We start from the raw sequence: 142925 nt of genomic DNA on the forward strand, positions 1-142925 counted from the left end.
CGCTTGATCATTAGTATGCAAACACATGGCGAGTGGAACAAACAGCCGAGTGAAAGTTTATCAGTGTTGTAAAAACGCTGTGACGGGGGTGCGCTTGTTTTTCCCGTCGGTCCAATCGCAGATGCGGCTGCATGAATGTGGAAATGCGTGACAGGAATTACTGCCTCTGATGCTGCTTTTAAGTGCTGCTGGAAATACGATGACACGAACAAGAACGACCAGAGATTATGCCCCACAGCTGCACAGACAGAGAGACAGAGAGTGACAGTGCACTTGAGTGTATAGGTTCATGACATATTATATGTAAATACACACGTTCCCTCACTGTAACCTTTTGTCCATACTTGAATTTTTTCTATAATAAAATGCCAAAAAACTAAAACTAGTACATTTAAAACTAGTGACGTGGAATTAATTCAAGTATGATTTTTATTTCAAGTCACAGTTATTATTACTTGTGAAGATCGGACTGATATGAGGTAATAATAACTTGTATAGCCTGGCTGTTTCATAAACAGACACTAATAAAGAACAACTGCATGAAATAAAAATGTAGACTCTTGTTATGTGACTCTTTGGCTTGTCCCAATTTCTTTTTCTTCCCTCTTCGTCACTTGTCACTTATCAGGTAGAAAGTAACTTGGAGGAGGTAAAGAATATGGGCAAATTAATCCACTCTAGGCCCCTGGGCAGAAATGAGCTTGTGTGGATAAATGCTCCCTGGTTGCCATTCTCTGTGCATTAGAGCGCACACAGTAGAACACAAATGTCATGTTAATTACATTTTTGCCTAGAGATACAGAAACAACCAATTCACTGCCCTCGGGTTTACTGTGTGTTAATAACTTTGTTGTAATTCTTAATCCCCCCTCTACAGGACAGCTGCACCTAGATAATGCAGGATCTGCCTTGAAGTACTTATCATTTCCGTTGATATTATGCTTTATTGGTGCATAGTCACAGTCAAATTTGTAATTAACTGCTTTATCACAGACCAACCTACTTAGAGTGAGCCTGTGGCTTTTGGTGCCTTTTGAATGGAAAACATTTTGAACTGTCAAAACAAGAAAAGCACAGGTGTAAAAAATAAAAGGAAGGACGGCCGCCGCTTCGGTTTCAAAGGCCTGTCGTCCTTTTTCACAGCAGACATTTTGGTATGTCATAGCAGGAAAAGCACAGGTGTAATTAACAACATTTATAACGACTGCTTTCCATTGATCTAACGTAGATCCAGGGTCCTGGTTCTGTGTATACTGGCTCACTGGTGTGGGACACTTGAGTAGAAGAGAGGCATCCTTGATTCCTGGTAACTCTTATACCTTTCCTGCCCTGAAAATGTCTGTAAGATCACATTATCCCTAAAGTCCAAGTCTTCTCTGAAATAGGAACACCTGTACCCCTGCTCATCCATGCACTTATCCAATCAGCCAATCACACGGCAGCAGTGTAACGCATTGAATCACACAGATACAGGTCAGGAGCTTCAGTTCAGTTCAGTCCACATCAAATATCAGAATGGGGAAGAGTGTGATCTCAGTGACTTTGACCCTGGCATGTCGGTGTCAGGTGGGCTGGTTTGAGTATTTCTGAAGCTGCTAATCTCAGATTTCTTTTTTCGTGCACAACATTTTGAACAGAAATCTGAGGCTCCAGCGGGCACAGGCTCACCAAAACTGGACGGTTGAAAACTGGAAAAATGTAGCACCTGATGGGCCCCTTAATGCCAATCAGTCGTGGTTTGAACGTCACAGCCTATCTGAGTACTGGTGCTGACTTTATGGCCACAATTTACCATCTTCTAATGTCTACTTCCAGCATGATAGCGCACCATGTCACAAAGCGAAAATCGTCTCAAACTGGTTTTATAAACATGACAGTGAGTTTAGTTCAGAGTACTTCAGTGACCTCCCCAGTCATCAGATTCAAATCTGGTAACTAGGGAGACTGTCAGCATGAATGTGCCGTTGACAAACCTGCAGAAATGACGGGGCGCTGTCATGCTGACATGGACCAGAATCTAAAAAAAATGTTTCCAACATCGTGTGGAATCCATGCCACAAAGGACTGAGGCAAATGGCGGCCCTGCCCACAATTAATACATGTTTTTATAATATTAGTATATGTTCCTAATAAAGTGGTTGGTGAGTTTATATGGTTCCCTGACTTCTGAGAATAAAACCCATTCAGAAAGGAAAATGTGTTCATTACATCATGGAGGACCATGATGAGGCAGACAGGTGTAACAGCCCTATAACAGAAAATGTTCTCAAATTTCTACATGAAAATATACACAACATTAAATCACAGTTATTGGATGTGTGTGCCAGATTGTTTCATTTCATCATTAAGTTATTTATGAGAAAGCAAGGCAAAGGGGCAGAGAGCTATGTTCAAAGACCTTCACTCCAGCCTCCATGTCCAGTACTAAGTAGTCATTACTGCCTTACTACTACATTATTACATGATTATTCAGACGTTATTACTAAAGTATTACACGAATACTGAGTAGTCATTACTACATTATTACTACATTACATCCCTATTTAAAAAAAAAGCCATGCTGCTATCAGACTGGTAGTGAGTAGTGAAGACATTTCAGATGGCGGTAGACCAAACCACAAAACTCAGATTTAGCCAGTGATGTTTTGAAAAACTCACAGGGTCGTTTAAAAACACATTCACCGCCCTGAAGAAGTTTCCTGCATCCTCAAAGACTCTGACAATCTGTTGTGAAAAAGGCTTTAATTATTACTTCGTTATTACTCAGTAGTTATTACCACATTATTATGTGCATGTGTGGTACTCTTTGAACTCTGCCCTCATCCTGATGTGTATTTTGCAGGTTTTAATCCTGCTGCTGCTGACTTTCCTCCCACAGTTTGTCTGGGCAGCATTATCCGAGAGACTCTGAGTGCTGATGGAGCAACAGATGGAGCTGATTTACTTCTGCTGACTAGGCCTGTCCTTGAAAATTAAATACAATTTTCACTTTACCCGGGGAAACCGATAAGGTGCACTATACTGAGGCCATATCTCTCCGTTTCCAACAGTCCAGTGCTGAGAGGCCAGGTTTTTTTTTTTTTTTTTTTTTTTAAGAAGGACGCAGGAAAGGATCGAGGGGGGGATTCGAGGAAATGAAACACATCCTCACTTTTCTAGGCAACTTCAGCGCTCGGCCAAAGTGTTTTTGTGGTATAGAAAGTACGAGCTCACGGAGGGGCCTTGAAGGCAGCTGTTATCAAACATGAGCAGAGGGGGCGGTAACCGACGTGTTAAACAGTTTTGCAAGAGCGGCTGTGGAGACGAGACCCGATCATCCAGGAGCAAGCATGTTTCTGCAAAAACTGTTGCTCTATTTCACGACAGCGTGCATGTTTTGCTACATGATATCACTCAACATCATAGTCAGGATCATGCATTTTGTTTCACCGAGCCTTACGAAGAAGCAGATCCTCAGAATGGGTGAAAAGATCACCATGACCCAGAATCCCAACTTCAAGTATGAAGATTGGGGACCGACATTTAAATCATTCAGTTTCATCAAAACCGCATCACGGCACATGTGGCTGTCCCTCAGCCAAGAGGCTTTTTTGGGAGGAGATGCTCCGGACTCACCTGTGGTCGCCATGGACGGAGAGAAAACAAGCATTTGCAAGCACTTGAAAGGTTCGTGGTGCAGGTTCACGCTTTCATTCACTGGCGCAGTCGTAACTCTCGACGCTAAACTCAAGCCGTATTGTCTCGACAGACAACAGACCGCTGGTGCTGAGTTTTGGAAGTTGCACATGACCCCCGTTTATGTACAAACTTGACGAGTTCAAGCAACTCGTCAAGGACTTCAGCGATGTGGCTGACTTTCTGGTGGTCTACATCGCCGAGGCGCATTCAACAGGTGAGTGACAGCCGCCAGGTGAGGTCGTTGTCATCGGGAAATGTGTTGGTGGTCGGGAAAAAAAAAAAAAAACAAAAAACATAAAACGTTTTTCCAAAATCTCTGAAGTGAAAGTCAAAAAAGACAGAAAACAAGCTTTATTGATAAGTATATATTGAAAAGTGTTCATTGGACAAAAAACAAACTCTTCAAAGTTTTGAAAATGGATGTGTGCCTTAAAGTAAGCCAATTTTTAATCATTGTAAGAATATATCACTTGTTAAAATGAGTTAAAAGTCTGTTCTTGACTTATATCGTGTAAATATATATATCATATATTTTACCAAAAAAAAAAAAAAAAGTTGAAAAAGCTAAAACAGAGCCTGAGATCTGTGATGGGACAGGAACAGACTGTTCTGTTTTGCTGCCTTTTGTGTCATTCCAATGAAATCACTCGCTGTATCTCTGTCTCAGATGGTTGGGCCTTTACCAACAACTTTGACATCAACCGTCACCGGAGCCTGGAGGACAGGCTGTCTGCAGCACAGATACTGGTTCAGAAGGAGCCCCTGTGTCCGGTGGTTGTGGATGAAATGAATGATGTCACTGCCATAAAGTATGGCGCTCTGCCTGAGAGGCTTTATGTGCTGCAGGCTGGGAAGGTAGTCTACAAGGTGAGATCTGTACACCACCGACACCAAGACAAATTCATGCATTTTCGTTTTATGTGAGCCTGACTAATGAGCTTCCAGTAAAAGTGACAGGAAATTTCTTTCACGCCACACTCTTACACACACATTTGCTCTTCTCATGCAAGAACTAGGACCAGCATGGACATAAAGTCACCACACTAAGTCTACTCACGCTACTGCGTGAGAAGGAGCAGTAAAAGAAACAGACATATCGCTGGAATTCTTGGTATGGAGCCAGGCTCATGTTCAACGTGCCAGAAATGTAGACTTACAAGTATTGCATGACAAAGACACGTCTCTGATGTCTTATCTTACTATGTTTTTTCCTATTCTAACAATACCAGAATCTTAATGAAAATGCACATTAACATTTGTCCCTCATTTGTCCTGTGATCCCTAGGGGGGCATGGGCCCTTGGGGCTACAATCCACTGGAAGTGCGTTCGTTCCTGGAGAAGATGAAATAAGAAGATTGTTAATTCAAGTCAAGGCATGTAGTTGCCATCTGTGTTCAGAAGGTGGTGGGGTATTTAACATTTTAACCAACATATATCGAATATATATTACTGATACTGAATACCATATACTTTCTCAGTTTTTCTTTAATCAGACACTGATCAAATCCTCCAAACTTGCACTGATACTGCCACCGGGCTCTCCTGCACTCTGAAAACTGGTCTCAGCTGTCAAACTCTGAGCTTGAACTCACATCTCAGTGTTTCTTAGTGACGACTACAGATTAAACCACTGGCTTCTGTAGTCAGATGAAATGAAACACAGAGAGATGGTCCATTCAGAGTTTGACATGTTTTAATGTGCAGGAGATGTCGTGTGCCTCCATGTATTTGTGTGTGCTTAATTCTAAAGTTTGCTTGAAGTTCAAGGACAAATCCTGATTTACATCGGTGAAAGCGTTTGTTTTCCACTTCTTTGTCTATAAATGCTCCATTGTGATTCAACAGGAGGCTGCTTTTTACATGATGATTACAGTGCAAACCTCTGGTAGCTGTAATTTGATCAAAGGTGACTTAAAGGGAGGCTTGCTCTGAATCATGTAGGAGCATTTATGACTGGACACATCTAATGCACAATAAGATCTCTCTAAAAACAAGTCTGTTTCATAAACAATATGCTTTTCATTGCAGTTTCATTCAGGAATGTTTTAATTATAGTATAGTAAAAATGAGTCTCTGGGCATCAAGTCCTCAGTTCATACACAACATATAAACTGAAGTGTGTTGTAGTTCATGTGTCTGTGTGTTTTTATCATGACACAAATTATCATCAAGTGATCGCAGTTCTTGCTGTCCTAGTAAATTATTAAAATGAGATACATCAGAAATGTGTTGTAAGCCACTGTTTGCCACACGTCAGTAGTTGTATTGTCACCGCTCCTCTCTCCCACTCTGACCGCTGTTTGCTGTCTGGTCTGGATGTGATAGACGGTAAACATGCTGTACTGTATGTCAGTTATGCAAGTGCCACGAAACCTCCGCCCACACATACATGCATGTGAGTTGTAGAGTGTGGCGTTCAGGTCCTGATATAAGTTAATACCTAACCGTGTCACCTTTGCACACAAATTGATTTTGGCTTAGACTGTGTCTGGAGAAGATGTCACTCTCACTATAAAATGCCTCTCCCTTGTTTTAATTCTTCAATAGCATTACATAACTGTTTCATGAAATGTTTTTCTTTCCAGGGTCTATTGATCAAAATCTGCATAAGTGGTGAATGAACACAAAATGGCTTGTAACTGTTTTGATAAGGGAAAATACTGCTGATGCAACCGCAATTTCTCTAATTTGCCTTAAGGCATGATGAATTAGACTCTTAACTGTTTGACAGTATTTTTTATAATCTGTTTCATTGGCTTTCCTCACGTCTTTGTTAAAGTTTTTGCTGCTTCCTCTCCACATTAACACTATATTAATAACCTGCTCACGTTATTTTGGACCATTCAATATTAGTTCTATAATATTTTCCATCATCCAAGCAATAAAAGAGCAGCACTGACACAAATGTGTGCCTTGACTTTTCTGATTTGTTGTAAAACTGACTATAAAAGTAAACCCTGCTGAAATGAGTAAGTCGTATGTTAAACCCACAGCTCATGGTTACAAGTTTACAATGTGGATATGGTAGTGAACAAAGCAGTTTTGTGTCGCTACAGCTTTCATAACATTAACTGTGTGGATCTGAAGTTGGAGAGGAGGTTTGGCTCCTGCCCAGCCAGGCCACATCCTGTGGAGACCAGCCAGCAGCAGCTCAGCCTCGTTTCCTATTGTTAGACAGGAACCAGAACACGGTCAGTTCCTCCCAACCATCTACTTTTGTTAAGATTTACGTCTTAAACATAGAGTAAAAGCCGAAGCCTGGATGTACAGTGTGTTCGGGAAGCGTAAAATGTTGTGTTGACCTCTGGTGTAGTTCAATGAAGCCCACCAGAGGGCAATGTGAAGCCTTTTTTTTTTTTTTTCAACATGGGGCTGTTTTTCATTCTAACTCCTAGACCCTGGAGTGACTCCTCTGAACTTTGAGTCAGAGTCAGTCTGACTGTGTATCATCTTCAAATGCAGTTGGTCTAGTGGAGTCTCTTCATTTAATTGTTACCTATTTGTAATGCATTGGCTGCACTGTGTTGTGTGACTTGTTTATTATTTTGATCCGACCAACCTTTACACCAAGACAAGAGACCATTATCTAAGGTAAGTGGACCTTTCATAGTGGAATGCAGGTTTTTTGTTTGTTTTTTTGGCAGATTACAGTCAGAGTACCAACTTTTGATGCTTTATGATGGCTGTCCTGTTAGGATTAACAATCTAGACATGAGCAAAGAGAAAAAGGTAAAAGGAAGACAAAGTGTGAGGTATATTATTGGGCCTGTACATTTAGTGTGGATTTTCATTGTATCCTTTTACAGATGAACCTTTTTTTAGTTATAAATCTGTAAGATCATCAGCAGTTTGTGTTCCAAGACTTTACATTTACATCAGACTAACAAGAACAGTCTACTAAAATCCCAACACGGTGGGTTCCCTGTATAGTCAGTGTGTGCAAACTTTCTAATTTAGTGGACAAATCCACAAAGCAAACCTGTATCTTCAACACAGATCTCAGATTGTGTTATTTGAATACATAAGAATCAAAGAGATAAACTATTCAGTATTTCACAGATAATCCATACAAAGATTAGAGAAAAGTCCCAAATTATTTCTGTTAGTACTTTGTTTTTTTTCTTTCATCCTATCACATTGAACAACTTGCAACCCCTCAGATTTAGCTAGTGACCCACTGGAGGGGTCCCAACCTCCAGGAGGCTCGGCCCAAACTGCAGACACACTCCGCTCATGCTGCAGGATTTCCTCTTCTTGGTCTGGCGGCTGTGGATTACAGCACCCCCTGGCTCCCCCACAGGGATTACTGAGCGAAGACATAAGTGATCTGATGAGGCCGAAGCCTCCCCCCTGCTACAGACTGGTGTGTGAGTGGTGTCGCTGGAGCAGTAACAAGCGAAGGAGAGACTGTGAATGTAATGTTAACTGCTGGCTGCGTGCAGACAGTGTTTGCTGTGTGTGTCATGTTTTAAGATGAATCCTTCCTCATCTCTTATATAACAAAACATTCTGTGGCATTTTTTACTTTCTTCAAATGAATGGTTTGTATGTGTGTGAATTAGCTGTTCAGTTAACACTCCCCATGTTGACAGCTTCAATAACAACCCTCTGTTACTCTGATATGTAATGTGCCTTGAATCACATTCAGTCAAAAAAAAATAAAAAATACAACCCACACAGTGAGATAAGTTATTGTAAAATTATATTAACAAGCAATCTTTCCTCAATTTGAAATAAAAAAATATCAGCAAATAAAGGCAACATAGGACAGATGTGTATAATGCGTAATGTTCACAGGAAAAAAAAAAAATTAAACAAAAATTCTCATCACATTTACAAGACTGCTGCTAAGTTTATAATGATGCCTACTAGAATCAGTTTAGAAAGCTTTGACTAACTGAATAACTGGGGCAATATACATAGTCAAAGATTGTATCAAAATATAAAAAAATGTGTGGGTCAGCAAGGGTTGGGTGGGGGTGGTGGGGCAGGGCCTAGGAGACAACCAATGATACAGGAAAGAAGTATGAACAACCAATATGTATGAGTTTAAAATGGGCAGCTCATTCATAGCCTTTTCATCATAATCAACCAAATTGGAAATAACACAGAAGGCTACGACGATGAAGAGCACAGAGTGTTAAGCACAGGCAGGTAAAGAGATATACACCACATCTTAAAGCAGGTGTCCACATAGAGAAGAGCAGCACTAGGTAGTATGTTGTACACAGATTCTCAGCATTCATGCACTCACTTCTCATGCCGAAGTCCGGTTTCCCTTGACAGAACGCAACAGCAGTCCAGCTGTTTAAATTAAACAGCAGAGAGTGCCGAGTAGCATGGCTGTCAACACTGAAACTGATCAAACTGGGATCAATTTGACAATGTAGGAACCATCTGAGCACTTTCATACTGTGAAAGGTGGTCACAATAAAAGCTGTATTCTTTCACATCTTTTCCCCTTAAAAACCTCTTTAAATAGAAGAGTGGGCATTGGGAAGAATAGTACATTATTCAGAAAGGTGGCCACAGAGTAAAAGGCAAATTCTGAGTCCTATGTCAACTGACTTTTGTGACACAGTATGCATGGCGATAAGTAAAATGACAAGACAAAGACTTTCCAAGCACACAATGCATATGCACACTCTCCAGTGTTTTAAGTGACAAAAGCGGAGACATTTCCTGCACATCTTGCACCACAAAGCAATAATTAAAAAGTACAAGAGGTAAACTTCAACCATTTTTTTTTCTCTTCGCTCTGGGGCTGAGGAGGTTGAGGGGACTAAAAGGGGATACGGGGGCTCTGCAAAGAACATAAAACGTGTCATGTATGCATTTTCAGTAGCTGGTTTTTTTTTTGTCACACTTGGGATTGTGGGAAATGGAGAAATTGTCCTTCATTTTGAGCAAGGAGCAGTAGTCGCCAGCCATTTTGATTTTTCTCCGATCAGCATTCTGGCGTTAGTGTGGAACCAAAATGGCGCCTGTCCCTGATTCGGTGCTGATGTGTTTGGCCGTGTCCTATAGTGAGTCCAGATCCTTGGAATGATGGCAAATAATGTTGGGTGGGGTGGAGGGGGGGGGGTCACACACTCATCGTCATGGTGGGAGAGTACTACGGAGGCACAGAGAGGAGATGATTAAAAACACACATCCACACACACACACCTTTTCCCCAGCAAGCGCTCTTTGGTCAAACGCTCAGCTTGCCCTCCACAGTGCTACTGTAGTCAGTGATGATAATACGCTGTGACTGTGGCTTTATTGTGCGGTCAACAGTGCTCTACCTCTGGCTTCATCACAGTAGCACTACAGTTGCCAGCAGTCCAGTGATGTTAGCTGAGGAGAGGAACTGGCAAGAAGGGAGACTTACGTTCTCGCTCTGAAAGGAGTGGAGGAAGTTTCCACTCAGCTCCCCATCATCCCTGGGGGTCCCGGGAGGATTGCTAATGCCACTTAAATTGTTTGGGGAATTCTGGAAACAAAGCATGCACAACATTTTTGTAAATGCTAACATTTCACTTCTTTTTTCTTGCCTGAGCTTTAAATGCAAAGATTCTTTGTGTGGTTATAATATTTACCTTGTTCATTCCATCCATATCGCCAGAGCCTAAGAATGAAACGATATAAAAAAAAAAACAATTGAACAATGTATGTATTTTATAACTGTAAGAACAATGGCTCCACCTGGAAGACAGTCTGGCCTCGACTGATGTGCCACTTGACACAGTGGACAAAAGCACAGTCATTTAATGTGAAAGAATGCAACTCCAACATTTCTGTGTTGTGTTAATAGGTGTATTGCAGTAGGTGGTGTTACCTAGTGACCCGTTCATGTGGTGTGGTTCCATCCCAGCCATGGCTCCCAGGGGTCCGTCAGAGCCGGGGCCCATAGGGAACTGTAGGAGAAACAAGACGGCATGGCCTCACTTATCACATCTCCACAGCACAGTTCACATACGGATGAAAAGTCCTGAACAACAAGTGCCCGAAGGAATCCTGGAAGCCAGTTTCTACGCAGTAATGCATTTCATTATTTCTACTGCTGTGAACTTAAGTCCTTCTTTCAACTGAACAATGAAACAGGTTCTGATTATTTCAGCTCCAATAGACCGATACAGTAGCCTACAGTATCAAATCACACACAGGCACAACCTGTACAACAAGTGCATTTGTTTTGTTTCCAGAAAAGTCTCCATCTCTGTACATTACTATAGTGCAACGCAGGATGAGAGAAAAGTCTGTTTTAAGAAGGCAACAATACTAGTGTTGTGTAACATTGTTTATTGTTTTTCATGCAGGCCAGCTCTATTTACAAGAAAGTTCAATTCCCTGTTTTCTGTGTTTCCAGTCAGACTCAGGTTGATGTGTGTATAATGTGCGTAAAGCTCTTACAGCCTGTACTTTACTGTGAGAGAGGCACAAGACTAGATCATATAATGTAGGCAATTTATGGCTGTTGGAAATTACTAACTAAAATTTCAATCTAGATCATGTGGCTGGCACCAGAACCCACAGTTGCACTTTACAGTGATCACATATATTTAATAGCAGAATAATTTTTTAATTCCCATGAGGATAAATTTAATTTGCCCAGAAACATGGATGTATAGACCAGAGGATGGAAATCATCACTTTCCACCAGCTGCATGCAGCCATTAGACCAAGGAGTGGATTGAGATGGTATTGATCGGAAGCGGTCAGGTGTTTGGTTAATGCTAGACGCTTTTCTTAACAACCCGTTGAGATCACAGCATATTGTATGCCTCAGTCACTTAACTGTTGTCCACTGTCAACCACATCTTTACTAAGTGACCCTCATCACATTCACAGGTTTCTTGAGGCAGGAAAACATTGAAGTGAGGTTATTGGCTTGGTGAAAAAGGGACACAAGTCACTAGGTTGTTAGTAAACAACAAAAATAATTTTCTAAAAAAGTGCTTTGTCTTCAGATTTATGCTGACTGCTTAACTCCTATATACTACTATATAAACTACTGTATACTTAACTCAGTGATTGTAATATTCACATTTAATGCAGAATGAAGACGATGAAATGCACTTACATTATTTCGGTTGCCGGGTCCAGTGTTGATCATGGTGTATAAATTGTCACCAGAGTTGTTTGAGTCTGGAAAAGGCACAATCATACATATAACCGTTACTGGATAGTGCATGAAAAAGGTAATGATTAACATCTTAGGTCAGGGCAGCACTAACCTGCAGGGCTGGGCATGATGGGAGTTCCTGGGGGTCCTCCTCCTCCGGATGCCCCCTTTAGAGAAGCAGTCAAAAAGATATTTATATATTATTAATATACATATAAAAACAATTTCTATTTTGCTATCAGGCTTCAATTTCTGTAGTCTGTAGGAGTTAAGACGTCAGGATGTGTACTCACCCCATATGCACCAGGAGAGGGTGATGAGTAAGGCATCTGAAACCAAAAGCACAAACATTACAGAACAGAAATGGGAGTGCAAACCATTTTCTATACCTCAAAATGTCATCATTCATCATTTGATCATCCTAACACCATTATGGCTGTCTGTCCAACTGTCTGTGGAAACCATGACACATAATACTACAATTACATTCCAGACTAGAACCTTGGAACACATTAGACCTCTGCCGCTTGGAGAGGAGATCTGACTGCAATTTGAACCACCATTTCTGAGGGTTTATGTGTGTTTGTGTGTGTGTCATTAGTACTCACAGAGTTGGCATTGTTGGGATTGGGCCATGGCCGACCAGTCCCAGGGCCCCTAGATGGTAAGACCAACAGAGACCTTAGTAAGATATTGAATTTAGGTTGAAATACTTGTGAGAGAATGTATTTCGGTTAATAAAAAAAGGCTCACATGTTCACTCCTGGCATACCAGGACCCATGGTGTTGTGTGGAGGCCTCATCCCACCACCGAAGTTCTGACAAGACAACCAGGTATCACAAAATTGTCTGCGAGCAGTACAGAATTTACCAAAACATTTTACAAATAAGTTGATCTGATCACCAGAACCAACCAAGTAGAGACCGTGAGTAGTGTTAAGCTATTCGACATGGGTGGAGTAGCCTACCTGAGGACCAGGCCCCATAGGTCCCATGCCTCGAGGGCCGCTCATTCTCTGCATCGGCCCCAAGTTGGGATGGCCTGGAGGGATAAAAGCAATTTATATGAAGAGAGCAGGAAATAATTTCTTTGCTGCAGATGTAGTGTGTAGTTAAAGAGACTAACAGCGCTTACTCATACCTTGTGGTCGTGTGGGGTCCATATTAGGCAACATGGGATGAGGACCTGGTCCTCCGCCTGGTGGCTAACGGGGATAAAACACAAAGACCCCATGAAACAGAAGTTTTAAATACATGCTATGTATTCTGAATCAACAGGGTCTGTGTGTGTGTGTGTGTGTGTGTGTGTGTGTGTGTGTGTGTGTGTGTGTGTGTGTGTGTGTATAAGAGGTCTAACCTGGTTGGCCATCCTGATGGGGGGACCTCTTGGGCCTCCGGCAAAGCGAGGTGACATAAAGGACTACAACAGAAACACAATGAGATTTCAGTAAAGAAGTGACATACATGTCCCAAAATGTAGCACTGTTCTAATTTCTCAACAGCATGTTGGTGTGAATATTGACAGCAGCATAAAGCATTAAGCTGAGACAAATGCCAAAGCATGAAGCATCAGAACCAGCGTTCCCAAATGACTGCAGATAGCAAAAACAGAAAAAGAGAGAGGAAGAGGGAGAGGGAGCATTACCTGACTGTGAGGCCCCATCATACTGTTAGGGGGAGGAGGCTGAGGGTGAGGAGAGCCCTGGGGACCAGGAGGACCCTGTGGCGTTGCACAAAATGAAGAGGCAGAGGAGGGAGAGAGGGGAGGATGAGACGAATAGAGAAGGAGGGAGCGAGAAATAGAAGTGACAAAAGAGGGGCAGAGAGAGGAGCAGGGTTACTGCAGGGCAGAGGACAGTCGGAGTGCAAGAACCAAAGTGTGCCGCAAAAAAAAAAAAGGAAAAAAAAAGAAAGTAGAAATGTACAAAAACAAGATGCTCATTTTCATGTACCAAACACAGTGAGAGAGAGGAGAGAGACAGAGAGACAGCAGAGAAGAGCAAGCAAATGACTTGGCCTTGAATGAGAGAAAAGAGACAGAGAGATGGAGAGGATGTGTGCTCTTTTGCCTGTCAGTCAAGACATTAAGAAGCCTGCTGCATGCAGCATGTTATCAGTGCTAATTTCCCTGAATTAACAGCATCAATTAAGCTCTATGCAATTAGCTTTATAACAACACTAAACACCGGCACTGTGTCGCTAATGTTGCTGATCTGACAAGAGAGTGAGAGGTCTAATTGAGCCTCCTCCTGGATTCTGGGATAGATAGTACGAGTGTGTGCGTACTTACTTATCAATGTCAAAATGTCTTTCCTGATATTAACATGATCACATAATGAGTCACGGCTTTGTAGCTGCTAGTTCTTAATAAGTGAATAGTTTGGTCTAGTGGAGGCAGGGCAACACTGCAATTTTATGTCACCTCTTTGAGGTAGTTCCACACAGTTGCCTGCCAAGAGTTTGTCCTCATGAGATATTGATTTACAGTAGGTGCTGCACCTTTCGATTTCTCCATTAGGGAAAATGGCCACGCCTGCCTGTTTACAGCACTGGAGGGGCCCAGGCAGACAGAACGTCTATGATGTTCACTACAAGTTCACTGAGCAGAGTGGAGCAAAACAAAAGACACAAACCGGTGCAGACACCAGCGTGGAGACCTACAGCTCCATGATACATACAAAGCCCTGACAACACTTCACAAAGCTGGAGCCTGCGTAAGTGCAGCTAGGAAAATTATCAACCCATCAATTAATTTGTCCATCCACCAGATGACAATGAATTGACAATTCTGGTAATTGATGAATTGTTAGCAGAGATAAAAAGTCGTTTAGTGTCGTGATGGACTGACCTGGAAAAAGCCAGGTGGCATGGGTCCTCCTGGCATGCCCTCACCAGGGGGCATCCCTCCCATCACAGGACTGGGGGCTGCTGCTGCACTCTAAGGTGGAAGAACAGACAGAGGAGCAACATTACAAACTCTCACTCACTGTGTTGCACAATACAAGCTAACAGCTAACACTGTGATATTTTTCACAACACAAATGCTTATCTGTGTAGACACAAAAAACAAAAGTCAAAATGCAGTTAGACATTAATTTTGTCCCTTCTTGACCGGGACTCTTGGCACAGCCACACAAGAGGAGAGCACATGAGGAATCTAATATCCTTTTAAGAAACAAAGTGCCAACACAAATTCAGCAGACCGGCATCATTTGAAAGAGGTATTAATGGGATCCTTATTGAGACTTCAGAGCCCCGCTGATCCAGAATCCAGCAGGTCAGATATGGATCAGTGGGATTCACTGAGTCAGTGGCTCCAAAGTGCTGCTGCACAGCACGGGCTCGCTGGGCCGATTTCCTGCTCAAACCGCAGCCCTAATTCACTAATGTGCCATTTGCTTCGGTCACACGCTCCTAATTGACAGAGTTTTTCTTCCCTGTAGCTGAAGCAATCTGAGATGAGCTAATGTCTTCAGAGCTGTGGGGTTTAGCTTGCAGAGAATGGCTACAGGACGAGAGAAGCTCCTTCAGTCCATTTGTTAATGCGTAGCTCACTCACATTGTAGTGCAGATGTACGCAAACAGGCAATGATTACTAGAACGATAGATGTACCAGCACGCGCACACAAACACACACACAAACACTCCTTGTCTCTGTCCAGAGCCCCACAGCTCTACAGACATCACTGGTTAATAGCCAACACACTCCCTGGTATTGACTGCACCTTCCCTAATTATATCTGCCCAGGCTGCCACTGCAGGGCCACTGTGAAATACCTCAGCAGGGAGAGAAGTGAGGCCACAGGGAGAAGTCACGTCTCATCAGGCCCCACCACCACTGGGACCCACACACACAGAGACACGCAGCATATAAATCATCTTTCTTTACTAGAAAGAAGGTGCAGGAGGTGGATCCAAAGGGAGAGAAATCTTAAAATACGCTCAGCATCAGGGTTTTTCTTTGACCTGTTACCCTCAACTGCCCTGTCCACTCAAGTAGAAATGGTTGCTCTCAAAATTAGTGGCGCAACCTAAGACTCAGACCTAAAAAGCATCTCTTAGGTAAATAAGTATTAACTAAAAGTTATGTTATTATCTTAGTTAGTTATTATGAAAACAATATTTTATGCATCTTTAAAACAGTTTCATTAAATATTTCTTGGCATCTGATGCCATAGTCAGAACCATATTGGGAGTGTTCACGAAACTCCAGTTGCAGATCAGCACCGCTTGGAGGGAATATGGCCAAATCATCTGCATATGAAACAACCTGTTTTGCAAGACATAAACTACCCTTGTGACATCCATATGCAAGTTAAACAAGGGTGAAGTTAGGAAGCCACCCTGCCTGAAACAATTACAGACTTTGAAGTAGTCGTCCAACAATTACTCCATCAAACCAGCATGGCCGGACAGGTATACAAACACACAAGGATGGTGGGTAAATATTTAGAGACCTCCTCAAACATTAATTTTTTATAAATATCTTTTATCATGACTGATTTAATCAAAAGCCCAAAAAGCATCTTAGGAGCACATAAACAATAGTGCAACTGTGACAACGTTAACTGCAAATTATGTCTTTAAACAGCAGTGGTGGACATAGCACAGCTGTGCCACACTGGCAAGTCAAACTGAGGATTATATGTGAAGTTAACCAATTGTACACTGCACATTAAAAGGATACTAATAACAGTCATAGGTTTGTTGTTATTCATTTTATATGACAGGGACTAGCAGCACTGAGACCACAGAGTCAGGGACAACACTGTGAACTGGAACGACAGTAAAAGTTATAAGAGGGGGAACAAGTGTTTGATGGGCATATTTAGATGTTCGTATTGTGATCAGTTCCCTATATCCTATAATTATCTAGCTTCCTTGAGACACCAGACTTCACGTCCTCAGTAAAGTTAGCCTCAATAACAGGAAACTTTTTTTGATTTGTATCCTACCAAACAAATTATAACACTTCCTCTATAACCTAAAAATTTCATGAGTCACTTGCACCATTTGCATTATATGGTAAAGGGGTTATACAGTTATTTATAGTTTTGACCTCTTTTCAAAATTAGTATCTAGTACTTGGCAGCTTCCTGGCAAAAAATTATTTTATATGAAGCATAGGGTGCATTTAAATCTAATTTACCAGCTTCAAACAGCATAAAGGCTTCTCACAAAGGCACGTGTGAAAACCAACCAGGTTTCACTATTAATCATAAGCTTCGTTTTTACATTTGTAAAAGGTCATCATATGATATTTGAAGGTGTCACAGGCACAGCCTCCAACCTCTGTTGTACTCTACATTTTTTGTTGATATTTACATATAAGGTAGCACTTTCCACATCAAAAGTACGCTTGCCTGGCTGCCACACTGGATTATTTCAATTTTTACGAAGGTTAAAAAGTAATTTATCTTCAATCTGTTCTCATTAGATGCTGAAATTAACATCTTAAAGTTTACAAACATAGCAGCAACTACATATTAAGCTTCCTGTAACAGAGCTCCATGTTAACCACAAAAACGTGTCAGATGTACAGACACAGTAATGAAGCTTTGGTCTAGGCTTCACTTATTACCTCCACCAAGGAGGTTATGTTTCCATGTCGTTTTGTTGGTTTGTTTATTTGTCAGCAGGATTATGCAAACAGTACTGAACTCGGTGGGGGGGCGGGGCGTGGACCTGGGAAGAACCCATTAAATTCTGGGGCAGATTCAGCTCATTTTTGTTCTCTGAAGTCTGGTGTATGTTGACATTGGCCTTGGCAGAGGTCAGCTCACTCTGAGTGCCCTTCAGCGATTATTGCTTCAAACTGTTCAATCTGTCCTGAAAATATGAAAACTGTATTAAATACATCAAGTCTCTAGTAATTAAGATGGATTATGTTGTTACTTTCAATGAACGAGTCAATAAAAGCTCATCTATAATGACATTCCCCCTCATTCTGGTTTGTAATGGCATTTAAATTACCCCCCACACCCAGGTATTTAAATTTGACCCAAGTTTTCACAAGATCAGCCTTTTATTCTCCACTTCTGGGAAATCTGCTTTATAAAGAGAAGCGTATCTTAACCCAAAGACGACTTTTCTGGTGTACAGTAATTGTAAGCAGATGTTAGTCTGTCAACTACCATCTTACTGGAGATGAAGATCTACAGTTTATAGCTAGTTTCATAGTAGATTGGTATATGCTCACACAGTCACACTGTCTGGCCCCTTTGCAGTGAAACAGCAACTGCAGTTTGTTTTGTTCCTCTACCCTTAAGTAGTCCATTCCTGGAATGAGGCCTGAAAAGAAATAATGAAGTAAAACAAAGCTGTATTTAAGGTATTGACCACAAAGTCATAAAACAATGTCAACCATTTACCTTCTCTGTGGAAGTCAGAAACTGTTTGCTAGACTGTGAAGCAACGTGCATGGTGGATTCCCGGTCATGTTAGATTTTTATCGTGTCCCTCTGAAGTGCACAGCTGTGCTTGCTGGACTGTCTCAAACAGTCTGATGTTGCTTTCGGTCTGAACGAACCACATCTCTCCACAGACTCTCTGGTACAGGAAAAGGACAGATGTCTCAGCCCTGCCTCAGGCTATGAGGCTCTTGTCCGGGGCCCTCCTCACAACTTCCCAGGGGACCTCTTTTTAATACAGACAACCCCCCCTGCAAACTCATAATGATTCAGCATGTACATGCATGTACTTCAGAGCATACAAGCAATTCCAGCCAAACAAATTTTCCCTGAATCCTTGATTCACTAAGGGAGGTTACTAAAGGCCAGAGTGGCAGCGGATGTGCTTGTGCTGCCTTTATAAAAACAAAGAGAGAGGGAGAGAGAGGAACACATGGGGGGGAGAAAAAAGGAAAGAGAGAGGAGGGTGAAGATGATGAGGTTGACCGAGGTAACTGTGTTTTAAAGGTGCTTCATAAATAGAACTTAGTATTATTATTATTATTATTATTATTATTATTATTATAATAATTGTGAAAAAGCCGGGGCAGAAACAGAGAGAGACACGAACAAACAACAAAAAGAAAAAAAATGTAGAATTTAAAAGGGGATGAAGGAGAAGTGATGAAGGGGGTTGGGCTGCAGCACAGACCACCCAACTGCCGGCTCCTAACCTAGCATGCTCTTAACAGCCTCACTTCTTCCACTGGAACCAATGCTCAAAAGAAACCAGGCCCTATGTTTAGCTTGTAAATGTTTAACCATCAATCAACATCATAAAACCCAGTCTGGATCCTGACTGGATGCTCGCTCTCTCTCGCTCTCTCTCTCTAGTTACTTCTAGCAGGTCCCTTCTACCTCTCATCTCCCTCCTCTCTTTCTCCCCAACCCCCTCCTCTTTTTATTCCCTCTGCTCCTCCGCGGTGGTGGATGCCGGGCATATGCCACAGTGCCACTCCCCTTTTTCTTTTTTCCAAACTGCCCCTCAGCTCCGTGACAGCCATCAATCAGTCGCTGACGCCATGGCGACGGGCCCCTCGGGGAGCGCTTGTCAGTCCCAGCTTGAATACGCAGGGGCTTTACGAGCGCTGCCGGCTAACAGAGTAGCACTCACCTCCCCCACACCTAGACAAAGGCTAGGGTCCAAGGACTAGTACTGTCCACACACACACACACAGACACACACTTTCCTGACCCCCCAACATCCACAAATGAACACAAGGAGAACCAACATCAGAGCAAAGGGCAACCACAAGATGTCGGGGAGAGCCAACCACACAGAAACTCTCAAAGCTCCACACCACAGTAGCACCCTGCCCAGACTGACGTTTCACTGTTCCCTCATTTGCTTAATGTTTTCCATGTTATGAAAATGGTCTCTGTCAAACCACGGACGTGACAATGTGACAGCTTATTATGTGTTGTTTATTCTTTCAAAACTGATCTGATGATGTTTTTTCATTTTAATACGATAAGCCTCAAACATAAGAAAATTTATCAACAATAATCTGTAATTTCTCCAACACAGATGCAGAATTCTTACATCTCTCAGACTTTCTTGTAGAGCTACAGTCACATATTACACATCTTACACAAGCAATCAACAACAAAAAAAAAAAAATCAAAAACATTGGAATCAATTACCATGAAGCAGGCTACATGAATAAAGGCTGGTTTCAAACAAAATGTACACTCCTCTTTTGTCTGTTTGAGTTTGAATAAATAATAATTGAATAAGGAATGTAGTTATTGAAAGGGCAGAGCCACGCTGTAGCCTCTCTTCTGGCTCCCAGGTCACCTGCCAGATCAGGAGGCCTGTTACCCTGACAACCCTATCTGCCACGAGCAGGACCAACATCTCCGTTTTAACCCCTTGCTGTCAGAAGCATCATCAACCTACCTACAAACTGGGCTGCGCATCAGTCACCCTAGAGAACTACTTTACCCGTAATGTCTTTCCTTGGCTGTGCTGATGCAGCAAATAGCACTTTTATTTTATTTACATCAGCTACACAATTCTTATCTGATCTTTTCAGATATGGCCATAGAAACAAATGGGTGGGAACAGCAGAAGCCACTGACAAGCTGTTCACACTTTCTTTGATCGTCATGAGGCACCTTTTGATGTCGTTTTGAATGCTGACTCAAAGCGGGAAATAATGCAGCACATGAAAACAGCGCTATCTTCAAAATGGCATAATTATCAAGATGCAAAATTTCCATAACTTGCTGATATAGAAGTGCTTTCATATGAAGATTGATACACTACAGAATCAAGCACTTGTCCTGAGCGACATCTCATAAATTCAGTTTAAAATCCATTAGGTTTCTGTCATTGTGGATCCTCTGTTTATGCGTGCAGTTGAGCTGTGGCACATTAGGGCAGCTGGGGGTCATTGTCAAAAATCAAGCTGTGTGTACAAAGTCTCGAAAGTTGGCAGAACACACAGCAGGTTCTTTTTTTGTCTTCACGACTGAGGCAAGATGCTTGAGCGTGGCGTGGATAAGGGGGAGAGCCCTCGACAGGTCTGACTCAGGACCTGCTGACATCAGCATCATCTTCCCAGAAGCCTGAAAAGCTCATTGTTGGGCACATCATTCGACCCACTGACAGGGCAAGATGACCAATCGTAAATTTAGGAGAAGAAAATTTTTTTTTTTTTAATTCCAATGCGAATTTGCATATGGTAGTTAAATACAGCTACAAAGCTGCAGTGGGGAATAGAAAATGACTTATGTCTGTAAAGCAATGTGTAAGACACAGTTAAGAATGCACATAAAAACCACAAATCAGGAAGACATCATCTTAGGGTGAGCCATTATTATTCTTCAAGTTAACAAGGAATCACAATAACCTGAACTATGGCAGCTGTATTACTCTTGAGGGGGAATGTGGGAGATGTTGTAAGGTCTGAAGTGTTGACAGAGATTATGAACACTTTTCTCTGATAGCTCCAACAAAAAAAAAACAAAAAAAACACTAAAAAACTCTGACTCAGTGCGCAGCATGACCTGGACGAGCAATATTTACACCACTTCTTAGCCTTGACAGCAAAGTTGTTGTCTTCTTCAGCAGAAGACGGAGTAATATGTGCAACAGTGACCATGTAAGGACTACTCACGTAATCATGGAAGGCTTTCGCTTCGCTGGAGTGGTCACATGTCTCTCTCCTCTCCGGTGCAGCACAATACAAGTCCCAGAATACGCTGTGAACAAGACAGGTCGTGAAGAAAACAAAACCACACAAACAACCCGTGGACATGTTTACAGGGAGATGAGAACACCGTCACTTACCACCACCAGGAATGTAGGAATCCAGGGGGTTCTCCAAGTGTTATGTTTTTCTCCCATCGAATCTAGGAAAGGGGGATTTAAATAATCATCAATGTGAGTCAATTAAACACATTTTTATTATTGTTGTAAAAGAGCACAAGCAACACATTTAGACAAAAATTTAAAGTTTAAAAAGGACATTACAACATGGTTGAACTTTTGGACCAAATCTCACATACCTCTGATAAAAAGGTCTGTGCAGACTTCTGTGCTCCTATGTGTAACAAATACTCATAGACGTATAGAGCCAACCTGTGTAAAAAAAAATAAAAAATAAAAATAGAATTTTAATTTTAATTAAAAAATACAAACAGGAAATAAATAAATAAAAATCAGGTGAAACATCAGGTTAAATCTTCTATGGGCACACTGAGTGACTAGAGTCGGGCACAGGCCCTCTGAACAATGGCTGCCAAATTGCCTATGCCAAAAAAAATTAAATGGGGACTATGTAAGCAAGCCAAGCCTGGTAGGGATCCATAACAATAAGAATGATAAAAGAAAGTAGTAAAGCAGCAGTATAATGTAACGTCGTGATGTGAAAAATAAAAACACAGCACCAGCCTGCTGTGTATTGGCTTGGTACAGTATCCTGGTGGCACTGATGGGGCTGAGGGAAATAAAATCGGAGCCTATCCAGAGAGCGCAACAGAGAAAACAATGTACTGTGTGGCAAGGCGATGTTATTGTTTTCTCCTCTCCGAGCTCTCGGCTGAATAACCGCAACAAAAAAAAACACCAAAAAAAAAAAAAAAAAAGAGACACCCGCCGGTTAAAACCCAACCAAACTGCACTCTGAATCGGCCGGGGACGTGTAAGGAGACAGCGATAAGCCAAACGCAGCAGACACACGGCTCGGAGCAGGAATGGCGAGCAGACAAGGCGGTTCATTCAATTCCAGCCTCGGGAGGAGGAAATCGCCTCTTGCTAGCCTGTCCAGCGAACAACAGAGAGCAGGAGGGAGCAACTTGCGAGGCAAAAAACACACAATAATAAACGTTTCTGAGCTTACTTTTCCCGTGCCTGGCCGTCAGACGGTACCGGGGTGCCTTTGCCTTTGGGGAACATTGTTTTGTGTGGGAGGACGCCCGCCTTCACTGCCTTTTTTTCGCTATTTCATCTGTCAGATCATCGCGGCCGCGACCCTCTCGCACTCCAACCGCACTCCTCCTCAACCCGACGACTCAACCGAGCCTGGTCCGGGGGGGAAGAGGCGGGTCCAGGCCTGACTGACGCGCCAGCCAGCCAATGAGAGCGCTCCGTTCGCCTTAAGGTCTGCCTACCGGCGCTTTCAGTTTGCTGTTTTGACGTTGATAGCTGCGATATCAGCTTAATTTAATGAAGAAATGTGTTTCCCTGTTGCTGCTTCCTTGGCTTCTCTCTGTGCAATGTAAACGAACTATTCTGGTAAATTAACTGGGATTCCTTTTTTTTTCTTTCTTAAATCGCTTTTGAAAATATAAGGAATTGTTTAGAATCCGAGAAATAGTTTTAATGAAAAATAACTTCAGGTTCAAATAACATATTTTCGAGATGATCTCGAAAATATGGAGCCCTGAAGAGGTTTTCCTCTCCTCTCCTCCGGTTACAGGGAAAGTTTAAACCTTTTCTATTTCTTTTGAACCTCTATTTCAATTATTTAACCATATTTATTCAATGTATCAATAATAGACCTGTTCAGTTGGCCATGTGAGACACAAAAAACCTTGTTTTCCTTTAGAATTAGCGAGCAAATCAATAAATGCCTCATGTCCTACTAGATAAAAGACACCATAAGTGGGCTCCTCCAAGAGGCCGTTGTTGGTTTAAATAAAAATTCAAGGATTTAATTAACTTTCCAATGTTCACTTGAGAATGAGGGAGATTAAAAATGCGCCTACAAATTAATAAATAAAAAAAAAAAGGCTGAATAAAACACGACCTGCACTTTACTGTTTGTAGTTTATTCAATTTCCATAACATTTCTAGAGTCTTTGTTTTACTTAAACACGTCTATAGACAAGATGGTCAACACTCGCATATGGTTTATAATGCTGAATATAAAAAGCCCCTAAATAAATAGAAAACTGAAGTATGGGGTGACTTCAGTTCCACCTTAAAAATGAGGACATAACTGTACCCGCTACAGGGGATGGTCTCTCTCCCCCTCCCCTCTCTCTCCCTCCCTCCAGTGGTGGAGCTGTGGCGTGTGTGTGTGTGTGTGTGTGTGTGTGTGTGTTTATGAAGTTGTCGTGTTGTTGAGGAGCGGGTGAAATGAAAGGGGGTCCAGTCCGGTGGGTCGCAGCTCAGCCGGTGTTAACAGCCTGTTTTGCAGCCGGCGCTCACTGGCACCTCCAGACTTTACCTCGACTTCACCTTTCAGCATAAACTCGGGTAAGACATTTCATGTTTGATTTAACTTTGAGATGTGTCGGCGTGTTTCACTCGTGACGATTTGTTTTTGCTGAATAAAGAGCAGGCATTGTCCGCCTGATGTTTCCCTGTCCTGTTTGCAAGCTGCGGCGGAAGATCTCATTTCTCATGAAGTTTATTTAAAGGTCACTGCGGCGCCTGTCATCGGGAACAGGCAGGACAGGTGACCGCTGCGCACGCCTCTCCCTGCAGCAGAAGTTACGCTCAAATACCTTCAATCCCAACAAATAGTTTCCATGAACACCTCGTTTAGCGGCATGCCTTGATATAGTTTGTGCGAGCCTTAAAATAGTTTCTGTCCGCAGCTCCAGAGAGACAAGCCACGGCCTGCAGTTTGAGTTAAATCTGAATTACTCATAGTTCAGGAGCAGTACCTTCAAATGAGCTAAGTCCATAAATAGGCATTTCAAGTTTTTCCTGATCCTTGACTTAGGGGAGAAAAGTTGAGCAATTCCTCAGTCGTGCAGATTATTTAAAGCGTCTTTTGTTGCAGCACAGGGTCAGACTGTGCAGTTTTCAGATTTTCTGGTGATGGAAATCCACGGGTGTTGGCATTACAGAGATCTGTCTTTTGAGAGTGGTGCTTCTAACTCAACTCTTTCTTTGATTTATTGTAGCCCCCTTAAGCACAAAATGGATTTTTTGTGTCATATGAAAATATCACACAGTGAATGTCTCATTGAAATATTTGAACAAAAATGTCTTATTGAATGCTTAACAAGGGATGTTTTATTATTTATTTGGCGAGCAGCACAGGGTGGTAGGAGACATGGACAAAGCAACAAATATTGCAATAATTATTATAGTATTATCTTGATATTTTAAGTGATTATACTTATTGGAGGATCAAATTGATAAGTTACGATGTTTTTGGAGACAACATTTTACAAAAAAAAAAGTCAAGAGGCCATGTTCCACAAAGCAGTTCTGCGTTATCTGGAGAACTTTGCCGAATTAAACCTGGAGCAGGGGTTTTTGCCTCTGGACATATTTTAGATTTGAGGGAGTCAGATGAGTCAGAAAACTGAGACCCCTGTTTTTCTTCAGGATTCTGAAAGCAACAAGCAACAACAAAAACTTATTTTAGATGTTGTCTAGCTTTAGTCGAGACCGTGTATTAAAAGACTTGCCAGTCAGTCTAAGACTAATGCTGGTTGTGATCATGTTTTAAATTTGGGTGATGTGGCGACCGTTTTGTTTATATTTGGATCACAGACTGTACTTCCATCCTGTGAGAGAAATAATTAAAATGGTAAATGTCTTGGTTCCCTATCTGTGCAGTTGTGAGTTATGACGTCGGAGGCGGAAGATGAAGACACCATGCCTGACCCTCTGTTCATTCAGGAGAGCGAGGAAGCGTACAGAAACCCCACTGAAGTGAAGATGAGTCAGATTGTGCTGCCCTGCCATGCCAACCACTGCGGGGAGCTGAGTGTTGGGCAGCTGCTGAAGTGGATGGACTCCACGGCTTGTTTATCTGGTAGGAAAAGATTAGAAAATCTCTCATTTTTACAATTTAAACATTTAAGAAATGATGTAGGACAAGACCACTTGTGCAAAAAAACGCTGATAAACTCTCATTATTTTTCTTATGTCTCAGCTTCAGTGCATGGAACTCATAATGTAGTATCCCAGCTCTTAAACATGTGCGTGCACCTGTGACTCTGAACATGCATCACTGTTGTGCCATTAACCAAGAATCTTCCATCATCATCCATTGAAGTAATTTGGCAGGAAGTAGAGAGCTTAGAGTATAAATTAAATTCTTATCAATCAAAAGAGACATTTTTTAATTTAAAAGAAAATGCTGCAGAGCCTTGTACCTTTCCTGCTGAATTAAGTTTACTCCACAGGACTGCTTGTATGTGTAGAGGAGATTTTGGTGCATCGCAGAGTCTTGAACCTGTTATTATCCAGACCGGGTGCTTTCCCCCCCCCCACTACGCTCCACTGCATGTTCACACATACATACACATGCACTCCTAGAAGTGATCCAGTGCAACTACAAGTTAACTGCTTTGCTCAAGTGCACCTGAGTCAACAGTTACAATAAGAGAGGGTCGCCCCAACAAGCACTCTTTACTCTCTAGTGTAGAAACCCGGACACCCTCACCCATTGACTTCCCATCAACCAACACTGTTATTTGTTTTGATGAAGCCAGGGGTCCAGCAGCCAGGACTTGAAATCCAGGTCACTTGAATGATGTGACATTTCTTTGCAAAATTTTTAGGTCAATAAACATGTGTGTGTGTGTGTGTGTGTGTGTGTGTGTGTGTGTGTGTGTGTGTGTGTGTGTGTGTGTGTGTGTGTGTGTGTGTGTGTGTGGGTCTTAACATACACAGTTGGAATGCTCATTGAAAATCCATCCATATGACAAGCACTTGATGTTTTTTATTATATTTGTCAAGTTATTATAGTCGTTTACATTTTAATCTTTGTTTCATGGCCACGATTTGCTCTGGTCTCAGGCAGTGACTTCATCGCGATCTTCCTGACAGGTCTTTTTAGAACATTCCTCAAAAGTTATGAAGTACAATTGTGACAAATAGTTGGAGATTTTTGTCAAACAGCTGATCAAAGTGAAGAATTAATTTTGAAGCTCCACGTTTATACAGAATCAGTTTTATAATGATGACAATAGACACCGCAAGAGGTATTAATATATCCTGCTGCAGCTGTACAGAATAAAATGCATTTAAATTCCAAACAGGTCATAAGTCTTTCTGTGCGATTCATTTATTGTGTGTGCCTTTATAGCTGCACATATTTACAGATCATAAGCTTTCAATATGCCTGAGCTGCAGAGACTTTGTTGCTTTGTGCTGCACTAAGTATTTGTTTAATCTCTCCTCTCCCAGCTGAGAGGCATGCAGGTTGTTCCTGTATCACCGCCTCTGTGGACGACATCCATTTTGAACACACCATAGGGTAAGGTATTAACCTTAATGCTGCTCTGAAAAGGTGAATCTCCAACTGAGAATTTGTTGCAGGGACAGAGCAAATAGCATGCACTGACTACATGAGAGAACAAAGAGGGACATATGCTGCTCTCAGATGAAAAAAAAATGTCGACTTGTATTCAGCTTTTACCGAAGCATTAAAGGCACAAAACATTGACGCTGATGTTAATAAAACCAAAATGGATTCATCAAAATTATAGATCAAAAAAAGACACCTGGTTGTTAAAGGAGCTATTTGTAGGTTTTGCCATTGCTACATAGCCAACATTAGCATGAACAAATACTTTATTCCTTTACTCTTTTACCCAAGAGCTGTTTTGCTTCTATTTCCATCACTTCTACTGAAGTTAGCATGCTAACCAGCTAGCTCTGGTCTGACTGGTCGGTCTTGTCACTTTCTGATACGAGTCACTGTAGCGTTGTCTTTCCTGAAGAAGTAGTGCTGCTCGGAGGACACATTATATCCTCTTGCTTTGTAAATGCAACAATGGCTGAAGCTCTCGGCAAGACTAACTCTTGCCAGTAAACAGCTTTTAATGCTAATGTTGGGTATGTAGCAATAGCAAAACTCACAACTGGCTCCTTTGAGTAAATGCATTACTTTAAAAAATAAATCAGTAAACAGATACTGCACTTTGATGGTACTAAATTAAAATGTTTGTCACTCTCATATCTCTTAAGTTATTGGCAGCAAAATGTGAACATCGATGACCAAATTTGTCTTGATGTTGACTGAACGTTATGTCTCTCACTAGAGCTTGTGTTACTGTAAGGTATAACAACATGTTGATAGTAAAGAGATGAATCTGTGTCTGTCTGCTCCAGGGTGGGAAATGTTGTCAACATCATTGCAAAGGTCAACAGAGCCTTCACGTCCAGTATGGAGGTTGGTGGATAGTTTTTGATTACAGGACAGCGAACATATGTGGGATTTTTGAGAAATGAATGTGAAATGAATGTGGTGATTTTTTTTTTCTCCCTTTTCAGGTGGGCATAATAGTGACTTGTGAAGACCTTTACGCTGACAGGCAGTGGAAGGTTTGCCATGCCTTCGCCACCTTTGTCGCTAGACGAACTGAAACTGGAAAGGTAAGGGGCACAAACCAAAATATTGACACCAGGGCATTTTTCTAGTGCTTGAACAACATCCCCTGGGTGTGCGTGTGTGTGTGTGATATGTGTACACAGGTACAGCTGAAGCAGGCAGTTCCTCGCACACAAATGGAGCAGATGGAGTACAGCCTGGCAGCAGAGCGGAGGAGGATGAGGCTCATCCATGCTGAGATCATTACAGATCTACTGAGCAGCAGCACAGCTCAACTGGGTACAGTCTGTAGACACAAGGGTTTATAACACAGCACTTGGCCAGACGTCTGCACCGTTTAAAATCTGATTGAATAAAGCTCCTTGTTGTTGCACTCTCACCAGGAGAATGCCAGGAGTATCAGGACGCCGTGCCAGCTGAGCGGACACGAGTGGAGAGTGTAGAGCTGGTGTTACCCCCACATGCCAATCACCAAGTTAGCACCTTTGGGGGCCAGATCATGGCCTGGATGGAGAATGTGGCTACAATTGCAGCAAGGTATGCAGCTAGTGTTAACAGTTTTCACGGTTTATTTCAAGTAGGAATCAAACTAGCTTTAAAGTTTCTTGGCGAGTTGTGAGTTTTAGAGGAGCTTAAAGGTAAGTTTTGTTTCCTCTGGACAGTGCCAGAGTCTGTTTCCACCTACCTCCAGTAGTCTTTACGCCAAACTAAGCTAAGCTAACTGGATGCTTATTTACCCCAGTGATGAGAGAGTAGTATAAGAAAATAAATGAGTGAATTTTCAAAAGATAACAAATTATTCCTTTATGTCTTAGTTTGCCAAGAGGCTATTTGTAATGAAGCGGAACAAGACAAACAACCTTCTCTTTTGTCTCTTTCTGTCTTTTGTCTCATTTTGACATAGTCGTTTGTGTAATGCACACCCAACCTTGAGGACCATAGACATGTTCCATTTTCGTGGCCCGTCTCACATTGGTGACCGACTGGTACTGAAAGCCATTGTTAACAATGCTTTCAAGCACAGGTGAGTCTCCACACAATGATCAATTCTTATCACACAAAGGGCGCATATCTCTCAATTCATCTAATACATGTTTGCAATGTAACTTTATAACTTGAACATTCACATGGGTGTATGTATGTGGTTTTGTGAACCCATTTGCCTGCATACATGGTGTGCTCTAGCATGGAGGTTGGAGTATGTGCTGAGGCCTACCAGGGTGGAGAACCTCTACGCCATATAAATAGTGCTTTTATGACCTTTGAGGTACTGGACAGTGACAGGAAACCACGCACACTGCCACGGATACGACCTGAGCCTGTGGTGAGTTTTCTCTGTGTGCTGTTGCTGCCTTAGAGAGACTGTAATGTATAATAATACAGTGTAGAGCTAAAATAGTAGAAGTACTGAGTTTTGTATTATGTCCTGGCGTGTTTCACAGGATGGAAAAAGACGTTATCAAGAAGCCATCGCAAGAAAGAAGATTCGGCTCGATAGGTTAGTATCGGCATTTTAAACCAACACGTTTGGTTCTTTCTATAGAGTGATGGATGTATCAGATGGTTTACATTGGTTTATTGCAGATATGTATTATGTTGTCACTGTTAATGTTGGCTCAAATGCAAAAACAATATGTTTTTTATCTTCTAAAAGGCGGCTCCTTTTAAACATTCTTCTTTTATTTCATTAGGAAAAGTATGGGTTGAGCCAATAGATAATACATCAAACTGCTATTGTCCCTCCAACAGGAGTGGCCACAACCATCTGGATAAGTGCACACCCGCAAGTTGTACTCAAAATACTGTAATCCAAATAGTACATCTCAAAGCAGCATTATCTACATCAGGAATCACCAAAAAACGTCCTAAAAGCAACAAATACATGGAAAAAATATATACTTATGCAAGAAGAAAACTATTGTGGTATATGATACAGTGTAAAGCAATAGAAATAATACAGAATAGTGTCATCAATACACTTAGTTTGTACAGTGTCGTGCAACAGAATCCACTGTTTACACTACTCTGCAGTAGCACATGACTTGGCAGAGCAGCATATCACAGCTGAGCAGACTTTGGTGCAGAGTCTGTCAAGAATAATAAGTTCATTGTTCAATTGTAAAAAGCGCTCTGCCTCCAGTATAATCTTTATTTCGCTATTTGATAACCAAATGCGTGGGATCAGGCTGTAGCTGTTGGTCAGGTCCTTGGTCTTTCTTTTTTTTCTTGTATGTAAGTCATTGCTGCCCTTCATGTTTACAGAAAATACATTATCTCCTGCAAGCAAACTGAAGTGCCCTTGTCTGTACCCTGGGATTCAAGTAATCAGGTACTGTAATTGTACAAAAGCTGTCCAGATATTGCCACTGTATTCAGGCATATGAGTTCAGACAGTCCTTTGTTTTTTCAGATGTACCTGAGCTACAACAATGTATCAGCACTGAAACTAATGGATACCAGAAACAACTGGGTATTAACTTCTGAGAAAAAAAAGGTCAGTATGTTTGTATTACTGTGCAGGATATGGCTTGTTAAATAGTCACAGCTGTTGTGATTCTACCATGAATTCTGATATATACTATTTTGGACTACAAAATGCACGCTCACAATTGCTGTGCTCATTTGATTAAGTTGTGGAACAATACAGAATAAGTTACAAAATGTTGCCTCAAGCTGACAAGACTTGGAAAAAGGTTAGTTCTCAAAATATGTAGAATTACCACATTTATAATCTGTCATGCAAACACAAATTAATGTGGCAGTTTTGACAACATCAATCCTGACGTGTGCACACATTAATACCTGGACAGAATCCCAGATGTAGACACTGACCCCACCGTCTCTTCATGGATGCGCTTTATTCCTTAGGTCAGACTGTACACACTGGAGGAAAACCACATGCTGTGTTTCAAGGTGGAGATGCACGTCAGTGTTGCAGCAGAGCAGACTTTCCACCTACTGTCAGACCTGAGGAGGAGAAAAGAGTGGGACCGACATTATGAGTCAGTAACATGTACATATTTGGCATTTTGCATCATCTGACACAGAGCAACTTACAGTCTGAGCAACAGCAGAGTGATCTTAAAGGATAAGTCTGGTGTTAATCTATATTTTTCTTACTGTCAATAAGTCACATAAAAAGACCAAAACCAACAATGTGTTTATCTGTCACTGCACTGTCTTCCCTCTTCTGTGGCTTTCAGCCCTGCGTCCATTTGTTTCTACTGAAGATACTAATTATTTAAAACGCCTCACAAATATATAATTTAATTCTTCTTAAAAAGGTTCAGTAATATCCTGGGCATTGTAGTTTTTAGCAGACTTAACTCATACAGGAGGAAACGGAACATTTATTGTGCATTTATTAACGACTAGTTTCAGTGGCGGATGAATATACATGTTTGTTTTTTAGTGAATATTTAGGCAGCAGGATAATCTATATGGGATGGACTCAAAATAAACAGTGCCCGTATTCATGGTGATAAAGGAGCATGTCGTCCTGGGCAATAGTTTGGTGCATTGCTCATAGGCCACGTTTCTGAGGGCTGATGCTGTGGTTCATTTGCTGACACTGCTATTTAAGAATCACATAAGAGCAACCAGGTTACTTATGTTCCATACAAATATTACCTTGTGATCTACTGTATGTGCACAGGTGTGTCCTCGGCTCGGGTCATGTAGTCAGTGAGTCAGTAGGTTTAACAAAGTTAATAATGAGGTTATGATGAGTCAATGAGTTTCTGACTGAATCCTTTCTAGACAGTCCTGTTACTCACATCCTCTCTCTTGGTGTAGGCCGAAGGTGTGAAAATAAATATATATATATATATATACAGCCATAAGTGAAAGTCTCATATTAATGACACCTGGTCCTCACTGCTAGAATTTACACTACTCAGACTGTCATCTAAGGCACTGATGAACAGTAACCTGATAATGTTAGACTCCTATAGAGATTTGGTTATGTCGGTTATGTCCTATATCAGATGCTGAATATGGTTAAACCCAGGATAATCCATAAATTGAATAAAAATACATTTGAAATAATAAAGTATTTTATTGTCATGAACCCTATATCTCACCTCGGGCACCAAAATGTCTGGAGACGGCTCCACCTCAGCTGTATTATAACAAGTAAGTCATAATGACAAGAGTGTGAGATATAAAGCTCCTTGCTGATGCAGATTATTGTGTGTCAACTGCAGGGAGTGTGAGGTGATCAACCAGGCAGATGAGGAGGACACCCTTTATCGTATCGCTACACCCTCTGTGAGCAAAGGGGGCAAAGGCCAGGACTTTATCTTACTGGCATCTAGGAGGAAGCCATGTGATGCCAGGTGTTGTAATATACAACAGAATCACTTGTGTCATTTCACCGCTTTTTTCATTCTTGATTTCCTTCTCCACCTTACATATCATCTTTTTATGCAGCCAGTGTTATTGCATTACTGCCTCCCGCTTGCTCTTTCATAAAGTCTCATGATGCTATCCTCTTTTGTTCCTCTCAGGGACCCATATCTGATCGCTCTGCGCTCTGTCACTTTGCCCACTCACCCTCCCACTGAGGACTACACCAGGGGAGAGGTGCTCTGTGCTGGCTTCACAATCTGGGAGGAGTCCAGCTCTGTCACCAAGGTTGGCCAAATGAGAGGGTCACTCAGCTCAGCATGCACGCTTGCTATTGGCACATTGCAACTCCACACGTCAGAGCTTAAAACAACACAACTGCAGCACAACAGAAAAAGGTAATTGCAAGTTGTTGAGGTTTACTCTACCACAACTGAACCTGTTGTTTCAGATCACCTACTACAACCAGGCCACACCAGGTGTCCTCCCCTACATCTCCACAGACATCGCTGGCCTCTCGTCCAGCTTTTACAGCGCCTTCTCCGCCTGTAGCCACTTCCTGGAGGCCAACAAGGACAGCCTGGCTGCCCTGCCACCCTCTGCACTGCGACACAACAGTAATACCACAGTCTCCCTACAAGAGGAATAGTACCATAAGTGCCATTACAAACGTCTTGGCTGTGGATTTGTAGTTTTTTTTTTTAAAGAACTTGCTACTTTTTGCTTCAGCAAGATTAATAGGTATGAAGCGAGAGCGCACAATGTTTCTGAGTCTCTCTTGAATTTTAAACCTCTCAAGTTTTATAGTTAAGTCAATATATTATGGAAAACCTTCTGTGCAATACTAATTTATAGGTCAATGAATCATATTTTGGTGCATAGTTTTATGTATTTAACACAATCTCAACATATATCTTGTTTTTATTGGAATGTTCAGGCACAAACTAATGAGGACAAATCCAGTCTAAGCTGATGAAGAAATGTTTGAATCAGCTTCTTTTGTTATAGATAATTTTCTACCTCCTTGAATAAAGCTTTCAAACTATTTGATTAAACCTTAAAATAAAAGTAAGTTAAGATGTACATTGAGTGTATAGATGATGCTGTTTTATTTTGAGACACAGATGCATAGTTGTAGCGCAGTGTTTCCACTGATTGTATAATATGTGGATGTTCAGTGGCCCAGTATCTGATGTGACAAGCTGTCTTGATTTAACTGAAACAATAAACACCCCAGACCAGTGGACTCTGCTCATATGAGCTGTTGTGTTGGTGTTCACCTTCCTCCCCCTCTGCATTCCTTCCATTCCTAAACCATTTTTTATGAACAAAAAGAGAAAGACAAACACAGCCTGTAGTTGTATCCCACTGTAACCTCCTAGTGTTGCAATAGGTGCACGGGTCCAGCAGCGGAGTACGATGGAGTCTCCAGCGAAACAGTCACGTCTAAGCCTCTTCTGGCTGCCACTGACTGGGGCTTAAAGGAGTATGTAGCTCTGCATGCTTTCCAGGTATTGTGTTTGTTCCATGATTATCCTGTTATGCTCACACTGCTTCCTGGACAGCATGACAAGGACAACAACGTATAAGACAACACAATCTTCATTAACAGAAAAACAAGTATGAAGTCTTCAGTGTAGAGCGATATTTCAGATAAAATGATAAAATTCTGTCAGACACATGAGTGTCACATGAGTACCTTATGTGGTTTGGCCTGCAGCTCAACATGCCCCCTGCCAGCTCACACTGCTCTGCAGGTCAGTGTCTGATGTGTGCTACTCTCGCCTCAGTCGGAAAGGCAAGCTGCCACCTGAGGGCTGTCTTCAGTGCCCACACTCAAGCCATTCTCCTCCTCCTCCTCCTCCTCCTCCTCCTCATCATCATCATCATCCCTCTGCCTGCAACCTGTTGGCTGCCATGCTGGGAGGCAGCCTTGTTGTTGGAGCTTTGACTACATGGGTCTCAACATGAGGTTGGAGGTGGCAGAAAGCTTTGACCTGACTGCTCCAGATCTGCACCGTTACCAAACCAGAGCAGCACAGTCCTGAGATGCCTCAGTACATAAACATACGTGTGCATCAAGGGCAGTAAATGCTGGGAATTATCTCTGTTTGCCCAAGTTTCATGTTGCATGTTGAAAATATTCATTTGTGATGTTCTCATCAAAACACTGTAGCAGATCAGACTCTAAAAGTTCAATATCTCATAAGTTGATGGCATTCATTTGATTCATCTTCTTTTCTTGTTTTCCTGATAACTGGCTCGGAAGGCAGTTTGAAGCTGAAACAACTGGTTTATTATTGGTTAATTCATGTATCATTTTACAATTAATGGTAACATATGTAGTAACAGAGAGACAGAAATATATGCAAACATCCCTTTAAAAAAGTGCGTCTTAGTCTCCCTGATAGTACCACTGAGGGGTTTTTGGAAACCCTTCACTATATCCTTATATTGTTGTCATGGAGATCTGGGAACTGTACCATCTGCTTTTCCTAAAAAACAGCCCCAGGAATATGGTTTGGACCTGAAGAGGAGTTTACATTCAACAATTAGACACAAATGACACTTGATGGGTATTTAAAAACACATTGTCATATTTCTGCAGATTCAATATACAGTATTATTATTATTATTATTAGACATAATAAAAATAAAAACATTACAGAGTTCTACATTTTTCTTTTTTTTTGGCTACACATTTCTATATATCCTGACAATGTGGAGACTGCTATGACCATCACTGAGGAAGATTACATTTACAGAAAATAAAAATGCATCTTTAAATAAAGAAAGAAAATAAAAATACATAAATAGATAAAATATGAACATTTTACATAATATTTAGTGGTTTTGGTTCTAATCTATTTTTAAGTGTTTTTCTTCCTAATTGAACAGAAAAAAACAACAATACAGACTGTGACATACATATACTTTACATCTTTATTATGTAAATTATCATCTCTTTCAAAGATTATAACATACATGCAGATAATGACTAGATATACAACAGCAGAAGAATAAAGAATAAAAATAGATAAAAATAACATAATCACTCTCAAAACAGGCTGAGCCCTTTAGAAAAAGAATTTTCTTCTGTGGGTTGGAAAGAAACATCTTGGCTGATTCTGATTCATGCATTCAGGACTAAGATTCTTCATAATATATAGTATAACTGTTATTTATTTATTTATTTTTGTTACCTAACCCTTGTGTAGGTTCACAACGTGCGGCGCTCACTCCCCGCCCACTTTGCAAACACAACTAACCACATGACGGAACCCGGAAGTGTGAGAGAGAGGTCCGATCGAGTTGTGCTCGAGTTGTAATCGTGGGCCTTATTTTGTATTATAGTGGACACATTCAGTGGACAGTGGCAGCGACAATATGAGCCAGGAATGTGTCCGGAAGCTGCAACTTGCCACCAGAGAAAAACTCCGAAAATTTAACTCTCTGCGGGGTGAGTTTTAAGTTTGGTTGTGATCAGTGTCGGTGTGTTCAGACAATCCATCCAATATTATATATGTATGTTAAATATAATGCAGTATATACAGTCCAATATTATATATATAAAGAAGCTGGACTCATCGTGAGTTAATTTAAAACTCTTGAGTCTTAACTGGCTGCTTTTTCTTTTCTTGCCTTGTGTGAAGGTCGGGAGGTGCAAGGTGGGGAGTTCTGGGACGTGGTGGTTTTGACCGCTGTGGATGGGAGCCAGAGAGAAGCATACGAGCTGCAGATCGGACAGAAAGTCGACAGAAAAGAGCTCCCCCTCGGGATTCACTACAAGGTCTTCTCAGATCCTCCTGGAGCTAAAATAGGTGAGTGAGTGGGTCAGAAACCTGTCTCCAGTTTCATTTCACAGTCCTCTGAGAGGCATCAACAGAGCAAACAACCCTACATTATCCTCACTATTATTATTATTATTATTTATTATTATCATTTTTATTATTATAACAATATGACCTATTGTTTTTAAGGGAATGGGGGCTCCACTCTGTACGCGCTGCAGCAGCTGGATGACATCTATGGGAAGGCTCTGGGCAGACTGAGAGTCATCCTGATCCACGCAGGTCTGAGACTGCTCTTAGATATTGTTATACATTCCACTTTTTCGTACGGGGATAAGCTCCATCTCTCAGGTGACATCCAACTGCAGAAAAAGGACAGAAGGATAAATTGCTACTGCATGCTTATATGCTGTTGAAGCACTGTTCTGACAGGTATTTAATAATATTAATGCAAAAATGCTATAAAAACACATAGTACCAGAAAGTGGTGCTGCTCATTGATTTGCAACAATGTCCCCAGTTGCCTTCTACGCCTGTGGATAGCTGCCGCAGTATGTAAATGCTATAGCAGAATCTCTGACAGAAGAAAGATTTCCATCGTCTCATAGTGTGTCTTGTCATATTGCCCACCCCAGGTTCTGTAAAATGAAAAGAAAGCAATAAAAAAGAAGAAGAAAAAGGATCCTGTGACCATAACAGCTATAATGAAGGATGTTCTGCCCAGCTGACAACATAAATACCCACGAGCTGCTCTTGTGAGCCGCTTTTTAATTTTGCCACTGCAATTGGGCTCCACTTTTTGACTCACACATGAAAATGTCAAAATCACAGCATCACAGTCAGGAATAGTATGGTGCCCATTGTCGAGTAATTTATTCTCCTTTTTAATGGCCGCACTGCAGAGTGTAAAATAGATTTAAAAATCCTCTACCAGAACATGAAAATAAATACTTTAACATTTAACACAAAATTCTTTAACCCATGATGAGAACAAAATATGTGAGTAGTTAAAACGTCTGCAGTACATGTAGAGTTTTTATATGATTATCGCAGCTTGCAAATTATTCTGATGGCTGAAGTTAGGTTCTTCATAACCAAACATTAAAAAGTGTAGTTCTTAATTTTACTAAATATTTTCCCCGGGTCAAGTTATTTCAAAGTTAAGCACCTACTATATGTGATGTTTCCCACTTTAACTCTGCTCCTCTTATTCTTCCAGGGGGTTACAGTCAACGTTTGCCCAGTGCCAGTGCTCTGGGAAAGATCTTCACTGCCATGCCGCTGGGTGACCCTCTGTACCAGATGCTGGAGCTCAAACTGGCCATGTATGTGGATTTTCCGTCTCATATGAAGCCTGGCGTACTGGTGACCTGTGCAGATGACATAGAGCTCTACAGTATTGCAGAGGATGAACATGTTAGTTTTGATAAACCTGGCTTTACAGCTTTAGCCCACCCCTCCCCACTGTCCATTGGAACCACCCACGGGGTGTTTGTGTTGGATTCGTGTGAAAAATCTGCTCACTTGGAAATGGAGAACACTTCCTGTCTGCGCTTTCTGCACAAACCGAGCATCAAAAAAATGCACGACTGTGGTGCTGTTTGTAAGAGGCAGGGTGGTTGTCTTTCTGAGTTTGTCTACACAGACAGCACCTATTATGTTGACTTTGAGACTACTGAGACTCTTCTTAAGCTGCTGAAAGAGTTGGGACCCTTTCAATGTGAGATAGACGCATACGGGGACTTTCTTCAAGCACTGGGTCCCGAAGCTACAATAGAGTACACCAGCAACACTGTTAATGTCACCAAAGAGGAGAGAGGGCTGGTTGAAATCCGCCAAAAGATCTTCCGTCTTCTACGAGGAACTCCCTTGAACGTCATTCTCCTCAATAACTCCAAGTTTTATCACATCGGAACCACGTCAGAGTACCTCTTTCACCTCACCGAGGACGTGGCACTGAGGAGCGAGCTGGGCCTCCTGTCGTCTACCTTCAGCGTTCACATGAGCGAAAGCCCTGGCTGCTGCGTTATGTACAGCGTCCTTGATCCCAGTTGCTGCGTGGGAGCTGGATCAGTGGTGGAGTACTCCAGGCTGGCAGCAGGAGTGTCTCTAGGTAAGGGCTCCATCGTCAGCAGCTGCTGGGTCAGTCCGGGCCTCTCAGTGCCTGACGCAGTCTTCATGCATTCACTGTGTGTGAACCACCAGGACCGAGCCGGGTTTGTAACTGTCGCCTTTGGGATTAATGACAACCTGAAGCACAGTGTGGAAGCCCCTGCTCACGTGGAAAGGCTGAAGCTTTTTGAGTGCAGCCTGGCAGAGTGCCTGTCCCACTGGGGGATGGAAAAGGAAGTCCTGAGGTTCTCCGGTGACTCGTCCAGCTGTAGTCTGTGGAACGCTTGTCTGTTTCCTGTTTGCTCTGATCAGCAGAGCTCGTTCTCATTGTCTCTGGAGATGCTGCAGGCCGTCCTGAGTGGCTCCACGTTCATCTTGCCCAAAGACACAAAGCTGATGTCTATGCAGGAGAGTTTACAGAGTAAGAACCTGGAGGAGATGTTGAAGTTCAGGACGGGACTACACAAAGACATCACACAGAGAAGACCGAACAGTTAGAGCTGCTTTGTTTCATTGAGATTATGTGTTAGATTTTATGTTGTCTAATATCCATCCATCCATTATCTATACCACTTATCTGTACAGGGTTGCTGGGGGGTGGAGGGGGGCTGGAGCCAGTCTATCACATATAGAGACAAACAACTATTCACACTCACATTCACACCTCTGGGAATCTCCGGTTAACCTAACAGCATGTCTTTGGTCTTTGGACTGTGGCTGGGACTTTGGACTGCTGTGAGGAGACAGTGCTAACCACTGCACCGCCCTGTCGCCCGCTTTCATTGTTAAAGTAGTTTATGATCATCGAGGATCCAATGATTGGGGTCCATGACCTTATTGCCGGTACGAAGATGTGATTCATTTTTGGCTTTGACATCTGATTTATTGTGGTATATTGTTTCATAAAACTGAAATTTTTGAAATGTTGGATGTTTGCTTTCCTTTAACTTGAAAATTTGATAAATTCCAATATCCTATCTGGTATATTTAGTTTTGTGCCTCATTTGCATCGCAGTGTTTTTTTGTTCAAGTTTTTTTTTTTTTTTTTTTTTTTTTTTCAAGATAAGAGGATGAGTAATTGAGGTATGTTAGCAGATGTCGAGAAACCAGTTTGAGTCATGGTAGGTATTTGGAGCACTTGGTGCACTGCTCTACACAGACATGTCTATTGTCTTAGACCAGAGGAAGGCAAATGGCACCTTCATCTGTCTTCAAAGGGACTTTTTTTTACATTTTTACATGAGCAACGGATAACAATATTAACTGCAGTCATCGTTAATCTTTTTAGTTTCACTCCTGCTTATGCTGCTATGACAAGTCAACATGTCTGCTGTGGAAAATGCATGGCAGACATGATATAAGAAGTGTGTGAACCACAGAACTTATCCATTATTAGGCGAGTGAAACAAGAGAGATGTAAAGTGCTTCAGGTCCAGTCCATTAACCAGACTCTACCTACATCATACAGAAATTTCTTTGGCAGGCTACTAATCACTTGCTTTGTTTTGTACTGTATGTTTATACACACGCAGACACACACTCACACACTCACACTGATACATGCTCGCTTGCATTTGGAGGGAGATCAGTTGGCGTTCCACTCAAAGGGGTTTATTTTTAGCCCACAGCCACGATCCCCCTTTATCTGGACCTGTGCAATTGTGGCACAGTGAGAGATTGTATTACTGCTTTACTCTACTTCACTAAACTACACAGCACATATTACAAGAGAAGAACCTTTTCAATGGGAAATTACAAATCCAGACCATCTCAGACGTGTACAGGTAATGGCTCGGTGTCTTTGAGATTGTGTGAGTGTGTTTTATTTACTCATGGCTGTCAACAAAGTTTGAGCCCAGAAGTGTGGGGTTCACTTTTTTGCAAGCATGACACATTTAGATCAGTGACATTTACACCTGGGTATGCTTATATATATATATATATATATATATATATATATATATATATATATATAAGTTTATATGGTAAACCGTAGATATTTCTGTTCATAGATAGTAATAAGTAATGGAAATATCATTAAATCGTTGCTATGTTTGACATTGTGAAGACGAGTGGAAGAAGAAGGTTGGCGAGTCGTACTCTGTGATCGTCGAGAGGTTGGAAGACGACCTCAAGCTCAAAGACAGCGAGCTCGTGGACCTCAAACTTGCTTTCGGGTGACAAAAACATTTTCTGTTTTTAAAACTGTAGCTCAGTCTCTGTGAATCATCTTATGAACTGCATTTAATTTAACAGGTAGTGCTTTTTATGCCTGCACTCTCCTTGGTTTGGTTACTGTTCTGCATCAGCGCGGCTTCAGTTGACACAACCAGGTGATGTTGCTTTTCTGTGGCTCAGCTCTGATGAGGCTTTTCAGAAGGTGAACTTGAGCTACCGAACAGAGAAGGGGCTGTCGCTGCTGCATCTCTGCTGCGTATGTGGAGGTATGCATGACTACAAGGGTCTATTAATAACGCCTAAAAAAAAATGTGACAGTGGAGGGAAGGATTACTAAGGACTGACTGGTATTATTGTCTAAAGATGACCTTTCTGGTGTTCACCACATGAAAGTTAATAGTAGATTTGAAATATACTCTACATGAAGGTTGAATATAAGAAGTCACAACAGCAGTTTCCCTCTGCGTCAAACAAGTCACAAGCCAGACAATCCTGACCTTGTTTGCTCATTCACAATAAACCAGATCTTCAGTTGATGAAGTATTTTGCTGGTAATTGTCACCAGGGAACAAGGCCCACATCCGCAGTCTGATGCTTAAAGGCCTGCGTCCTTCCAGGCTGTCCAGGAACGGTTTCACCGCGCTCCACCTGGCTGCTTACAAGGTGAAGATTTCAGATTTCAGTGTATTTGCCTCTAGGTGTAATCTGTTTCTTTCTCTCGCTTGTGTCATTTGTCACCTGATAAAGAGTTTTCTGTGTTTTACCACATGGTGGAGTGCAAGTGCTGTCAAAGCCAGTGTGGTAATAGCTACATGTCTGAATTGCTTAAATGTGGTCACCTGTCCGTACGGTCCTGACCGTGATGATGAAGCTGTATTCATGTTCTGTTTCTATGCCGCAGGACAACGCTGAGCTGCTGACTGCCCTTCTTCATGGAGGGTCAGATGTACAGCAGGTGGGATACGGTGCCCTCACTGCCCTGCATGTCGCCACACTGGCTGGGCACCATGAGGTGAGAGCTCCACCTGGGCTTTTCTTCTTTCTGCTGCACCTGAAGAGAGACTTTTTTATTGCTCTTGTATAATGATAATTTCCCCACCAGGCAGCAGATATTCTCCTACAACATGGGGCTTATGTGAATGTCCAAGATGCCTTGTTTTTCACTCCACTGCATATTGCCTGCTACAATGGCCATGAGCAGGTAAACTGCTCCTGTTAAGCACATCTGCATTATGAACTGATAGAAATAAATACACCTGATGGTCCAAAACTGTTCTCACCGGAATATATACATTTCTTCTTGTCTCTCTCTGCCTCCTAGGTGGCTAAGCTGCTGCTGAAGTTTGGGGCAGATGTGAATGCGAGTGGTGAGGTGGGTGACCGCCCGCTACACCTGGCTGCAGCAAAGGGTTTCCTCAGCATCATCAAACTGCTGATGGGGGACGGGAGCAAAGCTAATGGTGAATGCTTTCCCACATTTAGTTAATATTCACCTGAGTCAGTGGCTTGTAAATTAAACATAATAGCTTAATACATACTCTACTTTCCTATGGTTGTAACACAGCCCTACTTCAGTACAGCCACTTGCAAAACCTGCTCATTTTCCTCTTCAAAAGCCACAGGGAAGCAAACATATTTCTGTATTTTAAGATGACTGCGGGAACTTTCTCTGAACTTTTCCTTTCCACTGTCCAGTTAATGCTCAGGACAACGAAGATCACGTCCCTCTGCACTTCTGCGCACGTTTTGGTCACCGTGAGATTGTGCGCTTCCTTCTGCAGGGCAACTTTGACGTACAGTCTCACTCTGTCAACATCTACGGGGACACACCTTTACACTTGTAAATGGTTTTTCGGTGCTAGTAGCCTGCTGTAGGTTTTTAGTAGGGGATATGGAGAGGACATGACGTGTTGTGTTGAATGTGGTGTCTCATCAGGGCCTGCTATAACGGCAAATTTGCAGCGGTGAAGGAGATTATCCAACTTTCTGGTACAGAAAGTCTTTCGAAGGAGAACATATTCAGTGAGACAGTACTTCACAGGTGAATTGCGTGCCTTACTCTCTTAAGTTATAGTCTGCAAAACAGAGACATGCACAAGTTTCACTTATGAGTGTCACCTTAAAACACATGATTCCTGTTGCGGAGCTGTTGATGAGCACATATCCTGTCTAACAGTGCATGCACCTATGGTAAAGACCTGGAGATGGTCAAGTTCTTGCTGAGTCAGAATACTATGAGCATCAACCATCAGGGCAGAGATGGACACACAGGTGACTCTTCACATCCTCTGATTAAGTGTGCAGCTAACTTAACAGTAGACCCAGTCTTGAGTTTCATAATTAATGTGTTCAGCTCTGCACAGTGCCTGTTTCCACGGCCACATCCGTCTGGTGCAGCTCTTGCTGGACAGCGGGGCAGACATGAACCTGGTGGCCTGCGACCCGAGCAGGTCCAGTGGGGAGAAGGACGAGCAGACCTGCCTGATGTGGGCTTATGAAAAAGGTTTGTTGGGGTGATGATGAGCTTAGCTGGAAGGAAACATCTAACAAAAACTATTCTTACCATTTTATCTTTGTGTTTTCCAGGCCACGATGCCATTGTCACCTTACTGAAACACTACAAACGCCCTGATGACTCCCCCTGCAATGAGTACTCCCAGCCAGGAGGGGGTGAGTCACCCCTCTAAAAGTTATTATCTGGAATAAAATCACACAGTCTTCCCAGTAATCTGCCTGAATACGTCTGCTCTCCTCCAGATGGGTCCTACGTTTCTGTCCCGTCTCCTCTGGGAAAGATCAAGAACATGACTAAAGGTAGTGAGGTGGAGCGAAGCACAGCAGATTTTTTCCACGCTTCACATCACTGTCAGCTGACATGACAACAAACACTACCTGTTGCCAAGGCGAGGGTCTTAGCTGCTGATGATAACGATATGCCTACCAGTGAAAACTGTGTGGTGTGAACTATAGATGTGTCTCCATCTGTGTGATGTTCACATGAAATAGCTGAGAAACAGTTGATCTGAATTTGATGAAACCCAGGTTAAAAGCCTCCACACAACAAGGGTTAAACATAAGTGTTGAAGGTATTATAATTAGGCTAAAGAGGGCACTATGCCAGCAACTGAAACTGAAGAAGCATCTAGCTACTTCAAAGCATCAACGGCTGAGCTGTTAGCTTCAAGAGGCTTATAAGTGCACATATGTTTTGTCCATGCTTCATACTACTGTGTAATACGTTTTACCGTGACATTATATACATTTTATCTGATCTCAGCATTTAACATAAAAAATAAAGTGATTATCAAATGTGCCAAGTGCAGATTTGCTGATATCTCATGAAAAGACAAAATAACTAAACAAAGCGAGAGTGTTGAAATTCTCCTTTATTATTCTTTTTAATGTGCACAGAGGATACAGTTACACACAACACTCAGTAGATGTGCAAGTGACATCCAACTCTAACACAGATATTGTTTCTCATTTATACACTCAACACCACCCTTTGGCAGAAAGACAGGAACAAAACAACACCCAGTACTGCCCTTATAGACCCTTTATTTCCAGAACTCTTGTCCCAGTTGTTTCCCAAGAACCGATGGTCACATCATGTAAACAACCCCATATTTGATGAGTCCAGGTCGGCGTGACCCAGTCAGATAAACCTTCCTGCCAAAACTGTCTTGGCTCTTACATATCAATAAACATTTCCTACCAAATGTTTTCCTATTAAAGTCTACTAACAGGCTTGATTGTGAAACCAGTACATGATGAAAATACACATTACATTTTCCACACACACAAGGCGCAACCAGACGACTTTTCTGTGTGCTCCCATGTAGGGTTGATGCTGCAGTAAACTTAATCTTGTCTTTTCAGAGAAAGCAGAGGTTCTCCTACTCAGAGCCAGCCTCCCATCTCACTTCCACCTTCAGCTGTCTGAGCTGGAGTTTAATGAAATTATTGGATCAGGTAACTTTGTTCATAGCTTTTCTGTTTTCAGTTCAGCGAATGTGCTTCCAAAACTGACGATATCATCAATAATCACGTCTGTTTAACACTCAGGCTCCTTTGGACGAGTCTACAGAGGCAAATGCAGGAACAAAATTGTCGCCATAAAACGGTACTCATCCATTTAAAACACAACTAAAGACGCCATTTTGCATCCCTTTCTTGTTGGAACAGACTCAGAACAGGTCTTCGCTCTTCTCCTCTGTAGCTATCGAGCCAACACATACTGCTCCAAGTCAGACGTGGACATGTTCTGCAGAGAGGTCTCCATCCTCTGTCGCCTCAATCACCCCTGTATCATCCATTTTGTGGGGGCATGTCTGGACGACCCCAGCCAGTTTGCCATCGTCACCCAGTACGTCTCGGGGGGCTCGCTGTTCTCCCTGCTGCACGAGCAGAAGAGGTGAGGAGAAGTGTGCATGACACACTGGTGCTCACAGTATATTGTAATGTGCATAAACATGACACACACAAGCTGATAAACTTGAGAACCTCCCTGTCACATCACCTCCTTCCCTTCACATGTATTGACATTATGCATTAGAATTATTAATTCTGACAATTTTACACACATGTAATCACAGAAAGGGCAACAGTATTTAACCCTATAATGCCAAATGCATCAAATTTGATACAAGCATTTCTGAGACCTATTGCATCACCTTATGGTAAAAACTTCACTCCAAACCCTCTTGTATACAATCTGATACTTGTCTTCCAACCCCTGGTGGATAAGTTTATCACTACAACAATTCAAACACAGAACATAGGACAATCCAAGTTGGCCACCTTCAGATAGTTCCCAACTCACTGGATCAAGGTAAAGAAAATTGCGATTTTTACGATTTTCCAGTGACATTGAAATTTTTAGTAATATTCTAACATGAACACTTAATCTGTTGAAGCAAGTTATAATTACATAATTTTTTGCATTTTAGTATGTAGCAAAATCGTGTATAAAATTTGGAAAAACCTATATGCAAATAATTTTTTTTAATTTTTTTTTTTTCAAATTTTGTGAAAGGGCCAAATAAACGTTCCAGATTCAAGAAATCAGAATTTTCTGTCCATTATTTCTGGGGTCAGGCATTACAGGGTTAAGACTTCACGCGATTAAAAACAAGGCAAGCTGACATCAGAGTCTTGTAATGAATTAGTGCTGAAAGTGGATCAATCTAGTGGTCGATTCACAGAAAATTACATCAAATTAAACAACAACATTTTGATAATAATAATTTTGATCATTTGAGCTATTTACAGAACTTAAGAGTCAAATATTCTGTTTCCAGCTTCTTAGATGCGACTAATAGATACTTTTTTTTAGGTTTTTGATAATTAAAAAAATGAATTAATTTGAACATCACTGGGTTTTGAACTGTGTTGGTAAGATAAAAACAAGCAATTTAAAAACATCTTGGGCTGTGGGAAATTGTGATGGGTATTTTTCATTTTTTTCTCTGACATTTTATTGAGTTGATGATTAACTAAAAAAAAAAGACATCATCAGTGATGACAATAATGGTTAGTTTTAGCTCCATGATAAATACTATCCGTGGTAAACATTTACTCTTTTTCAGAAAGAAGCTAATTCAACCAGTGTAGTCTGGTCTTGTTTTGAATTTTAGAGCTCGTCCTTTCTAATATTTTGGTGCCTTCACATGTGGAAAAGAGGCAGACAAAATAATAGAAACACCTTCCAGATGAAGTCAGCCTAAAGACCATAGAAATGCGTCAACAACAAAAACTGAACATTTTATGTACGTTTTTTTGTAATTGCAGGGTCCTTGTATTACTTTTCATTTTATCTTAATTGTGGTTTTGTTACACTACTATTAAATTAAACAAGCAAAACAAAGTTGAAGTTCTGGTGAGCCCTGTACAGTGAGCACCAGAGTTTATTGATGTTACATTTAGCTCCTCACACACTTTGACAGTGACTAAATCCTGATGTTGAGATCTAACAAGAGGTCAAACTACCCTGATGAGAAATTTGATGTCCCCCAAGCACAAATTTGCACAGCGCACCTGACTGTTTCAGGTCCGATTATCCTCCTTGGACCCCCCCCCCACACACAGCTGGGATCATCATTGATCCAGATGAAGTGTTCTCCTAACTGTGTGGCCAGGTGCTGTCTTTATAGACTGTCCTATTGATCTGTGCTAAGTGCTGTGTGTGATTGGCAGGGGCCATTGATCTGGCACTAAGTGGCTGCTGCTTTAATGATGTGTCAATGGACAGGCTTATCGACCTGCAGTCCAAGCTCATCATTGCTATCGACGTGGCCAAGGGCATGGAGTACCTGCACAACCTCACCCAACCTATCATCCACAGGGACCTCAACAGGTGGGTGCCACAGTAATAACATATGTGGTGGGGTGGTATTGTCAGTCTGAAATTACTGTTGTCCTTGCAAGTAATACATGTGTTCCTTCCAGTCATAATATCCTGCTTTACGAGGATGGACATGCTGTGGTGGCTGATTTTGGAGGTAAGGCCAAGAGTGTTATTGTATTTTAAATCAAAGCTGCCTTAACCAACTTTTTAAGAAAATATATATCAGCACCGATCGAAATGACTCATAATGATGCGACAAGTGTTGATGCCGGATGAGCAGCATTCATTTGAATGAATGGGTGGATATATTTGAATCTACTGTTTAATAAATCTTGAGAAGCTCTTTACCTTCTTGCTGTCTGATAGTAATAAAGTATTACTAAGTGAAACTGTGCCTTTTAAAAGAAGAAGAACTAACATTTGTAAGAGGAAGAATTCATTGATTTAATTAGCGATAAAAATCAGTTTAATCAACTTAGGAGTTTTGCCTCTGCCGCCTCACTTGGTCTGTTATGACCAGTAGTGTATAGTGGCTCATTTCTGCAAACATTCAATAGATGTTTTTGTATAACTGACATTACTGAGTCAGTTTACTTACTTTATGACTATTCTCTGCTTGTGCTGTTGTTAGATTGGGTTTTCAGATTTACATCCTGTAAAAGTCACTTTCTTTGCTTTAATGCAGCTTTAAAGTCATGGGCTAATACTGTTCACAAGAACTAAGAATAATAAAGAAAATAAGACAGAGAAGACAGATTTAATTGTGTTTATTTCTTTATAGTAAATATGTGACTCAATGTGACAATGTAATATTTTAATCTAATAGGGTTACATTGTGATAAAAACAATTCATTAATATCCCAATGACTTATTCTCTTGCCTAAATTAATGAGAGCAGACACATTTTCTATGTGCTGTTACCATGCAGTTCAATGTAAAATAGCATCAACTAGTTTAATAATTTTTTAAGGGGGGGGGGGGTTATCATTTAAAAATGATTATAGTGATATGTAATACCTTTGCAATCATCCATCCCTACACTCAAGGGAAATATTTAGCCTAGCTGGCAGCCATGTTATTGTTTACCTCGGTTAGTTCCTTGTAATGCTGGCAGTGAGGAGTGCTTATTCATCGACACTGCTGATAAAAGTACAGCTAAAGTCATAACTTCCAATGGATGCGTTTTGTTTTTTTTTTCTCATCATTGTATGTCCTTCCCTTTTTCTGCAGAATCCAGATTTCTACAATCAGTGGACGAGGATAACATGACTAAGCAGCCAGGGGTCAGTGCTGTCTCCTCTTGTCTACTCCTCTTATCTGATGGCACACAGACAAACCTTTTGGAACGAGTTTGCTCTCTTTGGCCAAATACTCTCACGCCATCTGCAGCATTCATGGAAGAACTAAGCACTTTGTTTGTTTGTTCATTTTTCCTTTTTCTTTTGCTGGAGCTCAAACTAGGGCTTATGCTGGCACCTTTCATCAATTACCCAATTACCCACCAGCTTAAAAAAAAAAAAAACTGCTTCCATGCAGTTTCTGTCTCAATGTGCTGACTCATCTCCACACAGAGTGCTTCGTCTGCAGTTTGGTGTTAAGTGTGTTGCATCTCTTGGGAGCTGCCTGTTGTGAGGAACTACTTGCCCTTGCTGGGACGCAGTGTTTATGTCAGTAATTGGGTCTCATTTTGTGTGTGTGTGTGTGTGTGTGTGCAGAACCTGCGCTGGATGGCTCCAGAGGTGTTCACCCAGTGTACTCGCTACTCAGTGAAGGCGGACATGTTCAGCTACGCCCTCTGTCTGTGGGAGCTGCTTACCGGGGAAATTCCCTTCGCTCATTTGAAACCTGGTAATTTTTTCTCCAGTCGCAGGCTTTAATGCTAACACTAAGTGTGCACACCAGAGGACAAGATGAGAGGGAAACAGAAGGCTGAAGACTTCCCCTGCAAAAACACATTGTTATAAGCCTCAGACTGAGACCCGGGACACTGAGAATTCAGACAAGTTGAGGATGAGCAGGGCTAACATTTGCTAACTGCCACTAAACACAAAGCACAGCTGAGCCTGATGGAGATATCATGAGTTTTACAGGTTTTTTAGTCATAAACCAAAGGACTCGACAAATGAAAGTTTTGACCTGACGATGGCACTGGAGGAAAAGTTTAGGGTTCACCACAGTTAACCCAGCGGGGTTATTTCATGGCAATCCATCCAGTAGGTCAAGTTGTTGTGGCATTAAGGTGAAAACCACAATTGTAACCCTCATGGTGACACATAAGAGGAAAAATGAGAATCATGAGAGTCAGTAGAAACATCTTCCAAAATTTCATGGCAGTGAATGTCATAGTTGTGAAGACATTTGAGTCTGGACCAAAGTGGCTGACTGACGGACTGACAGACTGACAATACCTAAACAAGAGCTTACATGGCTACACATATTTTACTCAGCTTTTCATTTTTGATGACAAAATATACTGAAAGTCCATACAACACAACACAAGGAAACTTATCTAAAGATAAGCAGACAACACGAGATCATTTAAAAACTAAATTCAAAATGTTTTATCACCCTCAGCCGCTGCAGCAGCAGACATGGCCTACCATCACATCCGGCCTCCTATTGGCTACTCCATCCCTAAACCCATCTCTGCTCTGCTGATGAGAGGCTGGAACGCATGCCCAGAGGTAAACCACCTCATTTCACCTCTTGAACTCTGACACCCAGGAACAGCCCAACACTAACTTGTTCTTCATGAATATATACACTACAATTCATTCAGTTTTACATAATGTAGTTTAGATCCTTTAGTGTTCTACAAACCTTATGTATTGCTTCTTAGTTTTAAACTTTAAGACATTCTCTCCACTAATATCTTTCCAGCTACCTAAACATACTGAAGCTCTGAGAGGCAAATGATGCTGACTCAGCTGCTGGTGCAAACGTGCTGCACTAATGAATGGGACTAGCGTATCCCCACATGATACATTAACTCACGCCTGGTCATATTTAGGAGCACAGGTGAACTCGATGATGCCCCCTCAGCGCTGTGATGTTCACAATTAGCAAGGCCTCATTAAGGCACATTATTACACAGCCCAGCGTGTTGGCACATTTCTCCCTCTGTGGTTCATCTCCTTCCTGTTTGCCAGTTCAGGTTGACAACCGGTTGCCTGTTGTTGGACACGTCTCCCTTGGCGATCGCCCCGTCCCAGTGTCTCCTCATTTTTTTTTATAAACAAGAGTGTGATTGTCGCAAGGTTGCGTGTGCACACAACTCCCATGGTGCCTCACATGTACAGTACACCAGCTACCATGGGGTTTGGAAGTGGGACACGCTGCACTGTTTACAGGATTTGTGCAGAAAAATGTAATAAAACCTGAGAGACTTGACTGAACTTGCAATATACATGGTTATAGAAACTTTCAAGACCAAAATAATGATGTGAAGTGGTTTTTCTATGGACCAGTAATTACTTGATTACTGGCAAACCACATGGATAAAAAGGAAATTAGTGCAAAAGCATTTACTTAGATCAAAATGAGAGGGCTTTATTTTTTATTCTATTTTATTTATTTGCATTTGCATTACTTTGCTTCCATTTTTACTGTTCTCAATATTTCGGTCTCATTTATTGAAAACAGAATGCAGACAGGCCTTGACCACTGTCCGAGGATGTCATGTATAATTGAACAGCTCTGGCGTGGCAGTGTTTGTTCTTTTCCAGTGAGGAGAGAGATCTAAGGACTGCTTTTGAAGCAGAGTTCACCTTTGCTTCACGTGTGGGTGGTCTAAACTCAGCCGAATATCCAGGCCGGTGTTAGAGAGGATAAACCTGTGTGTGTCTGTTTTGGGTTTTACCTGCTCCATTTGATTGTTCAACCTTGAAAAAGAAAATAATAATAACAATAATTGTTTGATTTTTCTGCCTCAGGACAGGCCTGAGTTCTCCGAAGTGGTTTCCAACCTGGAGGAATGCTTGTGCAATGTTGAGGTATATAATATCATGCGTCTTCTTAAATGCCAGCCCCTGTAATACAAATAAATTCTCTCTCAGTCGGGACTATATTTCTGCTTCTCTCTCTGTGTGTGTATGTTTGTCTGGTGGTGTCACAGCTGATGTCTCCAGCCTCCAGTAACAGTAGCGGCTCCCTGTCACCCTCGTCCTCCTCTGACTGTCTGCTCGGGCGAGGAGGACCCGGCCGGAGCCACGTGGCCGCCCTTCGTTCTCGTTTTGAGCTCGAGTACGCTCTCAACACTCGCGCCTACGCCTCCTGGACTCAGAGGTAAGAGAGCTGAAGCATTGTCTTCAGACAGGTGAAGGTCAAGAGGGTGAGAATAGTTTACTGCACAATAGCAATGCTCACATGCACCCAATAAAATAACTAACTATTGGTCGTAGCCAAATCTGGGTGCAGTTTTAATCAGTTGAGGTTGTTTGCATGAAGCTATGATGACCTGCTGGTCAGTCATTCGAAGAGTACTTTCTCTCTATTTGCATCCTGTCCTACTCTGATCTGCTTAAGTGGATGGAGCACAAGAGACTCCTTTCCTTTCTCTCTCTTGATTCTCAATGAGCTGAGTTTCTTTCAGATTTAAATCTAAACCACTTAAGGACGGAATCACACATTTATTGAATCAAACAGTAAATGTTTGGATGCTAAAATCTTTGCATCTACAAATTCCCAAACTTCATTAACTGTTAAAGCTTGACATTGTAGATCCATGATAATGAATCAGATCCGGCCTTAATTTATTCATCCATGCATCCATTAGCTATACTGCTCATCCTTTGAGGGCTGCAGGGGGGCTGGAGGTGGGGGTACACCACTTATTGAGGCAGACAACCTGAATTTAACCTGACCTGCATGTCTTTGGACTGTAGGAGAAAGCCAGAGTACCTGGATGAACTTCACACCCTCATGCCACGAGGCCACAGTGCTAACCAGTGCACTGCAAAAGTTTGTTGGATAGTTTTGTAGAAATTTGACCCAGACCCACATTAGTTTTTGATCAAAGTAATGTGACTTAAGTCCTGCCAGATCATTTTTCAAATGGTGAGTCAACAATGAAATGCAGAGTTCAATGATAATGAAACATTTTGCCAATAAAATAATGAAAACCATGCACTCTACACTGCTTAACAGAACAAACTACATAACAAACATCAAAAGCAACTGCAGTCATAAAAACTATTGAGCACATAAAGATATGAAAGTTTTAGTTTGTCATTTCATAAAATCCTAATCCAAAGCAGTAAGTGTTTAGATGACACTGTGGCCCAATTAATACTGAAATACAATGGCATCTCAAATGTCCTCCTCTCCTCTGATTATTCATGAGCACATTCATCAGACAAAAACTGTGGAACTGAGTTAAAGGTCCATTAACTTTTACAAGGAAAACTGTAAATGTGATGAGATAATGTGGTGTGTGAATAAAGTTAGACAATCAAATATGGAAACTCCAGTTGCTTCAGTGTTCACAATGCAACATCTGCGACAATGTCTTTAAGCAAATAAAAATATTGCTTTATTCAACTACTGAATTCTCCTTCCAATAAGGAAGCTTCAGATGGTTGAAATGTTTTGTTTTCTATGTAAAGAAATCTGTATGGTTAGTTATCTGTACGGTTACCATGTGGATGAGCCTTAAAAGTGGCTTCAAGAAGTCACTGGAAAAATCTTAGAAATCTGTTGTTATTGTTGTTGTTGTTTACCTGGGTAAATTCAATTAAATGTTTTTTGCTTAAAAATCTGCTAACAGGAATTCCACAAACATCATGTCTGGGCTTGTAGAGACAAGTCGCTCTGAACAATTGTTTAAATTGCCAGCAACATGTAGACCAGTTAAGATACTTACTGCAACAGTGAGGAGAGGGGTTGCTCAGATACCGAACAGGAAACAAAGGAAAGCAAATGCAATAAAACATGCATGGCATTCTGACCAAGGAGGAAGGCCTGTATTAGACGCCTGGCTTTGAGCTTCCGCTGTGTGTGTGTGTGTGTGTGTGAATCCTGGTAACAGTTACTATGAACCCAATAACAAAAGGTGGGGTTACTGTGATGTGGCAATGGCTTGTCAGCAATTTCCAGGTTGGACAAGGCCTCTCCTGGTCCTCACACTCCAAAAATTCAACCACATGAAGATCAAATCACATCTGTTGTATTAAAGTTTTCCAATATCATTAGATAAGTTTAATTGATCATCAGTAAAAGTGAACTGTTTTCTTTTTTCTTTATGACGCCGTGTGCAGATTTTTTTATGGTTGCCCCATCAAACCTGTCATCAATGTTGTATACAGCAAGTGAGAGCAGGTTGGATATTCGACACTGAATTTCCTCCGCTAGTATCTGCTGCCTCTCATCTGTCCTTCATGTAAATGAAGCAGTATATATTTCTACATTAGTACTGTTTTTTTAATGAGTTAGGGTTGATTTTACTCATTTTAATTTTCAGTGAGCAACGGCGAGCATCTGGAGGCCTTTCACTGGAGGAACTAAGAAGGAACATGCAGTTCTCTCCCATTGATCGAAATGGTTTGTGTGCAGAGTACATGCACTACACTGTGTAGTGATATAATTGATTTTGGAAGGGAAGGTTTAGCAGTTTAACACTTAGGTGTCTAATGCTACTGTTTATTTATTTTTTGTTTGTTTGTTTTCTATTCATTGTACCTATTCATTTTCAAACCTTCTTGTAAAAAAAAAAAAAAATAATTAAGTAATAGTAAAGGATAAGGCTGATATTATTCTATATTATTCCTACTGTCAACAAATCCCACAGTACTGTATACTGTTTCATTTTTTAAAAAGACACAGTAATTTCTTTAAGCACCTAGGCACTGTAGTTTTCAGCAAACACTACTTAAACAGGGGGAAAAAGTGTATTTGTTGAGGACTATTTTCAGCAGTGGATTAATACACATTTGGTGTTCTGGGGAGTATTTATGGCAGTAGCAGAGTGGATGTATCAACCCAAAATAAACTACAGTGCCTACATTCATATTAACAATGGAACAGGTCACCTAATGTGATGTTGTGACTCTCTGGGGCGTTTTCAATAGTTTCTGTACGACACTGTAGCTCAATGGCACAGAGGGATGAGGGATATCAGGCTTTGGCCACACAGACAATTCTTATTAGTTGATTAAATTACCAGTTGGTTTGGGTTTTCACGTGGGATTTGTTGACACAGCAGCACACAGAAGCATACAGCTTTATCTTTTTATTGTAAAGAGTACTAATGTTGGTATTATCACCAATGTTTTTCACAATGAAACTCACCATTAATGGTGATTCAGACTCACTGTTGCTGTTGACTTGTCTGTTTTTCAGGGTATGTGTCTGATCCCATGAGCACCATGAGATTCTGCTCTTCCCTCAGCAGCAGTGGCAGCTTTGAGGACAGTAACTAAACTTACGAAGAACACCCAGTGCTCTTTATCATGGCCATATTAATTAATTTATTCATCACTATATCTGAGAATTTATTTTAAGTAAAACTGATGGCAGGAGTAGTGGATACTGCTGACTAATTGCTAAATAAACTATAAGTATTTGATTGTAACGTACTGTATAAGAATAGGTTTTACAGTACACTCTACCCAGTATCTCCCGTCCTGCGTTATATTTTGATACTTAAGCTATGTAAACATTTTTTAATTAAATATTTATTTGAGGTTTTTAGATCCTGTAAATCATTTTGTTGTTGTGTACATGGTTTGCATATATCTGAAATACAATCTTTGAGAACCACTGAATATGTGCGATGATTGCAACTTTGCATGTGCATACAATTTCATTTTTAAAGGGGAACAAAAGCAGAAGGTCACTCTCCATCTCACTTCTCATTTTTATTTTTTGAATGGCCAAATCAAACAAGTGATCAGTCACGGACAGATACCAAATGAAAAGATGAAGCCTCACAATCACACACCAGCCATAAAAATCAGGTGATAAGGCGATACAAATAAATTTTAAGTATATTTTTTGAAAAAGAGGTAGTATTAGCAGCAATAATGACACACATCAGTGCCCAGATTTGACATTTCAGAATGTTATCAACTTTATTTAAGTAATTATCAGAGTAATGAGGATTGAATTAACAATGTTAACTAAGTATCCCTATTCTTCTGTCTAGATACTGTCATCTAAACAAACAATTATGTTATGTAAGCACTGACCAAAATTGTCAATAACACAGACATAGAGTGATGAAAGCTCTCTGACCAGAGCTGAAGTCTGTATAATCATGCTTGTGCCTAGTCAGTGTACTAAGGGCTCACTAAACTGTGGGAGTCCAACAACGATGAATTATTCAGTCATTTGTGAGCGTGAGTGGAAGAGTATCTGTTTGCAGGTAATAGGTGATCGCAGCTGTACTTGATACCTCACAAAACTATGCCTCTTTGTTACCAACAATAGGAAGAGATGGTCTATTGTAAACATTTTATGCGTCACTCAAAACTCATTGTGCAGCTTCTTCTTTTTGCTGATCGAAGGATGAAGGCTATTTAAGAAGTCACTGTAATGTAAACACGGAAACCACGGGACACTTGAGGGCTTCTGTCAAAACTAATGTCATCTTGAATTCATTGTTTCATCAACTGACAGATAAAACCTAATTTCCTGATCACCACAAATATTCAGTGCCATCTGATTGTCTAAAAGCTTGCAAAAGTACTTTCTCGTCTCTCTGGAAGTTTATAGTCTTTTTTTAAACAACTGATCAACTTTAATGATTGATGTTGCTTCCATATATATCTGTTACCTTAGTGCCAGTGTCTGAGGCGTGCAGCTCTAATGTCCACTCTCTGTCCTTGCAGCAGTCAGCAAAGGATATGAACTGCGACCAAACAATGTCTCATCCACTGAGAAAGTGCTCAGTCTGTCTTTACTGAGAGTGTGTTTGATGTCTTGGATCAGCTGCACGTCTCTTCTCTCTCCGTTGATGCTCCCATCAGACGGTTTGAGCTGGCTCTCTCCGTTGTGGGACTCCTCTAGGCTTCCATCTTCAGACTTGGACGTTGTAAAGTCAGTTATTTCTGTAACTTCTCTACTTTGTTCATCTGTTTCTCCCTGCATTCCCGTTGTGTCTCTCAGTCCATCTGGACTCGCTGAATGCTCACCATGCTTCTCTGTTTTGGAAGAAGGTAGAAGACCTTTAATCTCTTCAGTTTCTGTTTGTTTTTCGTTCAACTCTGGATCATTATCAGTAGTTTTCTCTCCAGTAACGTTCTCTGTGACACTCTCAGGTTTGTCACTGCCAACTGAATGATGAGTACCCGAAATGCTTTCTACTTCAGTTTTGAAAATCTCATTTGGCGTCTGAGTTGGTCCATCTTGCACTTTGTCTTCCTCTAGAGATCCCCTGCTTCCTTTTCTTTGCTTGTTTGAAGAGTCTTCATCATTGTCTTCAGTCTCTGTTTTTGAGGTGAGGTCCTGCACCTCAGTTTCCTCCTTACTCTCCTGGCGTGTATCTTTGACAGGGTCATCCTCATGAGGTCCACCATCTTCAGTTTGTTTGCTCTCGAGGTCTGACTCTACTGCTCTCACTTTGTTGATCTCCCTCGCCTCATTTTCATCTTTTTGCATTTTCTCCTCTTCACCTTCATTTTCAGACACCTTCACCATCTTAAGTGGACTCTCGGATCTCGACAGCTCTGGTGATTTTGTTGCTTCCTTACTGGAGATGGACGCTTGAGTGTGTGGGGCCTCTTCCCTCAAGTCTTCTAGAGGTTCAACAAACGTCTCGAAAAACTTTGACGTTTGATGCATGGTTACCCAGTTCGTGACCAGATCTGTGTTGTCTTCTGCTGCTAGGGCCTCTGGAGTCTCTGTGCCTTTTGCGACGCTCTCTTCTGCGTTGTCAGTCTCATTGTTTTGTGCTTGAGGTTTGAGCAGCACACTCGCTCCTTCCTCTGAGGCCTTGCTCGCCTCCTCCATGTCTGCGCCATTCTCTCCGTCTGCAACAGGGGGGTCGACGGAGGCAGCATTTTCTTCAGAGTGTGGTTGTTGGTCAGACATTGCAATGGACTCATCTAATACACGAGTTGTATCATCTAAACCAAAATCTATGGATGTTGAAGATTGTGCCTGAGCGGCTGAAGAAGCAACGATCATCTCATTGATGTTATCATCGTTATTTTTGGTTGAGTCTGAATCTTTGTTTTCATTATCGAGCTCTGATTTGATGCCATTTTCATCTTTAATTCCCTCATGGTCGTCCCTGCCTGCATTTAGGCCTTCTAGTGTAGATTCCTCTTTTATCTCTGTCCCCACTGTTTCCTGCTCTGAATCTCTTTGAGCAGATTCATCTTGTTTTTCAACACTGTCATCCCCTTCCTTAGCCTCCCTATCTACAACATCTGTGTCAGGACCTTCGTCCACCTTGTCATCTCCAGCCTCCACAGTTTCTTCTTTTACCTCCGTACTTTCATCTTCAGTTGGTCCCTCCTCCGTTTTTCTTTCATCTTCAACATGCTCTGCTGCTTTCACATCATTTTTGTTCTCGGTTGCATCGTCTGTCTCGTCTTCATGAGTTTGGCTCTCTGCTCTGGTAGAAATTTCCCCATTTTCTGCATCAATTTCTCCCTTTTCACTGTTGGTACTTGCTCCTTCAGTTTCTTTCTTAACGTCTTCAGACTCCATCACATTGTTTAGCATCTCTTCGGCCGTTTTAATCTCATCTGCTGCTTCACTGTCACCGATGTCGTTTGACTCAACAGTTTTTTCATTAGATATTTTCACATCATCTGCATTTCTCTCAGGTTCCTCAGCAATCGCAGATGTTTCCTCTCCCTCTCCGGTCTCACAGGTGATGATTTCTTTCTCTTCAGATTCTTTGTCATCTTTATTCTTTTCAGATTCACTTTGTTCAGCTTTGTTCTCGTTTTCATTTTTCTCTTCTTTTTCTGCTTTGTCACCCTTTTCTCCATCAGCATCTGTCTTTGTCTCCTTTATTTCTTCACCTTCATTAGTTTTATCAGTTATGGCTCCCTTTGCTTCAGATTCTTCCTCATCATTTTTATTCTCTACACATTCACTCTCCCTGTCTTTTCCTGATTCATCAGCTTTCGCTTCATTTGCGATTTTATCCTCCTCGTTAAGGGTTTTCTCAGCTGGTTCTTCATTTGTCTCTTCTGCGGTGTTTGAGTCAGTTTTAGTATCCTCTACAATTATTTCATTTTCTATCTTTTCTTCTGTCTTACTTTCGTCATTCCCCTCTTCTACTGTTTTGTCAGTTTCATTATTTTCTTTTTCCTCACTATTTTCGCCTTCTGGTGTTTCATCTGCGTTTGTTTGTTTTTCCTCCTCTTTACTGTCCTCTTCACTTTTCTCCTTCTCTACCACCTCATCTATTTCCACAGATTTTTCTATCTGTTCTTCTCCCAGCCTTTCCTGATTATTGCCATCCTTACTTGCCTCCGCTGCTGACACTTCCTCTGCTTCCTCCTCTTTAATATTATCTTTATTGTCCTCATCCTTTGCATTGTCCTCATTTAGGTCTGCTGCTTTTTCCACCATGGTGTCTGCGCTCCCCTCCAACGAGCTGCTCGAGTTCTCTGCTGTGACTTCTGTTTCTGATGCTTCAGTTCTGGGCTTGCTGTCTGCCTGCTGCCTCTCCTCTGTGTCGGTTACAGGTGCCTCTTCACAGCTGAGGGCCTCTCGCTCCTCTGAGGGCTCTGCTTTCATCTCCATTGTCTCACCCGCTGTCATCGCCTCCTCCGCCTCTGCATTATCCGACACTGCCGTCTCATCAGTCTTTTTATTCGGCCCTGACACTGATGATTCATCTTCCTCACTGCTTTTTGCCCCTTGCCCCGTCTCATCTGGCTGCAACTCCTCTACTTCTGCAGTTTTCTCCTCATTTTCTTCATCTTTCTGTGATGCGTCTGCATCAGTGGATTTAGCTGCTGCATCTTCCTGTGGCTCTGAAGCTTTGTTTTCATCTGTCATCTTCTCTTCAGATGCAGGAGGGGGAGCTGTGTCCTCTGACTTATCCTTTTCTGCTGCTTCTTCTTCTGCTGCAGTGTTTCCATTACCTTCATTTATTTTGACCATCTCCTCTTTAGTAGTACTACTGGTATCACTGTTCTCATGAGGCTCTTTTTCAGGTTCATTATCTTGTTCTTTTGGCTCTGACGTCTCTTCGTGATCCTGAACCACTTCAGCTTCACCGACACTTTCCACGCATTTCGTCTCTTCTCTGAGGGTCTGCTCTGTAAATGTCACTGATTTCTCTGGAACTGCGTCTGTAAAAAAAAATTGAGGAAAATGTATTTTCTGCAAGAACTGTCTTGTGTAGCTTACACAATCATTTTAATGAAAATGAAAATCTCGTACCATTGCTGTTATGTTCGTGGCCTTTATCTGTGGCCTCCTCCTCCTCCTCAGTGCTGGTGTCACTCAGTTCGGGCTCAGAGCTGCAGTGGGACTCCTTCAGTATGGCTTCTGCAAGCTTCTCCTGCACAGATTTAGCTTGGGAAAGAAAAAAAAAAGGCGATATGAGTTCACATTTCCACAGGAACAGGATGACGAATTATGTCCAAATGTTAAAAAGAATAGGACAGTATTTCTTATGATGCAAATGCGATGAGAGAAGTGAACCAATGAAGAAACATACAGCCATGAACAAAAAACGTTTCTTTAATCTTTCCAGGTGCAAACATAAGGAAAAAACACAACATGCAAAATGATAATTAAAATGCACACAAAGAAAAAAAAACACACCAAAAAAACAAAAACGTTGTCCAGTACACAACACAACAAAAACGGAAACACAATGCAAACTTAATGTAGACTCTAGATGATAAAAAAACTGAAAGAAAGACAGAAAAACTTTGGCACTTAAGTGTTTTGTGCAAATTAATCCCATGAGCACAGTTTGAATGGAAGTCCGCCAAGAATCCAGTGTCATGAATGGTACATTTATACACATGTGTAAGTTAAATATTTACAGGCAATAAAACAGAGAAGTAATGAGGCTACTTGTATCTGTTTGGGTGCACTCCATACATTAATATTCAGTAGCTCTTCACAAATCCATATTTTATGCTTTTTGAAATGCTGGGATTTTAAGTATATACAGTACACTATGCAAATACATCTATTTTTACATCAGTGGCAGCTTCCTTTTCCTTTTCTGATTGCAATTTCACCCCCTGAGGGGTTTTCACTTTGTTCTCTGAGCTATATTTTTGAATTGTTTATTTATTTCACAGCACTTTTTATTTTAACCCAGACCATGTAGTGCAGCAGTAAACTGTGTTAAAAAAAAGCAAGCATAGGTTCAACAAGGCTTTTCTCAAAAAACATTGTGAAATGCAATCAAAATGTGGTTATATGTGAGCGTGACTCATTAATATCCAAACATCTTCAAGTTTTGACATTAAAAATGGGGATCAGACAGAAACACACTATAGAAACATCACACACACACACACATAGTAAAAATAAGAACGAAATACAAGGACAGACACGTCATTTTTCCACTACATCATAATACTATCATTATTTAGTTGCTGTCAGGGCTGTGTCACTGTGCAAACCTATACACACCTGCTCCTGACACTGACTTGACTCGTCTCATTGTGATAATAGTGGAAAAACCTCCATACAAGATGGACTGATCCATTCCTCACTCAGGTGAAAGCTCCACAGCTGTATCTGCTGGTTTATACTCACCCCTCTCCTGTTCCTGCCCCTCCTCCTGTTTGCCCTCATCTACCGTTTTCTCAGCCTCTTTGTCACCCGAGGCGTCGTCACTCTGTTTATCCCCCTTCCCTGAGGGGACGCTGGTGTCAGAGATGTCGATCTCTGTGCTGTCCCCGGCGCTGTCCCGTAGAGCCGAGTCTTTAGTCACCGCAGACTCGGCCTCAGTGGCAGCTGCTTCTTCTGGATTTGGTTCGTCTTTTTCATCTAGCGGAGCAACGGCTTCTTCTTGATCAACCTCTTCCAGTGGCTCTGCTTTCTCGTCCTCTCTGGAGTCTTTTGTGGCTTCAGCATCACTCGCCTCCTGGTCGCTGCCTGAACAGCTGGAGCCTGAACGAGACTTTATGTCTTCTGTGCAAGAAAGATAAAGCATTTTAAATTCCTCAACAGAATAATCATTCTCCACACCTCAAATATAAATGAATATGAGTTGTAATTCCTCTCTAAATAGGGAAGTACATCTTTAAACTGGTCTGATTTAGAGTTGATAGGCACAAATTAACGACTAAAGAGTTGTCTGAGCTGTGTTTGAACGTCTTTGAGTGCATACCAAATCTTTCTGTTCTGCTGTATTAAAATCAGGTTTCAAATGATTAAACTATGCAAGGTGCGATGACACCTTAGTCTCAGTTAATCCCCTCTCAGGCATTACTTGGAAAATGTGTTCACCCACCATCCTTCTCGTCGTCTTCAGTCTCAGAGGCGTCTCTCTCTTTGACCTGCGTCTCAGTTTCACTGGTTGGAGATGGGGATTTCTTTTCTTTTGCCTCTTCTATAGGGCCTTCATCGTCTGCTTCAAAGTCTTCCTCATAATCTGAGGGTAATGACACAGAACATTTATTGAGATACTTGGCAGAGAAAATCTGTTACCTATATTTATCTCTTGTCATGTTTAATATACATTTCAGTTATTATACCATCTCTGCCTTTGTCCTCCTCAGCTGCTGTTTCTTCTATGACTTGAGTCTCCACGTCCTGTCGCTGACTTCTTTCATAGTCTGAGTGAGAGGCACCGTCCTCTCCAGTCCTTTCTGTTTCCATCTCAGGAGCATCCTTCGAGCTGGTGACCGACTCCTCTCTTCCTCCCTCTTTCACTCTCTTTGGTGGAGGTGTGGGCTTTTTGTCCAGTCCCATTGCTATGATGCACCTGAAAAATGTTCACACAGTTTTGAAGAGCTCAGCTTAAAAGAATAACTTCTGAGTTTGGGAAAAACACTTATTCGCTTTCTCGCTGAGTCAGATGACAAGATAGATACCACTCTCACATCTGTCCATTAAACCTGCAATAACTGATTATTTTGGCAGCAGAAACAAAGCTGCCAACACAACACTGACATACAAATCATCAAGTTAATGTGGTGAAGTTGTGAACAAACTCAGCAGAGACAAACCAACATCAGAGCTCATTTTGTTTGTGGCCATCTAATAAATGTTAAGTCCAATATTCACTGTTTTAGTTTTGGTTTCCACCAACTAAAGCTGCAGGCCAGAAAACCAAAACTGGGAAAGTGGCTAAAATCCATATCTTGTGTCTCTATCTACTATGACTGACTCCTTCCCCACACAAGTAGTCTTTTGAGCAACTGTTAACATCATATATTCTTCTCTCACGTTATCCCCCGTTGGTGGAACGCACTACCACTTCCTACCAGAGCAGGGGCGTCCCTCTCTACCTTTAAAAGACTCCTGAAGACCCAGCTCTTCAGAGAGCACCTTCTCTCCTAGCACTACATAGCAAATCTACACTTAAAGAATCGTCACTAGCACTTATTGCTGCGCTAACACTTCTTATCGCACTTAACCTTGATTGTTCCCCTTTCTGTAAGTCGCTTTGGATAAAAGCATCTGCTAAATGACTAAATGTAAATATATTGATGATAGCTGCTTGAAGCTAGAGCAAGGAGACACATTGAAGAAAGTGGGATCTATCTTAATAATGAATATTATTATATTTATATAGCACTTTTCATGGTACACAAAGACACTTTATATGAGTTTAAAATGAACAAAGAAAATGACACATCAATACAATGATATTTTCACCTAATTTTTGGAAAGAAAGTAAAAAATAATTTTAAATTTGGGGAAAAAATTAAACTCATACAATTCTGCCTCTTTTTGTCATGTTAGTTGTCTTATAATAGATTTGTTTTGTTAGAGACACAGTGTGCCTTTAAAGTGAGACCATACTTGTAGCAGGGTGAGGCCCCCTCTACACTGGAGAAGCCAAAGTGTCCGTGCCTGCCGCCAAGTCTGGAGCCTTTCCTGTGTTTGAACTCACAGCAGGAGCTCAGCCGCTCCACCTGCAGCCCGTTCAGGAAGAAGGTCAAACTGAAGGGGAAGCCTCTGTGTCGCCTTGAAATGAACTGGAACGACTCTGAGTGAAAGATGGAGCATGTAGATGAAAGCAATTTATCAAATCTGTGAGCTTGTCGTTGCAGAACAGACTTCCTAAATCTTGTCATGTACCTCTGGTTCATGGTTTATCTACATGTGCACATACACTCATCTAAGAGACACAATCACAGATCGTGACACACTGACCTCCCTCGCGGAGCTTGCCTTTGTACACACACAGGTTCTCTCCTCCACAGTGCTGCTGAAACACTTTGACCTCGTCCCTCATGTCGATCAGGTCGTGGGAGAGATGCACCGTTTTGCCAAAGTACACCATGCTCACGCACACTCTGCTCTGGTGCACAGAGCTCCTCAGCATGGGGGGGTCCTGGATGGACAAATCCCAGGTTGGGGTCAGTTTAATTATCATTTTGGTCCAGTTCAGGAAATGACTTCAAATTCCTAAAACCAAATTTGACATGACTAGATGAAATTTACTTTCTGCATTTACAGTGATAAATGTAATGAAAACTAGTCTTATATCAGTACATTATATTTTTCATGTTGTCTCACCACTGACATTTTGTCCTTAATTATACTATGATCAGTTACAACAGACTAATAGTATAAATACTTTGCATGGTAAATTTAAGTCAGTAAAAGATGCATAATGCTGTGACGCTAATACTTAATTTAAGTTTATTTGATTTTGTTTATTGTCTGCTTTGGTGTAACCTCTGAGTTAAATGTGCAAATGTTGTGCATTTACTAATGATCTGAGCAATGAGAAAATGAAGTAATAGAAAATGCTTGGAAACTTTTATGCGGTTCTGAATTTGCATTTTGGCAAAACTTGTCCATGATACAAATTTATGAAAGACACACACAAAGACATTTAACACAATCTCCCCCTACTATGTGAAAATCAGTGCATCTCATGGAAATTTTAATGGTATTTCCATAATTAATCCAAAGAGGCTGCAGCTTGTAAGTTTGTTGTGGAAAGTTTTGTTGCCAGGAAAAACACAAGGAGAGATAAAGACCTCACTAATGTCAGCTCCACTGGAGGCGGTGGTAGGGCGCAGTCTGCGGCCTCTGAGTGTGGTGCTGGGAGTGACCTTTACCCCCCTCTCTTTCCTCTTTGTGGCCGGAGGCACCGGGGTGACAAAATTGTTGATGACTGGGAGGCAGTAGGGCGAGATGCCATGGGAGGCCTCCTTTGTGGTCAAACGTCTGCGGGACTCCTTGTCCATCTGGGAGGGAAGTTAATGAGGCCGCATTTGTGAAAAGACTTCAGTGTGTGTGTTGCTGTGGCAGCACAATAATGACAGTGTCTGTGTATGTATGAACAGTTACTTTTATTGTAAAGAAGAGCTTGTGGGAGAGGTGTTTATCCACTGAGAGCCGGAGGGCAGCTACTCAAAACTGTGGATTTGTGACGTGGAAACATGGAAATAACATTTATGCTTTTAGTATTGAACAAAATCAATTTTTGAGCATGTAGCTATATTGTCCATTATACAGTAGAACACTATGAATATCTCTATAAGGTAGTTTCCAAACAATATATAAAAAAAAGTAGATTTAAAGAAGATTTTAGAAGAAGAAAATATTTGTCTCAAAATAAATGTTTTTGTCTGTATAGAAAACATAAAACTGTCCCTCACACCCTCTATGCAAGCAGGTGGGTAAATGAATTAATGTCTTATGCGTCACAGTCTCACAGTGCAGTTGAACAGCTGGTCGTTCTCGTTGGAGGACTCAAGGTGTCTGTAAGGGGAGCTGCGTCTGAGTGAAGCCGTGGTGCTGTTACTGTTGATTGGCTTCAGACGCACCGGCCTCTGCATCTTCCCCGGAGCCGTGTTGGGTCGAGACGATCCCAGCTACAGCACAGAGAAAAGACATGACACTGTATATGTATCACCGTGGAAACCTCTGTGTCAGCATTTTTCTTTGTATCTTTGCAGTCAGCTGCTTTGTGCATGCCTCTTTCAGTGTCCAGGTTTACATTTGGAAATCATTAAAGTGTCACCTTAGCTTTATGAGCGGTAGACTTATTTAATAGGTTGATGATAAGTGACACAACAGATGTGCGCAAAATGCACATTTGTTATCTTCCCAGAAGTGCCCTGACATTTCTCCAAACATATTAATGTTGCTGTATTTTAAACAAGGCTCAACCTGCTGAAGTGTGGGATGTTTGCACACTGAAGAAGAGATAGATTTCACTGGGTAAACACAGAGATCAAGGCCAGGATTACTGGCTCTATTTATTCTGGCATCGAGGTCTGTGACTTTTTATGTTTCAAAGATAATATGAATCTAATCCTTCTACTTCACTTTAAACACTCTCGTCTGCACACAGAGCAGATGAGCTAAGTGCAGCAGAGGCAGCTCTTCAGTCGTTTAGTGTCAGTAAACATGGCAACTATCAGCGTGCAGAGATAATGATTTACATTACAGACAGACATTCATCAGCTGAAAGAATGTCTTGGACTGAGACACCACTTGACTGTGACTGAGTCTGAGTGATTAAAACAGATCTTTATTTTTTATGAAGTGAAATTGTGGGCGTTTGGCTGCAGATCAAACTGTCCATCATGTCAGTTGAGCTCATTTTTGACACAACTCAATGGGATGATTCATTATTACATTGTAATTTAAGGAATAGTTCAAAATTTTTGAAAATATACTCTTTCTTGCTGGGAGTTAGATGAGAAGATTGATCCCACTACCCTCAGAGCACTGGAGCCAACAGCCAGTTAGCTTAGCTTAGCATAGAGACTAGAATCAAGGGGAAACACATAACCTTTTCTAAAAACCTAAACTTATCATTTTAACGCTTTGGTTTTGGTACTGACCAAATAAGCAAGATAAACTGTGTTAATTTGTCATGTTTAGAGGTGAATAAGTGAATAAACATATTTCCTAAATGCTTCACTATTAATTTAATGAAATGTCAGTATTTTAGATACAAACCTAATATCTCACGCACCAGCTGTCAGGTTTGAACTAAAGTTGGATGGATGACGCATTTTGACACTGTGTTTTTCAGGCAATAAAAACTTATTTTACTCATGAGCGCAGTACAAAATGTAAATGAAACCTAATATTTTTATATTTTAAAGGGCTGGGTTGATTCACCTGTTCATCTTACACTGATTGGCCTAAAAAGGCTCCAGACCTAAAGGTTAAAATTTTTAATTCAGACATAATATCTCTCTTTTAACTGCCACTTAGCATTTAAAAACATTACTCTTGTTTGCAGGAGGGGAACACTGTGATTAAAGGTCAAATTTCAAGGAAAATAGGAATCTGGATCAGAAAATCTATATTGAACTTGAATCTGTGGTTTTTGTAGTTGTGATTGACCAAACTTATGCCTGCATCATTAACAGGTGGCAACATATTAAATGCAATATTACAACAATGCAGGGGTCAGGGACTCAAGTCACATGACTTGACTCAAGTCAGACTTAAGTTACAAGTCTGAGGACTTGAGATTTGCTTGTCCACATGACTTTGACTTTTTATTCATGACTTGAGACTTGACTTAGACTTGAGACAGATGACTCAAAAGGACTTGACTTTTTTTATCAAATATTTTTGCAGACATTTTTAGAGAAGTTACATTTTGTTGTAACATGATGAGGTTATTTCTGGTGCAATGTCATCAAACCAGCTATATGGTGAGGGAAGTCAAAACACACTCAAATTGCAGAAAGAAATCGAACATGGTATAATGCAAATTCCACATAGAGATGTTTTGTAAAAGTAATAACTTGGATGGCACTAAGTAGAGTGAATACCTCCGCCAAGCCCAAACAATCCTACACATTAAGGAGAGAAAATTTTACATTGTCTTCCCTGGCCTATGCCCATGACACAGGTGAAAACATTACTGCAACAGTTTTCATTAATGTTCAAAGTAAGATAAAACTTTTCATGACCACTGTTTTTTTTAATGATCTAAATGTGGAAACTGGGGTTGATCATCAGAATTTCATATAACTTGTGACTTGACTTGTCTTGGTTGAACCTACAGCAGGGTCTCGACTTGACCTGCTTGATTCTCACCACAGTAACTTGGGAGTTGCTCGAGACTTGAAGGTTAAGACTTGAGACTTGCATATGACTTGCACATGTGTGACTTACTCCCACCTCTGCAACAGTGTCCACTCAATCTACTGGTGCACCAAGGCAGACGTTCAACTCACAGACTCAGAGGATTCAGAGTGCTCCCCCTCTGGCCCAGAGTGCTGTTTTCGGATGCCCTTCGCTCCTGTGGGTGGGCGTGGAGACAGGATGCGGATGATGTCTTCCTCATATCTTCTAGAGCGCTCCACCTTCGGAACGAGAGCATCTATTATTATTACACTGTAGGTGGCTATATGTGAAAACTTTTGTTCCATATTAATTTGTTGAAGATGATTTATGTCACTAAAATGTATAATTTCAATTTGAAAAATACTTGACTCATACAGATTGAATCCTCTGTATCCATAGAAACTCTGAGGAGGACTTTTTTAATAGATCAACACTCTGCAAATGGACGTTTTTTTTACGTCATATCATGCAAGAGTCATTAGTTTATAAAATAGGTTTGCAAAGCAGTGTTTAAATGTAAATGATGTACCTTGATCTTATGCACTCTTTCCCTCCTTGCAAACTCCTCCAGTTTCTTTTTGATCTCTATTTGATGGAGACGCTGCATGGGAGGGGCACAGAACAAATTAGCATCCTTCATTATACGATGAGAAGCAAGGATTAGCTGACAGTGCTTTTTTTTTTAATCCACTGTTTCTGTTTCTGACAGACAGTCTTCGCCTCACCTCCATCTCCAGCACCTTGTGGAAAATGGCCTGGGCCAGGCATTCACGCACATGTCTCTGGTGGGCTCTCTGGATCAGCTTGTGCCTGTACTCTTTGTCTGGAACAATACGCCCACTCCTGCTGATCTAATAACAACAACAGTCTCAGCAGTGTTCAATCAATATGCGTTTTTGAGGAAAGATAACGATATTTTCAAACTGAGGTCACTGAGAGCTGTTACTTAGTGCAGCACTGCAATACAATGCCGGATGAATTGAAATTCCTTGCGGCTTTTACACCATGTTTTCTGCAACTTTCGTGAAAGTGATAGTAACTGTTTAATAGGCAATACTCAATAAAGATAATGACTAGTTGGTGGTGAAAGTTTGACAAAAATTGAACTGCTAGTGTTTTTCTTTTTTGTTTCCTGTTTCTGTTCCCTTATAAATGTTCTGAACATCCTGTAAGTCAATGCCAGTATTCAAACAGTACTTTGGCAATATTATATCTACATATGGTCACTCCAAGAAGGGCCATTTCAATTTGAATTTGTTTAGTTTGATTTTAATCTTCCTGAAGTGAGACAGACTACATTTGGAGCCAGTTGTCACTACATCATCATCATCATCGTCGAGTTTACATACCAGCCCTGCTCTCTGCAAGTGTCTTCTGATCCGAGTGTTGCTGAAGTAGCCGGTGAGATGTTTGTCTGTCAGACTGTTGTAGGCTGAAATAAGTCTGCAGAAACATGGCCGATAAAAACACAGAGGCACTGAATTCATCAAAGCTGAGCAAATGTCATCAAGGCCTCACTTCATGAAGGGCATCCAGACTTAAGCTTTGTCTTCCCCAAGAGGAAAGTTCTTGATTACAGCGAACAGAAAACCAGAATCTTAATCAAATGGTTTAGTGGGGGCACAACACCATGTTTGTTTATTGGCAGTTGTTTCTTGTCCTCATTAAAGAGACATCAGGTCTTCTAGAGCCCAGCCTGTCTGAAGGCAGTTCTTTTTTCCAACGCAGATTTGATTTCCTCGAGCATTTGTGTACAAGACAACAGGATCTTACAACTATAGGGTCTGTTACCGGTGTCTGATTACGTACAGGAATTAGATGGGATGGCACACTTAACCCCGTCTGCCTCCTCTTTGTGTACCTGCCTAATCTGTCTCTGGTGCTCCGCTGCTTTGACCGCAGATCTCTCTCAGGACCATGAGTACGGTGCTTAAACTATCACTTATCATTTTATATATGACGTTCCCTGACCCAGTGACACCTTGAGGAGGCACAGAAATATATCATGCTAATGTGTCAAAGCAGTAAAAACAAAAAGAGTGAGAACTGCCTTTGTTTCTGTTTCTACTTCTTGTCTTACCTCATCTTGTTTAGTGTCATCAGTTAAGCACTTTGTTATCTAAAACTGCTGTTTTCAAGTTTTACATTTGTTTTTAGTGGTACTATTATTACACTAGCCTAACTGTGGCATTGGGATATGTTTTGAGTTAAAAGTAAAGGTAGTTCATTATTCATCTGTAGTGACTAAAATGCTCTATATATTTTTTTTATCAATCAATTAATACAAGGGGTTGTAAGTCATTAAAAAAACAGTTATGCTGAAATAATAAGGTCTGACCTGGAGCCACAAAAAAAAAAAAAAAAAAAAAAAAAAAAATCAAACATGCATATTGACTTTACCAGTAACGTAGCATCAAATGCAAATACACAAGTAAAGTACCTTAAAATTATACTTGACTTGATGTACTTAGCTACATTCGACCACTGTTAACAGAATAAATTGAATTTTCCTTGTGGTATCTCAAAACCTCCTCGAAAAAAATAGTGTTGTCAACTTTGTTTCTGCTGTTTCTTCTGCTCTTTTCAGGTTGTGCTCAGAGTCTTTTGATGTCTGCAGTAAAGTACATTAGTCCAGTAGCCTAAAAGCAGCTGTGGTTTGAGCCAACTACAGATAGTTGCGTCTCACTTGTGACTGTTGCTTACACACTGCACCAAACTAGAAATAAAATAGTAGTGTCACTTATGTCGACTGTAAAGCACAAGGATTTTCTATTAGTCTTTATGGCCTTTACTGAGTAGCAGTAGCTTTAGCTTAGATTTAGTCAATTAAAAGTAGTCAATTATGCCTCTGTAGTCACTATACTATGTGAGTCAAGATTAAGGTAAACAAAAAATAGACCGTTACTCTGACCTGCATGTACAAATGTCTACGGACTGAAAATACCAAACGGACATGTCTTGTAATACAGTTTAATTCAACTGCACTCTTGGACAAGACATTAAAATATATATATTAAACTGCACCTACCCTGGGTTGAGGTGACTCATGGTTTCCAGTTCGCACTCATAAATCCTCTCTCTCCCACCCCCCCCCCCAAAACAAACAAACCAAAAAAAAAAAAAAATACTTCAGATGGACAGGGGGCTGTGGACTGTGCTCGGTCTGCAGGAAAGACGTGTGGGCCGGTGTGAAGTCAAATGAGCCTGAGGAGGAGTTGTGAAGTGCGGCAGGACATCTGAGGCTGCACCTCTCCTGCAGCGGAACTGATGACACTCACCGGTTGCCATGGGGGATCACGTGACGATGCTGCCAATGAGACTGGTTTCCACTTTCAGAGACACTTTCAGTCCCACTGACACCTGAACCAGGAGTCAGGACAACACACACACACACACACACACACACACACACACACTGCACTGCGCTGCTTATTTTTAGACGCACATTAGTCATTATCGCTTCTGATTTAAGAGCATACATCTGTCTGCTGATGTTTAAATCTGCAATCTGCTTTCTCAGTTTCGAACATTTCATTTCATTTCTACCCTAGAAGCAGTGATCAGATGTTTTCTACTTGTGTAAAAGTACAAATACACAAAGTCAAAATACCTCTTTAGCACACAATTAAAAGCCTGCATTCATACTCTTAGTAAAAAGTATCAACAAAATGTAAGTACAGGCGCCTGTGATGCTGAAAAATGTGCCTGTGACTGATGTACAGTGTATTACATTATATTACATTGTCTTATTCTTATAGTGGTGTATTAATGTATGAGCAACATTTTACTGTTTACTGTACAGGATTTATAACTTGTTATTTAAAATTATCTATATAAGTTATAAAATCTTATAAGAAGCAAAGCACAGCTCAAAAATGCACTTAACTACTAGAATAAATATACTTCTAAATATACTATATTCTTTCAAGTCAACTTTAATTTAGTCCAGATGTGCTCCATTTATCCATTTACCATGAGAAAAAGTTTTAATTACTTCTCATTGTTTATAGGATAATAGGGAAAATGCTGTTAGAAGTTTAAAGATCCACTCAACACATGCTTAAATACTAATAATAATAAATAATACCCCCCCCCCCCCCCCACCCCCCCACCCCCCACCCCCATATATCTGCCAAATCTGATTTTGGCAGATACATGTTGATAAATATTTGATAAAGTATGTGAGCCATAGTCCACCCAGCACAAACAGGGATCCCTGAGTCAGTGGCAACACCCACAGTATCAACATCAGAAGACACATGAACAGCTGAGCAGGATGAAATGAGGCTGCAGGGCCTCTGTGGCCCTCTTGTGGAAATATAAATAAATGTTTTTGTCCGCACAGCGTCATATTCTACATTTTCTATTATGGTAAATACACAAGCCTCCTCATTGCTTTGATAATGTGTTGAAGCATCAAACAATATGTCAGACATGGCTTTTGAATTTTAATATATAACCCTGGCTCATTTTCATATCCACTTGAAGTGTTATGCCTGTATCAGTATTGACCAGTAAGGGGAGCCATATTTCTGTCTCATGATGTGATGAAGCTTCGGAGTCTTTCTACTTGAGGATCACCGATAAAAACATGAAGAGGAAAGGAGTTGTTATGTGTTTCTTTGTAATCCAGCCATGCAAGCGGGAAATTTCAGATCATTTTCAAATGTTACATAATATACATTACATCTTATGAAACTTTACACAGGAGGGTCAGAGGTTAAGCTTGGCAGATGTTCAGTATCTTTCTCAACAAAACTTGACCCTGATGTTGGACAAAGGAGGTTGAACCCAGGGTCTTTATCTAGTGTATAACTTTGACCTTAAATTTTGTGGGGTCAGTCTGCGCTTTGCCACAAATTCTCAAAAAAGTAGATCTTACTAGCACGATTAAATAATATCACCCACATTTACTTTTTCATGTTCACAAATTGAAAGACCTTTTAGCCCACCCTTTCATTAATGCAAGTGAGATTTACTATAGATCTCCAAACCGGTCAATATTAGTGCTTGTGCAACATAAAATCAAAATTATATCATGGATCAAAATCCAACTGCAGGTGACTTAAATCTCAATTTTCCAAAATACATATACTTGCACAAATGTAAAAGTATATAAACTGCAACAGGCAATGAAGAAGAGTTTGTGTGAAACATTTAGATATATTATTTGTTTATTCGTCGAGTAAAATTAAAATAAACCAGACGTTCATAGCATGCAACCTCAAGCCTTTCATCAGCTCATATTTCTTAAATAATCATTCGAGTGTTAATGTGCATGCTGTATTGATCTGATTTGATTGTAGCATAAGGCTGCAACATGACAAAACGTGAAAAAACTGAAGGGGTCTCAACACTTTCAGAATGCACTGTGCTGTATGTGAGGTTAATGTAGCTGCTGAAATGCAGAAGTATTGTAGGAAATGATCCTTTATTGAGTCATGACAATTAGCATCTGCAAACATCCTCTGATGTACTGAAAATATATTTCTCTCAATAAAGATTAAGAAAAAATGAAACACAACAGAATTAGATACAGTTCACTCTGAGCTGTGTGTGTCAACATGAAGTGACATACAGAGTAAATAAACAGAAAAAAAGAAAGTCATGTGTTTTTGTTGAACTTGACAATCAACTCTGATTTTGATTGTGAATTGTGATTAAGTTAACAGCATGTAAACAGCAACACAGCAATGCTACTGCACTTCAAGCTTGCAAGCAACAATTTTTGTACTGTGCAAATTTGACAATACAAAAATACATGTACATAAAAAGAGATAAAGTAAGAGAGCTCATTTAATTCTACCATAAATCAAAACATTTTTTTTTATCCCTGTTTCTTTGTCCTCTTTTGACATGGCGTACTCACCCAGACCGTGGGTATACTCTGTGGGCTTGTGACACATTTGCACCCACCAGCTTCTCTGCACTGCACTCCTTTCCTCCTGTTTCACACCAGGACGTCAACGCACGTCTGTGGATGTCTGAGGCGACCAGGCTGCATAAGCCAGAAGAAAAGAAGAGAAGAAGGTGGGATGGGAAGGTAGAAAGAAAGAGGAAAAGTAGAGACAAAGAAACAAATAATAAAAATGGTATGAGAACACAGGTGCAAGATATTGAATTAATATCATATCGATTTATTTGAGTTGCTACATTTCACAGTATTCATGCTGAGAACCTTACAAAGCACTGTTCAGATGTTTATTTACAAAGTTAAAGTCTTGTGGGACAAGAGCTAAATAACTGTCAGTGTCAGTGTTATTATTCTCATAATGTCCCATAACGAGTAGGTAAACTACCAAATACACAGAATATGAACAATTATTGAAGTTTCCTGATACAAGAAAATACAGATATATCATATAATCAGGAGGAAATCAAATGTGGAGATATCCATTGATGCTACAACCGGATGATAAAATGATAATGATAATTATTGCGATATAATTTTCCTCAACAGAAATATAACAAATTGTCGATAAATGTTCAATTGAATTAATTTCCATGCCTAGCATTAGGTTTCATATTAGTTAAATTGTATTTTATCATTATGTATTGAATGTTCTACCTCAGGTTTGTGACATGTTCTGACATAAATGATTAAAACCACAATTATCTGTCTAATTTCTTTACAAATCAGACAGATAATTTAACTTTCACTGAGGAGCAAAAATCAGCCTTTAGGTTTTAACACAATAATGATGTGACATTTATCCTGATTATTATTGATATCCACTGATTTTTATTGTGATAAAATTTTTGGCCATATTGCCCCACATTAGTTGATGCTAATACGTTTCAAGACCTTGTTAAATGTCCAAAAAGCAAAATTTTTAAATCCGAAAAAAAAAAAAAAACCCAAAAAACTTCCAAGGCCATCTTATTAGAGACTGAGACTGAAATAGCTATTGATTTGCCGTTAATTAAATTATTAATCAGGTAGGCTTTAAAGCATGTGTTGCAGAGCTTCATAAATAACCTTTCCATGTACACATGTGCTCTGTAGCAGGACTCTCTCACACTAAAAAGTGGACATGAACTAAGATAAACAGCCAGGTGGTTAAAACAGAGAGATTCCTGTTTAACCATTCACCTCCTGTCAAGATGGTGGAACTGAGGTGGATCTGTCTTCAATGCCAGCAATAAACACAGTAATCAAGGCAGACATTTCACCAGCACTAAATTCATAATACACAACGTAAGTCTTAAAATAACAATTAGCGTGGAAATAGAAGAGGGGTGATTATAAATTCCATTCAGGAAAGGGTCTTGGCTGTAAGCTGGGAGGTGGCAGGGAGATCTCGGGGAGTCCTGTGGTTCTGAGATGGGGGGGGGCAGCAGTTTTTGCAATCAGCGTTAAATAGAGCAGTTTTGTGCCTGTGTGATTGTCAAGTGGGCCATTACTGGTTGATAAGAGCACTTTTTCCTTATGTCGCTCTGATTGGGCTGAGCATGCTGCTCCCTCTCGCATGCTGTCCCAATGCAATCAGGCCCCTCTTTCACCACACTGCCATTTTCACTGCTGTGATTTCCACCCAATCCCCCATCGGCCCCCAGCCAACGCAACCCTCCCTCCCTCCTCCCCACCGTCCCTCCTCTAGCAACCCACCTCCCCCTTCAGATTCAATGAGTACCAATTTACAGCAAGGAGAAAAGGTCATGCCAAACTCGTTGTGTCAATTGTAAACCACCCCAATTCGGACTGATTTCAATGAAATAAATGGGTAGTTGCAGCCCCAAAGAAAGCAAAGGTCCATGTGGAAGTAGCAGATTAGGAGATTTCTCAGAGGCTCACAGGGGCCAAAGGCATATCTTCTTAAAGAAACTTTTACAGAGTAAAACCTTTTGCATGTAAAAATATACCAGATGTTGGTCATGTTTTGTTTGGAGGTATGGCATTATCTTTTTGAGTCTTTATGGTTTAGTCCGGATGATTCTGTTTATTTGTGTGGGCCATATTCTTTTTAGATTTCACTCTCAAATTTTATTATTCTCTTTCATGGTCTTAGTTTATGCACTTATGAATATATGTTAACCTGCTGATACTGGCTTTGGGCCTCACACACTCCATTCCTAAAAGTGTGAAAATATCACTATGGCATTTTGTCCTTTCAATATGTCTTTTCTTTTTTTCTCTCCTTCTGACCTTTTTAAAATCCAAAATGCAGAGAGATGTTTTGATGTGATAACTCTTCCCTTTGCCACTCATTGGGCCGATTAAGGAAAAATTCAGTTTTATATTTTATATTTGCTACTAAATATATGTATGCCATTTGTTTGCCATAAAGAAATGTGTAGTTTCTTATTCTACAAAGTGACATTACTCATGTTTGGGTTCAATTCAAGTTAGAGAGGTCAAACTCCTGGTTTGACCTTTGGTAAACTGTCTTTTATTCCATAACAGAAATCTTTCTGGAGGCATAGTGGCGCATGAGCAAACACCCATAACAGCTATGGAGCAAGATAAAATGTACTGTATTTAACATGTTTTACAGCTGTAGTGGATTTCTGAGACATGTCATCAGTTCAATCATGTTTACAAGCAATTTTTTAAATAAAAAATAGGAAAAAGTATCAAGATGATAAAACAATGTTTAGTATGTTTTTTTTAATTGTATACAGGACATTTAGTTGAGAACAATTATATACAAATTTTGGTTCTTATTATTTCTGTTTTATTATTATATTCCTTTGTATCTCTTTGGCTCTCATAGTGAATAAAAGCTGTGCGTAAACTCTCATAAAAGATCAAAATGCTAATAAATTTCACGATTAAAGACACTTATATTAAATTCTTTATGAACTCTGCACATGCATCAGTGCAGCTCTTTACATAATGCTCCTAAGCTGTGCCATCTTCTTTACCATTGTAATCACTGACCTTTATTATCATTGTAATTATCATTGTAATTATGGAGTATTTATAGATCACATTGTGTATGCCACAGCAGCCTAACATAAAGTCATAAAGCTGTAGAGCAGTAGAACAAGTTTGTAAGTATGTTGACAGATGAGACATTGTTTGTGTCTGGTCCACATCACCAGAAAAACATTCATGAACTCAGCCGTGCAGTGCTGAAACTGAAAACATGCAACTGTTACAAACTGAGATTTACATCTTTCCCAACATCTGCACTCATGTCAGGGATAGATGGTGCGTTGGAGCGTTGGAAGACATTCACGTCAGGGAAATAATTTTTCTTTACATGATAAAATTCTTAATACATTCTGCTCGTGCTTTTGATTTTGGGTTATTATTTGTTTTGGTATCATATTACAGAGAAATGCTGTCTTGCTGGCATTACAGCTCTCCTCTCACCTTGGACCAGTCCATCTTTTTCTTACTTTAAAGTGTTTCAGTGTTTAAAGACTCCTCCAGTCTTTGAACACTTGACTCATATCCGCACAGACTCACATGTTGCTTGAGTGAAACGACTGCACTGCAGTATGCAATGTTAGAGACGTGTTATCTGATAAAGAGCATTCATCTCCACCAGGTGGAACAGGACACATCTCGATGGAGGCACGCTAACTCCTTTATCCCTCTGTGATGGTGCGATATGGACGCAGACTCATGCCGGTGCAGGTCAGACTGTTATCCCATCAGAACAGTCGAGGACAGAAAATAACCTTTTTATCTGTGGGGTGTGTGTGTGTGTGTGTGTGTGTGTGTGTGTGTGTGTGTGTGTGTGAGAGAGAGTGTGTGTGTGGCGGTTGGGGTAGAAGAATATGTGTGGGGGTAATGATGGGTGGGATCGCGTGACCGTCTGGGTTGAATGAGTGAGTGAAAAAAAGATAAAGAAAAGAGAGAGAAAGCTACTGTGTGTTTTCTCTCAGCTAACCCTAGCAGTTTGTTTATGAGGCTCCTGTCATCTTGTCCTTTTGATCCTTTTAAAGTATCTAAATTAGCTCTTAAAAGAGCATACACAGTCCCCTGCCTGTCACTGCGTGGATACAGGTTGGAAGTTGACATGATTTGCATACAACAGTCAGTTTAGCTGCCTTATTTTCTCTACCGAGCCACGCAGTGTGACGCAGCTGAAGGTGCAAGAACACTCAGATGGAAGAACTAGATTTACTCAAAGTATTCAGTTTATGTAGAATTGTGAAACACTTTACTTGAGTTTTCCCAATTGTTTGCTGCTTCGCAATTCAGCTCCACCATGTTTCAAATGGGAACAATGCAGCTTTAACTCAGGTACATTCACTTGTCGGATACAGCAGCTACAGCTCTAACACAGTGAGAAATTCTTTTGTCTCACCTCATCTAATGAGTCAGCTGACGATTATTGTTCCACGACGGTGATCTTGGACGATTGGGTGGGATGATGACAGCTGAATGTACTCCAGGTTTTATGTTGCAGTTTGCTCTGAGGTATATTTGTTTTACAAACACATTTTGTATGTTTTATGTAATTTATCATGTTTCATGTCTATAAAGTTGAAGTTTAAATGGAAACATGAATCTATTATAATGCATAATTTAAATACAAAACATATTATCAGTTTATAAAATGTTTTGTCATAGATTAAATCAATGAGCAGTATGTGAATCAGTTAGACATTAAAGTGTTGCTTGCATGTTCTGAAAGTAATACTAATACCATAATATACTGTATACAATGATGTAACAGTGTAAAAGGGGGATGGATTTGATGCCTCTGAAGTACATCTTGCTCACAATACTATATTTCACAATAAGTATTTTTACATGGCGGTACCTCTTCCACCACTGAGAGAAGAGGTACCCTGCAAATGCAGAGTAGTGTGTTCACTGTGTGAGTGCATATCGTGACCTATTATCTGGCATTTCCGTCAGAAAGAGAACATCTAGAGGGCCCGTTATTTTGACCAATAAAAAAATTGTATTGCATATTAGTTGCGACGACAGAAAAGAAGAAATAGCTTTATAATTCTTATAATATATAGGTCATAATATGTAAAAACTGATTATTACAACCCATTTCCAGGACTGATGTATTAGACTGCAGTAGTTGTATTTTTATGTAATATTTTAATATATTGTAATATTATATATTTTAGATCATTATTGCTGATATATTATCGTGTAATGAGTAAGTTGTTCCTGGGTAACGTCATTTTAATCTTACATTCTGTCATTCTAAAAATGCATCATGCGTCATTAGATAATCACGTTTTGTGATCTTAATGTGAAAAGTAACTATAACTGTCAGATTAATGTAGTGAAGCAAAAAAACACTGCCTCAGTAATGTGGAAGAATTTGAGTATAAAGTATAGCTGATAATAAAAAGTTAAGTACAAATACCTCAAAATTATAGGTTAATTATGTAAATCAAGTTAATTAGGTACATAAGGCTACTTGATCTCGAGATTGAGTTACTTTGCGGAATGACTTTACTCAGAGATATGTCCCATAATTTCCTAAATAGTTATTGTTTTGTCAGACATTTTCCCTTATTAATGAATGTTCAAACCCTCGAAAACATTCTCCTTCTTAAAACTCAACTGCTTCGGCATACTTTGAGCTACAGACTTAATTTCAACTTTAAATGGGTCTCAATATTTTCAGCTATTAAACTTGTATTCTGCTTTTTTATATCTTTTACAGTTTTTGAATTATCCCAGTTAAAGTTTTATGGTTTTTCAGTTTACAATAGGAGTCTATAGGAGGTTAGAGTAGATGACATCACAGCTAGAGTGGGAGAAAGTGTTTCACTGCTCAAACAAAACAAACAAAAAGAAAAATCAGTTTAACTCATCCTTATGGCCATAAATTTCACTTTTCACATATAACTTTTCTCCTAGAATGAAGGCAAATTTGTCCTCTTTCATACAATGTGACTACCAAAGCACATTGACTTACAGACTTTGAACTATGCCCTCCGAAGTGGCAGGAGTACCTTACAACTGCCCCGTTCACTCTTATGTAAATCGAGAGCAGAAAATCAGGAGGAAAACAGTTTATGTTATACAATTACATTATGTGTTTTTCATAGGGATGCCAGAATCCAGCTCAGGGCAGTACCGCAGCTTATAGTCCTGCACAAACAGCAACCACAAACGCTAAGTCATGCACATGACTACACCCCACACCTGTACGGGCTCAAATTAGGGTCCAAATGATTTTAAGCTTGTAAAGTGATGTTCACAAATAATTCCAAAATGTGCAGTTGTAAATCAACCTTTGTGAGCCTGTAAAATACATCTGCATGAGAAATACAAGTTTGTGCATGTGAAAAAATGGAGATTTGTTAAAAAAAAGACAGTCAAAACTGTGGACAAATGATCAGTGCTGAGGTTCAACAGAGACACTGTAAAAGAAGAAATGTTACGCTAATGTCACACAGAAAAGGAAACTGTAAAACTCTGCTCAGTGTGACGCACTGGGAATGTTGCATGCTGGGTTTTTACTGTGTACAGTTTTCGGCTCTGTGTCCACAAAGGCTTTTCCTCTCTCACAGTGTCTTTGTTTAACCTCACCACCGATCATTTGTTCACTTTTGATTTGTCAACATTACTTTACAAGCTGAAAATCATTTTGACCCCAATTCGAGCCTATAAAGGTGTCGGAGGATAAGTTCTTCCTCGGCGCTGGGCTGACAGGGGGTCAAGCTCGCTCCCTCCCCCAGCAGCTAGCTTGCAGCTCGGCGCTGGGCCGTGAGGGGGTCAAGCTAGCTGCATTTTTTGTTTTCCTCTGAAACCCCTATTTTGATATTTTCTAGGTGAGATCCTGTGTTGTAGGCTACATGGCTATCTGTGTTTCTCAACACACCTGAACAATGTGACTCACATCTAAACTTTTTTTTCACTGCTTCCATTACAGTTTGCCTCAAGATAATTATCATTCACTAAAACTGATGAAATAATGAAAACTCGACACGAAAAAACATTTTTGTTAACTGAAACAAATATAAAAATGAGACTTTATATATATAAAAAAAGATGTATTATTGTGTCAAAACTAACTGAAATTAAAAAAAATATGAGAAATGTCTTTAGTTTTTGTCTTTGTCAGTTTAATTCATACATCAGCCTGGTATTTTGGGTATTTTTATCTGCGTGAGATGGAGCAGTATCTTAGTGCACGTGCACTTTAGGTGTCATTCACTGTATTAATGATGTCCAGTGTTTTATTGTTAATAAACTACCAGGATGTGTCATAGAGCTGCAGCACCTATGACTAGTGCTGGACAGTGCAGTTCATTGGTGAGATCGTTTTGAGTTGGGTCATCTGAATAAATCAAACCTCTAGAGTTTGTTAGGTTTTTGTCTCAGATTGGCTCCGACCTGCATCCCGCCTCAGAACCAGGATTACACCTTGTGTGGACTGTTTACATATGTGAGCTCATATCTACATTTTATGTTGTTGCTGTGTCCAGTTGAATTTTTCTGGTTAATGACACAAACACACTGACAAACGCACATCTTCTATAGTTGCCTTTTGTGGATGGTTTTTACAACGGTTTAATGTTTTGTTGAGTTTTTTTTTTTTTATTTCAAAATACTTTTTCTGACCTTTTTGAATCTCTGGCAAATACTCCAGGAAAGAAACTAAGACAAACACTGAAGCTAATAAAAACTAAACTATAACTAAGCATTTTCAAAAAATAAAAACTGAACACATCCCCTTTTCCCCTTTTGTCCATCTCTTAAAACTACAACTGCTTCTTCATACAAATTCAAGCCAGCCTCGCAGCTGTTTATGCAGAGGGGAGCAATCTCTTCAGAAACTGCACTTTGTGGTTATTATGTTGCCTCCGCGTCACTGTCATTTCAGGAAGCTGGGCAAAGGTGCATTTGAAAAATATTTATAGGAATATAACAGTGACAGACTTTGTTTTCTCCCCCATCAAAGCTGACATAAAGCCACACAACAAGCTTAAGGGAGGCGCGGCCAAAGGAGGACAGGAAAAAAAAAAAAATATATATATATGAGTTATGATCCGCCCTCTAGACACAGCTCAGGGCGCAGGGGCTGACGCGCGGAAAGATCCCGGAGGAGACTTTCACTGCGGAACCGAGGAGCGTCTTCTCGCCTGCCCCTGGATCCGGACATGCGCTGGAAAAGTGAACTCAAAGTGGAGCGCTGCGCTGTTGGCGGGAACCAAAACCAGTCTCTGCTGACCAGCGATGAGGTGAGTCGCGACAGGATCACAGGACGCGGTGCGAGTCGGCGCAGCCTCATCATAGCCGGATCGAACCTCAGATTAAATATTGGTTGAATTTTTTTTTTTTTTTTTTTTTTTGCCAATTAAAGCCGAGTGGGCTTCAAGCCTGTCATTACAGCCGGCCTTCCGCGGGCTGGCAGCTCAGTATTGTCACAATTTGAAGAAATGTCGCAGGAAATTACCCCCCCCCCCCCCTTCCCCCTCCTCCTCCTCCCCCGAATTCTGCAATTAAAACTGAAGTAGTTAATGAGACCTCTTCACCTTTCGGTCGCCCCCGGCGGTAGACGTTTGTCTTGAACTTCTTTTTTTTTTTTTGTTGTGTTTTTTTTTTTTTTTTTTAATTGCTGTTATTAAATAAATCAGCGCCCTTTTCCCCCCACGAGACCTCGCGCTGGGCTGTGTGATTGGCACGTGGGAGTGGGCGCGCCCCCCCCCCCCCACGGCACGCGCGCATCCCGAGCGACTTTTCACGCGCATCGGGAGGACGCGCGGGCTCGAGTGTGGTCTGTGTCTGCAGGTGATGACTGACCTCCTCTGCTTGAAATGTCATTACGGCGATCGTTTTTTTTTGTTTTTTTTTGGGTTCGGCGTTGTCATGGTGAAGAGTGAAAGGCATGATATTTATGGGATGGAGCTGGAGGGGTGGGGGTGGGGTGGGGGGGGGGGGGGGGGGGGGGGGGGGGCATTTAAGGGCAGCCGCGGCGGGGCTGACGGAGAGGCACCGTGTTCCCGCCGCAGCTTCTCGTCATGTGTGAAGAGTGCAAAGGGGAGGAAGGGCTGCTGGGAAAATGCGCTGAGGACACTATGGTAGGAAATGAAATGTAGCTAAAACTTTTTTTTTTTTTTTTTAATTCTTAAATTTTTAAATTTTTAAATTTTTTAAATTTTGTTTTCGAAATAGGCTGAGAACTAACCAGGGCCCGTTTTTGATGTATGGAGGTTTTAAATGAGATGGTCAATTTTAGGCAAACACGCCTTTTAATTTAACATTCAATCTGGAGGCAGCTCTAGAATTTTTTTTTTTTTTTTTTTCGTGAGGCTTACATTAGGCTTTTTGTGACCTGACGTGTGTCGTGTTTGAAGAACGTGAAAGCAAATGAGGTTGAGCCGGAATTTTTTTTTTTTTTTTTTTTAATTTAAAGGCCAGAGTGACTAGAATATGATATGATAGGTACATGATTTATTATGAAGTTCATTTTGCGCACTTCAGTGTTATCATTAGCGGCGGTGACAGGTGAGCCGAGTTCAGACACAGTACAGAGTCCCCTGCCTGCCCTGGCTGTGGGGTGGGGGGGGGGGGGGGGGGTGGTCCTGCGCGTCCTTCTCTAACCGCGGGTCTGATTCCTTCAGGGTGCGGCGGTGGAAGTTTTGGATGAAGACGCGTCGTCGCTGCAGGCGATGGCGTCTGCGCCTCTGCTGGGCCGAACTGTGTGTGCGAGCTGCAGCGAAGAAATTGTGGATAAATATTTATTAAAGGTAAAAAAACAAAAAAAAAACAAAACAAAAAAAAAAAACTCTCCTTTTTGTGCTGCAGTTTTCTCGCGAGGATTGTCTTTCATTTAACTTTGGATTACCGTCTGTTTTTTTTTTTTTCTTCTTCTTCTTCTCTCGTTTGCATTTGGATTTCTGTGGTTTCTGTGTTCACACCCCCTGCCTCCAAACTCGCTGACTTTATATTTATCCACTATCTTTGCTTTAGGTTAACGACTTGTGCTGGCATGTGCGCTGTCTGTCATGCAGCGTGTGCCAGGCTTCGCTTGGCGGCCACACCAGCTGTTACATCAAAGACAAAGAAGTTTTCTGCAAACTGGATTACTTTCGGTATGTGCATCGATTTTCATTCGTGCTGATCAAACGAAAACCGAAGCTACCGAAACGAAATTGTTGCAGAAAGTAAACCTACGAAGATATGAACTGCTTAATAATAACGTGTTTTACATTACATTGAATAATGATAATAATAATAATAATAATGATAATTGCTTTTATCAACTTTACATTTTTATTATTTACATTAAATTAGTGGCCTTCCAAAAAAAAAAAAACGGACGACCAGGGAGTAGCCTAAAGCTGAAAGTCACTTCAAATAAATTCATTTAATTTAACCACAGAGTTCATAAAAGCGTCTGTATGTCTGGGAGTTTTTCTGTAGCGGCATGGGCAACAATTCTTTCATTTTTGGCTGTACAACCCAAATGAAAGATATTGATTAAAAAAAAAAAAAAAAAAAAAAGACTGGCATCATCATCTTAAAATGCAGAAAAGACACCACTGTCAAGTTAAAGCGATGTGAATGCGCTCAGGCAGCTATGTGGGTGTCTGATGTGCTCACCACGACCTTCTCCTGCAGAAGATACGGCACCTGGTGTGCCTGCTGCGGCAGGAACATCCACTCCACAGACTGGGTCCGCCGGGCGAAGGGAAACGTCTACCACCTGGCCTGCTTCGCCTGCTTCTCCTGCAAGAGGCAGCTGTCCACCGGGGAGGAGTTCGCCCTGGTGGAGGAGAAGGTGCTCTGCAGGGTCCACTACGACTGCATGCTGGACAACCTCAAGCGGGCCGTGGAGAAAGGTGCCGTTTTCACTTTCAGTCTGGAAGTTCCTACGGACTTGAACATAGCTTAAAATATTTCCCACGGACTTGTTGCATTTTGCCATGGAAACGGATCAAATGAAATTGATTTGTAAATTAAAACGGCAATTGCACTTCAAGCTAATGAAAAAGAAATTAAATATGCTGTTTCTCCCTGTGTTTTATTGATAACAGATCGTTAGGGCCATGGAAATTTATTGAGATCTAATCTGATCATATACTAAATAAAACATCTGTACATTGTCTTTAGAATATGTATTTAAAAATGATCATGTTTGCTTTTTTTCTTAAGGTGGCTCAATTCAAATATGTTTTTTTTCATGCAGTTCTTTTAATTTTAATATTCCAAAAACATATTGCATTTCAAAGCAGTATATACTATAGGCTATGTTGTGCTCAATACCATGCCCTATTATACCAAAGATTTGAATATGAGAAATTGTTCTTTGTTGCAGGAAACAGTGTTAACATGGAGGGGGCCGTGCCCACTGAGCAGGAGATTAACCAGCCAAAACCCTCCAAGAGAGCTCGGACCAGCTTCACTGCCGACCAGCTGCAGGTTAACATCTGTCCTCTCGTATAACAGACAAAAAACATAGATTTATATTAGCTTAACAGGTTAAATACTGTGTGAATTCTACTGTGGCTTCTAAGGTGGGGAAGAAGGCAAAGGGTAAGGCTGTGAGTCACTTTAATTCATAATTAAAACAAGGTCTATGTCATCTCACAATTTCACAAAAACAACAGAATTTTCCCACACTGGTCTGGCTCGACATGCAAGGAATAACATTCTGTTGGCAAAACACATTTCGTTTATTGCAAAATTTCCCAATTGAAAGACATTAAGCCTTAAAGCATTGGCCCTGGCCTTTAAAATAATATTTGAATTACAAATTTGTGTCATCAAGCTTTAGGGCAGGTTCAGGTGGGCTTACCTTACACTTTCATCAACAGGCACCACTGAGAGCGTACTGCGACTCTCAGACAGCAGAACAGCAGCGACGCTCCTCTTAGAAAGGCACGTGCACTGATTGTTAGAAGCTGCAGCCCTGAGAACTACATTCATTTTTTTCTAATGTTTTTTATTATATCATACTCTGCTGAAGGAAAACTAAAATCAGGTGGTGATTTTAATAAACTATGTTGATTTAGTAAAGCATTTATTCAAATGAAACAGACACTATGCAGGTAACGAGGATGCTGTTTTTTAAATGATACTGTCCTACTGTTTTCCCTCTATGGGTAATAATAATAATCATATGCACCTCGTTCAGGGTAATTTCAATTTGATTTTGTGAACTGTTCATTTGAAGGCAGCATTTAGGTCCACGTAGAGCAACTTGTGGAGAACCTAAATTACTTCAAATGTCACTGTTATAATTACTTTTATCTATGTTAATTTATTTACATTTGGCAGTCAAAAACATGTTTTTCTAGCAGTAGTGATTTTGAATTTGTTCTGCGGGTGAATCATATATTTCCTAATATTACAACAAAGTAAACCTGTCTGACACTGAACTGACTTTCTTTCACCTGGGCACATGCAGGTAATGCAGGCCCAGTTTGCTCAGGACAACAACCCGGATGCCCAAACACTGCAGAAACTGGCAGAGCAGACGGGGCTCAGTCGAAGAGTCATACAGGTCAGTGAAAGATCGGTGCATGAAGGGACGACGGAGGATGGAATATACACCGTATAATCATGCTAATTAGAGAGAAGAAAGAGTTCAATCCTAACCTCTATAGAGGTATATTTGCATAATATGCACCTGCCAGCAATTCAAAACAGGAATTGTAGCATTAAATACACTTCTATTTCAAATAACGTGTAAAATAACTACTAAATTGTGCAATGAATAGCAGAAGAAAGAAAATAAATACTATAAGTCTATAGTTTATCCTGATTCATTGCTTTTCCCTCTCATCTCCCCGACTTTCTCCATCTGACTAACTTAAATTTTTGTGTGTCCATCAGTCTGCATCATCCATAATATATACAGTATATTGTAATATTGGCTTGTGATTATTGATCCATTAGTGTGTAAACAGCATTTTAATGCTATTTACACACTAACTGTGGTAAGGCCAGTTTTAAATACTTAACATACTGCTTCTATTTTATAAGCTGATCATATGTTTTTGATCATATGTAAAATATTAATTGACAAAGTATGCAGTATATATAGCCAACAAATAAAAGTAATAGAATCCAAAGTACAGTATTTTCCTCTTAAATCCAGTAGAGTATAAATACAGTGCACTATAAAATGGAAATAGTCAAGTAAAGTACCTCAATTATCCCCAAGTACAGTACACCACTGGCAAAGGTGTATACCATATTGTGACATCTAGGAAAAGTACAGAGAAATATTTTTACATTGAAAAAAACATTTTTGAAACAAACAAACTGCATCATCTGTCAAAGACAGATGTATTTACAGATGTGTTTCATGTGAGTAGGATTAAACCAAACACACCGCTAACAGTGGTACTTCCAGAACAACAGGCTGACAGTAACACTTTTGGGAAAACACACCTCGGGGCAGATTTGTCACTGTTGCCACTTCAGCCAAGCTAGTGTCTCTGCTGAGGATGTCAGCAAAATGCAAGCTCAGGTGCTGAAAAAAGTAAATGCACCACTGAACTAACATGGAGTGAGAACAGTGTATCATAAGCACATCTTTATAACTGCCGAAAACTACAAGACTGTTTTTACTCACCAGAAGGAAAAGTGACTCCTCACCTTACCTCCATGAAAAATTGATAAAGAGAGAGTTTATTTTGGCAGAGAGATAAAGGTTTGTACAATTTACAACCTGCAAATGCAACCTATTACTACATTGTGACAATGTTTGCCTTTTTAATGCCATGTTGCTTTGAAAAGCTGCCCTACAAAAGCTGTTTGTCCTGTTAACTCAGGTCTGGTTCCAGAACTGCCGAGCTCGCCACAAGAAGCATGTGAGCCCCAACCACACCTCCAGCACCCCGATGACCTCGCTGCAGCCCAGCCGCCTGTCCCAGCCCACCCCAACACCCGAGGAACTGCAGTACACAGCCTACGGAGGCCCGGAGGGATCAATGCTCTCTGCACTACACTCCTTCATAGACAGTGAGAACCAGACTTTTTATGAATTATTATCTGAGCGATTTTGATTGATTTTTCCTGTCTTTGGCTAAATGTTGTGTGATAAAACTGTTGATAAGGTTTACACTGCTTACCAGAAAAAAAGAACAAAAACCTATATGTGAAATTACTATTTTTACATTTTAAGTATTATGTTTCTTTTCTACATGTAGTATAAAACCCACATATGGCATCAGAAATGTTTCACACGTGATTTACCAAGGGAAATGAACAAAAAAGCACAAGTGAAATTCATGTTTTCCCATGAGATACCTTACATTTGTCGTGAAAAGCAAATAAGCCAAGACTTGATACCAAGGACGTTCTATTGCGTACAGAGGTGTATCACCTGAGGAAATATTTACTATTATAAACACGATTTTCAAGTCACCAGCTGCACAGGTTTTTTTTTAAATAGAACATTCTCTGAAGCATTTTAACTAACAAGGGGCACTAGGAAAGGCTGCCAGTGACCTCTTTCATGTGTTGAAAATGAGAGCAAAATATAAACTTAGTTTATATGCTGATGATTTGATGTTATATTTGCACTAAAAAACATTTAAAAATCTCTCTGAAAAAGTATGAAGGAGATCATAAAGGGTTTTTCTTAAATATCAGGCTATGAGATGAACACTGAGAAGGAAAATTATATAATATCTCTCTTTGTTTACTAAACCAAAAGGAGGAATAAAATGTCTTTAATGATATGGTTACTCACATCCTTTTTTTCTTGTTGCTAGCAATCTTTGTTCAGTCTATTTCTTCTCATTTTCTTGTATTTATCACAAAATGTTTTTAGAAATATAACATTTGATAATTTCTGGAACATCGCATCAGTCACCATAAATTTAGAAGAGGAAATATAAAAGCTTTCAGAAGCTGGTCATAACAACCACAGTGTGCCCAGTACCAGAAAAATTGTCATTTATTTTTGTAAAAATATAGGTGATACTAATAGAGAACAATTTAAATAATCAGGATTTTGTTATTGCTGAGAATAATCTATATTACTACTTATCAAATAATATACCTAAGACAAAATAAGCTTAAAGATGGTAGGAAAGCTTTCCCACTGTCTTAATGAAACTTTTTGTTGTACACTGTATATTCATGTTAGTTATGGAAAATGGATTTAGAAATACTAAAACAAAAATAACACGTCACTTCCAAGTTCACGTGTGAATTAATGTAATGACTAGTGCTCTGTGTGTGCCCGCAGTACACCCCCCTCCATCCATGTTTCAGCCGCTGCTGCCAGCCCACGCCATGACCTCCCTGCCTGTGTCTCACGCCTGAGCAGCTAAAACACACAAACACACACACACACACACACGCGCGCACAGACACAGAAGCCTCAGACATCACCAGCGTTCATTAGTAGCCGCAGTATTCAGATCTTGATGGTAAATATAATTTAATTTTCAATGAAACCTTAAAACCATTTCTTTTCTTAAACCATCAGTAGTTCATTACATGTTTATATTTTTTGAAAACACTGAATTCATTGCTGAGCATTACCATGGATGAGTATAATTTACAGTCCTAAATGTACTGTATAATGTGGAAATGGAAAAGTTTCAGTGTAACTCATAGGAATGTGACATATGACATTATAGATTTATATTTGTTTGTGTTGTTGGTGACACAGTTTGACCGTGCTACTCTGAGTGAAAACCATCAGACCCCAAATGTCAGCTCCTTATGAAGATGAACTTGAAATTGTTTGTATAGCAGTGTTTGAATATTGCAATTTAATTTATTTATTGTATGTGAAGTCAGTTTTGAAAATAAATGTCTAATTTCACAAACCTGGGCTACGTTTGAATGACTGATTTTACACAACAGCTTGGATCCAATGACAGCTGACACGGTGCTGTGTTTATGCCTCCATGTGCAAACATTGAATTTAGGAAGAAAGTAGTAGTTTTAAGAAGGTTTGTGTAGTACAAAAACAATTTATTGATAAAAACAGAAGAAACAAAGCACATTTATATTATGAATATAAACATAGACAATGTATTCTGTTAAAAAAATAGATGCAACTTTTACTGTATAAATACGCAGCTTTCTGTACAAATGAGCTGCAATAAATAAAATATTTTGGAGTGTAGCTCATCTTTCTGTTGATTGACGGATTACAACACTGCATCTTCAGTTTGACTTTTATGAGTTTGCATTTGCAGTAAGAAAACTGACGCCCATTCTAACAGAGAGAGAGGTTTTACTTGTGTGTACTTGTTGTCTGTGGTTGACCAAAAGAATCTAATTTCCAGACATGGGAGGGAGGGGAAGCATATAAAAACACAGTTTTTACTTCACTTATCAGATCTTAGGTATTTACCCTCATGGGAATGAAACTAAACCTGAGCTGCATGCAGAAAAAAGATACAAAATTCAACAAACAGTAGTTTTTCAGTATATAAAAAATGAATAACATGCCACATGCATAATATGCCACAGTGAGCACTACATGCATCATTTCTCTCTTTTCAAATACACAAGCAGAGTTGTTTTGCTTTTATTGAATGGTTAATGTTGTACATGTTACAGCATGTTCAGCTCAAACAGGGGTAGAAGGTGTGTAAGTCTGGCAGTGCTGTCACTCTGAGGCACAATGAGGGTAGGTTCTCAGGTTTGACAAACACAATACAAAGACTCACAAACATGAGCTGGTTCTCAAAGATCTAAAGGTCAGTATCATACAGAGTGAGGCATAGATCCCTTTTGGAAAAAAAAAGAAAACCTGATCAAAAGTTTGATGTCTGAAGAATACAAGGACACAGTGTGTGAATCTGCCAAGAGCTGTGTCATCCATTTAGCTCATCAGCTAGCTTAACAACAGCCTGCTAACACCCAAACTGCATCTATCTCATTCTGCAAAGACATTCATCAAGAATATACAGGATTCTGGCTCCAAGACAGAGGAGGAGAAAGATCAGAAAAACATTCAGATCATATGTTGATGCCAAATCTGATCTTATACTTCATGAAGCAACCAATGCAATATATAGAGATTTTTTAAAACTCATTAAATTAATCTGATTAATAAAATATGTTGTATTTGACTAAAATGCTTGTTACTCTATAATACTATGCGGGACCAACACCACTTTGGCTCAATAAAAAGGACCCATAGTGAAAAAAACAATTGTTTCAAATGATGTACAAAACTCAAACAAGAAATTCTGGTCTTATATTTTGTTCAATAATTGACAAAATTAAAGTGATGGTCTACCCAAATTCTGTCTTGTTAGTAACAAAGTTTTACCCACTGTAGGGTTGAAGCTTCAGTGGCTATGATGGTCTGAAATACTAAGTTTATAATTTTGGAAAAATAATCTAAAAAGGATTACAGAAACTTCTTAAACCAATCCAGCAGTTTAGACAAGTTTCTCTGTTTTCGATAATTTTGAAAATTTAGTAGTATTGGATTACAAACTGTAACTGATGTGAACTTCAGCTGACCAGCGAAGGAAACCACGTGGAACAGTCACATCTCAAACCTACAGGAGGTGATGCTAAAACTAATACAATTTTGGGGAAGTATCATTTTAAGAGCAGCCAATCACCAAATTAAAAATGTTGTGATTGTCCTAATTATTGGTTTTGTGCTTTTTCTTCTCAGTCACAGACACGTGCCCGTATCAGCAGCATGTTAAAAAGCAAAGAAATCGCACATGTGCAACAGGTACAGGTTCAGTGTTATTTGGTGCTTGGACACACCGGTTGACTCCAAGAATAAACCTATGATTTTTTTTTTGTTTATGTGGTGTTTTTGCCAACGTCTAAACACAGAACATAACAAGTTTTTCAAAAACTTCAGACAAACATCTTCAAATGTAAACTATGTAGCTGCAACATGCAATTAGACACTCAATGTGGCAATTCTAAGAGAAAGGCACTTAAGAATGAAGCAGCACTCTGAACTGCTATGCCATTATGTCCTTGACACTGAAATATGAAAACAGTCTACACAAAACGGTGAATATTTCTCTCAATGTGAGACACTCTTGGGTCAAAAACTGTGTTAACAATACACAGATGAGCTGACATGAGACAATTTCATGGAAAAAACTTGTTCTATCAGGCATGCATGCAGCCCGAGTAACAGCACACATAAGATGTCTTGCAATGACTGGCACCCCCAAGTGGTGAAAACTGTCATCTACAAGAGCTCAAGAACAAAAACAGCTGAGGTTTAGTACAACCTCAATAAAGAAAGAAATCACTTATTCCAGTAGGAACTCAGTGTGTAGTATGAATGTGGCTGTGTATAGATTTGACTGTGTAAAGTCTGTGCTGCAAACCATATTTCACTGATACATTTAAAAAAAATATTTACAAGATTTTTTATGACTTTGTCTTATCCATCCATTACAAAGATTTTTTTAGACTCCTGGAGTTAGATAGCAATACCAAAGAACTACCAAATCCATAAATTATGAGTATGGGTGAGTCAGATTGTTAGATCTCCTTATCTACAGTTTGTCCATTATAGTGTACAGGTGCAATTTATGTACACTTCAATTACATTTGGCAAAATGCTTATTGCCACATGGGCTTGTACCATGGTCTGGTGAATGACTCCCAGTCTTTCTACTTCCCTCACCTTTGCCTTTGTTTGTGTCTGAGGATGTTCTTCTTGTTAAGGATGGTCTTCAAGGATTTGTTCATGTAGAATGGCCGCTCAGGGGTGCCGTTGTTCACCTCCAGATCCCACACTAGGAGGCAGCAGCAGCAGAAATTAGTTAAAATCACAGTTGAGAAAATCACTTAGTACATCAAAGTTAAACCCTGATATTTCTGGTCATCTTTAATTGTCAAATTAAAACCAAAAGCAAGGTACTTTGAAAATGCACTGGACAATACTTCAACCATTTATGTTTATTCAAAAAAATGATTCACATTTTCATTGGATTTCATAGATAAAAAAAATTCCCCTATACAAAAAGAACACTGAATTACCTCCTGACAGATGTGTGTATTATATTTAGTATTAAAACAGCACTACATCTGAACCATCCAATAAAAAATTTACCAAAAATGGCTTTGACATCCTTTTATAAACTGTATCGCAAAGGTTCCTGGTGTTAGGTCTAAAACCACAGAAACATTTTCTTTTTTTTCACAACTAGGCACATAAACTAGTGGCTGCATTCAGAAGTTTCCTGAAAACTGTCAGGTTCTATTCAAATTTTAAGCAAAAACCATATAATGTGTTTTGAAGTCTTGACCTCCCACAAAGTCTCTGTCTGGTTTACAGTACATCTATGAGCATAATGGAAACTTTGAAATGATTGTGACCTTTTTTTAATGATGTAAGAGAAACCTGTTTTGCCAAGTGCAGTAATACACACCATTTTTGGATTTGTGTGTCTGTGTTAGTATAAATACAGTGGATCAAAACAACCTATAAAAACAATGGTAAACATCAACAGCCAGCAAAATAATCATGCTAGGCAGATGAAATAAATCACATGGTTCTTTTCCCATATGTGAAAGTGCATACAAAACATGATTTTACACTAGAAGACCAAAGTGCGACAAGAGGGTGCCCCATAAGTCCACCACTGTTTTTCAATGGTGATACCTTATGCCATAGTCCATCAGTGGCATCTGTACATTTTAAGGTCCTCATGTTTGTTTGGGTAAAATGCTTTTATCATTTTTATCTCAGTCTGTGCATCCATCCTGTGAGTTGACAAGTACCCTCTCAATAAGGCAGAGGTCAGCAGAAAATACAGAAAAGAAAAAAAGAACAAAAAGTGTGGCAGAAAAAAGGCAAGTATCTGAGTTGGCTCAAGAGAGGAAGTGTACAGAGGTCTTTTTCTAGTCCCCCATGCCTTTTCTGTGAGGAACTGAAGTAAAAGCACGTCCTTTCATGTCCAAGTCATCCCAGACCAGGCTGGGATGCATCCAGCTCTGATGTTTAGCCCTACAGTACTCGCTCTCAACCGTTCAGACTCCCACGCATACGGTGGATATGGAGAAGTGAGTAAAATGGCTGCACATTGCTCAGGAGGCAGCACACGATTTGGCACCCTCCTCTCCTTTGCGCAGGATCTTGTGCAAGCCAGGAGACATATAGTAGGGCCTGGAGGAAGACCCATCATTCCTCTCCAGGTCTTCACCTGAGACCAGGCCCCAGCACAGGAAAGGAGGAGAAGGAATAGTAGATAGCACACAGAGAGACAGCCAGGACAAGAAAAAAAGCAAAGGCTTAGTGGAGACAAATAAACACGGACATGCAGGAATTAAAGAGTAAGAAACAGTGAATGAGCAGAAATCAGTTATAGTTATGATTTGAAGCCAGTTTTAAAGAGGGAAAGAGTTATATTCAACTGCTGACAGGCCACTTGACATTTAATCTTTAACCATCATAGCTGTGATCAGTAGAAGTAGTCAATATTCTAACACTGTGTCATGTGGAGTACTTAAAAACCTGCATACTTACAAAAGCACAGGAACAACGTGTCCACGCACATGGCATAGACGTTAAAAAAGCCATGTGCAATCATGTAAGATCCAAATATCACCGTCTGAAAGAATCAACAGGTCACAGTCACTATGCAGTGTATTGTCAGCAACTGTCTTGCATGTCTGTTTTATTATGTGAAAACAAAAATCTGCATACCAACAAACACCAAAAGCATCAGAAAGAATCTAAAGCACTGAGTAATATGTCCTGGTACAATTACTTATTAAATAGCCCACAGATGAATTCCTCACCAGAAGGGGCACCCAGTAGTAATTTAGGGATGGCACCTCCTCTTGAATGACTGGTATTTGACGTGTGAAGAAGAAAAATGCGAGGACACCTGAAAAACATAAAAATGTCTAAATAACCACTAAGACCATTTTCCTAAGATATATACACTGTATATCAAAAACGTACAAGAAAGAATGAGAATTGGTGGTTCACATGAAATACAGCATAATATCACATACCATTACTTAAATATATGTAAGGATTTTGGACAACTCAGCTAGGAGGGTTTTAGCTGATACACAAATAATTCTCCTCAGACTTTTTAAACAGGTGGTTCCAGAGAGGCTATAATTTGTTGAAAGGGGGGAACTACGAGATTCAGTTCAATAAATCACACATTAGTGAAAGATTAGTAGCAAGCTACTGTAAGTGGTTAGGTAGTGTAATAAATGAACTAACATTAATTTTTCTGTACAGGGCTTTTTAAGGCTGACTACTAGGATTAATTTGGATTTATGTTTAAATTAAGATCTCATAACTTGGCCTGAATTTAACGCCCCCTACAACCGAATTTAAGTCAAACAACTTATGGCTGTGACTTAAAGTTGTAAATGTTAATTTATAATGACACAAAATAAGTGGAAATGGAGTGCACGCATGGCAAAAAATAACTGGAAGTGAGACGATTTATTGTCCTTCTCATCCTGTCTGCTCAGCTACTTTTCTTCTATGTTTATGTCACTTCATGGACTGCAGATGGCAAGAAACTCACCAATGCTTCCTGAAATTAGCAGTTTTCCCAAGAAGAGCAGAAAGTCTGTCACCCTGTCCAGGACAGCCACCCTACAGAGACAAGAGCCAGAATGGAAGAGAAACACATTAGAGAAGACACCATCATGTATTGAGACACAGACTCAAGGGAAATCTACAAATTGGCACACACCATTAAATACATAGAGGCGAGTTAAAAAAAAAAAAGTTAATTAGGAAAAATTTGCAATTACTTTAGACACTTATTTCTTGATTGTTTCACCAACTTGTATACAGTCAATTCATAACTTTTTAATTGTTCAGATATTATTCATTATGTTGGCATCTTAACAGATTTATTAATAGAAAAACCCATTAAATCATCTGTACTCTGACCCTCGATATGTGTAGCATGAATGTAACAAAATGTCTCACCGAATAACATTCCTCATCAAGAGGAAGAAAGCGTCCTTGGAAGAGGTGCAGAAGTTCTTCCCATATATTGCTATCTGTTGGGGAAACAAGGTAGATAGGGCTTAGTAGAGGGTAATTAAACATTGGGGTACAAACCAAGCCAATGAAAAACTGAGCTGCAGATAGATACTTGCATCCAAACTATTGGCAAAGCAGATGCTCCACCACTCACCATAATGTATGCATTTCTGTTTATAAACTTGATGAAATGTTCCAGGCACCAGAAGCAGCATTTGAGGCAGCAAAGCAGGTATCGAGCACAGGCATTTTGAGAACCTGGAAAAATATAGATTATCAATTGAAATAATTATTAAATTATTAAATTGTGCAAATATCTGCGTCTTTAACACTCACAGCTTACCTTTCAGTTTGTGATCCAGGTACTCGAGAACAATTCGGACCATCTGCACCACAGCAATGATCAGAGAACCAAAGGCGAGGGAACCTGTGTGATAACTGTCATACGAGATGAAATGGAACAATGGATCTGAATAATTGTGTAGGGAGTGTGTAAAACTCTATTTTATCTTTTATAATACACGCAAACTAAAGAAAAACCTGTCAACTTCTTAATAGATTCATCTGATCCTGTCAATTGTAAATTTCATGCACTCTACCGTATGGCTCTGCTAAATGAGGAGTAGAGGGGGCAAGCAGGGATGTCGTTTGGCTTCTTCAGGGCCCAGTAGTAGGAAGCGAAGGCCCCAGCCAGGGTGCACTGGCCCAAGGCGATGGTAAAGTTGACCAGCCAGAGGAACACGAACAGGTTACATAGATGGAGGACTAAGATGTAGCGGTGGTACACGCTCTCCCCACCATAGAAGGCGAACATGCATTGTGACCCAGGGCACACTTTGGTGATGTTGGTCTGACTGAAGGTCTGGAAGAAAGCAACAGATTTAATCTTGATGTGCTGTCAGATGGTTATGTAATGTCAGCTTAAATATTTCTGTTACACTTACTTTATGACAAGTAGCTCTAAATCACAGAAAAACACTGTCACTGTTCTCTTGTTTTTCCTCTTTTGCACCTCCATTTTGCATGCTAATGAATCATTTCTCAATGTATGGCTCTGAGGTAATCCCGTATTTACTCAACGCTGTGTGACCACATAGCGTATCAATCCTTTTAAAAGCTCACATTACTATGCGCAAGCCAGGGAGGGCAGGCAGGCTGATAATTAACATATGTCAAATAGGCGTTCATGGCTGTCAGCCACTAATATAAACTCTATTTACATTACAGCATATTGATGCTAATGGTACTAATGGTTCTCAACAGATTTTACTTAAGAAGCTATCTCACTTGCTTCCGCTGATTACAGTTGAATGTAGCGAAAGAAACTGACCAAGAAATATTTCACAGAGCACGAAGTGACAGAGAAATTAATCAGTGTGTAAGAGTGTGTGGGGCTAACCTTTGGATTGCATGTGAGGTTAGCGTACATGCATTTATCATCAGTAGGCGTGACCTTATAGACTGCATAACCAGATGATGCTAAGAAGCTTGAGAGTAGACTAGTTAAGGGAAACACAAAGGGACATTTTGTACACTCAACAATCACAATGATCGATACTTATAAAAGTAAACTGCTATTTACACAAATGACAAATTTTGCTCTTTCTTTCAAAAACATAATACAACAAACACTACCAATTCTCTAAACTGCATCAACTGCATGTTTACTGATCATTGCAATTAAATATACGTAGTGTTTCTACAGTCAAACTATCCCAGGCTCAATGAAGGCAATAAAAAACAGTTCATTTGTGTCCCAGTTAGAAGGATACACTGCTGTAACAGCCCAGTACGCGATGCAGATGGCCAGAAGGAAAAAGGTGATGATAGGGTAGAAGAGAGTGGTCATGATGTAGCTAATGGCCCTGGAAACAGCAAAGATCAAACATTGTATGTGTGAAAAAAAAAGACCTGAACACAGTATTTAATTTTAAGGAGTCAGCAAAGCTTTTGTCCATTCTTACTTGCTTCCCTCCTTCAGTAATGCAACAGCGATGCGCAGCCTCGTCCTCAGAAATATCAGTATAATCACAATGATGACCTCAATTACTGACAGTGAGATCACTACAAAAAATAAAAAATAAAAAATGTATATATTTAAATATTTCAATCAATGGACACAAAAAATATATATCACTTCAGCATTTTAACACAATTACTCAAGTTAGTGAGATAATCATTTAAATCAATGATGCTAAAAATTAATTCAATGGGAACAACCAACTGACATTAGTTATGTCACATGAAGCTCACATAATAAAACAGAAAAAGTGTGAAGTTAAGGTATGGTGGTAGATGATAAACCTACTGAAGACAAGCCACGTCTCGCTGATCTTAAGGTAAATGCTGAAGTCTGTGTGAAAGCCGATATCAGAGATGGTGACATTAGAGCCTGGCTTCCCTCTCAGAGTGCTGTACTCCCAGTAGCAGTGCCAGATACCTTAGATACAGACAGAGAAACAAACAGACAGAGAACAAATCTAATGCAAATCTAAACTTGCTACAGTTTGCTATGACAACGGAACTGGGCACAGTAAGACAGGTGAGAAAATCAAATGTGAAAATGTGGGTAACATCTCCAAAATGTGTGCTAAGTACAGTACATAATAGCAACTGGTAAAGTGTCTATGGTGCATACTCACCGTAGCCGACAGCGGTGATGGCACCAAATACAATGATCCACAAGAGCACACCAGCAGTGTAGCGCAGCAGCAGGATGAAGAGCAGACTGACTACCATGGTTATCACCAGACCACTGCAACAACACAAACACATACAAACACATAAACACCAGGTAATGTCCATTATTTGCTGATAAACTGTGACAAATTAATATACAATTCATATAATATTTAATGAATGAGCTTAACCTCAGAGGAATTCAGGTCGACTTAAATAAACTATTTAGTAGAATGTTATGTAAATAGCAGTTTATCTAGTGCTATTTGAATTGCTTGCTGTTGTTAATTCCATCAGTTTGTGGCTTTGAGCAGGTAAGACAGGAGGAAATATTTGCATATAAAAGCTACAGGGTGAAGATTTTCATTAGCTTCATCATTGCTTTCACTGATGGGTCAGAGAATTTCCTCTAACCGCCGTGGTGCACATAATCCATAAAGAGCAGGGAAAACATGAAAATCAGCAGAAGCCACAGCCATTCTTACATGACGATCCAGTTCCAGGAATTTGCATAATCCTCAAAGATCTTCATGCCAACTTCTTTGGCACTTAGCAGGCTGGCGATACCTCTGTGACAGAGTAACAAAGTGAGATGGGAAAAAGTGGGAAAGAGAAGAGGTGACAAAAAGGGATTTAATAATAAGACAGAGAGGGACCGTGGCTGGTTTGTGTTACTGCCTCTCAGAGTTTGCAAGGGTTTCTCAAAAACATTTTGACATTTGATTTATCTTTAAAGCTCTCACTGCGAAACAAAGATGAATACAGGTTCAAAATGCTTTTGATAATCTCAGCTCTGTGAGCCACTTATTGGGTTTTGAGGGTCTGGAAAAAACAGTTTCATCTTAAAAAGTCACAAAACAGCATTAGTGTTGCTGAAGCGCTAGTGAGCAGGAGTTCCAACAGCAAGGCAGAAAATGGTATGGCAGCATGTTACTAAATATGATAGAGAGGAGCACTTAGTGATGGATAGAGATCAAGAACCTGTTTATTTCTGTTCACAGTACAGGTCAGTGTGCAAAAAAAGATGTGTTCTAAAACTCAAAATGCCTATTGAGTAATCTTAACTTAACCTTTCTATGGTGGTGGGAAAAGACAAATTTCAGTGAATTAAAAGAACTAACAGAACAGATATGAGAAACAGACTCTGATGCAGAGATCTGTACATCACGACTTGTGTGAAACTGAAGTACTGATTGTTAATGTGAGGTCCCATTAGGTGGCACAGGATAGCTGATGTTTGGCTCCTCACCTCAGTTAAAAACACAGACAGAAGTGAAACTACAAAACTGATAACAAAGTCAAGACATGACTACAGCAAGGTCTGACCGCAGAGACACTGCCCTATGACTCAGATAAATCTCTATAGTACAGGCAGAGGAGGAGTAGAGGACAAGCTGACATTTCTATGGGACAAACACAGCAGTGAAAGGAGTACTGACAACAACCTTATGATGAAGAGCTCTAATTCAGTAGCCTAAAGGTCAATGAAACTCTGTCCATGTCAGAGTTTGGCTCATATCCAGCTATGTTATGCAAACCTGCGTTCATATCAAGCTGAAGGTAGCTAATGTAATGACCACCAGGGGGCACTACATTACTCTTTTTCATTTAACGAAGGCTGTGCAGAGCCATTCAGAAAGTCAGTATACTGACTTGATGTTTCCAGGTAGAAATATGCCCCAAACAATTTTATTAATCTGCCCTAATTCTTCTCCACTGTTGCAGGCAGAGAGATGCAGGAACAGATTCTTCATGATGAACAGCAGAGGTGTAAGGGTTAGTCTACACAAAGCTACTGGCTACAGCGGAGGCAAAGTTAAAAAGCTGAAATAAATCATTTTTAAGACCTTTCCACTCCTTGCTGCACGGCGGTAACTTGGCTACAAAAAGAAAACCATTAAAGCAAATTACACTTCCAGATAATCCACAGCAAACAAAAGCTGATCACAGCAAACACAGAATCATGTATATTTGTAATATTACCTCACTGGTTAAAATACATGATTTCTCTGCTTATCCAACCTTTGCCATCTCAGCCCATTAACATGTTGACAGCATTGATTTACAAAGCAGCTGTTATAAGCTTGTGGGTATTACTGAAGTTCTACTCTTGAACTTGTAGTTAAGCTGCATTTTCATGCAATAAACATGCAAATGACTTTGAATGTGGTTGGACACATTCCTGGGCATCAGCAACATGCCCACTTTCCTACCCTTTAATATCTGTCCAGAACTCTTTGGGTGCAGAGTTGGCAGCCCTATTGACAGTGTAAAAGTTTTACATGACTTAATTTTATAATTATGCATACTATTTTTACTACTATTTATTACTATTTTACCATAGCAAGCAAGCAAATCTCAATATAATGTACTGTGCATGACTTTTCCACTTGTATAACTAACTGGTTCAACAACAAGGATAGAGATTTATGATGCTGGGAAGCTGTACTTACTTGGCGGCATCTTTCAGGTCGCTTACACTTCTCTCATTATTGTCACCGTCTTTGAAGATGGTCTGATTGGCTACAGTTAAAAGTCCATTTCTTGTAATGAAATCAGGGAAGCACCGCTGAAGGACTGAAAGACATTTTTAAAAAAGTATTTGCTTTTAGTAGCTTGCCAAACAAATAATGAGCTATTGTGTATTACTGTCTTTACAGTGCTTCAGAGTCACTTACAAGGTCTGCTTGGCACAATCATAGATGGGCAGTCTTCATCTCGTATGACTTCTACAGCTGACTGAAAGGGAAATGAAGGAGATGATGATTCAAACAACTGAAAACAATAGATCTATCACTAACCATTCAACACAGTGTTTATCATAGTTAGAATAGAGGGCATTTTCCATTCAATTAATCTTACATCAGCAACATTTCATTTTCAGTAATTATAACTTTGGTATTATTAATATCACTATTCCTGAACAAGACAAGAGTTGAACTGAATCCTGCCTGATGTAACACCGTCATACTTGTGAAAATGTGGGAAGGGAAATCGATGATTCAGTTCAATCAGTATGACTGAGCTGTTAGGTGCTCCCACACACCACCTCACTTTCTGATCTTTACACACCATCATGCCAACGTCACTGTCACTGAACTGCTGCCAGCCAACAGAACAGGGCTGTGATGTGCATCAGTGGCTGCTAACTCATGTCCGCCTGTCTCTCAAAGCACATTCAGATGAGCTTGTCATTGTGAGGACTGCACAGATAACGTGGGTGAAATCTGGGGACTGATTACTTCTTGTTTAAATCTATACTAGACTAGATTCTTCTCTAAAATTATATTTAATCAAGCATTTCTACTACAGAAGGGTCTAAACTCTGCTTCTCTAAAATTATGGAGACAAGTATGGAAATGTGACAAACTGAAACATAGAAGCAAAACACATAACCACCAACCACTGTCTCTCACCTTACTGCCAATCTCGAAGCCCGGCTTGCAGAATTGCTTGTAATATTCCCAGTTTTTGTTATTCCATGCGTCCAGGAGAGTGGCAAATCTGTCAGGGCACTTGGAGACACAAAGCTAGAGGGGGCGAAACATCCCTTTAATGAGAAGGCCATCAATCTTGCATAATCAAGTGTGGAGATAAAGTTGGGAGAAAGAGCATTATAAACTGCACCACCAGAATGGGCTTCATTCACTCTCTTACCTGGGTTGTAGGGCACTGGAGGTTAATTAAAACTGCAGGATTGGCACATTTCAACATGTTGAAGTAGAATAATATGGCTTTGTTTCTGTGGAGACAAATGATGAGGACAACGAGATGAGTCAGATTAGACAGATTCACAACAGTGAGAAATCAGTCCATTAATGTGCAATGTTTTATCAGCAAACACTGAAGCACACACACACACACACACACACACACATACACACACACACACACACACACACACATACTTGTACTTCTGTCTTTGTGAGGACACTCATTGACATGATGCATTCCCTAGCCCCTTACCCTAACCTTATCCATCACAACGGAGTGCCTAACCCTAACCCTGACCCTAACCTTAACCTAACCTAACTCTAAAACCAAGTCTTAACCCTCAAAATGTGATTTGAAGGTGTCTCAAAAAGTGAGGACCGACCAAAATGTCCTCACTTTCCCAAAATGTCCTCACTCTGTTAGTAAAATACTTTTTTTGGTCCTTACTATGTAGCAAGTACAGGTACACACACACACACACACACACACACACACACAATGTGCTTTGTGGAGCTTGCCATAATTTAACACAAATCATCTCCATGTATTATGGTCAAAGCCTTTTGTAAGTGTAAAGATAATAGTGGAAGGCTATGAAACAAATTAAAGAACACAATTACTCCACTGTACAATAATTCAGATATTTTTCCACTTACTCAGTGGCGGTGTTCTTCTGGCCACAGAACTGACCATGGCTGTCGGTTGGATAGACAACCTTTCTGGGGTCGCCATGGATCCAGGCTGAAAACATACCACAACAGTTTTTTTGTTTGAACTGAATGAATTTTAACATGTAAAACCATACTTGACATGTTCTACCTACTGAAGTACATGAGGCCACTGCTCAACTCATTACCCTTCTTTGTAGGCTTTCTGGCCATGTTCAGATTTGGCATTAACATCCATCTCAGATGGACAACTCTAAGTTCAGGTGTGAACGCACCCAAGGCGTATTCAGGACGCATTTGAGATCTGATCACTCAGACCACATTTGGAGGTGGTCTGGGCCATATTTGCCACATTCTTTTAGCAATGTGAATGTAAATGCATCCTAGGCCAAATTGAGGGACTGCCTATCAACTGAGTCCAATTGGTCCTGCCACAGTTAATGAACCTAAAATATTTTATTAATTCAAATGGATAAAATCTTATTTCATACTAGAGCTGTGCGCAGCACATTGATTTGCTCAACCTATCGTTGCCTCGCTCTCTCTCATAAACACATTAACAACGGACCCGTGACCGTCTGTCACACGTCACCGTCTGTCAACAACACATACGTGTTTATATGTATATAGAGCAGGCAAGTGAGATCTGATCACAAGTGATCACTCGAGACGCATGTGGAGATGCATTTTAACGCCAGGTGTGAACTGACGTACTTGGAGCTGTCCACTCGTGATCGGATCACCCGAGACGCATGTTAATGCCAGGTCTGAACAGAGCCTCTGTGGTCCTAAATGACACACGCTATCAGTCTTGGGGTGTGTAAATCAGACAGCTTGTCTAGCTTTTTATGTAACAGAGAAAATATCGGCTACCGAAGGACAAGCAGTGTATTACTACTGAAGTATAACTGGGTCAAAGAGTGTTCTGTTTAAATCAATAGGATTTCTAAATTCTATGAGTGCATCAAGCCAAAGTCAAGTCTGTCTCTCCGAGTACTAACCAAGGACAAAAAATAACCAACACAATTAACAAGACAACAGGGGAAATTTCTTTGGGGGATTGCATGAATGCATATTAATTGAGAAGAAACAGCTACACAGAAAAAACAAACAAAAAAAATCAATCCAGTTTAATTTGTTCTGTTCTGTTTCTCTAGATAGGAGTAGCAGTAACCCTGAAGTTCAATTTACCAAGCAATTCTAGTTTTTCATTTGTTTGCTCAACCTGAACAACACAGTATTAAGGCCTTTCACCTTCCCAGTCAATGAAGGATTGTGGTCAACGTGAGACAGCACAACAAAGGCATTGTAGGAGTCTTTGACACACAAGGATGATGAAACTGAAAAATTATGCAGAAAGAACAGCAAATTCTTCAGCTCATTGCAGATGTGTCAGTGTCGATTTGAAGTCACATCCATTGTCATGTCTCCTGCTCTTTTTAAATGATTGGAAAACACTAAGTCTGTCCCTTGAGATGTGACCCCAATGACAACAAGCTGGCAAGGGACAGCACTTTGATACTGGTAGTGGGACATCATTTTAATTTGCGATGTATGCCATACATGTGTGAAAGCGGCAGAAAAGAGATGTGCGGTCAGGTCTGCTGAATATTTATCTGGATATGTTTTTGTATGACAAATGAATAAAGAGAAGAGAGAGTGAGCAGAGTGAAAAAAGTGATGGAGATAAATAAGAACAGAAAGACCAAAAACAATTAGAAGGGACAAAGATAAAACTGAGAGACAAAGGGAAGGGGAACAACGGTAAAGAACAAGAAAGATTTACTAGCTTTACTAAAATAATCACCTCGAGTCAGGACACAGCTAGAGTGAGCCCTATAAGCTGCATGTTGTGCTGAGAATCCTACTTATTAAAATAATAGCCCATTCTCTGGGGAGCTGCATTTCATAACTCCCCCACACTTTTAACAATCCACCATTTTGTTGAATAAACCACAATGAAATTACGTCATGTGAAAAAGAAAAAAGTTGTATTCTCCTTAAATGTTAATGTATGCTGTTGAGAGGAGCAGGTCCATTTTGTTTATGGTAAACAAATATGTTGTCAAATTACTGTCAGACAAAAACTCACACACTGAGCGCATCCTTTCAGGATAAATGAGCAATTCACACTTCCAGACCACAACCAAACCAGAACATATCATCCCTGTTGTGCATGTCCATGTTTGTGTGTGTGGTTGTGTGTCATTATGAAATTGTGTGTGATCAGCAGCAATGTGTCAAACTCACCCACGGTACCCAGAGCGATGTAGCCGAGGATGACAATGACGAAGATAACACAACAAACCACATCAGTGCAGCTCCTGGGAAAGAAAAATGTGTGAAGACAAATGAGAGATGTGTGGGGAACCAAGATTACAAGAGAAAAATAAGGTTATTTAATATGGTTGATTGTTTATTCTTATTTTTTTGTCCAAAAGGTATTTAGCAATGTGTCCACAGGGGGAATTGGTAATTTGTGTCACCTGAAAAAAAAAGTGTGTATATAATGTTTAAAACCATTTCATTGTTGGTAATCATGACATAGCTGCTCTATGGCAAGTGAGTCTGAGATCTATATCTGGGTGCAACTCTTGCAACCAGGCATGACAAGGTCTCATATGTATACTGTTTTTTTTTTCTGAGAAACTGTAGTGGAGCTCTTCTGACTTTCTAATGAGACTCTGAATCCCCCCAGAATTCTGTCCCACAGGCACAGAGACAGCTTTTTGAACATTGCCTCTCCACAGTAGTCTTAGTCTGCTAGTTTAAAGCAGCGTCTCTCTCTCTCTCTCTCTCTCTTTCACTCTGAGCCTTTCTTCACTGTCTCTCCCATAACAAGCTTTCTTCCCCTCCTTTCCTCCCTGAGAGAAGCTGTCAGTCCAGCCCCTTCTTAGCCCTCTTTCAAAACTATTCAGACTATAAGCGCTGAGTCCGGGCTTGAATAAAGCCAAGTTCAATTCACTGTGCAAAGAGGACATGTGTAGAAGGCAAATGCATACCCTCATCCTAACAGTATATGCTACACAAATTTAATTGACACTCTCATTTCCTTCAGTTTTCAACCCCTCTCCTCTTTCATCCAGAGAAGCAGAGCCAAGGTCAAACTGAGGCTTGGGCTCAGAGATGTAACAGTGTTTCCTTTGTGTAGGTCTTTGAGGAGTGGATTGTCCGTGTTTTGTATGCGGCATCATTACATTATTCTATACAGAGAGCACAAATGTGTGTTCAGCCTCCAAATATCACTTTATGATTAACCAACAGACAGTCAAGAGAGCACTGACGCACACAGAGGATATCAGCTGAAGGATGAACCCATAATAAGAGGGATAAAAAACTGCTTACACAAGCACTAATGCATTTATATTTACATTTATTTTAATGCACTTTCATTAACAAACATAATGATTTCAACTGCATTTTCAGTGTACCCTCTTAGATTTAGGGTCAGCTGTTTAATTTAAACTCGCAATGCAAATTATCATGGGCTGTTTACAAGTACAGCAGCAATTAAGAGATATTTTTATGGTCCTCCATTTATAACTGCAGTAAAGCTTGCAATCTATATTAAGAGACTGCTCTGGTAGATTGGTTTCCTGAACTAAGCAATATGGAGGATTGGGAATCTTTCCTGCCCCAGCAGGAGTGCTAATACTCCTCATTTCTCATTACAGAATAAGATGATTCCACTATCACCACTCTTATCAGAATTACATTAACACTATATCTACCTGCAAATTCAAAATGTGATATCTCCTTTCATAACCTGGGCAGCATGTTTGGAGCTGATGATAGTGGACCCAAAATCCCACATCAGCTCTGTATCTTCAGGCAAACACTCTACAAGCATCAGCCAAAACCTCTCATAGACAAAATTTGATGACAAAAGACTAAAAGAGTAATTGGTTGCCATATGAAAAAAAGGTTTCCTGACTTTTGACACATATCAAGGTGCAAACCATTTTTCTGAGAGCACAGCCATTATTTTTTGGAGATAATAGAGAAAAATGGCATCTTAAATGGCCACAGCTCTGCTTGGTGAGGACAGCCACAGTTTTACACTGACAGTGGATATGCCAAATATAAAGACAACCTGCAAAGCTGTTGCTGATATTGTGCATATTATTTACAAATGAAGACAAGGGAGTACCATTTCATTTCATTCAAAAAGAGCAAGGGGAAGAGCTGTCTGTGTTGCCATGGATATGGCTGCATTCCTTGTCTTCAAATCCCTCTCTGTACTAGATAGTAGATAAGTTAGCTATCACTCAGCCTCACATCCTAGGTAATTAGAGGGGAATATCTGAGGGCTGGGAGTGTAGAGGAGACCTTGCCTCTCCTCGGCTGTAATGAGACTGTCAATGTCTTTTCTCACATCTCTCTCATATAGATGACTGCATTATTAAGACAAAGTGCAAACACAACACCACAGTGCTAATATAAGTCACCTTTGAGGCATGCAAAGGTGAGTGTGGAAGGGAATGCTGACAAAGTGAGGAAAGTTTTGTTCTGTTCTGTTTTGTTCTCTTATCTCAGGAAAGCAGGCCACATGGACTGCAAGGCAGATCCAAAATATAGGCAGCCTGCTAATCTATTCGGACTCCCACCTGCCCTCACTTCCAAACCTCAGAAGTCCTTAGTTGTCAGTTACACACACACATATACAGGTACCAAAGCATTGCCCTGTTTGTGAACTGTGCTGGCAGGCAGTGATGCTTTGAAAGAAAAAAAAATCAGCACTGGAAGCTTTGTCAGTGCAATGAGAAACTTTTGTGTCAGTGTTATATTTGCAAGGCTGATACTCTGCAGGAGCCAAGGTGACACAGATGGCAGCAGTGCCACAGAATAGCGTGGGTGCCATTGTGGTGTGAATCTGCCAGACTGTCCCTGCTTTGTAACATGACATGAACAGGAAGGGCCAGATTTGCACACAAAGGGTTTATTTCTCACGGTCACAAGAGTCAAGAGGGAAATTAGCTCAAGTGAGCTGCTTTCCTGACAAAGACAAGCCTCTTTTAGGTAAGCTGTCACACATGCTGTGAAGGGAGAGGACACCTGATTTACTGTTAATTTTGTTTGTTAGTGTGCAATTACAATGAACTGAACTCTGACAGAGCACTATAAGAGGCATTATCACATTGCAATGCGATAGTGTAGTTATAGTATATTATTGTAGTATATCATTTTAACACCGACTGTGTGCATCATAATAGCCTGTTTGAATTAACACTACGCTGTGTCCACTTCTGTCTGGCCTTGAGAGGACTGCTTAATAACAGATACAGTTACTTCATTTAGGCATTGAGCTTGGATGAAAGCAAGACGACCACAGAGTCGGTTCTCTCCCAGTTCTCATTAGGAAAAAGCCTCTGAGCCACAGAAACATCAAAGTATCCTTGGTGCCTTCACCCAGCTGTAGCAGTGAAATGGACTGGAGAGGGTGGGATAAAGAGACGCAGGAGGACTGAAACATGCCTCCACAGCAGCCTGCCAAACTGACACTGAACATAAAAGAGATAAGAGCCTGCATTACCACAGAAAATTACTACATCATCGAAAAAAAGCCTGTAGTGATTCACTTGAGGGGTTTTGTTTTATTGCAAAATTCTGCTCTTCGCTGTACTAAATCGAAGTAGTTAAATGGTTAAAATTTAGACTTCATTAAAAAAAAAAAAAAAAGAGGGAGGGAAAATCTGCAACCTAAAGTTTATGGCTCTATTTTTCGAAATAGAGTGGACCGCATCTGTTAAGCACCAACATTCTCTTCATATTTACTTTGAGGTTTTCCAATCTTTTCAGGTGTATTTCCCAATTTTTTGTCCCAAAATTATAAAATGATATAACATATAACATTATAACATTTATAATAATTTCATATGAATTTGAATATAAGATCCTATAAAATATGTATGGTCCTAACAACAATAAGGGAATATTCATGTTTGAGTAGGTAAAACAAACTTTTATGTTTTTTGATCAATCATATTATAAACATGCTGCTTTTTAAACACTATTCTTACGCAAACATTTCAAAACAAATCAACGCAAACGAAAACTAGCTGTGACATGTATAGAAGTGTAGCTCTCCTGAGGCAGATAGCTAACAGCAGTTCATCAGAAGAAGTGTTACTGTGCTGCCGGCTGACAAACAGGAAACATTTCACTATCTCCCTGTAATAGTCCCAGTGATGTGTGGACTACATCGGTTTTTGGTATATCTGGCTGGTTAATCATGTGTATCATTGGGCTAAGTCCAGCCACCAGCTTGACTTATGGCCATTGATCTGTGTAGTGGAGTAGAGAGGGCTGCCAGCACTAAGCCTCAATCTTTATTAACATAACATGACAAGTGATCGATCTATCAGCGCCCTGACAGGGGTGTGTGCCAAAAAGATTATACAATGGGTAAAATCAATACACATGTAAGAATCAGATGTTGGAAGATAATGACTAGTAGTTAAAGGGTCAGATCACACAAATTACAAAGAATATATTTTCTTACATAGTTCTATTAGTGTCTTGAGATTTCTGTTTCCAGTTCAATACAATGCAAGTGAATAAAATTCCATCTTCAGTGTGGGATGACAAAATGTCTTTCAAATGTATTTGTGAACATATTTGTAATGGAAGAGTGGTGATGTTGAGTATATGTATTACCTGTTATGAACAGGTCCTCTGAAGTTTGGGTCGAACTTGCGCGGCTCACCTATAAGACAAGAAGAGTATGGACAGTATTAGCTCACATGAGCATGAAAAAATCGAAAGAAACAGAATGCCAGTTCCTGGACAGAGTGCATATAGATGACATAACAGGAAACTGCACTGACTAATATCTGGCTCACCAACTGAGTAAGACAAAATGACGTTTTTGCTTTCTGGGAGCAAATATGTAAATATTTATGACCACCATTTAATTACATTGACACCATATAGAAGTTAAGTGTCACATGTTAACTCTGCTGTGCCATTCAACTCACCTGCTAACTAGGTCATTTCACAGTGCAGGTCTCCTAGCAAGACCGAGAGAAAGGATGATCATACTAAGCTAGAGAATTAAAAGCCAAAACAATATACCTAACATTGAAACATAATAAATCACTTTAACAACCTTTAAGCCAAACAGCTTATCTGGGTCACAGTAAGGGTTCCCCATCTGACCCAGCACAGTAAATACTGAAACACAGTTGCAAGCACCATCAGTCACCCAAGGGGCAAATTACAACTGCGCTAACAACGTGTGCTTGCAGGTGTGACAGAGCACATGCATTTGCATTCATCATCGGCTGCTTATTTGGTGCCCAAGTAATCTCTACCCTAGTTTAAACTAAGTACAATGTGTTCCTGAGGACCTATTAATCATCACGCAATATCGCCAAGCAGCTGGGGCAGACTTAGGGGCAGCATGAGTGGGCCTAACTCCCATCTGTCCATTTCCCAAACCGATCATGTTGAGAGACATACAAGCCACCCTCACCTTTAAAAGTGTGAGGAGTGAGTACATCGTACTACGCACATGCAAATCTGGCGGGCCTGTTCTGAATGTACTATAAATTTTATAACTTGAATTTAAAGAAAGACTCTGTAACTTTTGCTGATCAGCAGCAACGGCAGTCTCTGTGGCCACAGGTGGTAAATGTTAGGCTAGGAATCTGGTTAAGTGTGCTGTGAGCAGCAAACCCCTAGGGGTCAACAGCTCATGCACAAAAAACAAATAATCTCAGTACAAACCAAAACTGCCATGTTGTCAAGTTGGCATTCAGCTAATCTGATTGACCAAAAACATCTGATCCCCAATACTTGTGAGCTCAAATACAGATGCTAAGAGCTTGTCTCTTCACCTCTGCCATGATGTCAGTACTGAGAATACCGAGCTAGCTTTTTCTTATAGCTAGCTGAAGGCATACTGTTGGTGGTGTGTGATGTAGTGCTGTAAGCATTATGAACTTCTTGCGGGAGATTGTACCTACTCAACCCAAGTTACATACTGCAACAGGCATTAAGGGTGTGGAGTGGGAATGAAGGAGACACCATTCAATACAAAAGCTTTTTGTTGTAGAGATGTTACTGAGCATGCCCAGCAACACATTTCTTTGTGTACACCGCTAAGAGTCGTAAAATACCCTGACTATGTTCATTGACTACCAATACTACAGTTAATGTCTTAGACAACAATTAAGTGATTTGTTAAAAAAAACAAAAAACTGGCAAGTGGATGGGACATTAAATCAAATGTGACTCATGTTCTCTCTTCCTCTTCCTTTCTCTCGCACACACAACCGGCAGTGACACCTCATGAAAGACACCAACACACAGCTGACTTTCTGTTTTGTTGGAAAAATTGAACATGATGATTTATCAGATAGTCTAAAGAAAATGTCTGTGTAGTGAAAGAAGCGTGGCTGATTATTGTCAATGAAAATAACACAACTGTGGTCAGTCATCAGTAATCAAAATATTACAATCTGGGACAGAGTAAGAAGCAACACTTCAGGGAAAAAAGTCCCTTATGTCCTTTTTCAGTTAAGATTATAGACATTGTGATGACTCATTTTTGTGTTTACATATTTATTATAGCTTAGTGATCTTAAGTCTGTACTGCCTGGACGCAGTTAGCGTAGTTTGGATGTCAATTGGCAGCAGCTGCAATATCAGAAACCCTGTATTACCACAAATACATATGTATAACTCCCCTCTCTGCCCAGAAATGTAACGGATTCAGAACAGTAAACTCTGGCAGCTGCTTCTCACACGCTGCCAGCTATGCATACCTGAGTGATTGAGTGAGTTCCTGTAACTGGCAATTGTGTGACTGTAGAGAAATTTCTTTGTGCTGTGGCAAAAAAAAGTTTCAAAATGTTTTTCACTAAAAAGCCAGGATATTACACACATTTCCAATTGTATGCGCATTTGTACAGTATATTTATGGACAATGGACTTCACAGTTCTGAGTACTTTAAAAAGGTCCACAGACACTCCAAACCCTGACAGCTTACTGTTCCTATTCAATAAAATCGTTACCTCGTAAAATCAGTCTCATAATTCCATTCTTCACCTTCATTTGCTTTCACAATTTCCTCCTCCATCTCCAATGTGCTCTGAACCTTGGGCATGCCTTCATTTCCCTGCTGTTGTTCCTCTACTGCAGCAGCAGTGGTCTGAAGGATAGAGATGCCAAACCTCTGGGCCAACAGCCAAATAATGTCTGAGAAAGTAGCTCACCCATGAGGTGTCCTTAAGCTGCAAAGTCAGCAGCGAAAAATGGCCAGGACCAGAAATGTACTTGGGTTGAAGTGAACTGGTATTGTCTGGTATTATCACACTTCTGTTTCTGTTCATTCTTACAAGTTGTATATTACAAATGACAAAGTATTATTGCAGATTACAAGTTCAGCTTTGAACCACTGGCTGGTCTCATGACTACATGGGACTATGAGCACCTGCTTAATCATGAGCACATTCTTTAACACTGTAGGTATAATAGTATAACAGTATAACCACTTCAGAAGGCATTGTAAGCAACCTTTCTTTAAAGGTTTTTAATATGAGATGCTCCATGCCCCTTTTTCTTTTGCCCTTGCTATTAAAAACCTTACTTCACGGCCATCTGTTTGGTTGTCATAGAAAAGTCACTCACTTGCATTGTGTTTTAGGCTTAAAATGGGAGATGTTCTGGGTTAAATGTGTAAATTCCTCAGTCAAGGACACGGTGTCACCAGACCAGGTGCTCACTGCAGCATTTGCAGGGCACTGGCACTGCATATAAGAGGATGCTAATCTGTATTATACCCAGGTTGAAAACAGAGCTCATACATAAATGCCGAAATTATATATCATACACATATGTTTTTTTAATAGTTTAACACAAAGAGGGACGATGAACCATACTGTTAACTGACCAACTACCACTAAAAAGCTGAAATGAGTCAAATGCCAAGAACCAGGGTCAGACATCCCAATTTACATTTAGTTTAAACATGTGAAATGAAGACAGCTCCATACCACTCAGATTATATTTTGGGCCTTCTAAAGTCAGCAACTGCGCACCATGCACTAACAGAGTTGAACTATTCTTCTATGTTGTGACCTTAGTTACCTCCAATTGCTTTAATATCCCAGTGTTTGTTGCTACAGCGTCATGGCCAGCAGGCTACGTCACATTAACTCACATCAGAGCTAATTAGAGGTACAGCTGCTGGGGGTGAATAAGATACACAGCTCACTACTTGACTGGGCCCAGTACAAGATGAATATACATAGACTTTAAAGAAATCCTTTCACTGATCATCTTATGCTGTGTGAATATTCAAAGCACACACAGGTTTCCACAGTGCAGGAGCAGTTGTGGTAAAACCAGGTTAGTCCATATGGCGTGTGCAAGCTGATTCACACTGACATCAAGGGGAGCCAGTGGCGAGAGAACAGATTGTGGTGCAGTGAGCGTCACGGAGAGGAGCTGTTTTCAGAATCATGTCAGTGGTTTCTTGATCATCAGCCTACTGTTTGGAGTTGTGGAGCCTGTCAGTATGTCCAGCAAGAGAACCCCCCCCCCCCCTGAACTGATTTAAAAAATTAGGGCAGTCATTATGTTTGTCAAAACCCAGGATACAAGACTGTCAATACAATTTGACAGTGGGAACAAAAGCACAACAATACAGTAGAATAGTTAAAACAGTTTACATTATAGAATATTGCTTACCAAAATATTGGTATTACAAACCTCTTCAGTCTAACACAATAACATTCAGGTGACAGAGCATATGCTTATTCAGCTAAGCTAAATTTAGCTTAAGCTGCTATTACTACTCACTACATCAGCCCTACTACTTCCACTAGGATGCAGCACTTTCCTCTGGCCCACAAAACAGGGTTCAGTGAAGGGTTAAAAGAGAGTGGTGAAAATCATCAGTGATGCTGGGCCACCAGCAGACTCTGCATTAGATGACGGCTGTTTAGACTGCACTGCAGTCTGCCAGTGCAGGAGATGAGGCTGGTGGACTGGATGTGTGCTGCTGGCTGTAGTCAGGCTGAATGAGGGTCTGTAGTCAACAACATTTGGAAAAAGCCTGGCAGGCATGCTACACTGGGACAGCTAGAGTCGCTGTTAACTCCATGAACTGTTAGTCTCCTCTATTGACAAAGTGTTGGATAATGCCACCGTGTCCCTGCTGTGACTGAAAGATTTACACATAACACAACAAACACGGTGGAAATCAAAGGCTCTGGACAGGGTGAGGAATTACACATCAGGATCAGACAAAAGATTTAGCAGTCATCTTCGCTCCCCAATCCCACTTGCATTTGCAGCTCGTCTGCCATCGCAACAGGACAGATGCATCCATTTACAGTGTCGAAGACCAAAACATAGTATACTAAGTCTGTGACATAAATTAAAATTATGTGTTAAAATTTCAACTACAAACACATTTAATAAAAAAGACTCAAAAAAGACTGAAAGGCACTGTGACAATGCCTCAATTTAAAGTCCATACAGACCCTGATGTGCTGAGACTGACTGCTGATCATCTGAGTACCTGTGCTAGAAGAGAGCCATTTGTAACAACCCGCCAGAGGCATTTCATCGCCTTGTATTTCACAATTTGGGAGAAAACTAAATTGCACACTTATCTTCTGTGGGTCACTCACAAGGTTAGTCTGCTCAGGGATTATTTTTCTGGTGTGTGTGTGTGTGCATGTGTGTGCGCAGTCTGAGATCACTTACACTGTATATACACTATGTGTAGATATATACTGCACTCAGCAAGTATTCAGACCCCTTCACTTTTTTTGCCTGGACTGCAACAGCAGGGCAGCCCTATTCTTGAATGACCCTGACTGACTGACTGAGTGATCAGATTTCCACCATTGGTCGGGCGACTATCATTAATGTAACTCACTTGGAGTTTCTGGTGCAAACAGGTTCTGTTAGGGGGTGTTTACAACCTGCAGTGATGCCAACTTAGCGCATTGTCGCTAGATTTAGACTTATTATCAAAAAAGACTGGGTATAAACCTGGTACATGACAGGACCTGTGTGGATACCAACCAGAGAATAACGATTACACGTATGCAGTAAGTTTAACATGGCAAACGGGATTGCTAAACGGGATTGGAAGTATTGCTACGACCAATTCTACATATCAAACAGAAGGAATTAGACGTGAAGACCTGTCTCTAATAAAAGTCTGTTACGTTCTTGAGTTAGAAACTATCAGGGATCCTAGACGAAAGTTGTGAGCTTTGTGAGAGACAAAATTGAGAGATAGTATGTAGTACCCTGGTGGCTCACCAGGTAGTGCATATGCCATTTGGACTAACTCTTTGGTGAGTTTGTTAGATAACCTCGCAGTTATAAAATCAGGATTTGACCAAAGGTGGTCCTACCACATAACAGCTTTTGACCTAGTCTTGTTTACATTTTGTCATGTTGCAGCCTCATGCTAAAATTGTTTAAAATACTTATTTCCCTCATCATTCTACGCTCTATACCCCATATCAACTAGAAATATGTGAAATATCATATTGATATTTATATTCAGACCCTTTCCTCAGTATTTAGTTGAAGCACCTTTTACCGCCTCAAGATGTCTTTGTTATATACACTCACTGGCCACTTCATTAGGTACACCTCTTCAACAGCTTTTTCATGTAAATATCTAATCAGCCAATCACATCGCAGCAACTTAATGCATTAAGACATGTAGACATGGTCAAGAAGACCTGCTGAAGTTCAAACCAAGCATCAGAATGAGGAAGGAAGGTGAATTAAGTGACTCTGAACGTGCCATGGTTGTCAATGCCAGACGGGCTGGTCTGAATATTTCAGAAACTGCTGATCTACTGGGATTTTCCTGCACAACCATCTCTAGGGTTTACAGAGAATGGTCCAGAGGTCAGACAAGAATGGCCAGACTGCTTTGAGCTGCTTGGAAGGCAAGAGTAACTCAAATAACCACTCATTACAACCAGAATATGCAGAAGAGCATCTCTGAATGTGTGGGGGATATATTCTTGGCACACTTTGGGCCCCATAGTACCAACTGAGCATCGTTTAAACGCCGCAGCCTACCTAGGTATTGTTGCTGACCACGTCCATCCCACAGTGTACCCATCTTCTGATGGCTGCTTCCAGCAGGATAATGCGCCATGTCACAAAACTCAAATCATCTCAAACTGGTTTCTAGAACATGACAATAAGTTCACTGTCTCCACAGTCGCCAGATCTCAATCCAACAGAGCACCTCTGGGATGTGGTGAAACGGGAGATTCGCTTCATGGATGCACAGCCGTCAAATCTGCAGCAACTGTGTGATGCTATCATGTCATGTCAAGACCAGCACCTTGTTGAATCTATGCCACGAAGAATCAAGGCAGTTCTGTAGGCAAAAGGGGGTCAAACCTGGTACTAGCAAGGTGTAACTAATAAAGTGGCCAGTGAATGTGTGTGTGTGTGTGTGTGTGTGTGTGTGTGTGTGTGTGTTTGTGTATATATTTTAATGTGTTTATAAAATTCAGTTCAAGTCAAGAAAGTAAAGTACACAAAGAGCGTAACTGACAAGTACAATGAGTAGGAATATTAGCCATACAGTACAGTGTACTCACTAGAGTAAAACTTTTTCTTCACTTTCTCCATCTCCTTTCTATAGCCCCCCTTCCCCACGTTTCTCAGCTCGTCTCCATACATCCAGTACACAGACACACCAACACGGGCAGACACAGGCACCAGTGTCTCCAGGCTCCAGTGTTCAACACAGGCCTCTTTCATACCATGGTCAGGCAAACAGCTCGAACACTGCAGGTGCTCTACATGGGTTGGGTCAAAGGGGCCATTTGGAAAGGACTTTTTTTGTTGTTTTAACTCTGATGATTCATAAACATTTCCAAGACCTGGGGAGAGTGAGGTGCTGTGAGAATGCACTTCTGTCAAAGCTATGTTGGGCTTAGAGATGTCTACAATCCAGCTACAAATAAAGTAAAAAGAGAAGAAAAAATTCTGAATTATGATGTTGCTCAGCAGGGTAGGTGTGGCCTTTAAGTCTGAATCCTGTGCACAGTATATTCATTCATATCTGATGAAAACACTGGCTTCTGCCAATCCACAGAGGAAAGCAACATCAGTAACATTGGTTTTGGGGCTTTACATTTTCCTCAAGTCTGTATTTAAAAATGAGCAGCATTCAGGTTTCTCCTGCGACATAAGTGTTGGGCACATGGTACACTGGTGACAAAGCTGCTTGCATGGATCACTGCCTAAAAGATAAATAGGCCAGTAAAGCTGTGATTGGATAAGAGACTGGAAGGCGGTCATGATGTATTGGGGATTCACTGTCAAGGTTTCACAGCTGAATCAGAAAAACACACACATACACAAACTGAGAGGAGGGGGGTGGGGGTGTCATGGGGGGCAGAGATTTACTGGCAAGGCTTCATTTGAGTGGTATTCTCAAATCCCACTTACCCTAACACCTCAAACACACACACACATGCACGCACACACACACACACACACACACACACACACACACACACACACACACACACACAAATACACACATTCACAAACAGATGAATTGGGAGCAGCATCATAATCATGTAAGTCTCCCACACTCCCTGGAAAAGAAAAAAATCTCCGGAAGAATCAAAGCACTTAAAAAGCTCCAGATGGCTCACTTTTTTCATAATATTAAAAATCTGGAGATAATACCCACAAACACGCTCTATGTAGCACCATCACTCTCCTTTTCTCTGCTGCCCTTCTTAATCCAGAAACATCTTCTCTGCCTTGCTCTTATTTTCCCTCTCTGGAGAACAGCACAACCTTTAAAGTGCTTGTCTCCTTATTGAAACACGACAACAACATCCAGATCTCTGGTTTAGGTTTACTTAGCAGAGTCCCTTGGGATCCTTTGAAACTATTAGCAGATGGTCGGGGACTGTGTACTTGGCATATCTGGCTTGGTAGCCCACTGGGTTAACTCCTATCAGTGCATGAACAGTATTTACTGTGAATATTTTCAGAGGGAAGTGAAGACTCAGTGAGAGCTGACATCCCCTAAAATGCCGAGAATAGTGGGATCCGGGCTGCAATTCGACCCCCAAGAGAGGAGTTAGCATCTGACAGTGTCAGACACTGACAGCTAGCCTGCTGCTCCGAGTGGAGAAGTAGCAGTATTATGGCTGGAGCTTTGTGACCTTGGTTACTTCTGTGGGGGCCTCCAGGCATGTCAGTGGCAGCCCTGAGTTTCTGAGAAACCAGACTTGCTACTGCTACTGTGGATCACTGAAAGGCTCAACCGGCTTTGGCCTGGATTTATAAGGACTTAAAAATAAGTAGAAAGGCCATATCTTGATAATACACACACCAACACAAACACACATCTTAACATATACACATCTACATGTAGTTTATAACTGCACACACTATGTCCTTTAGTCCATCAGTATTAATGAACTGTTTTTCTTGAAACAACAAGATTCACTTCCACAGTTAATGTCACATTTCTCCTATACAGCTTCCTCTTAGTCAGGTTTTGTATAGAAATTAATGATATCTTGAAAACTGAGAGAATAATCACTCCATTAGTCCACACTGGAAACAGGTTACTGTAAATAATCTCACCCTGTGGGCAAAATAAGGTTTAAGACTCCGTAATAGACTAAATTACTAATTAAGATGGGGGTTTTTTTTCCTGTGGAATGCAAGCACATCAGAATTCCTTATGGCAATAATGAAATGGCAAGGATGAAACTTTGGTTGTTAAACATATCAACTTATCTGAATTAAACATTTCGACTAATCAACTGTATTTTCTAAACTGCTTGCTCTTTGCATTGACAAAAAGGTAGGGAATAAATTAAGGTCATGCAGTGTATGTGTCATAGTACACCACAGACTTCAAATCTCAATTCTCTTGTTGCAAGAAGTGACAAGAAATGTTCTTATGATTTAATGATCCAAGTGTGGAACTAGTATTCCACTAGTTACATGAATCTGATTTCCTAAACTAGATAATATTCTCTTTTAGGAAGGAGCACAATTTGTTTCTAAAAACCTTTGATGTGGTTAATATTAATATCACTTTACTGCCTGTGTTGATCAGCAGGGAGTCCTCCTAACATCTGCCTATCTACAGTCTGCACACATCTATCACAGATCAGCGTAAAAACTGCTGCTACAGCAAACTATTAAGGTGCAATTCAAGGTTCCTACCTGTGCAACAGAGCATATTTAGAACATCAGAACACCATGTCTCTTTTGTTCTTAGGATAATGTCTCATTTGTTTTGATGAAGCTAGTTGTGTCGTTCAGCATGTTAGACCTATCAAAAGTCATGTACCCAAGGCTCAAATCCTACATGTCTAGTATAAATGTAGTTGCATCTCTTGTTCATTTTCCAGTGTATCTTTGGATTGGGTGTTTCATAAATCACTGTCAATGTCACTTAGCTTTTTAGTCATAAACAAACACAGACTGTATTTGTTCTGCAAATTGGAAATTTAAAGTCTCCTTGCTGTCGCCTAGAAAGCCTCTTCATACTTAAATGTACCATTTTCATAGACCTGAACAAATAACCATCCAGTGCTTGCCTCTGTGCGGAAGTGAATCTGCGAAATTATTTACAGACTCACCCTATCATTAATGTGAATAATATTCTTCAAACGTCCAGGCACTGACGCAGCTACCTCTTGAGAAAAGACACATGAAATTAGTAGTAATAAAACATAACCTTGTTAAAAATAATGAGCAGATACTGACCATACCATAGTCTGCCATACAGAATAATAAAGTGTATAGTACTGTGGAGAGAGCGTTGATCTTCATTTAAAATAAGTATTTGCAGAGGACAGTGACACTTAAAAAGCCCATAATAGCGGTTAGTCTTGGGTGCAAAATGGGCCATTTGAGCCACAACCTTCTCTGAATGCAATTTCACAGGAAGAGACTGTGAATGTTTGATTCTAAACCTCGGCTCTCAGCTTTCTGTCAAGACTCTGCAATGACTCAGTATGAAAATGCAGCGTTAAGGGAAGCTGCCCATGCGAGAAATTTGTTAATTAACAGTGTGCCCGACTCAACACTTTCTGTGGTGAATGGAACTCATATCTAAATTGTTACTTACAAAGCTGTCACAGACTGATTATGAGCTATTTTTCTACTTTTCTGACTGACTGAACATTTCAGCAGTACAGTGTAAGCCCACTGAACATTTGCTACACAGTTAGAAATGTTATATAATATACCAGCCTCAAGTGTACACTTGAATGTGGGATGGTGAGTGAGTGGATGTGAATGATGGGATGGCAACTAGTTTGACTACCTGCCAACACATGGTTCACTGATATTTTTGCATATGTTCATTAAAAGTGAGTTCAACTTTATTTTAGGGCTAGGTAATAATGTTATCATCTACTTTCAGTGGAATTTCATCACTTCCTCATCATCATCATCAATCCCTCTTCATCCTGCCAAGTCTACCACTGCCAACTACCACTGGTTTCCAACATTTCTCCGAAATGTATGGTGATTACTTTAACAGAAGCAGGAAGGTTTTCTATTGAGGAAAGAAGTGAGAATAACAACACTTCTTCTGCAAAACATGCCTTGGGGCTACTGCTAATAAAAAGTGTCTCTATTTCTTCTATGTCTTCCTGTGTAACAGTTGAGCATCACTGCAATATGGTATATTTAGAAAGAAACTCTTTTTATGTTCTGAGTTACTGACATCATCCAACTACCTGGACTGGGAATAATTGATTGGACAGCATGATCATCAGCATCATAAATCACTAAACAAAGTTAGACAGTCAGAAATTCCCAGTAGATTTAAGGTGGTTTTCTTTACTGCGCACTCCACATTTAGTCTGCATTTAAACAAAAGCAGGGTGTGAAGCATTGGCTGCCAAAACTACGAGGTGATGCTGATGCACAATTTGTCTTCTTGTTCTGTGCTCTGTTGTGAGACCAAAATACTCTAAATTGCTCTTCAGCCAAGCTAGCTGATGGAACAAAAGCACCAGGGAGCCAATAACATAAAGCAGCTGACCTAAACATAGGGAGGCACCATAACTCTATCCTACACTTCACTAGCTCAGTCACTGGACTCTGTGAGGGCAAAATTATGTTCCTTAATTAAATTGTCTCACTATATTCTGTGTGGTTCTTTGGAGAGTATCACATGAACTGAAGCAATAAAAGGTCATGCAAGTATATGTACATATTAGCCTGCATAATGATGCTCATATACTGGATCTACGTAGTGTGTACAATAATAATGATACACAGGCTCGGCATTGTGTTTCACTACTCACTAAGCTGTTTACTTACAACACTTCACACATAATCTTTAACATCAGGTTTATGGCATACTGTAAAGCACCAGCTTGAACTTGTGAACAGGGAGTGATATGGTTTGAAGGCCCCAATGGTGAGCTGCACGCCTGCAGAGAGCAGTGAGAATCAACGCCAGCTGACATGTTGCAGTTATGATTGGCAGAGTGCTGGAGTCATGAGGTCTGAGGGACACATGGGGGCAAGCATGTGGGGAAAAAACAGGAAGACACAGTGCTTTTCCTCATCAAGAGCTGTCAGGACAACGCCTGTGTCACTATGAGACAGTGCAGCTACTGTATCTGGCTGACATCTCAGCCATAATTATCATATACAGTTTAGACAGAGTTTTGTCATATGATACATTTGTAACTGATATTGATATGGAGGACTCTGCTAACACTTCTGTGTTACAGGTGGGGTTGGACTGATAAGCTGATAAATGCTTTTGGTCTACCTTTGGCTTTTGGTGATTACGAAATATTGCATCAGTGTACACGACTGAAGTTACTCCTTGACTACAGCCACATAAGACCAACTCGTACAATCTGAAATGACATTTTAATTTCTGTGGAACATAATTTGTTAACTAATGTTTTGGTAAGGAAATTTTTCAATGAAAAGATTCATGACTTGCCATGTCAGTGAAGTGGATTGCTTAGTCTTGGTTTCAATGGCAAGTTAGTTTTCAATGATAGTCTTGCAATAGCCTAATAATTTGTAATATGACTTATTACTTATATTTCAATGATTAAATGGAAGATTTAAGAATGAAATATTATCAGCTGTGGAAGTATTACCAAATCACCAGTGTAAGTTAACTCTTTGTATCAAAGAAAAGACACTGCTGTCTGTAAGGCATCTGGTGGTGATAGAGGAATATATTGCTTTAATTCCAAAGACAGGCTAAAGGACAAAAAAATGTGTCCACGAATGAAATATGGCCATATGCCTGGAGCAGCAAAAATACCACTTTGAGACAATTAATGCCTTTTTCATTCAAACTGTTAACAGAGGACATTGACTGCAATACCTGGATTGGAGCAGTTACAACACTGTAATTATTCTCATTGTGGGCAAGAAGAGTGGAGAGTGGAGGAGTGCAGTTAAGACTTATTGTTGTTAACAGACTCCTATTGTGATCACCAGGTGAACAATATAATGCAGAAAATTTTATCACAAGGATGTGCATCATTGTGAGCCAGTTTAAGATGACAAATGAAACACTATGAAGAAAATGCTGTATTATTCTATCGCAATAACCACTTAAAAGAACACCATTCTACCATTACTGTATATTTGATGTTATTAAAAGCAAATGTACTACATCACAGCAAGGGATCAAACATCATTCAGGCTAAGAAGATTATTTAGACCTGAAAGGATTAATCGAGTAGTTGACTGACTGACAGTCAATTTATCGTCAGCTAAATTATTCTGATAGCTCGTAACGATTAGCTAGTAGTTGAAGACTGTTTCCAGCAAAACTGCTCCTCCTTGTCTTATATGATTTGGGCTGGTATTTGACTAAAATCAAGGCAATTTGATGGCATCATCTTGAGCTGTAGTTAATTGTGACGGGTATTTCTCACTATACTGTTTTATAGCAGGGCCAAACGATTAAAATAATCGACAGCTCCATCGATGATCGTTGTCATTTGCAGCTCCAACGAAAATCATGTTAAAACTATATGGTGTTGTCACACAGCATGTGAATGTGTGTGTGAAAGGAAAAATACCTCGCCGTTTACAACAAAGACGAAGTGACAAGTGGAGAAGGTAAGTGGAGCTTGTAAGACTAGGTAAACAATACAAGGCAAAAAATTTTATTCATAACAGGAGTTATCTCCTTAAAGCTAGGGTCGCGGATAATTTTTGAGGCAGTGTTACCGAAAACACTCGGGGGGTAAAAACATCAGGTTGCAAAACTATTCGAACGTTAATAACGTTTCTGAACGTTATTCTGCCGTTACTGCGTATTCGATGCCAACCGTTAAATAGCCTCTTTATTGTCCAGTTAGCAGCTGGGCTAGCTAACGTCCCCGATAAATCACAACGACAGGTCAAACATCATTCAGCCGAATCGATACACCGTTATATCCTGCTGTCATAACGTTACAGGAGAAAAAAAAAAAAAAAAATTCTCGGCGCTTACAACAAAGACGAACCGACTCACCATAGTAAGAGGAGGGGATGTCCGTCTTTCTAGCCATGGCACTTGGTAGGACAGATGCAGCACCGCCGTCTTGGTTTTGGAGACCGCATATGAGATTCGAGGTGAACCGCAGTTGTTTTTTTAATGCCTTTGAGCGGTCCCGTCGAGAGACAAACACAGGAAAGCTGGAGAGGTCTGGGGCTCTTGGTCTGAGGATGCTTCGGCCACGCAGCTGAGCGTCAGCCGTGTTTACAGCTCGACGTCATTAATTATTCCTAAACGGTCTTAAAGGGGCCGCAGGGAAACTCGGCTGCTGCTGCTGCTGCTGGTTCCCTTTGTTAGGAAGTGGTGTCAAGCACATACTCACACCGGTTTGTTGTTTTTTTTTTTTTTTTTTTGCAGTTTGTCAGCTGACACGACATACTAGAGAACAAAGGGACTAGCAGGCTGCCTATATCAATAACAAGAGCAGTGAGTTGCTTCTCTGTTTCTTAATAATTACACAGCCAACATTGCGGTTGCTGATTTTATAGGGCAGTGACGTCTCTGTCCACCCTGAGACGTCCGGTGGAGAAACACTGACCTCAGCTGGGGTTTCTGTGACATTGCAGAGCTTTCTCTTCACCCTCAGTTACCACAGTGGCATTGTAAATGACTGCTTTATCTCTTTATGTGCTGGTGTTGCTTTCTGCTGCAGAGCCAACATGAAAAGTGAGGGTATCAAGTCTTTAAAAGCATAAGGCTCAGGTGCAAGTGAAGTCACCACAGGCAATCCTTTGTTTTGTTTTGTTTTGTTTTGTTTTGTTTTGTTTTGTTTTGTTTTGTTTTGTTTTGTTTTGTTTTGTTTTGTTTTGTTTTGTTTTGTTTTGTTTTGTTTTGTTTTGTTTTGTTTTGAAAACACTTCATTCAGGTTCAGTCTAAAGTCACCACATTGGGAAAACAAGTCTTACTCAAGCTAACCTGAGTTAGTACATTTGGGGAAAACACTTTATTTTAAGGTTAACATTAAAAAGTTATTTTACCAGGGTTTCCTCTTACTGCTCACTTTGGTGGAAACATGCTCTAATCACATAAGGTCACCAAATGTCAAAAACTAATGATGATGATAAAGAGGTGTGACAAAAGTAATAGCAGGGTCAGAGGATTGTCAATCAAACACAATCCTAACAGCCCACATAGTCTTGACAAGGAATTTGATTCATAAAAACAAATGAAACACCTTTGTGAGTGGCCCATAGGTGTAAAGGGCCTTTAAGTAGGCTAGAGGTAAAGGAAATATTACATGCATGGACTGCATGCAGGCTCTCTCAAGCTATTGATAGACCCATGTCATGTGTGTTCAGTAAGCAGTATTTTGCATACACAGTTGTCTATTGTTGGGTAGGTTTTATGAATTAAATGTTTTGCAGATAAACATAGTTCTGCAGGATAAAAGTAGTGGATGAAAAATACAACATTATCCATTAGCAAATAAGTAAAAATATTGAGTCCCAGGAAATAAAATACTCAAGAAGAGAACTAAACTGTGCTCAAGTATGTAATTCATTATATACTGTAGTTTTCATATTTGTGCTGACACACAGAGGCACATTGATTTTGGATTTTGAGAGTATACTGCACTGACTATGACCAGAAAGTGGCAGAAGAGAGTGGAAATCATGTACAATTACTGAGAAATCCAAGAGCTGCGGGGTGAGTTTTTCACACAGTGTGAACAAAGCAACATCAAGTGAGAAGCATTTTTTATCAGTGACAGCAGCAGCCAAAGGGATTCAGCATGGATGTTACCTGAATAGTAAGTGCACGTTGTCAAACACTATTCCTTTTAATGACAGAATATCTAAATCGTTAATATTTCATGCCTTTAAAGTACTGTTGGGTTAAAAGTGGGACAGGTAATTTGCATTAAACACTGACATCAAAAAAAGTGATGTCTCTCTTAGTGCTCTGCAGATGAAAATAACGAGAGCTCAGGTTGCCAAAGGCTGGTCATTAAGAAGGGATTGACTTCACTGGGACATATCATATGTTGATGTGTCAGGATCACTGCCAGTGGCACAGCAGGAGAATCTGAATCACATTATTGCCTAGTAAAATACAGTAAATGCAGAGCAATTTATCTTGGTGGCAGTGGTTTTCAACCTTTTATGGCCCAAAATCGCTTAAAACAAAGAATAGAGTATTGGCAGCCTATCTACTTGTCATTCAGCAAAAATGATGGATGCCAACAGCTTGCTAATTACATAACTGAGAGGGTGCACAGCAGATGCAGGCACATTTTGTGCTGTTTGGTTTGCAGCCTTTTTCCACCTTCTGGGAAACAAAAGGTAATTTCTTCCTCGACGATCGTTGTCCTGTTGCAGTTTGCATAGTGAATGAGATTTTTATATTTTTTGATAGCTGAGGCAGATGGAGATGCTCTTTAGAGAATCACGCTTTTTCTTTTTCATTCATTGGTTACAATTGCTGCAGTTGCAATCAACCCTGCTGCTGAAAATTGAAATCCCCCACATTCCACCATAAAAAAGGTGATTCAGCAACGCTGTACAACGGTAGCATCGATGCATAAATGTGCAACAGAGATACAGAATGCACTTGGTGATTGGGAGTCTTTTTTTCAATTAATTGGATAAACACAGCAATTCTGGGAAACATATATTGCACACTGTGCGATAGGCAATTGCATCTGTGATTGGTGGGACTGCCAGACAATAAGTCAATGATCTGTCTGTAAGAGAGGACAATTTGCAAAGGGAATGAAGATGGTTCATCTCCTGGGACTGAAAATGCAAAACATGTAAAGTTGCCCTCAGATGCACTCTTTTGCACAATAATATCTAGACTGGAGAACACAACAACATTTCAATCACCTCACTACCATCTGCACCTTTGTTTTCTCCACGGGTATTTGAGCTTCACATTGGTATTATAGATACTGCAAATTTAGTCTCCTATATTGTTTATGAGGCCAATCGTATGTCTCTCTGCCATAAGTTGCTTATAAGTCTGCTGAAAATATATTTATATTCACAGTATGAGAGTCATTCATTGGTCTGATTGTTTTTCCCTAGATTCCTACCCTGCCAACAAGACAATTTGGGTGAAATTATTTCTTCATCTTTTGCCATTTAAGTGTCACTATTGGTATAAACCTTTTCCATATAAGTCAAATCTTTATTTTGTATGTCAAAGCAACATATAACTGGAACAGCACTTTATCACAAACAGCTTTGTAAGATGAGAGGTTACTTGCAATACCTTGACTTTAGTCTTAGATTAGTTTCTTGAATGACACCCAGAGGCACCAACTCTGCCAGTTAGGCACAGTATAATGAGGAACAACAAACTGCTTTTGGCACAGTAAACAGGTGCAAACAGAGCAGATATTTCACACTTGTATTGTATTTGGCTCAGCACAGGCAGACAGCCGTCTGGCACCTCGTTGGATAGGAGGTTGGAGTTAATTAAAAAAGGTTTTGTTCCACAGACATTTGCCTAGCTCTTGTCAGTGTGCGCTCCCTGGAGCTGTGTTTTGAGATGCTTTTGAGACCTCAGGGACACCTCTAATCAAAGCGCACGGACTGCCAGCCACCTAATCCTCTGAATTCACAATGACAAGGTGCATTATGAAGCGCTGCTCCTCAAAGATACAGATAATTTGGTGATTAAGATGATTCTCCCAATAATGATATGGCCATATGGCATCAAAGAAAACAGTAAAAAGGCAGAAGAAATGTAACAGAGTCGCTATGAATGTTATTGGAAATAATTCCCACTCCTACGACCTGCAAGTATTTTTTGTGTCATTATTTTACATGAAGTTGTATCACCCTATCAAAACAGATTGTAGTGAGTCATTAGATATTAATCTATTGTCATCAATTTGTCAGATATTCTACAATAATGCTCAAAATGCTGCAAGTTGGTTTTACCATAACCACATTTCATAGAAAAAAATAAATAGATCGTGTTATTTCAATTTCACCAACCTCACACAGGCATCCATTTACAGGCCTATGTGGGACTGAATTCTAACTCATATTGATCGCTGTAAAACCAACAAATGACTTGGCTCTGTAATAGGCTCTGTTTCGGAGCTGTTGTCCTCAGAAGGTTGAATCAGTAAATAACTCCTCCTGATTCTTACACTTCAGAACATTTATACTTATAGCTGTAGGCCTATCCTTTAGAGCCAAATGAAATGTACATTTTTGGTCTATCTATTGCACTGTGTTGGTTTTCCCATTTTTTTGTAATATCTTTTTTATTTTGTGTCACATTATATGCTATATGATGCACTGTAGAGTTTCAGATAGAAAGCTAATTAGTGAAACAAGGCAATTGTTTAAACATGAGTAAATCTGGGCCAAAAACATAAAAGGGAATACATGCTGTTCCCACTGTAGCTTTTATATAGGCTATCCTGATTTTCCTTACAGCATCTGGCTTTTTTTTTTCAGATAAATTACACAACCAGTTCCCACAAAGCCAACAGATATATTTGAGTTTGTGAAGTGAGACTTGCGGAGGAATAACTAGAACATGAAAGACACATTAGAAAACCAACACAGTAACACCAGCACAGAGGGCGTCTATAAAAAGACCCGTTCCTCATTTCTCAGCACCTCCTGACTAGATTACAGCTTCCAGCAAATCTGTCTCCCATGAGGAGCTTTAGCTGCTCAGGTTGCCATGACAAATTAGAAAAATAGTTCCTGTCCTTAAATGGGATGTCCCAAAATCTGCTTGAATGACAAAAAAAAAAGATAATGCACGATTCCAAGAACATTTGTCAGTTTTTTTCTGTACTGTCACTAACACCCTTTGAAAGACTACAGCAATCTTATCGTAACTTTTAGTGTCGACAAAAGTACCACACAGAAAGGATGAGGGCACGATATAAAGGTTTTTCAGTATCTGAAGCACACTTTTACGATTCAGAAAACATTAGGTGCAGCTGTCATATCTGTTTATACTGTGCAGCACAAGTATTCATCTGACCTACAAAAGGCCACCACTCACTCAAATCATCCAACTCTTGTTGACATTTCAAAAAAGAATCAGCCAGTGAATCACCGCCGCCAGGAGGAAATCTGCTTATACCACCGAGTTATAACTCATATAAAGAAATGTATCTTTATGAGTCCTCTGTGTTCCTCTTTAAAATTATCATCAAATATCATCTATAGCCATGGTGTAAAGCAGGAAACACTGCAATAAAACATGTGATAGCATTGTGCAGTCAACAAATGCCTCAATACGAATGTAAGGGAGACTGAGGATGGTTGTAACACGGGCCAATTGTAACACTTCCAATTTCTCCAATCAGGACCAAGTTACAAATCACCTGATTCACTCTATACATGCTCAATTTAGTCCTTATTTCATATGTGAGGAGTACCGTGTGGCAGACACAGCCAATTTTAGAAGGAAAAAAAATAATTTGGGGGTAAGAAAGTATTTTTCTTACTTCATTTGCGCTGTCTTATCACCACGATGACTGACAGTAACTAACATACTTGGCTCATACTCACACACACACACACACACACACACACACCAATTACGTCACAGTAAAAAGTAATTTAAGCGTTGAATAAAAAGCTTTCAATATCAAGTTTTTGTCATAAACCTACACCATTTAATAGCAGACCAATGTAACAGACAAGACATTTTGAATGCACTGGCTTAAACGAGCTCTAAGACACAGACTGAAATGTCTGAAATGTTACAACCATCCCCGGTCTCTCCTACTTTAAGAAAAACGGATGAAATAACTCAAAAATAAAATGTAAATTCTTGACATCCAAAGGCTTCTATCTGTGTTGCCAGTGAATTTCATTATACCTCACATCAGACCATAGCCTATACATGTCTCTCTGTCCAACACAGACACACTGTACAGTCAAGAGGATGATGGTCTAACACCGTCCATCTCCACACAGAAGTCCTCAACTGAAGAGAAAAACACTATTGAAACTCAATGGAAAAAAAGATTGCCCTACACACCAGCATGTGATAGTTTGAAATGTAATAATATTTGGATATACTAAGGGGATTCACGCTATGAGCATATTGATCAACGGACCCATTGTGATCACCAAGACTCTCACTTATCCCATTGAAGATTATTGTCATACTTGATAACAGCGATCAACAATGTGAAATAATGAGTTATTTCACACAGTGTTTTCAGAATACTGACTGTTATTCGCTAATTGTGCCCAGACAACCTGTAGAGGCACTTGTGATTTGATTGTGGTTAGATACAAAAAAACACAGTCATACCAGTGTGTATTCATGTCACTATAAACACAGGAGGATCTCAGGAGAAGTTCTGCTGTGTGCTGTCACCATCTCATGACCCCCCCCCCCCCCCCCCTCCAGAAAACCGAGGTAAGCTGGGAAGTTGAGTTATTTAGGACCATGAGGAGAGCGGGGCTGAGTGAGGGCGTCTCTGTGGGGGAGAGCATGGGAGAAGAGTAGTGGAGCGTCGTTTTCTTCATCTGCACGGCGCCGATCCCAGAGATGCTGCCGCTCAAGTGTTGCATGCTGAAGAGTCCCGACGCTCCCTCTCTGTCTGTGTGTGTGTGTGTGTGTGTGTGTGTGTGAGAGAGAGAGAGAGAGAGAGAGAGGGAGAAAGCTTTGGTCCCAATAGGATGAAGGCTCGATCTGCGAGTGGAAACGAGGGGAAATGAAGATGAAGCTAAGAGTGGTAAATATGAATGAGACCTGCAGGAAATATCACTGTTATGATCCTTTGTGGGGACCTTTAGTGATTAAGCTGCTTAGAAGTGAGTTACAGACTGAGCCCTGTCTTTATTTGTAGTCTTGTGTGACCTAATTGCACTTTGTGGCGTTTTCTTTCCGTCGCTCGTATATTCCTGTAAGAGAGCACAAGGCTAAAGTTGTTTTTTTTTTTTTTTTTTTTGTTGTTTTGTTTGGTTTTGTTTTTTTCCTGCAGGAGGGTGTTTGAATTCAGCATGCCTGATGATATTTTTTGCGCCGCTCCTTAAAACATGTTGTCCTGTTGACAGTGCACGTTGAGTGGCACAGCTGACATTTCATTTGCAGCCTTGCGTGAAGAGAGCTCAGCTGTTTTTATCGTGTTGCCTCCGCTTTGAAAGCTGACATTTAATTAACAGCGCTTTCTTGCTGCCCTTATGTCCATGTGTCCATATGCATGTGTCCACATTTTGAAACTGAGAGAATTTTCTGCAGGAGGTGCTTTGACTAACTCTTGCGTTTCATGTGTCTTTTCAGTACCAAGGGGTTAGTGGCATCATCGTCGTCACCATGGTTACCAGCTTTATGTTGGTGTACAACAGCAGCTCTGGTGACAGATCATCTTCCTCGTCAGCATCATCATCATCAGCAGCAGCAGCAGCATCATCACCTTCCCGCCGTTTGGATGCCCCTGTTTCATCTACAAAAAAGCCAGAGAGTCCGCAGAGACTCCCAGCATCAACACTTGAAGGGTACACAGGTGTCATGGATCATAAGGTAAATATGCGCTGTCTGTACACTGAAGTTTCAACTGGTTCTGTCTCTGACACATTTAAACATCTTGCATGTTATTTGAGCGCACATGTCCGAACTTGCATGAACGTCTATGTGGGGAAAAAAAAAAAGAAGCCATTAATGAGTTGAAATGGAAGCAGATGATTTGTACGATAGTTTATATTTAACAGGTCTTATGCCAGTGTATTTGGATGTCAGTTTGTCTTCTTTGTAAGATAAAAACCAAAAGCTCTTCAACTTTCAAAGGAATAAAAGAGGCAGACAGGGTGGCACAAAGCAAAACCACCCACCCACAAAACCTCAGCCGGGCTGTGTGTTCCAGCAAAAACAAGTGGCAGTGTTTGGGGTGAGGGATCAGGTTCTTGCCAGTGCATTAGACATCTGCTCAGAGAGGGAAGTGGGATTTAGAGGGGGTGGCATGAAACCAGGACAGCTAGCTCCATGCTGGCAGGTGAAAAGTGGCTGGTGACTTTTAAAACATTTTGGATAGTGACGAGGAGAGCGACACACGGAGCTTGGTCGTGTATGTACGAGTTGGACACGTTTTGCTTGCGAGGAATTATAATTGACTCTTGGACATATTTGCAATCAGTTGGGCATATGTGTCGAGCTCCTAGCCATCAAAAGAAACACAGATTGCGCTTGGCACTTTTGCATATATGTAATAAAAACTGCACTCAATCTGTATTCTGCTGTCGTCCAGGTAAAGCAGAGAGACTCACATGCAACTGTAGAGTTCAGGTTTGCATGTAAAATGTGTAAAATCTTGAAGCTTCAGGTGCTGTACAGGTTTCAAGCAAAACTGAAAATTCTTCCTCTGGTGTCTTCTTCTGACATGTGGACTGAATTATGTCCTCAGCTGTCTTCAGAGTTTAATATGATGCGCAGGTTTTTGAGTTTGAACATTATATAGTGTTTCTGGGATATAGGAACCAGCCATTGTATACATTTCATTTTCATGTTTTTAAAGCAGCACTATTTTCAACAGTAACAAGGTCTTTATGTGTGATTACTGAAATTGCTTAGCTTCAGAATAACATATGATCTTATTACAGCTTTTTTTGTCCCCTGTAAGGCTGTTTTAATACCCAGTAATCCCACTGAACTCAACAGCTGAACTTGCTATGTTAGCCCCATCTCTAAATTCTCCCTGTAGTTTATTCAGTTTCTTAATTCATAATTAATGTGTCCAACATGAAATATTTAGCCATGAAAGCATTTAAAACAGGAGGAATCTTTACTCCTGACATCACTGCGGCAATCCTTTGGCCATATAAGCACCACAATCATTGTTACGGTAACGTAGAGGCCCATCGTTCAGACCCAGCACAGTGTTACCAGGCAGCTCATTCAGATAGACAGATCATTCAGGCAGCATCGTGTCACCCCTCAGTGAAAAGATATGCAGTGAGGCACAGCAGAGTGGAAAGGACATTGGTTTGCTCAGGCAGCGCAGGGCAGGAAAGGATAAGAAGAAAAAAAAAAGTGTTGGTTACAGTTCACCTTTCACTGCTTGGTGATGAGCGACATTAGTTTAGCAGGGAGGTTCGATGCGGCTGAGGCTTGCTGGACTCGTTAGCCTCAGATCCTCAGACACAACCCTCATCAGATCCTTTCAAACTCAATGAAAAAGAAACATTCATCCTCAGGAGCTCTTAAGAGAAAAGAGAGGCAGCTGCTGCAATTTGGAGTTTTTGGCAGTGCAGGCACTTTATTATTCACAGTCTCTCCTGGCTGTCCACCTCCTCCTGGTTGATGGCTGATTCATGATGGATTCGCACTGCGACATTTTCATACTGTTTCGTGTCACTCAACCCGTGCTGGAGGATCTGTGGAGTGGGTGGAACAGTCTGTGCACTTTCCTTCAGGGTCACCTGAGGTCTGCTGCTGTTACTGCTGCTGCTGGAGGGAACCTTGGCTTCAACTATAGTGCACACACACATATACACACTCGCTGCACTGGTACACTCATGCAGACAAGCCCATGCAAATGCCCAGACACGTTAAAATTTTATGCCCTCATCAGAGGTCGGGGGTGCTTGAAAATTTGAGTGGAGTGCGCTCTAATGTGCCTGCTGGACGCTGTTTATGGCCCATATTAACTTATGTGCATTTCTAGTTTGCATGGGCTGTAACTTCACTAAGGTGAGTGGTGGTCTTGGGCTCCTTGGCTCATTTAGCTCTCACCCAAGAGGTCATAAAACACCCAGCACACATTAATCACTAAGACTATCTTGCTTCATGCGGTGGAAGGTTAAAAGCTTAACACCTGGCTTTTTCCTTCAGTCCTTTCAGTGCTTAAAGGTGAAATGAAAACCATACCGTGAGATCAGACTACACAGCGATGGTGCACATTTATGTGGGATGTTTTGAGCGACTGGCTCTGAGTCTCAGTGTTTATCCTGTTTCTCTCTGTCTGCCTTCTGCAATGTCTGCAGGTTTTTGCGAGATGTCCTCTAGTGTGTTTTTCTTTTCTTTGACAAGCTACAGTAATTAGAGCTGCAGAGTTGAAAAGACGCTTTCATGCACTAGCATCCACGTCCACACACGCATTTGAGTTTGAACACTGAAGCAGACAGCCGCTCCGTTCTTTTCCTTCGCTCCTCGTCTTCCTCCTCTCCCTCTCCGATGTTTTGCCGATTCCTGTTAAAGAGATGTTGACCTTTGAAGAACTGTCAGCAAGAGCAATCTACATTGGCCTTTATACGCTCTAATCTCAAAGCCAGTGTGAGAGCATGAATGTGGATTGTGTCCCTGTGCCAGTTTATGATGTACCTACTTATTATGGGCAATACCTTTCTGCGCTCTGACAGCCTGTAATGCATGCAGTCTCAGAGACATCGGTGTCATTAGAAAGTCAGTTATGCAAAACAGTTTCCTACCTACGCCTACCATCCTTGTGCAGAGCTTACTTAATAGATTACATTCCCAGGATATGCAAATGTTTAATTCCACTTAAAGTAAGGAAGGACACCTGGCAGAACAGATTATATTATCAGGTGTCATCCACAGAGTGATGTTAGCCTTATTTGTAGTCATGCAGATACACCTCAAGAAATCTTAAATCTTTCTTATTAATTCATAACATTTGTACTGCTAGATGGATGAGCAGAATTGCAAGAGCCAGATGTTATGACCATCATGGTTATTTCAGTCAAGGTGGAAACCACCCCAGCATTATTTCACATCTCTCCGTCAGCTCACTGCTAACGTGACAACGTCCTCTGAGGAGCATCCTTCCTCACTTTCTATGTCTGAGGTCGATCGGATGAAGAAGAGGGGAAGAAAAGCCGTCCTGATTATCTCGCCTTTATTCCCTCAAATTGAGAGCAGAGCAAGTTTTAGGACTGCGACTTGAATGTGTGTCACCAGGAGGAGCTTAATGAGATGTCAGCTGTTAGGAGGGTCCCTGTGTAATTAATTGGCCCCTGAGAATAGGAGGCAGCGCTGATCGTTGCGCCCTTACACCACAGAACAGGTGCAAATTAATCCACCTCTGCTCTCAACTGAGCCATTACCCTAAATCCATGCACTTTAGCAAGTATACAGATGCTATAATAATAATGATCAACTTCTAAATAATGTATGCCTCTGACATTATCTGACAACAAGGATTGAAAGGAAGAATATCCCGCACATTGCTCTTGCTTAGCATCAGGATTTATTGTCGTGTCAAACAAGTACAACTACTTACAAAATTATTTACAGTAATTACTGCAGCTCTCATAAGTCATTGAAAGTATGTTATCATATGAACTATTAGTATCTTTAGTGTGCTGTAGATATAATGTTCTTGACATGCAATGGGATCACTTCATTTAGTACATTGGGGGATAATGTTTGCAAATTAAATAGCAAGTATATTTCAGAACCTGAATGATGAGATGTCATGTTTAGTGTATAAGTCATTAAAATGTACTGCTCTTGGGTAATCTCTATTGTTTCTCCAGATGGCGCTTTTTTGTTCAATTATGCTCTGTTTTAATGAAAGTAATGTTTTACCAACAAGGGCTGAAACATTAGGATGATCATTAAATCGTGACGCTAAATGACAGCAGTGTGCGGGATATTCTTCTTTTCAAGACTGAGGTGACGAATTCCAACACACCTGCATCTAAGACGTTTGGATGTGTGAATATCTTCCTTGAGAAAACTGACATTAAAGGATAAAATTTGACATATTCTATGTTCATCCTATTATCAGTAAATCCCATAACAAAGACCAAAACCAACCATCTGAGACCCACAGACGGGCTGGTGAAGTTGTGTTATGTGCTGGGCAAAGCTTTACGTCGTGTTTTTGGGTTCTTCATGTCCATGTTGGACTGAATTTGTGTCTTTTATTTCTGATTTGTTCATTCTTTCTGAATATATTGTGAAGTTTGTTATGTGGAGGCAATTTAAAGCCAAAAATCAACACATTACATCATCATTGTAGCAGACATGCCATGGACACTACGTTTTTCTGTTCCATTACAGGAATCTTTACAGGCACTACATTTAGTATAAATTTTGCCCGCAGACTTCTGACAATCAAAATGGCAGAACATATAGTGCACAGATAATAAATAGGGAGGGATTTTAGACGTGTTATTTTCTTGGGATTTGACGATAGCTACAACAATGCAGAATAACACCAGCATTACCCTTTAAATCCAAGGTTGATTATTTGTCTTTTTGTTTCCTCCTCCTGACTCCACTCTGACCTCTAATTATATTGTCGCTGCAAGACTTTTTCCTTTAGGTTTGTACTCTATACCCGTCTTCAACTGAAAGACAGCAGGCAGAGGCTGGGGGATTTGAGGCGCACTGGAAGCCCTGGTGCAGCATTAGAGGCTGACTGATGGGGTTTGCTCTGAAAGCAATTATGATGGTGGGTTCCCCAGGGAAGTGTATAAACAGGATCATACTGATGAGTTTGGAGCCAGTGTGTGGGCGGTAATTGACTGGGACTGGAACCAGAGCCATACTCCTAACTGCTTATTCTTCTTCTGCTGCCCCTCTTAATACAATGGCTCTGTGTAATCCTGACATCACCAAGGTTGGACTGGTTCATCTTAATCCAGGAAAGTGTATTGCTTACGAGGTTATGCACTATTGATCGAGGACAGCCCTCCGTCCGCACGATAAGGCGCAGACTGAGAACGTGTGTGGGACTCAGCAAGTGTTCAAGTGCTAGTTGGTTCAACATTAAAGGACCACTGTGCCAACTGAAGGCTGATTATGAGCTACCTGTAATATGCATTTGATGACTCACTCATTCATTTATTCATTCATTCAGCAGTTCTGTGGGTTGCATCTTCAGCTGCCTGCCATCTGAAATATCCTCCATCTGATTCTGAAAGCCCCTCTCACTGTGATACAAGGCTTTTAAGTGGCTATTTCCCAGCATTATCAGGCTGCCAGAAACGTGGGGAGCTGCAGAATCACTGTCAAGGACACTCTTTTTGTTTCACAGGCACTTTAAACTAGAACAACTGCCATGTGACCTTCATTTGCCTTTCACTAGTCTAAAGCGCTCCCTGATTATTAAAATGATTAAAACTTGCTTGGGAGTAATTTTTTTGGACAGTGCTGAGGGGAATATGCACTTTATCCATTGCATGTAGAAGAAGAAACAGGTACAAGGACTGGGATTTTTTTCCCAGCGAAGGCACAGAGGGTGTGTTTGTGCAGTGAAGCGTGTAATTCACTCCAGCCTACCCATTATTGAGGAAGGGGGTCTCTGCACAGTGTGCAAATACACTCCTACAGGAAATAGCAGTGTGTTGCGGAATGAAAATACCTGTTCCTCAATGCGAAGAGACTGTGTGTGTGTGCGTGTGTGCGTGTGTGTGTGTGTGTGTGTTTGTGAACAGAAGGGATTACACCTGGTTTTTGATCTAGACACTTTTCAGACAGTTGTACACTCTTGCCAGAGAAACATGATTGTGTTACATATCTGGGGCCACATCGAAAACTCGAAAAGATTTAGGTAGTAAGACACACACACACACGCAGCTATCCTTGTAAGGACATTGCATTGACTTCATTGTGGACAGCCTAACCCAAACCCTAACCCTCACCTTAGCCATAAACAATTCATGACTCACCCTGACCTTAACCAGGACCTCCGAAACAACCAGGCTGTGGTCCCCATGAGGACTACTGGTCCTGACAAGGTCTGTGGGATATTCGCCAGTCATCACAAGTCAATGCACAGACATACACACACACACACACACACACACACACACACACACACACACACACTAGGCAATCATTCAGTGTGGGGTCACAGAGATAGTGGGAGAGTATTATAAATATAGCAGTGGGAGCAGCACAGCCTGTGGCGCTAGTAATATCACCTGTATGTATGCACCCACTCACAGACACACACACACACACACACACACACACACATTCCCACCTCAGAACCTGATGGAGTGTGAAGCTCACAGCACAGTTCAGAATGCCAATGTAGCTCTCTATTAAGATTGGGAATAATTCATGTGAAGACTCTGGGTTTTTGCTGTTGGATCATTCAATCTGAGCTCACCTTTTTCAACTTTGAAAACCTGGTTGAACACAACAACATGAATACCTGGTCAAACAGCTTTGCAATATATAGTATGCTACCTTAAAATCTGCACATAATATGTCTTCCCAGTGATGTGGATATCTTATATAGGAGCACAGTCTAACAACTACATACATTCCCTGTTTCCTGAAAGTCAACATTGCTCTGAGACTGTGTTTGACTCAATAAATATACATGCTTATGTGTATTCATGATCTTCCTACAAAATGAAAATACTGCACCAAATTGCCTCTGCTCTTCTGTCAACCATAATAATCTGCAGTGCATTTGAATAATAGGATACCTGACAGAACAGACCAGAACGAGTGGAGCAGCTCAATTCTGTGCCAGTTACACTTTATTCAGGTCCTGTATGGACGCAGATGACAGAATAAATCGTGGTATTAAAGGGCGGGCTATCAACTTTAATTTAGGACTGTTTTTGTGCTTGACAAAAAGCTATCTTAACCTATGAATATAAATCTAAAAATTAAATTCTGAACTTTTGGCTGCATTATCAGAGATGCTTTATATCAATCTTGTGGAAAGTGTCCTTGACATGGCTATCGTGTCTACATGAGCTATTTAGTTATTGCATTTGGTATAAAGCATTGTCTGTAAATGTTCTTGGTTGCTATTGCAGCTCTTTAGCATCTTTCCAAGGTCAGTTTCGTGAATACTTTAAAAAGACAGACAATTTTTCAAGTTTTCTGTTTCACCTGTACTCTGTATATACATTCCTGCTGTTTCTGCTCATTCCCAATAAATTTATCAGGCATGTTTGTAATCCTGACTGGTCAATCTACCACTTTGGCTCAGATTGAAATACATCAACTATTGGATGTACTGCCATGAAATTGTGTTCAGATATTCATGGTCCCCAGAGGATGAATCCTGCTGACTTTGGTGTTCCCCATCAATTTGCACTACCCCATGCTAATTTGCTTCCACTTGTGTCTTTCCCTTGACTGTAGATGCAATCGTGCTGCATCTGAAATTTTGCATTCTATCTGAACTCATGGTTAGTCTTGTTTAGATGCTTTTCATAGGCCTTCAAATGTCAACCTGTAACCTTTAAAAAGTTTTATTGGTTCCTTAGTGAAAATCTAAATGCTTGGTAAGACAATACTTAGGTCCTGTTTCACATTCTGTCGTCAATATTCTCGGAGAGACACTGCTGTGATGTCTGACCTGTGACCTTTCACCTCCACAGTCTCTGAAGATGCGCTGCAGGACTTGCGCCCTGGTGACCAGCTCCGGTCAGCTGACTGGGAGCAAAAGGGGTCAAGAAATCGATCGCTCTGAGTGCGTCATCCGTATGAACGATGCTCCCAGCGTGGGTTATCAGCAGGATGTTGGCCAGCGCACCAGCCTGCGTGTGGTAGCTCACTCCAGCCTGCAGAGGGTGCTGCGGAGCCGACAGGAGCTGCTCAATGCCAGCCAGGACACGGTGTTCATCTTCTGGGGACCAAGCAGCTGCATGAGACGGGATGGAAAAGGCCACGTTTACAACAATCTCAGGCTGTTAAACCAGCTGCTGCCCAAACTGCAAGTCTACATTATCTCTCGGATCAAGATGCTCAAATTTGATGAGCTATTTAAAAAGGAAACAGGGGTTGATAGGTAAATCTCCACAGGAGTAGTCTTGTCTTTGTGAGGTTTATTTTGAAGAGACCTAACTGAAATAAACAGCAAATCTGTGCAGGTGAAAAGACATGTAAACACAAGAAAAGGGCCAACACACACACACACACACACACACACACACACACACACACACACACACACAAAATTGTCATCAATTTTAGCCACTTAAAAGTGAAATTTGCAGTTATGACCTATAGGGGTGAGTACGTCACACACTGAGACACACTTCTTTTTGAAAACCCTTTCATGTGTGATAATATGTTTCAGCTGCATCACATTTAGATTACAACTCATCTGTTATCTCCGACAGGATGTTACAGGATTTGATATCACAAGCTCGCTGTTGTCCCACTAATGTCAGGCTTAGGCAGAGTGCTGCAAACTATTCTCTCATGTAATGTGACTAGGAACACATTTACAGATCATATTTTGATTTCATTTAGACCTCTTTAAAAGCACTATGTTTCCACAGTCATTACAAGCACAAAACAGCATGATGAGTAAGCTTTAATCAGTGTGATGGAGGGTGACGAGAGTGAACTTTTTTATTTAAGTGGTATTGATGGGGAGTGGTGGGCCGCTGTGCTCGGCAGCATCAGGATCTTTAGGCGAGGAAGTGCCACAGCTGCCAGGCCATGCTCGCTTCAGATTTACTTCCCACTATTCTTCTGACAGGCTGGTACACAGCTTGTCACAAATAGGTTTATTTTGAAGTGACAGTAAGAAGCTATTTTCCAACTAAAATATTTGTATCAGGTAGGTTTTTGTGGCCTTGATACAGAGATCTAAACACAGTAGACCCATGGGCTACACATTGCAAGAACAACAGGACACTACAGTACATTATAAATGTTATATATGTATATTTATATATTATTTCCTCCATTTAGGACATGATGTCTCTTGTCATATGTCTTACAGGTATCTGCACTGTAGAAAAATGGTTGATTGGATACGAGCTTACAAAAGAAGAATTGAACAGATAAAGAATGACTTATTGATATTTCCTTTATTGTTGTGTGCAAGACATAGAAAGAAATAATGTCTTTCTTCAGTACATCTTTTTGTCTTCATCTGTATTTATCTGTTGGAACTGAAGATGTCTCATCAGGTAAAATCTAAAAATAAGGATTTGCGGCTTTAATATTGTCACATCTGATCAGCCAGTTTCTTTGAGGGAGCCACTACTCCCAGTATGTTTGAACTATACCAGTATGGATTTGCTAGACATGGTGATCCTCTCTTGTCTTCCAGGAAGAGTTCCAACTCCTGGCTGAGCACCGGCTGGTTCACCATGGCCATATCCCTGGAGCTGTGTGACAGGATCAACGTATATGGCATGGTGCCCCCTGATTTCTGCGGGTAGAATCTGATTATTTTTGATCCAAGGTTTTTAGTTGCTCAGGAGGATTCCTTAGTTAAATGTGACAGCTCACCTCATCAGAACTGCCTGCTGGATGATTGAGATAGCTTCAGGAACTCTCTGCTCCCTCTCTGACACTTCATCTGGTCCCTTAGTAAGAAACTACAAAGTGGGAACTAGAATTACCACCTCGCAGTTGTGTGCCTACGCCTCTCGGACTAGTTTCAGATTACATCCCTGTTTAGCCACAATCATATAAAATATTAACCATTTGTGTGAAATTTTGTCATAATTGCTGTGTGAAGTTTTGAGTGAGGGCTGACCTTGACTTTTGACAATTGACCCCCAAAAGTCCAAGTGAACATTTGTGCAAAATTTGAAAACATTCCCTCAAGGCGTTACTGAGATACCACATTCACGAGAATGGGACAGATGGACGGACAGGAAAAAAACCCGAAAAACATAGTGCCTCAGGCCCTGGCTGTCGCCGGCGCAGAGACATTTAAATAAATTATTATTGTTATTGTGCTACTAGTAAACTCTGCTTCATGTGTGATGAACCCTCCAGTCTAGAAATGCCTAAGATACATTTTTGTTAATTTATTTAAGTTAATTTCTACTACAACTTTAAGGACTTGAACATTCCTGTCCCCTTAAGGAAAAGTGTCTTGCAGTCAGTCGAAACTTGAAACACGCACAGTCTTGAACATTATATAGACTACAAAACAACATAAAAAACATGAAACATAAAACCTCAATGAGACTCTTAATGTCATAGCTCACAAGTTCAGTGAGCTTTCCTGAGTTGTTGTGGGGTGATTTTTTTTTTAAACTGTTGAGGCGAATGAAAGCTTCTTTTTGTTTGTTCTTTTTATGAATTGCATATGACATTGAAATAGAGAAAACCCAAAATCATCATCTTTGAAAAAGAAACAAGGCAACGTCCATTTTTGCCTTCAGTTTCCTAGCAACAGTGTTTACATGACTTAAACCACCTGAATGCCAAGATTATTGTGTCCTTGACTGTTTAAGTCAAAGACACGACCTCTTGAATTTCAGTGAAATGAAAGATTATGATCTCTTCTTGTTATTTGTACTTATAGAGAAACACCATGACACCAAATAACCAAATAATCATCATTATAATAAATATCAATAAACAAATAATTCTGTAAAAAAATTCAAAAGAAATTCAAAAGAAAAAATTAAAGATATGAACACTCTGCAACATCCTGTTTCATCTGTTAAACTATACATCCAACACCATCAAAATGCCTTCCCCTCAGGGCTTAAATTTTCAGTTTCTCACTTCCTTTTTGAGCAAATGGAGCAAAAAGGGCTGCAGTTTCACTCTGTGATTTACTGTGTGCTGACAACAGGGGTGTGCCTCGACATTAAAGCCTCGTCTAGTGCATCTTTAATGATGTCTTCAACTTGTAATGAGAATGCAACATATACTCCCTGCAGTGACAAATTCAATAGTCCTTTCTTGCCATGCAGTCAGGCTGGCAAATGACTGTGATTTTAGCACCGGCGAAAACATTCATTTTGACATTTTAGAACAGAAATAACACATTTCTCTGAACAGGCTGAAAATACGAAGTGCAGCTCTTGAGTGTGCCTATGCCACATTCAGAATCACTGACTATAGGAGAATAATTTGGCTAATAATGTTCACACATGGGCACAAAGGACTGTTTGACACATTGGGATATGCACAGAGAAATGCAGGCCAGACTGAAGTGGCTCTCATGTGACTGTGAGTCTTCCACTGAGAATATCAGAGGCGCAAGATGGTGCATAATGAACATGTCTGTGAGCCCATATTCTTCTGATCGTTCTGTTTTCCTTTTTGTTCCTGTCTCCATCTCTTCCCCACACTGTGGCTCACTTACTCCCCCTCCCCCCCATGTCACAACTACATCCATGTTATTTCCACATCCCTCTCTCACACTTTGACTTTCATGCCTTTACATGCTTCACTCCTCTCCTCTCCTTTGCTCTCGTGCAGGTCCCCCTCCCACCCCTCTGTGCCATATCATTACTACGAGCCCTCAGGCCCCGACGAGTGCTCCATGTATCTCTCCCACGAGAGGAGTCAACGAGGGAGCCACCACCGCTTCATCACGGAGAAGACAGTGTTTGCAAACTGGGCTCGAACCCTCAACATCCACTTTTACCAGCCGGACTGGAAGCCCGCTGCTGTCAACGCCAGTACGAACAGCTCTTACGCTCCAGCTCCAGCTGGATCCTGACACTTACTCCAGATATCATCCGTGGAAGTGTGGGATATGTGTGTGGACAGTTTCCAGCATGCAGATTCCCTTTCTGGCCAATATGAATGCATGAAACAGCAACAGGACAGAGCAAGCTGCTGTTGTGGCTGTTAGCCGACTGCCTAAGCAGCTTGGCAGAATGGGATCATTGCATAATAGCAACACAAAGGCTCAGCAGTGTTTTGGAAGTGTAACTATAATAGGATGAATTTCATACTGGAATCAAAGCCATGGAGGATGGCTCAAGTGTGTTCTTTACTCTGTGTGGAGCTGCTTTAATAACACTCGAGCTGTCAGAGAGGGGACAGACGATGAGACAGTACACCACTGCAATAACTGGAGTGGGAGCTGAACATAAATTCATTGAGGACAACGAGGTCATGTCCTCAGTATTGTTTCTGGTATTGTGGGGTTGAGAAGGAATTTATATTCTACAGCTACAAACAATAATACACTGTGTTTTTTTCAAAGCTAATTGTGATATTATGTGTGAAATCACTGTCTTTAATTTTTTAACCCTTAATTTAAACATTCATCCCATTTCAACAAGGGATTATGAAGAATAAGACAACAAGAGCACAGCCTTCTCTCAGTCATACGTGCCAGTGACAGAACAAGACTATCATGTTGTAGTAAACCAGTTATACAGTGTACAGTGTAGGGATATATTGTAATACATTAAAGGATTAAACAAAAACAAAAAAACTAATATAAAACAATACAAAAAACAAAGGGGAGAGAGAAAATGAGTATTGTTTACACTGGCAGTTGCTAGAGGTCAAGATGGCCTCCACATAATCAGTGTCAGTGAAGGCAACACAGATATTATTATGTGTATTTTTTGAGCAATCCTGTTGAAGTGAATCTCAGTTTCTCAATTTGAAGACTCAACTATACACGATGATGGAAGCAGCCTTCCGAACTAACAGTAAGGAAAACATTCAAATGATATGAAGTCATACTACTGACAAAGTATTGCCATCAATGACTTTCAGGTCTTTGATTAGTTTAGGGCTGCAACTAATGATTATTTTCATTATCAGTGACCAATCCAAATACCAAAGGTATTCAGTGCTATGATATAAAACGCGTAGAGAAGCTGGAACCAGTATATGTTTGGTGTATGCATTTCTTCTTTATAAATGACTTCAATAATTTTTATCAGTTCTCAAAATTTTTGCTGATTAATTTCCTATGAATTGTTTCAATTCTACTTTTGTTACAATATGAGAAAAATGAATTAATATAAGGGTCCATTACTTAAAGAAATGCATGACCAGAA

The 142925-nt window shown here is 40.5% G+C and overlaps 9 protein-coding genes across 17 annotated transcripts in view; 6 read left to right on the forward strand and 3 right to left on the reverse strand.

Annotated features, from left to right (window-relative positions):
- The first annotated feature begins 3232 nt into the window (after positions 1–3232).
- dio1 (iodothyronine deiodinase 1) lies at positions 3233–6584 on the forward strand. The gene is made up of 4 exons (XM_071487608.1): positions 3233–3666; positions 3749–3892; positions 4346–4545; positions 4964–6584. Exons 1-4 carry the CDS (start codon positions 3330–3332, stop codon positions 5027–5029), a joined length of 747 nt encoding a protein of 248 aa, XP_071343709.1. The 5' UTR covers positions 3233–3329; the 3' UTR covers positions 5030–6584.
- Positions 6585–8364: 1780 nt separating this feature from the next.
- On the reverse strand, positions 8365–22752 carry ssbp3b (single stranded DNA binding protein 3b). 4 transcript variants are annotated; one of them, XM_071487605.1, is made up of 18 exons: positions 22582–22752; positions 21749–21821; positions 21531–21592; positions 21358–21442; positions 14635–14724; positions 13432–13506; positions 13144–13206; positions 12928–12991; positions 12755–12828; positions 12540–12604; positions 12395–12443; positions 12080–12115; positions 11899–11953; positions 11745–11809; positions 10500–10578; positions 10261–10289; positions 10053–10154; positions 8365–9794 (listed from the first exon to the last, which is right to left on the reverse strand). In XM_071487605.1, the coding sequence occupies exons 1-18, from the start codon at positions 22635–22637 to the stop codon at positions 9765–9767; spliced, it is 1152 nt and encodes a 383-aa protein (XP_071343706.1). In that variant the 5' UTR covers positions 22638–22752; the 3' UTR covers positions 8365–9764. The 4 variants fall into 4 exon arrangements, with proteins under 4 accessions (XP_071343706.1, XP_071343705.1, XP_071343708.1 ...); XM_071487604.1 differs by having other exon boundaries at positions 12922–12991; positions 22582–22750; XM_071487607.1 differs by lacking the exon at positions 13432–13506 and having other exon boundaries at positions 22582–22750.
- Positions 22753–23741: 989 nt separating this feature from the next.
- On the forward strand, positions 23742–33580 carry acot11b (acyl-CoA thioesterase 11b). The gene is made up of 16 exons (XM_071487603.1): positions 23742–23942; positions 25263–25461; positions 26841–26910; positions 27768–27828; positions 27930–28031; positions 28131–28266; positions 28371–28524; positions 28892–29011; positions 29173–29311; positions 29430–29485; positions 30250–30316; positions 30398–30481; positions 30856–30989; positions 32193–32324; positions 32496–32622; positions 32786–33580. Exons 2-16 carry the CDS (start codon positions 25272–25274, stop codon positions 32981–32983), a joined length of 1770 nt encoding a protein of 589 aa, XP_071343704.1. The 5' UTR covers positions 23742–23942; positions 25263–25271; the 3' UTR covers positions 32984–33580.
- Positions 33581–35367: 1787 nt separating this feature from the next.
- Positions 35368–39217, forward strand: fpgt (fucose-1-phosphate guanylyltransferase). The gene is made up of 4 exons (XM_071487610.1): positions 35368–35794; positions 35988–36155; positions 36315–36407; positions 37345–39217. Exons 1-4 carry the CDS (start codon positions 35722–35724, stop codon positions 38733–38735), a joined length of 1725 nt encoding a protein of 574 aa, XP_071343711.1. The 5' UTR covers positions 35368–35721; the 3' UTR covers positions 38736–39217.
- Positions 39035–54518, forward strand: tnni3k (TNNI3 interacting kinase). Its single transcript, XM_071486704.1, has 25 exons — positions 39035–39080; positions 40306–40414; positions 40596–40681; positions 40981–41078; positions 41317–41427; positions 41518–41616; positions 41737–41875; positions 42111–42255; positions 42352–42456; positions 42592–42686; positions 42769–42918; positions 43002–43085; positions 43173–43229; positions 44295–44387; positions 44481–44538; positions 44635–44829; positions 46666–46770; positions 46863–46915; positions 47992–48044; positions 48477–48609; positions 49336–49445; positions 50694–50753; positions 50876–51045; positions 53219–53298; positions 54097–54518. The coding sequence occupies exons 1-25, from the start codon at positions 39035–39037 to the stop codon at positions 54174–54176; spliced, it is 2514 nt and encodes an 837-aa protein (XP_071342805.1). The 3' UTR covers positions 54177–54518.
- A 78-nt stretch (positions 54519–54596) lies between these two features.
- On the reverse strand, positions 54597–70403 carry erich3 (glutamate-rich 3). The gene is made up of 14 exons (XM_071487609.1): positions 69947–70403; positions 68268–68361; positions 67644–67769; positions 67448–67519; positions 67029–67157; positions 64536–64694; positions 63855–64064; positions 63019–63199; positions 62665–62851; positions 61392–61621; positions 61148–61288; positions 60448–60825; positions 59107–59241; positions 54597–59015 (listed from the first exon to the last, which is right to left on the reverse strand). The coding sequence occupies exons 1-14, from the start codon at positions 69964–69966 to the stop codon at positions 55561–55563; spliced, it is 5517 nt and encodes a 1838-aa protein (XP_071343710.1). The 5' UTR covers positions 69967–70403; the 3' UTR covers positions 54597–55560.
- A 10434-nt stretch (positions 70404–80837) lies between these two features.
- Positions 80838–88693, forward strand: LOC139627013 (LIM/homeobox protein Lhx8). 5 transcript variants are annotated; one of them, XM_071487617.1, is made up of 9 exons: positions 80838–81036; positions 81808–81876; positions 82420–82545; positions 82769–82890; positions 83420–83640; positions 84117–84220; positions 85209–85304; positions 86581–86770; positions 88005–88580. In XM_071487617.1, the coding sequence occupies exons 1-9, from the start codon at positions 80956–80958 to the stop codon at positions 88079–88081; spliced, it is 1086 nt and encodes a 361-aa protein (XP_071343718.1). In that variant the 5' UTR covers positions 80838–80955; the 3' UTR covers positions 88082–88580. The 5 variants fall into 5 exon arrangements, with proteins under 5 accessions (XP_071343718.1, XP_071343714.1, XP_071343716.1 ...); XM_071487613.1 differs by lacking the exon at positions 81808–81876 and having other exon boundaries at positions 80840–81036; positions 88005–88692; XM_071487616.1 differs by lacking the exons at positions 80838–81036; positions 81808–81876 and adding an exon at positions 81415–81586 and having other exon boundaries at positions 88005–88676.
- Positions 88694–88720: 27 nt separating this feature from the next.
- Positions 88721–122710, reverse strand: slc44a5b (solute carrier family 44 member 5b). 2 transcript variants are annotated; one of them, XM_071487611.1, is made up of 22 exons: positions 122299–122653; positions 108455–108503; positions 104048–104121; positions 101786–101870; positions 101073–101157; positions 100832–100945; positions 100094–100154; positions 99869–99992; positions 97901–97984; positions 97379–97491; positions 97045–97176; positions 96701–96800; positions 96509–96601; positions 96136–96223; positions 95336–95598; positions 95080–95174; positions 94891–94994; positions 94680–94753; positions 94267–94337; positions 93515–93603; positions 93240–93324; positions 88721–91506 (listed from the first exon to the last, which is right to left on the reverse strand). In XM_071487611.1, the coding sequence occupies exons 1-22, from the start codon at positions 122333–122335 to the stop codon at positions 91391–91393; spliced, it is 2136 nt and encodes a 711-aa protein (XP_071343712.1). In that variant the 5' UTR covers positions 122336–122653; the 3' UTR covers positions 88721–91390. The 2 variants fall into 2 exon arrangements, with proteins under 2 accessions (XP_071343712.1, XP_071343713.1); XM_071487612.1 differs by lacking the exon at positions 88721–91506 and adding an exon at positions 91655–92916 and having other exon boundaries at positions 122299–122710.
- A 6008-nt stretch (positions 122711–128718) lies between these two features.
- st6galnac5b (ST6 (alpha-N-acetyl-neuraminyl-2,3-beta-galactosyl-1,3)-N-acetylgalactosaminide alpha-2,6-sialyltransferase 5b) overlaps positions 128719–142925 on the forward strand; it is a 15459-nt gene continuing 1252 nt past the window's right edge. The window contains exons 1-5 of the mRNA XM_071487618.1: positions 128719–128992; positions 129541–129780; positions 137571–137980; positions 139259–139366; positions 141379–142925. The exon at positions 141379–142925 is cut by the window's right edge and continues 1252 nt beyond it. Of these exons, the coding sequence (XP_071343719.1) occupies positions 128972–128992; positions 129541–129780; positions 137571–137980; positions 139259–139366; positions 141379–141622 (1023 nt within the window). The 5' untranslated portion in view covers positions 128719–128971 and the 3' untranslated portion in view covers positions 141623–142925. The remainder of the gene's footprint in view (positions 128993–129540; positions 129781–137570; positions 137981–139258; positions 139367–141378) is intronic.

Source organism: Trachinotus anak, unplaced genomic scaffold (assembly GCF_046630095.1).
Source record: "Trachinotus anak isolate AG129_WGS33_773 ecotype Australia unplaced genomic scaffold, CSIRO_AGI_Tana_v1 ptg000010l, whole genome shotgun sequence".
Classification (NCBI taxonomy): domain Eukaryota; kingdom Metazoa; phylum Chordata; class Actinopteri; order Carangiformes; family Carangidae; genus Trachinotus; species Trachinotus anak.

Excerpts from the sequence above, each read along its gene's own strand:
- ssbp3b (XM_071487604.1), bottom strand. The coding sequence starts at position 22,637 with ATGTTCCCCAAAGGCAAAGGCACCCCGGTACCGTCTGACGGCCAGGCA. Across the intron at positions 21,822-22,581 it reads GACGGCCAGGCACGGGAAAA|GTTGGCTCTATACGTCTATG; the intron begins GTAAGCTCAGAA and ends TTTTTTACACAG. Across the intron at positions 14,725-21,357 it reads CGAAAGCCTTCCATGATTAC|AGTGCAGCAGCAGCCCCCAG; the intron begins GTGAGTAGTCCT and ends CTTCCACCTTAG.
- acot11b (XM_071487603.1), top strand. The coding sequence starts at position 25,272 with ATGACGTCGGAGGCGGAAGATGAAGACACCATGCCTGACCCTCTGTTC. Across the intron at positions 29,012-29,172 it reads AACAATGCTTTCAAGCACAG|CATGGAGGTTGGAGTATGTG; the intron begins GTGAGTCTCCAC and ends GGTGTGCTCTAG. Across the intron at positions 29,486-30,249 it reads AAGAAGATTCGGCTCGATAG|AAAATACATTATCTCCTGCA; the intron begins GTTAGTATCGGC and ends TCATGTTTACAG.
- fpgt (XM_071487610.1), top strand. The coding sequence starts at position 35,722 with ATGAGCCAGGAATGTGTCCGGAAGCTGCAACTTGCCACCAGAGAAAAA. Across the intron at positions 35,795-35,987 it reads AAAATTTAACTCTCTGCGGG|GTCGGGAGGTGCAAGGTGGG; the intron begins GTGAGTTTTAAG and ends CCTTGTGTGAAG. Across the intron at positions 36,156-36,314 it reads TCCTCCTGGAGCTAAAATAG|GGAATGGGGGCTCCACTCTG; the intron begins GTGAGTGAGTGG and ends ATTGTTTTTAAG.
- tnni3k (XM_071486704.1), top strand. The coding sequence starts at position 39,035 with ATGATCATCGAGGATCCAATGATTGGGGTCCATGACCTTATTGCCG. Across the intron at positions 46,916-47,991 it reads TGTGGTGGCTGATTTTGGAG|AATCCAGATTTCTACAATCA; the intron begins GTAAGGCCAAGA and ends CTTTTTCTGCAG. Across the intron at positions 53,299-54,096 it reads CTCTCCCATTGATCGAAATG|GGTATGTGTCTGATCCCATG; the intron begins GTTTGTGTGCAG and ends TCTGTTTTTCAG.
- erich3 (XM_071487609.1), bottom strand. The coding sequence starts at position 69,966 with ATGAGTCACCTCAACCCAGG. Across the intron at positions 68,362-69,946 it reads ATGAGTCACCTCAACCCAGG|ACTTATTTCAGCCTACAACA; the intron begins GTAGGTGCAGTT and ends ATGTTTCTGCAG. Across the intron at positions 64,695-67,028 it reads ACTCTGAATCCTCTGAGTCT|CTGGGATCGTCTCGACCCAA; the intron begins GTGAGTTGAACG and ends TCTGTGCTGTAG.
- LOC139627013 (XM_071487617.1), top strand. The coding sequence starts at position 80,956 with ATGCGCTGGAAAAGTGAACTCAAAGTGGAGCGCTGCGCTGTTGGCGGG. Across the intron at positions 82,546-82,768 it reads TGGATAAATATTTATTAAAG|GTTAACGACTTGTGCTGGCA; the intron begins GTAAAAAAACAA and ends TCTTTGCTTTAG. Across the intron at positions 84,221-85,208 it reads TCACTGCCGACCAGCTGCAG|GTAATGCAGGCCCAGTTTGC; the intron begins GTTAACATCTGT and ends GGGCACATGCAG.
- slc44a5b (XM_071487611.1), bottom strand. The coding sequence starts at position 122,335 with ATGGCTAGAAAGACGGACATCCCCTCCTCTTACTATG. Across the intron at positions 104,122-108,454 it reads AGAGGACCTGTTCATAACAG|GAGCTGCACTGATGTGGTTT; the intron begins GTAATACATATA and ends TTTCTTTCCCAG. Across the intron at positions 96,602-96,700 it reads TTACTGAAGGAGGGAAGCAA|GGCCATTAGCTACATCATGA; the intron begins GTAAGAATGGAC and ends TGCTGTTTCCAG.